Below are 144,179 nucleotides of genomic sequence, written 5' to 3'. Positions count from 1 at the left end.
TGAGAGCTGTAGCATACTTCAGTTTCATGGAGTTGCTAGATGGATGTAGGGTTGAAACTGAGATGAGTCAGAGGGAGGGGAAGACAAGTGGGTTGGGCAAATGCGGGGGACAAGTATCTATCAATTAAAAATTGCACTGTGTGAAAAACCTATTAAGTTTGTAGAGACCTTCAGAGAATGTCTGAAACGTTTTGATGCATGTGAGTTCAGTCTCTAGCTTGGTGGTGCTGTTAATTTTTTTTTTTCCCCCAGAAACAGATACTTTGAGGTCTACCATCACAGGCTTCAACAAGTACACATACAAGATTAGAGGTGCCTTCACATGCTGTTCCTCTAATGTGATATATGCCATCTTCTGCCAGCAATGCCCCTTTGGATTCTACATAGAACAATTGGGACAAAGAGAATTGTGCAAGATAATTAATGGACACGAATTTGACATCAGAATTGAAACAAGGACAAAGCAATATCAGAGCATTTCAACCTTCCAGGACACTCCATGGCATACTTCAGCAGATTGGTTCCTCATCATCTAGGTCTTCTATTTAATTCCGAGCCAAGGATGCAAAGCTGAGAATTTCAAAATGGTGCCTAGTAATTCTGCTTGTTTGTTTTGTACTGGAATGCACTAGGAAATGTGAATCTTGTAAGCTGAGACAGAGATGAGTCTTGTCTTAATTCTCTTGGGCTCTGCACAAGGACATCACTCAGCTTTGGCAACATCCTCTGTGAAGCAAGCAAAGATTTTCCCTAATCTTCTGGTAAGGAAAGGAGGGGAATAATGGTGTCTGTTTTCATATAATACTTGGAAGAGGAAATGGCAAGAGTCGTCTTCAGTCTTCTTCCCAAAACTCCACATGACATCACTTCCTGTAGGTTTAGAAAGGATGGAACCAAAGGAGATACCTGTCAGCTATTCTATGCATTCCTTTCCTTCCTACATTCACTGCTTAACTGGATCACGGGAATCAGTGTGTTGTGTGAACCTCAACACTGAGATAAATGACCCTGCCAAGTAACCCATTAGTTAAAACCTGGTCTTATTTGCAGGTAAAGTAACCCCCTGAGTCAATTAACTTTTCCATACCTTGTCCACTATTTAGCTTAGGTCTCACTGCCCTTTCCAATCACTATGATTCAGTCAAAATCCTAGAAGAATGGAGCCTCTCTAGTTATGCCACCTCTGTGGTCATTTGGGGGCAAGAGAGGCAGAAATAACCCCCTCCAAAACATCTATTTGCTGACCTGACGATGCTGCTGTCCTGCAGGTTTTTAATTCTTTCTTCTGGAGGGGAAAATAATTAAAAAGACCGGACATGGAGAGAAAAGTGAGAGCAGTTCAGTTTTCTTCTAGGCTGCTGGGAGGACTAAACTCATGGCTGCTGTACTTATTCATCCCAGACAATGTATTGTGGGTACACAAAGTTGAGTGACTGGCAAAATAAGAGATGGCTGGCCCAGCAATATCTACAGCCAGAAGCAGTATTGCCAACATGATACATGCTGCTCTCACTGTATTTGCAACCCAACTTCTGATGCAACTACATAAGCTGCAACTTTTCTATGGTTTTGTTGTCATACACACGTTGTCACTTGCCCTCTCTTGCCCTGACACAGAAACTCATGACTGGGTCCACTGTCATGGAAACTGGGGCCACGAGGTATGACATAGTGCACCTTAAAGAGCATCGCCTCCATTAATTTATTAACTATTAAATCCGTTCATGAAATAAGCGATTTTTCTCTTAATTCCATTGAATTTTTCTGAACTAAAGAGAGCTAGTATCCTTTCTTTTCCGAAATAGGCTCCTGACATCAGCTTTCCTTTCCAAGCACAAGTGAGAGATTTAAATATTACTGGGACATTTGCAACTACACCATTGCCTCGTGAAGATGAGCTGAGAGCAGACATCAAAAGAGATGCGTCTTTAAGCCAAAGGAGCATTTCTGCAGACCCTCAAGTTGCTAATCTTATCATACATGCCCCAGAGAGTAACTGGTGCCAAATCTCCAAAACAGGGAGCATTTCCTCTCTTAACATCTCCTTTTATTTGAAAGGAGAAGAAACACTGCCAGGATTACCTTTAATCAACTGGAATCAGTCCTGATTCCCACACTCATCCTGCCATTCCTTTTCAAATCCAGTTCCCTTCCAAAGAAAGCAAGCTTAATAAATGCACCCTTTTCAAAGAAACTGAATGCTTTCTTATGTGCTTGTAGTTACCTGCTTGGAAGATAAGTGGACATCTGTAGCTAAACTATTAATTCCACTCGGGTAACAATTGATGGGAAAGTGCAGGGAAGAGTCCAACTTGCTCCAAGTCATGCCAAATAAAAATGCACAAGTCCTCATTCTACACTGAGCTGAACACCAAGTGGTTTTTCAGTACTATATATTTATATGTGCTCAATGGCTTCATGTGAAGAAAAAGTGGTACAACTGAAATGAAGGAGGCATCTGGTTTTACATCTGTACTGCATTAGTGAGGGGGAGACACAAAGATCTTACATTATATGTAACTCTTGCAACCTATTAATAGGAATAATGGGCTGTGATATATTGCTTAGATTTGGAGAGTTTTGCAGACATGGGTTGCTGGAATACACAGCTCATTGCAGCTGAATTTAATTCCTGTTATAAACGTGAAGAATGAATGAGCAGAGATGAGGCACATCAGAAAAAGAGGTGATTCATAGCTGTCTGTTACATATAGAAAACATTACTGAACAATGCATGCATCTTTTCTTAATACAGAATTTCCAATTTATCAACCTATTAAGTCAAATTAAAAAAAAAGTATGTTAAATGCAACAGGGTGAGCAGATGGTGGTTCTTCCCTCACATCTGATAGTTACTTAAATCATCCTTTAGGATATGTCTTCTCAGATCACATCATAAGCTGGCCAAAAGGTTGACATGTTTTTTAAACTTATTTTTATGAAATCCAATAAAAGCATCCCTGTGGTGTGCCCTCCTAGCCATTAGCTCTAAGGCACCAAGAGTGTGATTTGCAGGAATACTGAACATTATTTTACTCATATCCCAACTGACGGCAGAGCTGGACCAAAGTGGAGGACTTCTGAAACAAACGATGGAGTTCATCAGAACAATTTTTCCAGCATCCTCGTCCAACACAAACCTCAGCCAACAGTGCTCCACCCATCAAATCCCCTAGACCTCAGTTCAGCAGAGGCACATCTGCTAGTATGATCACATTGTCAAGTGTTACATGCATTGTTGGCAGAATTAAGAATTTGTGCAGCTGCATTAGGAAATCTTGCAACAACTGCCCAGGGCTATAGCAACGAATGTCAGAAGTCCGTACTGCAACAGTCCAATTCTGCAATTGGAAATTTGAATTCTACATGTTGTAACAAGAATGTAAATGCCTGTAAGGTTAGTGCTAGCATATATGTATAATGCAGTCTACTGGCAATTTCTCTATTAATCCTGATGGGTACCAGCAGCTACCTTGACAAAAGACTTGGGACACATACATTATTAAGGTTGATAAAACTGGGAAGCATTCAGGTCACCTGATTAGAAGTGGCCACGCACAGAGTTTATAAAGGTCAGTCCTCTGTTTCAAGGGTTGTTCACTCAGGAATATTTCCACTGTGATGCAAGTTGAGGCAGGTATAAGAGGTCCACATCCAATGGCATGGACTCTTCTGTACCTTGCGACCTAATGATCATAAGGGCACAGTAGGGTATAGGGCTATCTTTGGGCTGCCCAGATCTGGGGATCTGGGGATATTCCATTTTTTATGTTGGATGGGATTGCAGTTCCCATTCAAGGGTGGTGTGTAATCTAGGGGTCTTCCTGGACTCACAGCTCCTGCTTGAAGAGCAGGTGGCAGCCATGGCCAGGGAGGCCTTTGCATGACTTCATCTGGTGCATCAGTGGTGCCCTTTCCTAAATTGGAGGACCCTTCAGACATACATGCCCTGGTCACTTCATGGATTGACTCTTGCAATGCACTCTTCAAGGTATTCGTTGTTGCTTATAAAGCCTTACATGGCACAGGACCGGGTTATTCGAGGGACTCCCTTTTTCCCATAGTCTGCCTGGCTAATTCAATCAGGCAGCATTAGTGCATTCCTGGTTCTTTTGTACAATGTAATCTATCAGGAATCCGGAAGCGCACATTCTCTGTAGCAGCCCCTGCTCTGTGGAATGAGATTTTTCCCAAGATCCAAATGGCCCGCACTTCGTTGTTGCTTAGAAAGGCTGTGAAGATCTGGTTCTTCACCCAGGCCTATGATGAGGGAGAGTGCAACCCCTTGCTTCATTCCCATTTGGTCTGTCATTCTTCCATCTTTTAACTTTTTTAACAATTGGTTTTATTGTATTTGTCTTGTTTTAGCTGTTGTGAGCTACCCAGAGTCACTGGGATTCAGGTGGCATACAGAGTTGATAAATAGGGACTTAAGAATTTACTCTGAGTTCTCTCTTTATCTATCACTCTACCTGATCTTTGTCTATGAACTGCTAATCTGTGATCACTTCCTTCTACCTTTCTTACCAAACACACACACATGCATAGAGCACATACTCTCAGATCGCCTCCTGGTAGGATAAAGCTAGTAAAGTGCTAGGCTTTGCCTGTCCCTATACCATAATGTATTTCCTCTAAATGAATCTCCAGTTTACTACAGTAATAAAACCTGCTTTACCAATCCCTACTCAGATTAGATTCTCACTCTCAGGAATACTCCTGCACACACCCAGAATGCTTCCATCTCAACTGCAAATTCCTCTGGTGTCAGGAGACACCAGATGCATCCACCCAGATGTAGCTCCTGTGCACTCATAGGCTATTCCTCTTCCTTGTAGGACAATGCTGTGCATCCTATATAGCCTTTTACTTACCAAACCTAGGCTGATGCCTTCAAAACATGGTGAAAAGCCTCTTGCACTGTCTGTTTTGAAGAACATATTCCACAGGTCTAGTAGAGAGGGCATGTTCTGGATCCCTTCTATCCAATGTTGACTTGTTGGACCCTGGAGCTGTGCCTTCTCAGTGGCAGCACTTGTTCTGTGGAACAACATTCCCCCAGAGATTCAGATGGACCCAACTCTGTTACCTTTTGCAAGGCAATGAAGACCTGGCTGTTCCCCATACTATTGATGGTACTGGGGTCAGTAGTTTCCTTGGGCACTGAGAGTTGTTTGGTGGGTTTTTTGTTTTAATCCCATAAGCCACCCAGAGTCCACTCATGTGAGAAAGGTGACTATAGAAATGATATTAAAAAATAAAGCAAAACTATCCCTCTAATCAGTTTCTACAAATGGAATGAAGAGAATGCTACATTGCCTTTAGTCCTGAGTCCAATCTGAATCAAAGTTCAAAATTATGCACACCCCGGAAGAAGAGCTACACTGATTCCATGGACAAGAGACCAATCAAGTGTGGCTTCCTTGTAAAGTTGAGAAAGTACTGAGTTTTCATTAGGCGTGTGAGAATCACCCAAATTCTGATCTGAATCCAGTCTGTTGAGTCCAGTTAATTCATTGGAATCAAAACAATCTACTTCAAACATCTAATGATTTGATAAAAAGTGTGAGAGTGTACTGTGGTTTAAAACCACCCTATTCAATATGGCACATCAAACTGATTTTTCAATGGAGTTTTCTAATTTTCAATTCAAATACAGAAATTAGTATTTCTGAACTGATCTTTTGGGTGGAGTGTTTTCTTTTCTTTGGTAATATGTAGGTGATCACAGCAGAAAATATATAAATAGAAGCCTTTGCACATGCCCCACGAGTGTACAAATATTTGCAAGTGCATTCAATTTTTTTTTTGTATCCGTGTTTTTCGAAGTGTAATATTTGAAAACTCAGAACAATCTGAGTATCTATATACACCATTTCTCTTCAACATTCAGATCCTTAAAAGCCTGGTTTGTTTTACATAGTGTTTTGCAGTTCACATGGATAGGATACCTATAGACAATAGGATACCTATAGACAAATGGGACTTTGCTACTGTTAGCACATCTTTGCCACCTTTTCCATTTTTAAAAAGTAGGTATAATTCTCCCAACCCTTCTTCCCCCTTCCTTGGAGGAGAAAAACAAAGACTAGCATACTTCATTTGTAATTCATGTTTCATCTATAAGTTCCTCTATATAAGTTCCATCTATAGATTCCTCTGAGATAAAAATCCCAAATCTGTACCTATAAGAATTCCTCATAGAATCCTTTCACATGCACTGGATGGATTTCCTGCTAGGAATGGTAATCAAATCCCAGTTGGTAAGAAATTCTACTTTACATGCGAATGGATGTACATTTATGAGACGTACACAACATCCTAAACTACAAAAGGAAACTAATCCAAATAAAAACTGACCACATTTATCATGTTCTGCAATTGTATCTAATAGATCCTTAAGCGGCCAAAGCATTGGTTGGGGCAAATGATTCAGTCCTCATCCAATTTGAATCTTTGATCTAATTCAGAAAATCAATCCAGTTAGATGCAACAGTTCAAACCAATCTGATTTGGGCACCTGAATTGTACCACTGAAGTGGGTCAATTTCATCTGATTTTTTGAATTGGTTAAGTTGGGGGGGGGGGGAACCACTATTTCTTCCCATTTGAAGCAACATGCAGATAATCCAAATCCATTCAGAAATCTACTGAATTGACTAGACTATTTGATACAATTTCCAATTTGATTCAAAAAGTTGATTTAGTTCAGATTCAAACTTTGCACAACCCTATCCTTCCCATTTGGCCTGTCTGGTTCAGCAAAGGTGCTTTTGGTTACAGAAATGAGCAACAATACTGGCACAAATGCTGCAGAAAATATTTAAAGTTTTCTGAAATTCACAGTAAGGCTTATTAGAAAGGGATAACTATGACTTGGAGGCAACATTCAGCACTGTTCCACTAGTTACTATGATGTTGCTCCTTTTATGTTTCTAATCCACCTAAATGAGATAGACAGACCTTCAGATGCACATATGTTTCATCTGCTGAAGCAGAGAATGGAAAAGGGGCATTTAACAACAAAACAGTAATAGAAAGTAGTGTAGTTAAATTCTGGATTTTCATGTCAGTCATTCTGCCAAAATGCTATGAGCCAGTTGATTGTTCAAACTGAAGCTGGAATAAACAACAAAGCTTTCCTCCCTTTTGAAGACCTCTGCTTCATAAAATATACATTTTTTTTAAGTCAACATTTTATAAGGTAGATGAAGGGCAGAGGCAACACAACATGGAGTGATTCTTTTCAAATGTGTATCTTCTTGTTCCCTTGAGCATATTTCAAGATGTAACATTGCATGCCTGGCATCTATGAGTTACAGTCCTGTTTGTATAAGGAACACAAGAGCTTCTTTCATTTTTTTTCCCATAAGAACTTATCAAAGTTGGCAAATTTTTAATAAGGTGGAATGGAAAGAACCTAAGGCTAAAACAAAGCAAAAGAACATCTGACCTTGGGAGAAAGAGAGAAATTCAGCTTTCCTGGAAGATTTGGAATTCATGAGTCTTCAAAAGTTTGGACTGAGTCCCTAAAGATTCAACCATGCTTATGCTGTTGAAATTATGGTTTTCATCTTTTTTTTTTTCTTGACCCCATCTTTAACAGCTGCATAAAAGACAGGTAAAAAAAATAGTCGACACCATGCTGGGACCAGATACATAAAATGTCTGCATGTGGCAGAAAGTGAAAGTTATACTTGTCCACCACTATGAGATAAATTAAAAACAACATGGTATTTTGTGAAAATGAAAGCAGTGCCTTTAGGGCCAATGGGAGAAGATAGTCCTTGAATTGAGATTATATGAGACATGGCAAATAAACTGTAATGTGCTTTTGGGATGTTGTCTAGGAAATGTATAACCAGATGTGGACTGTGATCCCTGAAAGCTAATGCAATAATAAATTGATGGAAGATCACAGAAGAGTACCTTTCTGGTATGTCTTTTTTTGAGCAGGTTTATCAATGCTGTGCAAAAGTACAGTTGATGCAAAGCAAGCCATGGTTCCAAAGACTTTCATGAAGCCCAAATATTCTCTTTAAAACCAACCAACCAACCAACCAACCATGTTTGCCTTTCAAAGGAAGAGTAACCACATCTTGATGAGATGAGATTTCTATGCAAAGCTTTGTACCTCATTCTGTAGAAAGAATTAGGACAAAGGAGAAGGGGACAGGGTGGCAAGATTGCAGTGAAAGAAATTGCAGAGGTGTGGGAAGAGATTTACAAGCACCAGGTTGGAGGTAAAGAGAAGATTGGTAACTGTATCTGTTTTCTCAGCACAGCTGCACTGGGGGGGCGGGCAACTTATATCCTGCTAGTGTTTTGCAAGCTGTGGTGTCTTAAGAACGTTTTAAGAGAAACTGGCCAAGGAAAAGGAACTATCTTTCCTCTTCTGACATTGGTGAATGAGAATGGCTGTCTTCCAAATAAAAATTAGATTTCAGAAATTATACAGTTTACTTATATAGTAAGCAAGCTCATAATTCTTATTAAAATATTTGGAACTTTTCCCCTCCTTATTTCCAACTAAATTGTTTTATTTTATAAGATTGAAGGTTCTATCACTGTGTTACTTTATATATGGATTAAAGTGTAAAATGTATTTCTTGCCTCATCTTAACCCCAATAAAAACAATTTTATTCAGAGGGGTTCACAAATATTCCTTTAATCATTTTTGGGAGGCACAGTATTGCAATATTTTAAAACCCTTGAGTTAGAATCATTCCAGATCACCCAAATGTTTGTGATGTTTAAATGGTACATGTTTACAGAAATATTTTTGTGCTATCTTTACTTTTTTAGACCATACTACCATAATCATGAGCATGTCCACATTTTTGAGACTCCAGAACTTTCAGAAAAATGTCCTAGTTTCCACCAGGCTCACCAATAGCAGAGAGAGTTTTGAGCCCCAACATATCATGAGCAGGGGAGCCTGCCACTGAAAATTGTATAAAGTTGCTCATAGTGCCAGTATCTACTGAAGCTTGCTGTTGTCTTGTAGCACCAGTCTGGGTCTGAAGGAAGATATGAACAATAAAATCTTGTCATGTTGTTCCACTTCATGTCTGATCTCCAGTTAATTTCTGGATGTCCCTACCCTTGATCCCTTTGAAGTTGGGACTGACTTGTTTTCTAACAAGCCAACTCTGGAGCACTTAAGGCAACTGCTTGTCAAATGTTCCCCTTCTACACAAGTACAGCATTTAATTGTTTCCTTGGAAAAGGAGAGCTGATAGGACATTCCCATGCAAAATGGCTGGATTTTGGACAATATAAACACAGACTTTGTGTACACTGATGCAACTTTTCTCAGGCAGATAGTGGAGCTCTTCTAGCTCCCCACTGTACAGGTTCAACATCCAAAATCTCTGATGAGTGGGTGAAATGAAGCATCTTCCTCTTCCATCTATACCCTGCAGATTGCTAAAGTCTCCCATAAATTCTCAGAGTTAGATTAATTCAGACAAAGTCTACACAGTTCCCTGAAAAATCAGCTCATCCTATAAGGCTTAATATTATTTTAAAAGAGGGGGTCTCAGATGCGAATCTAAGACCCCTTCTTTTAAAGTAATATTAAACCTTTTTCATTCCATGCCACATTCACATCACTCACACAGCATTTTTGCTTTTGTAGGCACCAGATCTCATGGATAGCTGTCACTTGTCTGTCAAAATTATCAAATGCACCCACAAAAGTTTCACAAAGTTAGTATGCTTGTTGATGGTATGTGGGAAAGGTCTGGGGAGACTTGGCCAAGAAATGCTGCCAATGGAGTGGTCAGATAAGAGACAGCATAGCCCACAGTTGGATAGTGGGTGGGGCAAGAGGCTCAGAAGAGACCATCCCTAGTTTCTTGGGCTGTAAAGGAGACGGGGGAGGATTGTGCTTTCAAGTTGCAACAAGAAAGTAGAATTGGCTTATTTGGTCATGTTTCCTACCTGGTTTATGCCACAAGGCCAACAACTTTTCAGCAGAAATTAATTTACCAGTTTTAGAGCTCTCTCAGTCAAGAGCTCAGTTAAAAATGTTATATGAGATCAGCCCATGGAAAAATTCCCAGAGCTGAGAGAGATACAAAGTCACACTGAGTGAGGAAGATAGCAAATGAGTCAGAATATCAATATATTTCTTCAGGCAGAGGGGCAGATGTTTGGTATCAGGGAGCTGCTGCTGGACCCTGGGCTGGAGAAAACACAAGATCAGTCACTTGTGACAAGTTCTGACTCACTCACATTTGGGTCAACATGTCCATCTGAGTCATCACTTGGTTCTCAGCCATGGTGACCTGATCTACTAATTGATTTTGCCAGAGGATCATTAGCTATTGTTGCATTGGACTCTTTTGAGTGATTCTCCTCCCATAGAATTGGGAGTATTTATTTACATGTATTGGCTGGCCAACTCCTTGGGGGAAGGAGAAACTGATCTTGTTAGGCTTAGACCCAGGCTATTCAATCTCTTGAGATTAACCTGCACTTAAGAGTTTTCATGGAAAAGTTAAGGGCAAGGTTAATATAAATAAGCCTCTTTGCAAATACAGAGGAGCCATAGTAGTGATGATCACCTTCCACATTGCCTAAGAATCTAACCATACATCTGTTACAATGGATGACTTGCAGCCTATTTCTCAAGCTTGACTGTTGATGGCACCTGTACTACTCTGACAATATCTTAAATCTCATTCCTTTCATATGAATTTAGTGGTCACATCACAACTGAATAAACTCAAAGAGTATGCCCACTGGAGAATGAGAAGTCTGAGACACTCAAGTCAATTTCACAGCTATGATGAAAGGAAATCCAACACATCTGGAGAGCACCACATTGTCAATTGCTCCTCAAGCCACAAATCTGTCCAACATCTTCAACTATTGTTGGGCAGCTGGTAACAGTTTGGTACCTTGTTTATTACTGGTTGATTTATTGTCAGGTTTTAAAAATGAATTTTATATTTTATGCTATATTAACTGTTGGGCATCTGTACTGATTATAGTCATATGCAAAACAAACAAATAAATAATTGTAGGGAAATATCCTGAAAATCTAATTCCAAAAGAACTGAGGTCTCCTCATGCTAAATGCAGTATTACTTTTTCCATAAGAAATGCTTCAAATTCCACCAAAATTCTCTTGCTACAGGGGAGTTTGCAACAAGTTAGCACTATTTCTTGTTCCACTTAACCAAAAAGCAGCTTAATTCTTCCCTAATGTGACTCATTTTATACAGATACTACCTCTTGCATTTGACAAAGTGTTTGTTTTGATCTAGGAGTTTTTCAAATAACAACAACAAGAAGGAAGGAATAGTATGTGAAATACGTTGGCTCAAGTATTATTTATAGTACAAATAATATAGTTCAAATGGAATGGATTTTTCTTCTTCGTCCACTATTTTAATTGGGAAATGATTAAGCAATTCAGATGTGTGTATAGTGTTGATCTCACCCAACATCCTGAATGTTAAGAATTCTTTTCCACTTTAGAACTTCAAACATATTAAGTTTCTTTCCACCAGAATTCTGCAGCTCACCATCTTTGGAGAACCATTTTAAATTCACAGTGGAGCAGAAGAGGTCAGCATTTTTTTCGAGCTAAAAATCATGGACTTGGCACCAGAAAAGAGAAGGAAGAAGTTTGACAAATAATGGCAGTCCATTTTATTTACAGATTCCACCAGAACTGGCAAGTATATCACTTATGGAGGTCTGAATGATAAAACTCTTACAAACTTTGGGGACTCCTGTGTTGACCATTCCCTAAATGCCTCAAACTTCTTAGCCAGTTCAATGACTCTGTGCTCACTAATATTATCCTCATCAAACTAAGGATGAAATCCTGCTGAGATTACAACCTAAATATATCTATGAAGTAAATTTTAAAAGGAGGAGACCTAGGCCATTAATATTACTCTAAATATTACGAAGCTTAAACCCCACAACCTTTGAATCTTATATAGCAGGCATCTGAATTTTATTGTCAGCTTCGTTCCACTCAAGTCTCTCTCTGAAATGAATTTTACACTAACATAACGTATTACATGACCTGATGATGAACAAAATTCTGTGAACCCCCCTTGAAGACATTATTCTTATGCATTCTGCTTCTTAAATATGGAATAATTAAAACCAAACCAGGGCAAAAAGTCCCATTTTATTTTACAAAGTTCACAGAGGACACAACTGGTCACACATCCCTGAATCCCTCTTGCATAGTTCTGAATTACACAGCCCCATTATTTTAAACACAAATTAAGATGACATTGTCCAGGTTGTAATGTCAATGAATTATGATTACATTTTGCAGACTTGTAGTTAATGATGTCCTCTTCCAAAATGATATTCTCATTATTCTAAAAGATTAACATTTACAGGAAGACTAAAGCTAGATTATGCTATTAGTTTGTCTGAATTAATTTTTAAAGAATGGCTTTCTTTTTGAAAAGGCCAGCCATTTCAAGATGTTCAACTTGAAAGAACAGACCTAACTTATTAAATCTAATAACTTTAGATTTCTACTTTCCTCCCAAGGAATTCAGGACAATATATATGATTCTCTGTCCTCCCATTTTATATTCACACCAATCTTGTGACACAAGATAGGTGAAATAGTGATTAGAACTGGGGTTGAAGCAAACAGTGGGTGAGGCCAGAGCTAAAACATACCTGCTCTATCATTGACAGTTTATGGAATCTGCTAATGTCTATCTCAATATTTCCTGGCTGAAAAAGATCTTTTTCAGAAGGCTGCTTATAGAAGTGCATCTGTTTGGGAAAGTTTCATAATATAAACAAGCTAATAATATTGGGAAGATTGCCTACAAAGATGTGCATGTAAGGGAAGATGCATACAAGATCCATTAAAAATGGTTATGTTTGGAAAGTTGCATATGTAAATAAACATTAAATTTCCTTGAAGCTTTAAAAAACAGACAATGAAACTTGGATAGAATGAATACATATACATATATATATGAGAGAGAGAGAGAAAGAGAGAAGATGCTGATTAGTTCATCAGGCTAGAAGTGGGAAAGATCTGGGTTCAAGTTCAGCCTCAGACATGGATGCTCAGTAGGTAATCCCTACCTCTTAGCCAAGCCTACTTCACAGGGCTTTTGTTATGGTGAAAAAAAAAATTAGAAGAGGAAGTGCAATGGGCAGAGTGGCTTAATTTGGGATAACAGCTGAGAAGATGGGAGAGTGGAAATTAACACTTCACCTGATTGATTAGATTTATATTCCACCTTTATTCTCACCTCACGCAGCATTGCTGCATAGCAGAGCTAGAATCTTTGCCACCCTATTCAAAAACAAAATGGCAGACAATAGGGACTTCCGGTGGAAGTATGGTGAGCTCTGTGGAGAACAGAGATGATGACCACAGCAAAGAACTGGTGAGTAGACCAGTTACTTGGAACCCACATGTGCTCTGATGGCTGCTCCTCATGAGGAGACCAGGAGATAAAGGGATTAATCAACAAACTCACAACTGCAGCACGGCCTTTTAAAGGACACCAAGTTCGCTAACCTCTCTTCTAACCACTTTTGGAAATTGCTTATCTAACCATCTTAAAGCTGTTAGAGATCTTCAGAACAACAAGTTTGAAAAGCCACCTGGTGAGTCTCCATTTCTGAACAAAAGTAAAATTAACTATAAGTTTAAGAACTTAGAGAATTTGAAATAAATGGCAAAAAGCTAAATAAGATTTTGAACCAAGAAAGTAACAAATGAATTAAGGGTCCAGACAAAGTTGAAACTTTTACCACAAGATTTTGGAACTAACTATATAAAATAAACAGCATTTCATGGGAACCAGAATTATTTTGTCTACTGAAGTCATAACAGAGATTAGAGACCTTATGATTTAAATTGGACACTAGAAGAAACTAAAGATTCCAGGTCAAAAAACAAAACAAAACTGTCTTTCATTCTGATTACGATTGGGATTTACAAAGCAACACAAAAAACTAACATTTGAAATATTAAAGGACAACTTTGTGGCTACTAATTCCTGGCCCCATTCTTCAATATCAACAATATCAGTAACAATGTCTGCTTCTATGGATAAACTATGTTTAAAGGATGTTAATGAAGGAATGACAAATGTGAAACAAATCTTGCTTGATGCAGAAATAGTGGAATCAGAAATATTGGGTTAAAAAACGTGTGGATTACAAGACAGAGATTTTAAGTGGAAATACAAGTGACAGGCCACATAAATAAATAAATAAGGACTTGATAAGGACTCTTTACTGGATATACAAAAGAAGCTAACTGAAGTTTTAAAAATTAAAGGGGAAATGCAAATGATAAATCAAGAGAATAACCTGGATAATGTCTTTTTATTTGATTTACAAAAAAGGCTTGTTAATGCCTCGAAGAAGCCTACATGATGGGACAAAGAAGAATTGAAGAGAGATCAAATCCTACGTTGATATTTGAATGAACTAAAGATTAAGATTTTCAGAGGTAAAAGGAAGGAATATAAAGTTGATTTATTTGATCAAGGTTAAAATAAGGCATGTTTTCATGAAATTCTGGCAACCCTTTATAGACTTTTTGCTGATACCAGAATTGAAAAGTTGATGTCTTATGGATTTGATATCTGTGTGTAACTGTAAAGGGGGTGAAGAGCTACCAAACTTGTTTATACTTGTTGTGATGAAGATTGGAAGTCACACACACACACATATATATATATATATATAGACAGTAGGTATCAGCTAAGGAGCATTAGAACTCCACTGGATTCTATAGAGGTAGTTCTGAATTTTAATTCTGCAAGGGTAGAGGGAGAAAAAGGGACCGGGTGGGAGAATGAAAACTGTTTTTAAAACCATGATCTTTGGGTTCTGTTCTTCCAAAGGAAATGACAAATGTGATGTTTATTTTTTCTCAAGCTAGCAGAGACGTGCTCATGTCAGGAACTCATTGTAAGGCACGATTGCATCAGTTGCTGGTAAATTCTAGCTTTTCAAGAAAAGGGATGTTGGAACAAACATGTACTTGAATATTGCTTATAGCAATTGTGGAACTCTCTAATAACAAATAGTTAAAGGCAAATCCCTTACCAAACATATTGTCATGTAAGGAATTAACAGCTGAAGCAGAAGGTCTGAAGGTGAAGCCCTCTGAAGTACTGTAGATATTCCATTGTTATGGCTGGGTACAGACTTTGCAAGGGGCTTTTGAAATTCCAGAAAAATACATATAGAACACACACATCTGTAGACAACAATATATAGAGAGAGAAAGAGGAAAGTGCCACCTCTTTCTCAGTTTCTCCTCCCAGGAATGTTCTGAAGTGGGTAAGACTAGGCACAAAGAAACTGGAATTAGATACTTAAGGCTTAGAACTTAGAGATTGGTATGTGGTACCAAAGCTTGCTAATTGCTGTATTAATCTATTATTTCTTTATTTTATTTTCTTGGAGTACACTAAGGTTCATGTGCCAATTTTCACTTTCTGCTCAGATAAGCATTATTTCATGACTTTTCCTAGGTATGGACATTGACTCTCCCACGCACTGAAGTGATTAGAAACTAAGCCACCAGATCTAGTGGTAAAACCTCTAATGCAGAGTAATTGTCTTCTGTGAGACTAATCCCCAGGAGACCCTGTTCCTCAATAATATGTGGGGACTGATAAGAGGGGCATTGTTAGACTTAAGACAGTAAAACCATAAAAGGTCCTGAAAGAAGCAATCCACCTTGCCCATTGGAATTGGCGATATTTTGGAAACAGATTTAAAGGAACTTGTAAATAATGCAGCTGGTACGTTAAAATCTAAATATTATGTGATATACACTCTACATGGTTCTAAAGATGAGTTGTTATCTCGCTAGGTCAAGTGCTCTTTGCACTTGAGATCCAACTTGAAATTACCTAAGTAGACATTTTTAATACCCTTGATACATTTGTTTATGTATGTACAGCATTACAACTGTGCTTTTCAGTTCCTCTTTGCTATGAACAGTCTCTTGAAATTAAAAATCAGGACAGCGTATATTGCTCCCTGTTGCTTCCTCTCTTTCACAATCCCAAACGACAAATTGTCCACCACGCCCTTGCCAGTGCCAGAAAAAACAAAACAAAAGCCCATTTGTCATTTCCTTTGGAAGAAGAGAGCAAAAAGTTCTCAGCATTACGGCAAATAGTTCAGTCATGCTCTTCTTCTTTTTCCTATGCTGGAAAAAGCTCCATGTGACCATTTTCCTATGATTACAAGTATAAATGTCACAGGAAATTAGACTGTGGTGGAACATAGTCTTCAGATACCTCTTAAAGAATGAAGGATTTTGCTTCAGCTTTTACAGACTTTTTTAACGAATTCATTCAATGTGTATGGCCACCCAACTCACAAACAAAGCTGGGTGGCTTGCAAACAAATTAAAAAGGACTAAAAACAGTACATATCAAAGGCGAACAAAACAAATTGATGACCAAGTACTCCAATCAATATACTACAACAAGGTTCCTCAACCTTGGCAACTTTAAGACAGGTGGACTTCAACTCCCAGAATTCCCCAGCCAGCCTTGCTTCCACCCATCTTAAAGTTGCCAAGGTTGAGGAACCCTGTACTACAACACCTCTTAGAAATGGAGTCATTCAATACTTCTGCCCAATACCTGTAAGAACAGCCAGGATCAGAGCCTTACAAAAGGCCAACAGGGTTGGGACCATCTGAATTTCAGAAGACAAGCTGTTCTTACTGTGACAGAGAAGACATGTTTCCTGGCTCCCATTAGATGGCACTGCATGACAAAAGGGACCTGTTAGTTCTGATGGGGTGAACAGAACTAATGAGTGACAGATGATCCTGCAAATAATCCAGGAACTAAGAAGGAACTAAGGTGTGCAGCTTCCCACCACCCCCTTTGCTGCTCCCAAATTCTACAGAACATGACTTAAAACTTTTGGCCCTTTTGTCTTACATTTTTTAGAATTTGGAGTTGTGGGTTTTGTAGCCTTAATCTTTGCAGATGCCACTTCACCCACCCACCAAAGAATACTGCAACATGGACTCTGGTCCCAACACCTTTTGAAGAGTTGTCCTTGATATGCCAAGCTGCTCCAGCTCTTGAGCTGCCAGAGGCTGTATCTCCATGGCTTACCACAAGTAGCTGATGCATCTGCAATAAACCACAATTAAAAACTGATAGGGGCCCTTTCCTTACTTTCCACTAACCATCACACAAACCTGCCCTGGGAACCACTTTTTTTTCTGCCATGTCCCTATGACGTTGCCTTCTTCTCATTCTCAACCCTTGAGTGAAACAGTCCAAAATTCTTTTTAGCTGGGTTTGGTGCTAGTTAGCCCTACCCCTTATTCCAAAACCATCCAAGGGCAAACTCATAGTGCCTATATAGCCTGTTAGGCTTTGTCTTATGTTGGAAGGGAGAAAAGTGATTGGTAGAGTCTAGGAACAGAGACAGCAGAGACAGAATTGGGATCAACAATAAGGAGCCATAGCTCAGGTTGGTCTTGTTTTCTGTTGACTCTAGGAAAGGTGGAGTCTCCTTCAGTTCAGCAGCTAGAAGGGAAGGACCTGAATTCAAAGAAGGTGGATCCAAAGGTAGCAACAGTCAGCATAATGCTATCACACAAAAATGGTTGAGCAAACACTAGATGACAATAGCCCCCCCCCCCCAAAAAAAGGCATAGGAGCTAAAGAATGGAATATCTGTTGGGTAATAAAGTAGGATAAAGAAAGGATAGGATATGGGGGGGGTTCTTTGTTTTTAGAAGACATAGAATGCAAAGAGCTGAAGTATGAATTGCTTCATTACAACTGAAGTAATGAAAAGGGTTTGTGGGTGTGTATGTGTGGAAATAAGCCTCCTTCAGAAGTCTACTTGCCAGTCAGTCAATAGCTCAGGTTTTTAAGATGCCAGTGTATCTCTCCTATCATAGCATTATAGACCAGGGGTGGACAATGCTCTTGGTACCTATCTGACTCTTTTTTTAAAAAATAACTTAATTAAAAATAAGCCAGCATGCTACAAAATAAAGTACCAACTCTAGCATATTTATTTACAGCAAGCCTTTTGGGCTAACTAGTTAATTTTTTAGTAAGTGGGTAGTTTATAACTAACTATGTTTAGTACAGAAGCCATTTTGTGAGTAGAAAAGGTCTCCCTCACAGCACCTTTTGTGTTGATGTCTACCACATGATCTCAACATTTCAAGCTTTGTCATAGTTTGAAAGGCCTTAGCGATCCTATTTCTGAAAGGATAGATTATGGTTTTCTTTTTTCTTGCAATATTTCTCTATTTCATTCCAGGCAAGACAAAAACCTTTAAAAAGAAGAATGGCCCACTTCACTCCAAACACCAACTCCTATTCTTTATTTATTTCACTGGCCAGACCTAAAAGGAGGAAATATACCATTTTGACAATTTTATTCTTTCTACTCCCTCTTGAAAACCTTTCCAACTGTAATCTGTTTCCTACAATGAATTATATTGCAATCACAAGCACAGCTAGCACAGAAGATAAAACAGAACTTTTATTTTATGAAAGCATGTTTCTTCTCTGCCTGCTTGATTCTTCTCAGACTTCAATAAATAAGAAGAGAATATGAGGGTTAGTGGCTAATATATTTTTAAAGTTCTGATCATGTTCCTGTTTCACAATATGGGCATTTTATGGATTATCAAATAATGTTACTGTTTTTAAAATGTGCTAAGACGTCTGTCCAGGAACTTGAGTTAAGAAAAGTAGATTCAGGAATAGAAAGCATTTACTGCATTCCTTTGTATGTGATTCCTGAAGTGTCATTTCATTAAGAAGTGTGTTATATTCTGTATACAATTACCATATGTACAATTAATACTCAGGGATCCTGGTCTGGTAGAGGATCAGTATGTGACGCTTGGATCCTCACTGAAACCTTTTGGCTGACATACACCTAAACACTAAACAGTAACGAATAACATAATTGTGAGAATTCTTTGGCAGTTCAATTATCCATTCTTCTGCGGGATGAGTCAAGTAGATAGCTTTATCCTTGCAGGATTTTAAACCGACTGAAAACAGTGTGATATCCATCAAGCTCTTGTCCTCCTCTTTTCCTCCCTCCGTTACTACCAGAGAGTTCCTAGGGCATTGTACATGCCACACATTCAAAACAAGTGTCTTTCAGGGAAGAAGCAAATTCGTTTTGAATGGGCAAAAGACTTTCTTTGTAAAGCAACAGAGTCTATATATGCTGCTTGCAAGAATGAACTCCCAACTCGCTCTTAGGAATGTATAAACATACCATATTTAATCCAAACTTACCTTCCCCAGTGATAGGATGTAGGACCTGTTCCAAAGCCCATTGGAATCCGTGGAAACACACCCTTGGAAAAAAGCCATAGGCTTCAGCTGAATCCCATTTATTCTCCAACCCATAGCCCCAAGGGAAGCTTTTGCTCCCTCCACTGACCTGGTTCAAGTTAATAGGATGCATCTGCCCTGTAAGTCTGTAGCCATTTATTGTGCTCTTTAGACAAGTTCTGACACCTGTATGCATCCTATTACCTGTGGGGGTTCTCATGGACAGGCACAAACCAGACACAGTCCGGCAGTTTAGGATAAAGCATGTGCAATTATAGCCAATGTATCACAGATATAAAAGGCTTACCCCCCAGTGTTGTGGGATTTAATTGTACATGCCTGTTGCATTAAAAAAAAAATCCAGAAAGTTCTCCCATTGCTAAAGGAACTTAAATTAGGACTAAAACACATATTCCTGTAGTTACGAGAGGGATACTACGTGAAACCACCTCCTTCTGTCTGATCTCCACCTGGTCTTTCAAGGGGATAAACATTTGGCCTTGATTTAACTGACAGTTACATGCATTTAGATTAACTCCACATCTGTCTTGATATAACTTCTATGTTTATTTGCCAGACCATCAGAGTCAAGGATATAGATACCCATTCTTGTTTACCTGGCAAAGATGTTTTATTTCCATAACTCTTTCTAACCCTCTTTGATTTCTCAATCTGTCCCTCCTAGTGTCCTCTTTTTCTTAAATGCTTAACAATTTGTACTTCCTTTATGATTTACCTGTACTGTCAGGTGCTGAAAAGATAAAATTAAGCAATTCAGTTACACACACATTGTATGGTACTTAATAATCACACAACAATTTTCCACTCCTCAGACTTCTTTGTAGTGAGTGAGGAGAGTAAATACCCACCAAGTAGTAACTGAGTGCAGTGAGTTCTAATGGTTTCCCATGTGTATTGTTATACTGCCCTTAATATATGTAAAGAAAATACATGTGAGAAGTAGACCATCATATTTGTTTGCTATAAGATTAAAGGGTAATCTTTGGGCATCAAACTAACCTTCAGATTTCAAATGCTACACCAATTCCCCCTTTAGGTTCTTTAAAAATAGGAGAAGCCTTATTCTCTGTCATCCCAGAGCACAGGTTAAGGAATCATAGTTTTCCATTATAAGTAGGCATATTCTAGATCCATGTTTCTCAACCTTAGCAACTTTAAGATGTGTGGACTTCAGCTCCCAAAATTCTCCAGCCTGCATGGGGTCAGAACCAATGACCTAAATGGTTCCCCTCCATTCTATGATTCTATAGTTTAAGGAACTATATAGTTCTTCACAGGCCATAGCTGAAATGAGACTGGAGAGCTTGCCACTCCTAAATTTTCCTTCTCCCATTAACTTTTTCTACAATGAAGGATGATTGCCCCAAGGACCTCCTCTGTTTTTTTTGGGGGGGGGGTGTTTGTTTTGTTTTTATGGCTCCTTCTGAACTTTTAGCTTGGCTACAGGTGTGGATCTTCACCCAACTTTCAAGATCCAAAAACCATGTAAAGGCATAATTAAACCATGCTATTGAACAATTAAAAGCTCAGCAGATTTCAGCCTAATTCATGTTTGAAGGAGACAGACTGGAAACCCTATATACTGGATTAGATCTTGGCTCACTTGAAAATATTGGACTTAAAGCCTGTGTTCAAGGCTGTTGGATTTTAAAGAAGGCACATATGAACAAGGTCATATACAAATGAATCATTTCTGGTGTGAGAATAAGTTTGATTTCTTTGAGAGTTTTGCACAGTTCCACACTCCAAAAATTTGCAAGGAACACTGGAAAAACTTGTTCAAAACACTCTTCTAATGATGTGGCTCTTCTAATGATATGTACGGATACCAGATTTAAGGCCAAAGAAGAAAAGACTTATTGAGTGGTTGTATGATTGATTTAAGAAAACTAGTTCCACTTCCTAAGGATGGCTAGATGACAGCAGCCTTCTACAAGCCAGTGTCCTCCAGGATCAATTCTGAGAACTGCAGTTCCCAAATATTTGAAGGAAACCAGATTGAGATGCCTGGCTTAAATAGAGGTATGAGAGCTGTGCTGCAAAACATCCTGCAACCACTAGATGGCAGCAAGGATCTATACAATCTCCAACCGTTTTGTGGCCCTCTAGTGCCTGTCGCTGTTTTTGCAACCCACTTCTCCTACCTCTAGATGGTTTTGTCATCTACTGTAGGGTTCCTCAACCTTGTCAACTTTAAGACGGGTGGACTTCAACTCCCAGAATTCCCCAGGCTGCCTGGGGAATTCTGGGAGCTGAAGTCCACCCCTCTTAAAGTTGACAAGGTTGAGGAACCTTGATCTACTGTACAGCTCAAGGTGGGGCAATGGTGTTATCAGGATAGCTGATAGACAACTGAACAAAAAGTGCTGATGCAGTGGGACAGGCTTATCACATTTCGTAGCAAATCAGCTTTATCACTGTGGGTCTGAACTATTTGCAATAAGTAATATAAAGTATATAAAGTATAAAGACATAACACTGTAAAATGCAGAACTAAGGAGATTGAAGTGCATCCATCATTTAATTACCTCTTGATGAGCTACAAGAATGCTTGGAATTTCTTTAGGACTTCCTATGAATGCCAGATGTTGAGGACAAATATGACTTTTTCTTTTCTTTTTCTATGCCTTCTTGTGAGCCACCAGGCAGTTACCATAATCTACAGTTGGAAATAGAATGCCAGCCTTTCTTCTACTTCAGGCATATTTGAGCCAAATTATAAGCAAACAGAGAACCCTTCCCCTTTTCCCCGAGTCTTTGGAATGCATCAAAAATGCAGGTTAAACAAAAATGATCTGTTTGACTAGGCGCATTCTGGTGTACATAAGAATGACTAACGAGACATCATCACCATCCAGGCCACGTGATTATTTCAAACTACCAACTCAAGACAAGGCTAAATGAACAGCACTGCTCCACTCTGCAGTGTTGTTTTATTGACAATAGTTGGGATATTAGGATTTTTAGCTCAGCCACTGTTTATTGTTACTTTAGGGATGCTGGCTTTTAACACAGTGCAGTTGACTTTGCATGATCTATAACCATTTAGTGTTGCATTACTAACCATCTACCAGTCAAACATAGGCAATTGATGGATCAGCTTAATTTGTTGGCAAACCTGTAAGCTTTTTATAACCCCAGCCGGGCATTGGAACATCAAGGATAGGAAACAAAATGGAAAAGACTGCAACTTTCATTCATCAACTACAAAATTAAATTAGTTATTTTTAATAGATGTATGTGGATGGGCAAAAGGGCCCATCACTTCAATGCAGGAGAAGAGGAAGCACCCCTTAAAAGTGTCTTTGAAGAGCAAAATAGTGGTGTCCTGCTTTTGATCAGCAGTGCCCAGGGACTAATTTGCTCCATATTGAGGTTTTTTGGGCATGCTCTGAAACTCCTATCCATTATGTAGACTGGCTGTTGATGATAGATCAGCCCTGCCTCAGTCAAGGCAGTTTGAACCATCACTAAAAGGTTCTTCGTGACTCTGAGCAGGGCCATGCATCTTCTTGAGATGGGTGGCACCTTTGCAAAGAGGCACCTTTCTTTCTTAGTCCTTTTTACAGAAGTTGCCAATGCCCAATCTTGTTTGTGCAATTGACTATGCTTGGATTTTTTGGAGGGGATGGGGGAGAAGAGAGGTGAAAAGGTCTTACTGAAGTTTCATGAATAAAAGGATAGATTTGGAATTCATGTCTTAAGGCTATCAGAGCTGGACTACAAAAATCTTAATGATGACCAAAGGGCAGCAAAAGTGACTTTTCTAAGTCATCTGGATTTGTGTCCCACAGATAAGATAACCCTATAAGGTGTCAAAATGTGTCCCACTGTAGTTAAAATCCCAGGTGGGTTTTTAAAGGCAAGGAAAAAGACAAAGAACTGGAGGTTACAATTCAAGCTTGTTTGTGAGTATAATGTTGAGTACCTCTCTGGCTAAGGGAAAACCCAAAATATTTTGGAGAATTTGGATAGGCCAGGAAAACCATCTTCTGACATGAAAACATCTAGGTACAGAGATGGGCTATGAAATATAGAGGCATCCTCTTTTTTTTTTTTTTTTTTTTGCAGAGGGGCCACCATGTTAAACACATTGAAGCAAAAGCAAAAACATGGGCATCTTAGGAGACTAACAAATGTTCTGTCTAATTCATCTACATCAATGAGGTATGAATAGATTTGTAAATTTTAAAAGGGCCACAAAACAGAATAGGGCATTTGGGATCAACGGTTTGATAGCAAGTCTGTTTTGCCTTCTTGCACAATCTTGGTCTCTCCTGCTCACCCTTCTTATCAACCCAAACCCATGATAAATTACTCTTTGAAGCTGTATGTAACTCTGGTCTTCTTTTGAGTTATTACCTAATGCTCTTTCTATTCCCAGTGAGGAATCTGGAAGACAGAAGTGTCAATAAGATAAAGATGTAGGCCACAACGGTGCCCTTTATATGCACCAGAAAATGGGTGGAGTTTCAATTGCACAATTCTGACCACCACCTTTACTTTTTGGACCCCACCTGCAGACAGTCCTGGTTTCCATGGAGAAAACCCAACTTGTGCATCTGCATATACAGGCAAAACAACATGGACAAGCAACAGAAAACAGCACTCAAGTTTTCATGTGAGTGCTAGAACTCTAAAATGTGTTGCTTTCAGCCGCTTTGAAGAACATTTCCCCAGTCAATTACATCTGAATTTTTTAAAGAAGTAACTAAAGCACACTGAGGCAAAATCTTCTGAACAATGAATGATTTACTTCAGAAAGGGGCAACAGATATACCAAACCTTAAGATAGAATTGACCTGTAGTGGAAGTCCTACTTTACTAAGCAACTCATTAGACAGTTTATTTATTTGGACAAAGATTGAAGTGCTACCCAATGTTAAAAGATGCAGGGCAGTTAAAGAGCACAAAAGGAATAACACTGATAATAGTAAATAACAAAAACCATAGACCTCCAGAATGATCAAACTATAAAAGCAGGCCATATTCTGCCAAGTTCTGTACCCTGATTTTTTTTCTTTTTAAGTGTTTCAAAACAATCACAGGATGTGGAAATGAAAGGACGCTACTCAAATATTATTTTTATTTCATACATCTTCTGTTCTGTACTTCCTTTTTCATTATAAAGTTATTCTACAAAATGCCCCCCTACTTGGAAGTATTTTTAAAATAAACCAAATGTTGGAAAGAGAGAATATTGCTCAAATATTTTTTTTATTTATACTGCTAGTATAACTTTATACTGTATGCTGTATTTCATTATAAAGATACACATTTTTTTTTCAAAAAAGCAATTCCTACTGGAAACTATTTTTTAAATAAATCAAAATGATAGAATTTCAGCTTCCTGCATGAAAGCATTTAAAATCATAAAAGTGCAAACATATATCCTGGCAACACTGAAGTGCAATAAAATGAAGTTTGTTTTTCAGTGCAAAATTGAGTATATCCATAGCACATGGCTTAACAATTTGTTCCCAATTGATTAAACCAGGTCTTCAACAATTGATCCCACCTTCCCTCCACTTTCTTTTTTTTTTTTGGTCCCTTCATGTCATTCTTGACTCCTGGAGACTGTCTGGACAAATCCCCACAGTTTTCTTTGAAAGATTTTCCGAAGTGGTTTGTCCTTGCCTTCTTTTTCCTAGAGTTGAGACAGTGTGACTCACCCAAGGTCACCCAGCCAGCTTTCATGCCTAAAGCAGGACTAGAACTCATAGTCCTCTGGTTTCTAGCCCAGTGCCTGTAACCACTGCACCAAACTGGCTCTCCTTCCTAATTTCTGATAGCATAAATTGTATTTAGATCGATGATTGCCATTATGGCATCTGGAAGGCATTTTGCTAATTGAAGCAAGGATAAAACATGTGAACCTCTGGTGTTACTTTCAGCTACATGATGAAGTACCAAGTTACACGAAGTCCTCAAAGTTCCCCTTGATGTACAGTGTTAAGATTTGGGAAGGGACTATGCTCACATATAGGAATCTCTTTCAATCATCTTATTGTAGCCCCAAAAGTATCCCAGATGTTTGTTGACTGCTAAAAGTGTTTGATGCTGGGAGTTAGCCATTTAAAATAATAAATGTCAACCCTCCAAGAGACGCAAAAGTTTTTTGGATCTAACCAGGGTTTAAACATGAGCCGGCAACCCGTTTTTTCTGTGTGCCCACATGACATGGATCTTCATCTCCTCCCCAGGACACAAGTAAGGTAGGCAAGTCGTCCTTATGGATACCAGTGTTAAAGTAGTGTTTTCCCTCTTGTTCTGCTACTGTCTGTGGTCTCTTAAAGATCTGCAAAGTCTGCTCCTTTTTGACTGTTTGCAGCTGAATCATTTGCCCACATGTGCAAATCCACCTGATTCTCCACTTTTATTCATTCATTCATTCATTCATTCATTCATTCATTCATTCATTCATAGGATGGTCTACAAGCCAAAATGTGGTGCATTGATTACATCAGCTAGAGGCTCATCAAGTATGACAAGTAGAGAAAGAGGACAGTGAATGTGCCTGATCATTTTTCATTGTCACAGTGGTAATTTTCCTTCCTCTTCCACACTCCCACCCATTGCTGCGGGAGCTGCCTACAAGCTATGTTTGCATTTCCACCTAACTCTGGCACAAACATATCCTGACAACATCTTCATCTCACATTGACTTCATTTCATCCCCAGTCCAGAAGGGAATCAGCCTAAATTTGTAAGCTGTACAAATGTTAAAGGAATGCTTTCTCTATTGTTCCAACACCATCCAATGACAGGCTCAAAGTGTATAAAACCTGTTTGGTTTTGTTATCCATTACCTTGGAAGGAAGAAAGGTGACTGCAGGGACTGGGAACAGAAGTAATACAGGTAAGACAGGGGCAGGATAGAAATTGTCCCTAAATTCAACACTTTCATGACCAGCTACAAAGTCCATAACATCATCTAAAATGTCTCACCCATGACTAGGTGACTCACAGGACTGGTCATAGAGGCAAGAGAGAGAACAGAGAGTGAGACGGCAAACTTCATGCCAGTGGAGTTTCCTGCCCACTCAAGGATGGGTAGTTGGGTTCTCCAACTCAGTAGTGAAAAAGACACCGAAAAGAAGGGGAGAAAATCTGTGCATTCAAATGCCAATGCTTTCAGTTAATGGCATGATAAAGTGGAATAAATAATTGTTCTGGGATGGAAGACCCAAGGAACTGAATATTCCAATGAAGCCAGAAGCAAAGGCTTTATTATTTAAACCAGGAGCTAGGAAAAACAGGTGAGGATGAAGAATTCTAGGAGGGGTAGAATGAAATGATAGTTGCTTCTAGCAAAGCTGATGGAAGGGATCCAATGGTGCAATTACATAATTGTAGACTGAGGTCAATGGCCTTATGGGATCATTATTCTTCATTACATATTACTTCTCTTGAACATGTTGTAGGCCAGCTTGGCTGAGTTTGGGAAGTTTCCTGCTTTTTCTGTTGAATCAGGCCCTAGATTTGTGCTGCTAAAAAGAATCTTTGAAGATTCTGCTTGCACAGAAAGTATTGGGTATATCTCTCAGAAATATGTTAGATTTCAGGTTTACAGAAATGGTGACAACCTCTGCAATGGCATCTCAATGTATCAGAAAGGAAAGAAGTTGCAAGCACTTTCTTTTTTCAGAATCCACGGGGGAAAAACTTGGACTGAGAACTCGTCTTCTCAAAGCAGACAAAGAATGGAGAGGGTTTCTGCTGTCACTTCTTTCAAATCTTTGCATAGGTGATAGAGCTTAGAAACATAAGAGAAGCCAATACACACACACGTGCATGCATGTGCATACACAGACACAAACACACACACTCTGATCATTTCTGGAACAGAGAATGTGGAATCCAAGATGCATTTTGAAGACTATCCTGGGATCTGAATCAATTTGGGTCTCCAAATCAATCCCTAAGTTCTGTCAAACTCTTCTACAAAAAGGTAAAGATGCCTTCAAAGTAAGTTGAATTTCCGATGATGTAAGCCAGTGTTGTCCAAACGTGGCCACTTTAAGATGAGTGGACTTCAACTCCCAGAATTCCCCAGCCAGCATGGCTGGCTGGGGAATTCTGGGAGCTGAAGTCCACTCATCTTAAAGTGGCCAAGTTTGGACAACAATGATGTAAGCAAACACTTTGTTGGCAGCATTACAGAAGTGACTAGCCAATGATTTTATTTTTTTTAACTTCCCAGCCTAATGAATGCTCCTTTCATACAAGGAAAAATGTTTGGCTTTCCAAAGACCTGGGAACCAACAAATATTAATTTCAATTTTTTTTTCTGTACTTGCTGTCCTCAAGGTCAAACTGATGAGGGTATGATCATTTTTTGAAATATATTATGATGCCTTGTAACAGTTGTGTCAAAAGGCAGAAAGCTTTGTTCTCTTCTGCTCAATCACATTATATTATTGTTCATTGTGGGATGAAAGAACCAATCAGTTTTAAAAATATACAAGCTTTAGATAACTTGCTTCATCGTCAATGGAAAATGTGAAGTTCCATGAACTAAATTCTTTAAAATATTTAACCTATAATTGAATTTTATCATAGGTGTCTATAGGAGGGTCAAAATCTGGAAGATGATGTATGTGCTTAATGAAAGGAATGGGACTTCCATGGAACACCATGCCTGCCACCTTGCAGAATTTTGTTCTTTCCACAGACATAATTCTCATTAAATGGGGGGGAAATGTTCTATAAATTGGTTGGTTTTTCAATACTTCTTTTTAATCTCTTTATATAGCTGGGGAACCACAATGCGAAAAAGGAGATAACAAAGGAAGAGTTTTCATCAGTAACTTGGATCTGCTTTGTTAAAGGGGATGGCACAGTTCAAATGCCTATGTTATTTATTTATGTATTTATTTAAAATATTTGTGTAGTTAATTTGTAATGTTAAGAAATGCAATACATCCACTTTTATTGTGAATTCTTGATATCCCATTCACTTCTTCTGATCATTAGAATTCCTACTTGGTTTTCTTTAGTGTCTAAAAACTAGCAATTCAATCCCTTTAAAAGACATATTTTACAATGATTTGTTGCCTTCCTAAAGATGATAGAAAAAAACAAAGAACCTATAATGCAGATTAGAAATTCTAGCATTTCATTTCAAGTTGCGTAACTATTAAAAGGAGAGCCAGTTTGGTGTAGTAGTTAAAGTTGCTGGATTAGAAGCAGAGAGACTACGAGTTCTAGCCCTGTTTTAGGAACAAAAGCCAGTGGGGTGACTTTGGGCCAATCACTCTCTCAGCCCCAGAAAGAAAGCATTGAGAAGCCACTTCTGAACACGTTGGCAAGAAAACTCATTGACTTGAGGGACCATAACAGCAATAACAAAGTATTAGAAACCATTCATTTAAGTACTGCTATGTAAGAATGGTGCAGAATGGTTCGCTGAAGCTTCTATATAATGTCATTAGGATGGATGGAAGCACATTTTAGAAGGCTATCTATTTCTATTCTTCACCATAGGGGAATCTTTCACACATTTGCTACCTTGGCTCTCTACGTATAAATCAACCAGATTGTCAGCTCTAAACAGTTTGCTGCATTCTCTTGCACAAGTCTCATGTCAATGTTTGATTTGTTTCTGGTAGCAAACACATTTCTGGTTGTCCCAGTTGAGATTCAACACTTCTGGGCTAGAGCACTCCCATTTGCTGCAGCTAAACTCAGCAGCTCATTGGCTATTTTACAGGAGCAGGACTGCTCCTTCAACTAATGATTATTTATGAGATTCAGGTCTATACATCACCTTACCAGCACTTAGCAAAGAGAAGGTTGATGGTGGTTGAAACCAGACAGGATTTTTTTTTTAATTACAATTTTTCTGCAGTAGATAGTTTTCCCTTCTGCTTTTTTTTTTTTTTTTTTAAGTCCAGAGTTTTACTGTTCTCCAGTAACCTGTGGCTGAAGGGTTTCACTCCCAGCTCCTGGATACCCCAAACAAACCTATAGGCTATCTGGGAGCTGGAATGAAACTGGATCTCCTTTACGTGCCCACACTTAAAACTTAAAGCCACTTTTAAATAGAAGAATGATCATCAGGAAAGCAAATCAGGTGGAAAACAGCTACATCTCTTACCTCTGAGCAAAACAACATTTTACCCAACATCCTTTTCCCACCAAAAGCTCACAAGGAAGAGCTCTGAGATGGATCAGTGCAGCACCGCTTAAATAAAACAGAATAACATCCAGAGTCAGGAAGTGACTGGGTCCCGTGTTCACTTAAATAATTGATTTCGGAAATGAGGTCATTTCAGATATCAACATATGACTGATACCTTCTTGAAAAAGTACTAGGAAAAGCATGAGGGTATTGCAACAAGTGAGGAATCCTTTTGTGTTCATTTGATATCTGGACTTCACAACCTAAGTCCAATGAAAATTTTATTTAGCCAAAAGGTTAAGTACAGCATATGTTCAACTCAGCCGCAGACCTGAGTTCCACAAAAACCTATGCCATAATAGATGTTTTGGTTTTTAAGATGCCACAAGACGTTAGGCTTTTTTTTTTTAATGAATGCATCTTACAATAAATCATAGTTAGCTCTAAAGAAATTAATGTGATCTTCTTCCTCATCAAATGTTCTTGGAAAAGAGGTAGATTTTTTTCCCCTGTAAATCAGTGGCCCTTCCTGTTCTAAGTGTGCTGTGAGTATTTTCCATTGCTCAGGAAGCTTTCAAAAATGATGATTGATTGATAGATGATAGATAGGGACAGATGATAGATAGATAGATAGATAGATAGATAGATAGATAGATAGATAGATAGATAGATAGATGCTGTAGATGTTTTTGCCTGGAATTATAATGGCAGTTGTATGCTACAAATAAAAAAATAATCACTATGAGGCATCTTACAGGAATGGTTCCAAAGCAGGGATGGTACCATGCTGAAAAAAGCAAGTCTTTTATAGGCCAATTTCTTTTAAATAAACAAAATATGAAATTGATTCATGTGCTCATGAATCCCCAGTGGGCCTCACTGTTTTCATGATTAATTTCTTTTCCTAACCACAGCTTCACAACCCTTGACCTTACAGCAGCAAGCAAGCTGTGTAAAAATACAGACTTGATTTGAGAAGGCATCCTTCAGCTGATGTGCCAAATCCCCTGAGGTTTGTTAGCTCTTTGCACAAATAGGACAAATAAAGCTGTTCTATTGCTAGGGATGGTGAACCTTGCCTCTTTGTCTTGAGTTCCATGAAGATGATGCAAAAGGCACAATGAGTTAAGATCAACGGAGCGATCTTGTTCTGAAAACACAAAAATCAGAATCAGTCTAGTTCTTAGGCACTGCCAGAAAAGCTGTCTAAAGGGTTGGACTAAGACCAGTGGGATGAAGTTTAAGTCTACCCTTCGCCAGAAGAGATTGCCTATTGTGAAAGGTTGTGAGGTGGCTGGGACAGGAATGGAAGAGAAAGCAGTAGACCAGACTGTGCACAGCTTAGCTCATAAATGGAGGGAGAAATCTGGGAAAAAGCATCTCCAAGTATTCCAAGAATTTAAAGTATTCCAACTCAGTTTAAATGAGGCTGGGAAATTCCACATTTCCAAGGATTCTGTATTTACCCCCAGACTAATATTAAAGATAGCTTACTGAACTTCTTGCTTCCTTGGCCTTGCCCAGTTGAGTGGGGCTTAGCCATCACTCCCAATGCAACCTGTTGCTGTAATGAGGAATAATTGGAGGAGGAGTGCTGTGTATACTGCACTGGGCTGCTAGAGGAAAGGGGACTATAAAGCAAATAAATCAATGAAATTTATTAATCAAATTTAGCAATATGGTCTGTGATTTTTTAAAAAAGCTCTGAATAAGGATATTCCACAGAACTTTGAGCCTGTATCTGAATATTTCAATAATAATGGAATAGACATTGTTCCTCCCCGCTCCCCCAGGAGCGGGTAACCCATATGCAACTCACAGCTGTCAAAAATCATACTCTGGAAATCTGGCAGCGAAATGGTCAAATTTCAGCTGAATTATTTCTGGCTATTTGGGGAGGTTGAAGAAATATTTAAGGGTTGGAACACTAGAAGCTTGCCTCTTTGAGACTGCCATCATTCAAGCCATGAAATCCAAAGAATGGGACAAATCAAATTAGCCACACCCCTTCTGGTGATATCACCACATCATCTGAGACCTTCCTGTCCCCTACCATCAGTAGCAGTCAGGCTCCAAATATAGTATTGAGCCCTGCAGTATTCCACTGCAGTCAAAGGCTTAAGGCTTGACCTCTCTTCTCCTGCCAACTCTAATTAGAAGTGACCACAGAGAAAGGAAGGGAACCATCATAACATGGTGCTCCCCACTCCCAGTCCCTACAGGCAGTCTCGAAGCATGCCATGAAAGCCATTGAAAGATCAAGGATAACCAGATGGATGAACCACCACGTCCCTACTTCACCAGAGGTCATCGAAATGCATGATCAATTTTGTTTCAGTTCTTTGTCCTGGTTTGAAATGTGACTGAAAAAATGAAGGTTGGAGATTGGGCCAAAACTGCCTAGGTGTGATGGAAGGCGTGAGTGGGGAGGAATCTGGAATGGAGCTTCAAGGTTATAGGGAGGCCGGAGAGACATTCCAAGCAAAGCATCTCCTCAGCCCCCAGCTGGATTGTGTGAAAGTCAAGAGAAAGAGACTGACTCCTCCGTAGGGGCATAATGGTTATAGTTGCTGTTGTTGGGGGATTAGAGTTAGTCTGGTGAGATTCTGTCTCTTAGGTGCAAGCTAATAAAGAAGCTGAGCTGATTTCTGGACTGTCTCATGTGATTCTTGGGCTAAACCTGACACTAGACTGTTGGGTCTAGCATCATTGCTTCTTAAGGAGGGGGGTACCATGCTGTCTGGGGAATTCTGGGAGTTGAAGTCCACACTTCTTAAAGTTGCTGAGATTGAGAAACGCTGCAATAAAGCATTCTTGAGAATTTTGCACACTAGCTTGTGTCTCAGATGTGACTACCATAGAGTAATGATATTGCCTACCATCTGGTTTAATGAACAGGATATGCCTTAGATCTAGGCCCAGACCAATGGGGAAGCATTATTTCAACATAATATCAGCCATCTACTGTATAGCCATCACTATTTTCAAATTTGCTGCTTCTTTTTTTTTTAAAAATGGTGCATAATATACTAGATAAGAGTATTCAACATGGCTTAAAATGAATATAAATAATGGTCAAAAGACTATAGCCACAGGCTTAAGATTAAAAAACACTTATCGGAGGAAGTTTGCAGTATTATGAATCATGTTGTGTTCTTCTCCCATCAGGATGCATGCTGACAAAAGACAAATTTACACAAAACCACAACCATATTGTAATAGCCAAAGGCCTTTTTTTCATGTCCTTTGTTTCCTGTCCCAAGAATTCGGTCTTTCTGGAATCCAAATTTTATAGCATTATCTGAGGGATTTTCAGTGATTACTGTGAATCCAAAGCTACCGTATAGTATGTTGTATAAGATACTTTTTCCATATCTGGATTTTGGCTAGTGACTGTAGAGGAACTATGGAGGGACTGGCTAAAGACACAAATCACATTTTTACACAATAAACTTCCACACAACAGACACTTCATCCTTAACAACCTATCTGGAGGGCCCCAAACTTGAGGAAGATTTGTGAGAAACAAAGTAGAATGTTGCTTCCAAAAACGGTGATTAAAGAAACACAGTTCTGTGCTTGTAACTCCTCTCAAGGCAGCCCTAGGATTAAGAAAAAGTCAAGTCCATTTAACCAAAGAGTAGCCAGTTTGTGTTTTTGGAATGGGATGTCACCTCATCCTCCCTTCAGGTAGGAGGATGTCATGAATCAGCCTTGCATCATCCCTTAACATAATCCTGTGAGAATGTTCTACCTGCATTCCAAGTTTCACAGGGTTTCTTTAGGCTAAACAAGCAGAATAGAATATGGATGTAATGCCAAGGCCAGGGAAGAGATAATGGCTAAGATTACTAGTGTGACCTTAGCAGTACCAGTTGCACTTCTCCTGAAGCTCCGGGTTATGAGGCTGGGCAGGTTATAACAATTGTTGGCAAACTATCCACACTGCTACCCAATACCAGCCCTTCCTAGACTTTTGGATCTCATAGCAGGGGTGGTGATGGAATGCATCAGGTTTTTAGCATTGGGGGATTTTAACCTTGTGGCCTGGGATGGGGTCCAGTGTGATCAGGTATTTATGCCCTCCATGGCAATTATTGACTGGATCCAGATTATCTCAGGACTTGATGTTTACTTGGAGCAGAGGACATGTCAGAATTTTTGGTCAACTGAAGATCATTGACTTTCACATTCTCTACAAGGGTAGAGGACTGATTAAGATGGTCTGTCCCAGGCAGTTGATGGATTCCAATCATTTCCTAATGGCAGTTGAGGGATCTGGCAGCAGTTCAACATGGTTGGTCTCTGGAATACTGAGGTGGCCAGGCCTGATGTTGAATAAGATTCCTCCTGAGCAGCCTCTCCCCAGTTGCCATTCTTTTGACCTCTGCAAAATGAAACAACTGATGAAACACCCAGAGAAATGACTATGGAAGATGAATAAACCTAGCCAAGTACAGGTATGAGCCTATATAAGCAGCAGAACAGTCTTACTTATATGTAAGTGCCTCCACAGACTTGGACCAGGAGCTCTGTTTAGGATCACCCACACCCTGTTGAGGAATGAAGGATGAGGCACTACTCCTATAAACCAGTATGACATGTTTGTTAGATTCTTCACTGAGAAAATTACTCATATTTGTTGGCGTTGGATGTCCCTATGGGAAGAAGCTACTGAAATGAACAGTGCAATGTCTTGTACTATCACCTCGGGCATGTTTGATCTTCTTTAGTGTGAGGAAGTTGATAGGATTCTCTGTGGTATGAGCTGTGCCATATGTGGCCTGGACAGATAGTCTGCTTGGCTAATTAAAGCAGCTGCATGCTTTTGGATGGGGCACACTTAATAAACTTGCTTGCTAATTGGATTTTACAGATAGGCTACATTTATTACTTTGGTTGTACACTGCTGCCTTGTGATAATTGTTGTAAGGTTATTTTTAATTCATTTTTAATATAATTGGGGGTAAAAATCACCTTGTGATATGAAGGGACTTGCCTTAAAAGGTAGTATATAAACATTTCAACTAAACCGGAATATTCATTCAATAATTTATTTTTAACCACAGTCTAGGAATATAAATCTGCATCTATACAATACCTAAGCAGGTCTAAAGGAATTTAGAGATGACCCGGTATGAAAGAACCCTTAAGGAGGCACTTGGAGAACTGATTACATAGTCCAGAGGTTGAAGCAATTCAGAAAGGAAGAAACACAGAAAAGCCTTGATTTTGTTAGCATACGAGTGGACAGAGAGAAACATGGACAGGCTTTCAAGATTCTGCTAGCATACCCTACTGCAATATAATAGCATTCTTGGACTCCCTGTAGTGTCTGTTTCTTGACTTAGCCTACCTTGAAGGGCTGATGCCAAGTTCAAAATAATTCACACTTGCACGATCGTTGTATTCTTGAGTATTAACCCTGTAAAAAAGATTGCTGTGATGATTCCCACATGACAGATGGCCTGCTAAGGCTGGAAGTCTAGACCTCTCCTATCTACCTGCCATACAGGCCCACCCATGCTGTTTTCTGGACTAATCCACCAGATGAAGCTGTTTGGATATTATTTATCTCAACAATGTGTATGCCTTCCTACAATAAGGAAGAAAGAAAATACAAAACATGAAATATTAGATTAATACAAGCCATTGTTTTTGATTGCTAAGGAAAACCTCAGTTAATATCATAGCATTTCAGCATTCTAAGAAACAATGCATTTATTTGATCAGTTAAATCTGAGGCTGGAATTGTTAAATCCATTAAATGTTCTTCTGGAGGCGCCCTTAATTAGATGGATCTAATGAAAAAAATTATTAGATATGGGTATTGTTAGACTTTTGATCGTCCTCCTTTTCCTTGCCCTGTGATAAAGCAGAGAGAGTTGGGGGAGAACAAGTATCAGAAAATGTAACATTAGATAGATTTGCTGCTTACCAATTTCATTCTGTTCAAGAAATTTTATAAAAACAATGGCTGCTTTGATCTTAAAAAGGATATATCCATGTTGGATTTTGATAAGAAATGCAGCAACAGCATTTTTCAAAAAGTAATATATTTTATCTTTTCCTAGAAACAGACTGTGGGAGAATAGAAGTAGATTTATTTTCTCCAGTTGCTAAAATATTAATGTCTTTTTTATGTTGAAGATATTTTTAAAAAAGCCAGCCAGTCAGTGTTTTACTAGTAGAATCAATAAAAACTTTCAGTCTGGAGAATAAAATTAAGGTGAGGGATTCAGTAAAAAGGCATTAAAGTCTGTATTTATTTATTTGACAAACAACTATAATAACAAAAATCAAATATACTCAGACTAGGAAACCAACCAATGAGCCGTTCAGCTGTTGGACAACAGGAGTGTAAAAGTTATGCTAAAGAAAGTTAGCAAAAGAGCAGAGAAATTGAATGAATTCTTTGTTTTGCCTTCAGTTAAGGCCAGATTACTCAAGCTGCTTTTTTTTTTTTTTCCAGAAGGAAAATCAGAGGAACTGAGACAAATAGAGGTAATGAGAGATGAATTTATAAGCCAAAATGACAAACTCAAAATAAATAAATCCCCAAGACCAGATGGCTATCTACCTAAGAATTCTTTAAGAAGTAAAAGTTGAAATTTGTGATCTTTTAATGAAAATATGCAATGTTTCCTTAACACCAGCATCTGTTCCTGAGAACTAGAAAAAAGTCAGGGTGACCCCCATTTTTTTAAAAAGGATGTGGGGGCCATGAAGTAAATTATCAGCCAGTTAGCTTAACAACTATTCCAGGGAAAGGAGTTGAAGTAATTTGCTTACTGAAAATGAGCAAAATATAGGAGGAGTCTTGTTGAAAAGTGACCACCATGACTTCTACAAACCTAAATGTCTTGTTATTTTTCCTGAATTCTTTGAAGGTGTCACCAAGTAGGTCCACAAGAATAACCCAATAAATATTTATACTTCCACTTTCAAAAAGCCTTTGACAAAGTCCTTCACCAGACCAAAACAACTGCAATGAGATAAGAAGACAAGAGCTCTCATGGATTGGCAACTGATTCAAAACCGGACACAGAGATAATAGAAGATTGATGTTGAGAACTTCTTCAAGGCAGAGCAATGAAATTGGCAACTTTCTGATGATACAACACAACACAACACATTTCAGGGTGATAATCAAAAGGAATGGTGAGGAACTCAAAAAGGATGTCACTAAATGTAAGGGCAAGTGGGGAAGGGCTTAAGAATAGAAGATGCAGTTCAACATTAACAAATATAAAGGGATGCATACTGGCACATAAGTCTAAATTTCTGTAAATAGATCCTTAGTTGGCAATGACTGACCAGCTAGAAAACACGTAAAAAAGGACAGACAACAGTATTGAGGGAAGTAGAAAAGATCACCTATAAGCTCTTTAGCTTAGAATGAAAGAGGCTGAGGGAAGACACGAAAGTTAATGTGATCAGAAAGAATTTGTTGTCCTCATCTCATAAAATTAGAACTTGAGGTCATCCACTGAAATTAAATGCAAGAAAATTCAGGACTGAAAGAAAGAAGGAAATACAGGAAGGCAGTTGAGGCTGTGGTAAGCAGATCAACTACAGAGCACCCTAGAAAGTGCAGATGATCTGGACTGTTTTCAGCCAGGCTTCAGGCTGAGGAAAAGGACTGAGATGGCATTGGTGGCTCTCCTAGATGACCTTGGTTGGGATCTGGATGGGGTAGTGTGCCTCATTTATTCCTCTTAGATATCTTGGCAGCTTTTGATACCATTACCATGGTATCCTGTGTGTCTGTTATGGGGGTTGAGATTTGGAGGGACTGTTCTGCCGTAGTTCGCTGCTTCCTCAGCAAAAGGTTTCAGTCATAGTAGTGGGAGAGATTGGCTTGGTGGCCCCTATCTTGTGGGGTGCCCCAGAGATGAGTCTTTCTCTCCTATTCTGTAGCATCCATATGTCAGCCCTTCAAGGTAATCCAGACAAGAAGTACAAGCCATGAATACTAACACTACCTGTATTGTTATTACAGTAACAGAATCTTGCAAGTCTGAAAGCATTTCTCCCCTTTGTTGTTGGTGGTGTTACCTCCTGGCATTTGTTTTCAGTGCATAAAGATAAAACCAGTGGAAGTCCATGTTTGAATATTCTAAAACCTTCTTATAAAACAAATGCACCACTCTTTTGATTAATCTTCTTCTCTCATAGCAATGCTGAATCTGAATTCTTTGTGGCACAATATTAACCCTGAAATCTGCTGAAATCACATGAGGAGAAGAAGAAGGAGGGGGAAAAAGAGAAGGAGAAAGAGAAAAAGAAGAAAAAGAAGACAAAATGTTGAATGTTTCAGCTCAACTTTCTTTTTACACAAGTTCTTAGGTTTCCTAGGTTCAGTTATGCCAGAAACATGCTACCGATGCTTAACTGCTCACATATGCGAGCTGAAGATCAAGATCTCTCCAGCTTCCATCAGCCTATTTCTGCTTGGCCAAGAGCTTTAATGACCAGTTGAGTGTGAAAGTGTGCATGCCACAAGTTCATGATAAACTCGAGGGGTCAGGCACACGTTTTCTTTTGAAATGCCTGCGGCTGTTGCTTACCCAACATTCTCCTGCTGTTCAGCTTCCTTTTGAGAAGCTGGGCAGCTGTTGCCCTATGGATAGTGCAAGCATTGAGACAGATGGCTTAAGTATTTGGTGAGCATATGCAGAGTGACCCGGGTGGTGTTCCAGGTCATCAACATCCTTGTAATGTAGAGCTGCTTGCAATTCATTCGCGTGTCTTTGTGCCCAAGAGAAAACCCCATTTTATCAAGCACATTAGGAAGTCAACTGATAGGGAAGCATTCCAATGTGCCTCTAATCATTGGTTAGAATGTGGTGGGGAAACATATACAGGCAGCATAAGGACTAAGCAAACAGAGAAGTCAGGTGTCAGGTGACATGCCCTAGATATATCGCCTTGGCCTCTGAACTATTCCCGTGGCACAGAAACTTGGGATATAAAATCCCCTTTGATGGATTTTCTGAGCAGTTCACATGTCATGTCATCAAAAGTCTGTATGTCTTGAATGCCCCCTTTGTCCATGGCTGAGACGACATGGAATCAAATTCAAGTGCTGTGCATTAGGCAGAAAGAATGTCACCATTACACCATCAGAAAGTTTTCCTTTTCTTCTTTTTTCTTTTTAAATTCCTAGTTCTATAGTTCTTCTGTACAATGCATGTTAAATGAGCAAGCTCTTGTATCTTTCTGCTAGGGGTCAGCTGGATTTCAGAAATGACAGTTAACAGGAGTTATTGTATAGCTTAGGGGATTTACCAGAAGCAAAGCTGATTCCCATATATAGTTGAACAGAAAGATGAGTTATGTGTTCTAGCTCCATATTAAAAACGCTATAGGCTTCTTTTACAAAAGTGTAAAAATATAAGCCACAGTCTTGAATCTCCAATCACTGGATAATTGCCACAAGAGACAGAACATGGTGTTGTTAGGTGAGGAAAAGATGAGCATGTTATTTATCCAGTGTTATTTGCCAGTAATTAGCAGCAAAAGAACTTTGGTAGATTCAAGAATTCTGCTTGCTGGGGAATTCTGCGAGTTGAAGTCCACATATCTTAAAGCTGCCAAGGTTGAGCAACACTGACTTAACTGAAGGACTAAATGTATCTTTTGTTCACAAAGGAAACGATACTCTTCTAGTCTAGAGTAGCCATCCCAAACTGATCTCTCCATCATACAATATAACGTCCATGAAATTGGAATATTTTCTCCTCCTCCTCCTCCTCCTCCTCCTCCTCCTCCTCCTCCTCCTCCTCCTCCTCCTCCTCCTCCAGAATCTATTTTTTCAACTGAATGCTTTTCCAAAATATGCAATTTCCAAAGATCTACAGAAACTCCATTATTTCATGTTCAGCAGTACTTGACTTTCACAGCAATGGAGGTCTATTTTTCCTCATTCTATTAATTCTGGATTTTAGGGAATGCCAGGAAGAGAGGTATAATTTGTGTCATCCTTACAAGGTAGACCAGACAGGAAATGTGCCCAGCTGACCTAATTTGACTTTATTGTAAGGTTACATTAACAGAATCTTGAAAGTCTGAAAGTACATATCTCCCCCCATCTCCTTTACAGCCCAAGAAAAGAGGGAAGGTCTCTTTTGAGCCTCTTGCCTCACCCACATTCCTGCTACAGGCTAAGCTGCCTTTTATTTGACCATTCCCTTGGCTGCGTCTCATTGCCCTGTCTCCCAAGGTCATTCCCACATACAATTTGAGACAACTCAGCCTTATGGGATTACATTGATGTCCCCTGGGTTTTTTTCTTTAACATGAGCTCCAGAAATGCAACCAGAGATTGTGTGCTCAGAAACAATCCATTGAAATTGGATTTGACCTGAATGCTCTGACCTGAAAGAGCATCGCTTATCTATATCATAACTTGTGGCTAAACAATATAGTGGGGAATTGAACAGTCAGACACAATGTTGAATGTTCTATTGAGGGTGATATGATACAGCTTCAAGGTTCAGAAATTTATTTATTTATGAGATAAATAGGCCACCCCAATCTTTTACAACTCTGGGAAGCTTACAAAATACAACAGTGAAGGAATTGTGTACAAATGCTACAATTAAGCTTGGAAACAGGGGAACTGTAAGATGGTGCTGGACTCAGAATTCAGTGTTTGGAAAACGTAACCTAACCATCATTCTTTGGAAAACATTTTAGTCTTTGTAGCTAGCAATAATTGGTTTCACGCATTGGGGAAGACAAAAGGAAGGGAAGTACTTCCAGCTTATGCTCATTGTCATAAGATGTAACAGTGATGGTAGACCCACTTATTCCTTGACCCAAAAATGGGGAAAACTTTGATCTGAGATCAGCGTCTTATAAGACATAGGAACTTTCCCTGTATTATTATGTTCTACAATATTGGGGCTGCAATAATTCACTCCTCTGTTAAAACTGTTTTGAAAATATCATTGAATCATAGGATTAGAAGGAACCTAATATCCAGAGCAGGAATCCTTAGACTATTCCAGGAAAATGGCTACCAACTTTTGTTGGAAAACCTGTAGGTTGAACACCTACAACTCCAGAAGGCAAGCTATTCTGCTGCTTAATGCTTTCACAGTCAGGAAATTTCTCCTTATTTTGAATTTAGAACTCTCTCTATAGAGCATCCAACCATTGGTTAGTCTGAGGTTTCTCTTTTTATTTTTAAGGGCGATGAAGAAATCTAAACGGACATGAGTTGCCCTTCCTGGATTAGTGAATGAGTTGTCATTTAGTTATCCATTACATTTTATTCTTCCCAACATTCTGATGCTGTTCTTGGTGTATTGTTTTAAAGAGAATCAAAGCATATTGGAAAAAAAAAAGTAATGTTGAGAGAATTTTTTTTTTAAATATGCTTTGAGAGAAACTACATTTGAAATATACATTAAAAAATCTACCTGAAAATTTGCATCCAGAATTAATATTTGAATGTGAAAGCTCATAGATTTTTTTTTTTAATTGCAGACTATGGACGTCTATATTTTCCTGAAGCTCATGCTTATTTATATGGATATTGACAGCTGGACAACAGAAGTTGACTCTCTGCACCCTTCTTGTCACTAAGAGACTTCAACATTGTAAAAATAAATTTATAGCCCCAGTTATTCCATGGATTGATGTTATTTGTGACTTGAGAACAGGTTGCTGACAGATGTAGATTGTGCATGGATAATTATAATGAAATATGGTCATCCTTTACTGAAACTGTTGCATAAATTTTGTGCACATACATACATGCATGAGACACCCTTATACATATAATGTTTTGCTTTCATTTTTTTTTATTTTTCTGTTCTGTTCCATTAAATAAAGTTTTTTTTAACCCCCCTTTCTTTCTCCCTTCCTTCCTTCCTTCCTTCCTTCCTTCCTTCCTTCCTTCCTTCCTTCCTTCCTTCCTTCCTTTCTTCCTTTCTTCCTTTCTTCCTTTCCAAACTAATCCTATGTCCACATGTTTAAAGACTTTTCTTTTGCCCCTTCATATATAAGACTGTGATCTGGCAAGTCCCATCTTCAAACCAAATTACAAATTGATTAAGTAATCTTAGACAAACAATTATTTTTCTTCAGCTCCCACTTGCAGTATGAAAATAATTCTTCAGCATTTCTCAGATTGATATAATAAGTATGGTGAACTGATCTGCCCCATGGCTTGGTGCCAAGAGAACCTTGTTCAGTGAATAATAGGATCTTCCCTTCCACCATCCTTTGCTTACCAGGGAAGGAGACTAGAGGCCTCTCCCCAGTTTTGTGGCAATTCACAGTATCCCATGTTGTCTGAATAAGGGAAACTGTGGTTTACACAAACTATACTTAGCTAATAAACTCTCAGACTAGGAAGTGCTGGTATTTAATGGCAGATTTACTATTAATTTGTTCTGGATCCATGTTGCCTAGGTACCAGATGGAGCTGAAGAAGGATGTTACTCTACATTTCTTCTGCATAACAAAAGGGTCTTCAACTGTATTACACGCCAGTAGTTGCCTTCTTTAAGAAACCTCTCAGGGGTATTCACAGAGTATAGTAGAAAGGAAGACAGGTGGAGCTTTGATCACATTGTTATGGCTGCCATCTTGACCCTTCCGGACCCACTGAAACCTGTTCTGATTTGCTGCGTGGATTCAGCAGGGATCCTCATTGTGGATTGTTCTTTTGGGTCTGCCCTCTGGAACAAGGTTCCCGCCGAGATCCAATGGACCCCACTCTGCTGTTGTTTAAAAGAGTTGTGAAGACTTGGCTCTTCACCCAGGCCTTTGGTGAGGGGGAGAGAGAGACCCCTCACTTCATCGTGCTGGCCATCTTTTATCTGAATCTTTTATGTTCTATTGATTTGATTGTAATTTCTTTCTTTGATTGTGGTGAGCTGCCCAGAGTCATTGAGAGTTGGGCCACATACAAGTGTAATAAATTATTATGGATGGTCACACAGTCAGCCAGATGTTTACACTGGATGTGGCATTTTTGTCCACCTATTGAGTCCTTCCCAAGGACCTGGGATGTTGTTTAATAATAAGGCAGATGTTGTTGTTTAATAATATTAAAGGTATCATTGCAAGATGTAAGCTGTTCCAAGAAAAGATGATGATGATGATGATGATGATGATGACGATGATGATGATGATGATGAAGAAGATGATTTGTACCAGTATAGCAACTGTTAATTTAGCAAATTGAGTTAACGAAGTGGAGATCTTGCTGGATTTAACCTGCTTTAGTCAATCACTTTTACTGGCACAATATTATTTGTGTGTGTGTGTGTAAAAAATTAACAACAACAACAACTCATTTGCTTGACCAAAGTACAAATGTTTTTAAAGTGCACTTCCTTGGACCATCTTCCAATCTTCCGTTAAAATTCCCAAGCTTCAACAAACAACTTTGAATGATGATTGTGTATATAATCTAAATCCAAATATCTCCTCTCATACATAGACAACATACACATACTGTACACACACACTCCATTATTAGAAACAGATTTGAGAAGAGCAACTGCAGATGCAAATAAGAACAACTGGCCACAGCTTTTTGACTGGCCCTTAAAATATTGCAAGACTTCAGTTAACAAAATTGTTATTTTTCATTTCACTATATCTCCAGCTATGAAAACATTGTCTGTTTTTGTTGCAGCGATAACTGATAGATGAGCTTGTCCTATAGAATAAGACTCAAAATCTCAGAATCCTTAAAAAAATATCCATGATTTAAGAGGCTGAAATTCTTCAGCCACAGTGATATCCTATAGAAGAATTTGCAGATTCTTTATTCACTCCCATGGGTTACATGTAATACTCATTTAATGTAAAAGTTAATAAATTAACTGAGCTAAAGATTGAAAAAGGACAGCTTCTTAAGGCTTTAAGAATGCTGGGGAATAATGCCATTTTCATCTGAAACTCACAGGAAACAAGATTTGCCTACAATGTAAATTACAGTCCTGAATCTAATTCTGTATGTGGAAAAATTCTCTGCATTTGGGGGATGAAACTATACTGTATTCAAAAGATGGGTTCAATGAAGCTACACATGTCTTACAGCATAGGAATGTGCAAAACTGCACATTTATATTTTCCTACACATTTTTCCTTTTGCTTTTAGTGGATAATATCTCCAAGATATATTCTGAAAGCGATCAGCATGATGTAGACCAAAATCATCACTACGCATCAGATAAGTGCTAAAAATGCAGAGCTCTACACCAAAGCCACTGCTTTCACAAAAATGACCAAAACAACATCACATTGTCACCGCACAAGCTCTATCCCTTTTGTACATGTGCCCGATGTCATAATTACAGTGACTGCACATCCTTTATTATAAACGACCATCCTTTATTTCAGAAAGCTGTCTTTAGATTTATTTATTTTTCAAACACTCACCTTTGTCCTTTATTTTGGTCATTTAACTTTTACCATACACATGGTACCACTTCATGCACAGTTCTTCACATTCATGTGAAAAATACGGAAATTGAATTGTCTTTTTAAAATAAATTTACATATACTGTTTGATTTTAGATATTTTTAGGAGAATATGCAGTTTTGCAAAGTTTTTCTTGGTTTTGGTCTTAAATTTTCCTCTGTAAAGCAAAATGATAAACATAACCAATTAACTTTTTTATCCTTATGGACTTCTTTCAGATTTGCCCCTTTTTCAGGTTTGTCCTTTATTTTTTCCAAGAAAACATAGGCACCATAGTCATAATACATGTGCAAAAGGGAGGAAGTTCCATCATGCTGGCAAAATGTTGCATTCATCAATGCCCCCCCTTGATCTCCCCCTGCTGTTGCCACTGTAAGAATAAGTCTGTTACTGCTGCTCTACTTATTTTCCCTGTTGAAGAAGAAAACATTTTAAAGACATTTGTAATACTCCTTATTCACAACTTTCCCTTGCATGCAGAGCATTTGTATACAATTTCCCCTAATGTGTTAACATAAGTTCTCCAAGAAACCATTTTGAGTGCTAGCTTCCTTAATGCATCTGTGGTGCATTTTTTTTTCAATGTAAAATTTCCTGTTGTATTTTTTTCTCTCTCTCTCTCTTTATCGGCTCTTTCCCCTTACTGTACTGTACGTACGTTTCAAAACATCTATACAAAGAAATACTCATCTTGGTAGTTTCCATATGGCTTTGTCAGCCATGCCATAGCAAAATCTGTTTTAGTAGATCTTGCAAATTGGCTGCCCCTGAGTTCCATAAAAGAATTCCTTGGGGTCCCAAAATTCCGTATTTTTACTTATATGGTTTGATCTCTCATTTGAAAACAAAGGAGTATAATTAGAACTTAAATTCTCACCGGATACCACAAGTGCACTATTACAATGTGCAGCAAAAGATTAGACACAGAATGGTCCCATGAAAAGTGATCATGTTTATGCAACTGGCTTTGATAAGCTTATCATAGCTAATAATGCAACTGATTGTGATGAGTTTATCCATCTAAAGTCCCATCCATCAGTTCCAAGAGGCTTCTAGTCAGGAGCAATATATCCAAAAGAGAGTTGGGAGAGGTTCCAGCACAACTGCCAAAAGAGATTCTGGGAACTTGCCCAAAAGGAAACAATTCAACACCTTAGTTTTACTTTTAGAAATGGAAGGGTGAGCTTAGCCATCCCCCAAAGGCAAATGGTGGAGATCAAACCATATAATTAAAAATACAGAATTTGGGGATGCCAAGGAATTCTTTTATGGATCTCAGGGGCAGCCAATTTCCAAGATCTGCTAAATGCCATGACACCATTGTGCAAAAAATGTGAATTACATACTTAGGTCATTTGCACGTCCTGGCATGCATATTATAATTATGAAGCTGAAATGGCTTCTTGCAGGTGTTGATGGATATATATTGCTTTGTGAAACAACTCCAGAAAGGTGCTTCATATGAACCTCCATTAAGTGGCAGATCTCTTTGAAGGTTTCCCAAAGTTCTAAAACTGAACCAGTGCCAAAACTCTAATGGTTTATTCCCTATATTTTAAAAAGGTGGGTTTTCATGCTCATCAACAGCTCTGACAATGCGGTATCGTTGTATTTCTATTTATATGCATGTTTATCACTTCCATCCATTAGTGTTTATAGCTTAGATCAGTGTTTCTCAAGCTTGGCAACTTTAAGATGGGTGGACTTCAACTCCTAGAATTCCCCAGCCAGCTTGCTGGGAGTTGAAGTCCACCCATCTTAAAGTTGCCAAGCTTGAGAAACACGGACTTACATGGTATTACTCATTTCTTTGGTTTTCTGGGATATGTTCATTGCCTAGCTTTGGGCTAGGTCTCTTGATATTTTAAAACTTTTACAAATCAATAAATGGGTGAGCAAGGGAGGGAGGTGGGGATGATGCAAATGATGAAATGTTTGTGCTGGTTAATGACTGCAATCCTTTTTTTTTCACTTTCAAACGATAAAAAGCCCATCAGGAGTCCAGCTCCATCCCTTTCCGATGTTCATCACCATGTCCATGCAAATCTATAACGGCCTATCAAGGCAGGGGTATGCATTGCAATGCTGCTTTACTGGGTGCCTTGTAGAGCTAAACAATAAAATAATTAGCATGCATAGTCTGCCTTTTCCACCTATTGCATGAAAAATATTCCTACAGTAAGGATTAAAAAGTGGAAATCCCCTTCTGCCAGCCCATGATTGGAAACTATCTTCTAAATAAGCACATTCTGGACAAGAGTTTGTGATGAGTTTACTCTTAAATGCAAGTCTACTGCAGGTAAGTCAATAATATATTACAACCTTGGGATTCCATCCTATGCATTATTTAGTTGATACAAAGCGTTGGTGACTTAATGGAGGCTTACTTTAGGGTGACCCTATCTGGGCTACAAAAATCCAGATGGCCTCTTGATAACAAGAAAAATATACAGAAAATTCAAACATTTGGCTGCCCTTTAGTGGTCATCCAGATTTTTTGGAACCCTGTAATGGGAGCCATCGCTTACCTAAATAAGCAAAAGATTGCAGTGTGCATTTTTTTTAGAAGACCTTTGATTGTACACAAAACAGTTAATTAACCACATTTTTTTTAATCACTAGGACTGGCTGTGTGACTAAAAGCTAACAATAATTGGCTCATCATTTATTCTAAATTATAAGCCAAATATTCTTAGCATTTAGTCACACAGTCAATCACAATTATTTTAGAAATGAGGTTAATTAACTATATTCTCATTGTAGAAGAAAAGTGGTTTTCTAATTATAGAGAATTGTTTTGAATGAGGTTGCCAGAGTTTAGAATAGAAAGTACAATGTTGTAGATATGGTCTAAAAATGTAATAGCAAATATGTGTACCTGTGTTTTCTTTTCAATCAGGAATGGAGAAGGGCTGGATATTTGTACCATTTTAAGGATTATTTCTTCGGAACTCAGTCCAAGAGAACCTAAAATGAATGAACGTGTTATCTAGACTTCGAATATGATAAATATGATAATAAAATGCTAATTTATTCTTGCACACACACAGATATATACTATATTCCTGAAATATTCAGTTTTCATTTGATTAATTCTTAAATTAAATACAGATTATTTTCTGTGCAAAACCCATACATGTAGAAGAATTTATGTGGTAGAAAATGATATATGCTGTAATAATATTTGTATGACTGATAAGAAAAATCTGTTTTCCTTTTTCTGATTAGAGTTACCCAGAAAATAGGTTCGCTTAATGTACTATATAAACAAGAAACATCTCAGTTACACATACCCATAGATGTGGGCTGGACAGAGAGAAGACACATCTTTAAACCATTATGGAGTTTTATTTTGTGAATGTGCAGTGAACTATCAAAAGTAGTCTGGAAGACCACACAAGGTCTGATGTTCAAAAGTTTGGAGAAAGTGGGATCAGCTGAGATTTTTCACTGTTTTAAGCTTTGAAGGCACTCATTGGTCATTAATACCTTCTGTTTACTGAGAAAGGATATAGCATTTTTAAAGATTAGATTGTAACTGGGTAAGTCACTCTGGGGTCACATTGTGGAGGACATAAGATAGTTGTGACAAGCTTTTTTCTACAAGATGCTGCGGTTTTGTTTTAAACCAGCATTTGGGAGCATCAAACACCACAGTTGGTGTCTGGTGTTAAAAATGGATCTGCATGTTATACTTTTCACATTTGGCTTGCTTAGGACATTCATCTTAGGCACCAGGAATGAATATAAGATCTTTGAAAGTACAAAGTGCACACTGTGGTGAGTTACATTCCAGCAGTTTTCTGCAAGTATGTGGTTCTTGGCTCTGTTGCATATAGATACGTAGTTAGAGTGTTATATATCACCACCCTCCAAACCGTCTTCAAAATGAGGCCCAAATTATGCTTCAACATACATGTAGACAGGTTCTCAATACAAATATCTACAGGCTGTCTACATTGCCTTGTTGCACTCCAGGAAATTTGCAAATGGTAACATCTGAAACATTGAAAAACAAACCCTTACAAGATAATCTATTCTAAACATGAAAAGAAGTCTTTTTAAAACCCAGCCATTTTTTTAAATAAAAAGAACAGAGTCAAATCATTTATTTTTATCTTAGGCATTCACTTTATTTCATAGATCTGATCACTTCATGCTGTTAAAGCAGGATAAAGTAGCTTTATTTCTTAATTTTTATCAGATGGGGACCTGTCCATAATTGGGCCTTGCTGTTTTCCCTGAACGAATATATTATTTCACAGATATATGTGAAGAACACCAAGGAACGTTACTTACCTTTACCCTAACCACAACCACACTACCCAAGTTGTTCTTTAATTAAGACCAAAATTCCAATTCTGTTTAATATCCATTAAAGTACATGAGACTTAAAGTACTATTGTGGTCAAGGTGTTAATGCCATCGAGATAGAGATATATTCACTATAATAAGCTTGAAATAAACATAAAAACCCATTCTGGATTCTGACTCTTCACTTAACATTATTTTTTATGGCATCTCATTTTGAACTTCTCACTGTCTTAAGGAAAGGAAAATGTATAAAGCAATTAGAGAACAGCACCCAAAGAAGCTGAAGATTTTTGGGAAAATCAGTCAGGAAAGGACTTGTTATAGAAATCAGCAAGATTTGTTTGCTGTCTATAAAAGAATGGGATTGATCAATATCTTGACCTACAAAGATCTACTCTACATAGATATCTGCATTTTTGGCCTGGTCTTCACTGAATGAAAATTTTGAGAGTTTGAGAGATAATATGCTGTAGTGGTTAACATATAGGACTAGGACTAGGACAGACAAGTTGAAGTCTACCCACAGCTATGGAAATTCTCTGGATGATTTTGGGTTTCTTACCCTTGTTTTGCCTATCCTACCTCATAGATTTTTTTGTTGTGGGGATAAAAAGGAAGGGAGATCTCCATGGAAGATGCTCTGACCTCTTGAGGGCTTGAGGACAGGCTGAAGGAACTTGGGATGTTCAGTCAGGAGAAAAGACTGATGGGAAATATGATATCCATGTTCAGGTAAATAAAGGTTGCCATAGGGAAGACAGTCAGGAACTATTTTCCACTGTCACAGAAACTAGGATCAGAAATAATGGGTATAAGATGCAGCTACTTAGATTTCATTTAAATACAAGGAAAAAACTTCCTGGTGGTAAGATCTGTAGGGCAGTGGAACCTAACATTGGTTTGACATATTTCCATCTCTGGGGGGTTTTAGGAAGAGGCTGGATAGCCACCTCTCAAGAATGATTTAATTGTTTCTCCTGCACATTGCCAGGGAGGTGATTCTTATAGGCCCTTCCAGAGCCATAATTCTATGCTTCTATGATTCCTTGAGAAAGGAATATATAAATCTGATATTAAGCTATATAAACTGAGAAATAGCATAAGGAAAAGTACTGAGAATCAAGGCTGAAGTTAATAGTTCTCTTAAATTCTATTGTTTTGCTATGAAGAAACCAAAAAAAAAAAAAAATTGTGGATTTCTCTTCTATTATCAGTGTGTTTGAACTTGGAAGAACTGATATGAATTAGTAATTCCACATCAGATCAAGATGCCAAGTTATATAGAACCTTAGCATTATAGGGTATGATCTATCTCAATTCTCCCAGCCTGGTGGTTTCCAGAATTTTAGGATATCACTTTATGGAAAGTTGGCCTAAATAGAACTCATCAAACTATGTATGACACTGTTACATATTTAGAAGCTCATATTGATTTTCCTTGCTTGCTGCTAAATGCTAAAGATCACTGCAGTTGACAATAAGCACTAAAGATCTTTTCTGTGGGTTTCTCATGTATGCATTGTTGAAGGTGGTTGTCAGATAAAATAATATAGCATAGATAATATATGGAATCCTGATCATATTAAATCTGAGCCAGAATACCTGCTAATTCTGCAGATTTTCATCCAAAGAGGTATCAGATGTTTAGTAATGAGCCTTGACATCAAGCTACAAGAAATCGCGCCAAGAAGACACCAGCTGTGCTAAAAGGGCAACAAGCTGTTACAACTTTACTTCTCAACTTCTACTACATAAAATTTACGATCTAAATTTCATTTAAAAATTATTAAATCATCATCCTTTTCAATGCCAACAAAGGGTTTTTTTTTTTTAAAAAAAAAAAAAGCAGAAAGTGACCATCTTTTAAGTCAGAAGTCACTCTCATAGAAGTCAATCAAGATTCTTACCCAGTAAGCATATCCAGAACTGCATCCTAGATATTCACTTTCTAATCTAATTTTTAAAGTAATTATTGGGGTGTGGAATGTATATATATTTGTTATGAGTCTTGTAGGTTATCATGGTTAAGGTTTCCACCTCGTTTTTTTTTTTAATCAGTGATAATGAGACAAAACCAAAAACATCTTCTTTTGAAAAGCCAGATTAAAAATGCAATAGAATCAAACAAATTACATCACCAGAGGAGTATTCTGGGTGAACTCAGCATTATGAAGTCATCTTATGAACCCAACCTTCTTCCCCCTCTAAATAACTCTCAGAGATGTGGATTTAATCCATTTCCATTTTTTTTCTTCTTCATGTTAGTCTGCATTCAGGCATACCTGCATTTTAGGCTTTTAGGCTACACTATTGTTGTGCATTGCAATGAACACAATTGTACTACTGTATTTACAGAAAGGGATTTTTTTGGGGGAAAAAATCACAGTTTTTTTTCCAAGGAAAATGGCATTTGCCCAGGCTGAACCAATAGAGTATAGCAGAACAGACATGTAGTTTATAGGCTCCATTAGCATTTGTCTTAAAAGACATCTGGAATTAAACATTGTATAACAAACATATCTATACTTAGGGAAGCTGCATACAAAAATGTGTGTGCTAGGGAAAGGTGCAAAAAATTCAAATATTAGGAAAAAATGAGCACATAAAAGGCATATTTAAGGAAAAGCTACATGGAAAGATGTATTAAAAAAAATATGTCAATTAGCCAGTGATTACAAAAAGAAATACACACTTTCTTGTTTGTTTTTGATTCACAGAATGATGTGGAGCTTGAATGGAATGGATTAATAATTAAGTATATGTAATACTGACATGGAGTCAGAGATTGACTGAGCTCCAATCCAGTTTCAGGAACAAATTTTAAGTTCCAGTAACGTGCCAAAATCATCAAAATATAGAGATTGGTTTGGCAATGACTCACCCTGATAGTCAAGATGTTTCAGAGTACAACTTCAGTCAATTGCATTCAGAATACATAGGAACTCTTTGTTAGTGCCTCTTTGTCTTTTGGTGAGTTAGCTTACAGAGCCTGGGATAGTTAGTTAGTTAGTTAGTTCCATTCAACAGGATTGAGAAGACAAATCTTGGAGACAGGCCTAGAAGGCATGATTAAAAGGCACCTCCTGCATTTTAGAGGAGAGATAATTCCAGGGGACGCAGTGGCGCAGCAGCTTAATGACGCTGAAAGTTGCCGGCCAGAAATGGTCGACACTTCAGTGGTTCGAGCCCAGCCTTCACGTAGCAGAGTAAGCTCCTGCTTCCTCCCCAGCTCCTGTCAACCCAGCAGCTTGAAAACTCACATGAGTAGATAAATGGGTACTCTCACTCCAGTGGGAGGAAAAATGCTGGCAGCGCCTTGCAAAAGGAGTTGGGAGTAGTTGCCGGTAGCACGGAAGCTGCACTCGCCTGAAAAAGGCGCGATGCAATGGAAACCCTGCCTCCTGCGCTCGCCAGCTGGGCTCTGCTGTAGGAAGGAGGCTCTGGCAAACCACTTCCGAAACACCTTGCCTTGAAAACTGCAAAGGACTCGTCCAAAAGCAGTCACTGCAGAGTTGGTAACGACTGGGTGCAGATAAAAAAAAAAAAAAATTCAGGAAACAGCACTGTCCCAAAGAAGACTGGCCTCAAAAGGACATAGTGTTGTTCTCAGTGCATGGTGGCCCTCTGATGTTTTTCATGATCAACCAGATCTGTAAGGGTGAAGGGGGTTGGCACATGAGGTAACCAGTTCTCCCATAGTTGAAGGTCTCATCTATCAATGCAAAATCTTGAAATTGACTTGGCATTTAATTTGCAACCAGTGCAGTTACTTCAGCAGAAGTCTAACATGCGGGGTGGCCAGGTGCCCTATTAGAGCAACCTGGCTACCATGTACTACACCAGCTTCAACTTCCAATCAAAGCACCAGAGTAGCTTCACATTGTGCACTTTGCAGTTATGTAATTCACATAAAGCTTGTTGGCTTGAATGGTGTAGTGAGAAATCAGCATGGAATAACTTAAACAATTCATGTGTTTCTTTACCTGGTTTTAGCTTTAAAGATGAGGACAATGCTTTAAGCCAGAGTTCCTCAACCTCAGCAACTTTAAGATGGGTGGACTTCAACTCCCAGAATTCCCTAGCCAGCCATGCTGGCTGGAGAATTCGGGGAGCTGAAGTCCACCCATCTTAAAGTTGCTGAGGTTGAGGAACCCTGCTTTAAGCAAACTCCCCTGAAATCAGCTGTTTCCCCAGGAAGGTTTGCTAAAATAAAGTTATTCCTCAATACATGTGTTTATAATTATATAATACTTCACTAAAATAACACTCCAAGCTAATTTTAAGACATAAATTGAAAAACGATTTATAAGTGCATCTTAAAGTATGACATGACACACCTCAACTCTCTATTTTTGCTCTATTATTTTGCTCTATTATTGCTATTTTCTCAGGATGTAACCTTCTCTTCTTGGGCCTATTGCAAAAAAAGTTTATTTAATATTGTATTGAACATCAAATTGGTTTTACCATAAATATATTTGTGTCACAAACAAAGGATGTAAAGTCTTTCTCCAGTCAAGTTTTTCCAATCACCAAGAAATCAGGGTCAGCAGTCCCTTTTCATGCTGCACTTTTATTTGTACATTTTCCCTTCTGAGATCCAGATCCTCACATTTTCCTTTATTTCAGATCCAACTTCTCTGTGTGGTATATTTTTAGGGCCATGCTGTGCTTGGTGGGAAATCCAAATACAGCATAGAATGGAGTTTGAATTGAGATGGGCATCTTTAACTTGCCTAGCACTCAATTCAAAGCCATGGAGCTCTATCTCAAATATTTGCTCTTTATTGAGTGATAAATGGGAAGAAGGAAGTTTCAATCCATTTCTTATTGCTGTCAAGAAAATGGCATGGAGGAGTTCAGACTGAGGGGATCTTTATCTTGTAAATGATAAATCTTATGCACATTTCATCCAGTGATTAAGTTAATATGTAGGGCAAGACAGTAAGATAAAATCTTATTATTGGATTTTGTTAAGCATTCATGGTTTGATTTTCAGTTCACTGCATTGACTTCATGCAGCAGGACTTTAGCAGAGTACTCAGTAATATCTCTATCACACTGGTATCCGTGAATTAATGTACACCTATCTCTCAAATCCAGACAAATGTGAATACCTCACATTTAAGGAGAGGTAATTTGTCTATATATATCTGTTTTTTTCAGGGAGGGGAACCCATTGCTTTCTTGAACTCATTAATATAAGAATGAGCTGAGATGTGAGAGGAGACATTCTCATAAAAAGATAGAAAGAACTATACAATCAGCTCTTTTTCAAACATAGCAATAACTGTTTGTTTGATGACATTTTCCAGCTACTTCAGAAGACTTAAGCCTTTAAAATAAACAATCTAATTGCATATGATATTGCAATCAAATCTGCTTTCCAAGGTCTGTAAATGGGAGCCATAACAATGATGTGTGTGATATGGATTACTTATTTGGTGGTTTACAATAAATATTTGACTCCCTAATGTAACAAAACTCTTCATTTGTTATCACCAGCTAACGAAAAGAATGAATACTATTTGGCTGAGGAGAAGGTAACTCATTCTGTTAACTCAGTAGGGAAAAACACTAAGGGAGCTGTCCCAGATGACTATATTCTAAAAGCTGTAAATTCTTGAAATAATGTCTTTGTCAGAGGAGTCCAAGTATTGTTAGGAAGGGTGTAAACCTTTTGGCTGACAGTCTTCCAAAAAGTAAACTTTCCACCAGCTGTACAAAAAGATATTCACCACCAGATGATTTCATTCAATGTTCTAAGCTGGTCTCTTTCCCAATAAAATCAATTTACATTTCTTTCTCTCTACAGGCACTTCTTATGATAGTTTTATATATACACCCAGAAGGGAAAAATAATGGCACAATAGATACATCTGGCTGGACTCCATTAGTCGGAATAAGTGTCCATATAAGCCACACTGCATGAACCCTGTCCAAAAAGCAAGGTAGGGAGCATGCAAGCGAAAATATTGTGATCAAGCAAAATGCCTGAGATGAGCTAATTTCTATGGTTTTATATGTCTTGATATTGAAGAGTTTCCCAAGTGGCAAAAAAACTTATATAAATCATCCATATGCTGGAAACAGCAGGTTGTCTTTTCTTGGAAGTGTTGTGGAATCCTCTTTAACATAATCATTCATGCAAATCAGTTTCTAAAATGGTTTTGTGTTATCCAGTTATGACCCTTATGGTGTCAAGATTCTGGCTACTTAGGTATTTTAGAATAGATGAGGAAGAACAATCAGCTTCCCCCACCCAATGTATTTTCAAATAATACATATTTCCTAAAAGCTGTGCATAAGTTAGTGTTTCCACCACAACAGTGTAACTCATGACAAGAGTTACACATGTATAGAATTTATTCAGATATGCCAAAAGAATATAGATTATGAGCACATATGCTGGCTGAACGTAGTAGAGCAGGTGCTTAACTTGGACAATGCTACATCTGTTTCATGCATTTTTTAAACGCTTGAAGGACCATCAGAACATACACACATCCCCATAGAATGAGGACACATGGCTGCAGAAGCTTAGCTGTGTTACTGTTCATAGCTCCAGAGAACTGCTTACAGAAAAATCATCCTCTTCCAACAATTAGAATTCATGAAATATTTTTTTCAAAGCTCTTGAGCATCTTCCCAAACACCCAGTGGGATAGACTAGGTTTCTTATGACAAGTTACATCAAAAACAGCAGTGAAAGCACCTCAATCTTTAGCCAGGCTCTGGAGATTCTGTACACATGGAGCTATGAATTCTATGGTGGTTGCATGCTGAACAGCTGTTCCCTTTGATTGGAGATGTTAGGCTTGGGTGTTGGTGCCCAAGAGAAACAGGAGCATGTCATGCATGTTTGGTTTCCATTGATAATCTGTTATCAACAGATCCATTTCTCTTTAATCAATTTTAACAGAATCTTTAGAACATTTTTGCATTTGGTCTAGGCTTACATACATAAAACTGCTGATCCTATTAGAGCTACTCCAGGGATTGTGGAGTCACTTGGAAATTATCTTTCTCTGTATCTGGAGAGAGGGAGCATACAATCCTCATCTTGAACGTGATTGATTTTTAATAGGGCTACCAGAACTAGGCTGCAAAAATGCAGGGTACCATCACTTATCAGCAAAAATCTAGCCAACACTGGTCTCTACTGTCATCCACATTCTCTTCACCATGTTCTTGAAAAGCATCCAGAAGCTCCAGCTGATTCAGGATGCAGTGCCAAGGGTAATTATGAGTGTACTTCAATGTGTCCATGTTACACTTCTGCTCCCCAAGCTGTATTGGTTTCCACTAGGCTTCTGGGTACAATTTAAGGTGCTAATTGTTAATCATAAAGTCCCACCAGATTTTTGGTGGGATTGCCTCACTAGTTTCTACCGTCTAGATACCCTACCCCACTAGGTCCCACAGAAAGGGTCATGCTCTGGATCCCATCTATCAGGCAAAGCCATCTGATGAAACGTAAGAAGTGAGCCTTTTCTGTTGCACCATCTGCCTTCTGGGACACCATCATCAGCTGACCCTGACTCTGCTGGAATTCTGAAAGTACTTAAAAACATGGTTGTTTTCCTGGGTGTGGGGGTTGGGAGGTTAATGGGGCCCATGAGAAGGGTGAAATGGGCTGTAATTGTTGTTGTCTTCGACCACTGCTATGTACATGTGTTTACTGTTGATTACTTTATTTTAATGTTAGCTGCCCAGAGGAGCTGTTGCAAGATGGGTGGTTGTATAGATTGATTGATTGATTGATTGATTGGATCAATAAATGAATATGGTACCCCTGATTCTCACCACTGAGGAATTTGAACTCAACCAAAGAAACTTTCATGAAAGCAGCATTCCCATATCATTCTCCAGAGGCATGAAAGCCACCTGGGGTGCCATCTAAAAGCCCATGTGGAAAGCTTTTAATTCTAGGAATAGAGCTGAGCTCTTGAATCAGAGAATGGAAAGTAAACCAAAAAAAAAATCCATATGAACACATCTGGCAGTGTGAATATTACAGTAACTCAAGTGGTTGACACTTCTCTTTTATTTAAAGCTATTTATTACTTCCTGTTGTAGCATGCTCTTTGTTTTTTTGTGGGTTTTGTGGTCTTGTTTTGTTTTTCATTTGCCATGCCTTATACCTGCTATTTTCTACTGTACGCTATTGTTCTGATAACCGTACTGGATTTCCTTGCGTCCTGATTTTGTTATGAACTGCAGTACAGTAATTCATCATGACTGGAAAAATGAAATGTATTTCATCTATGTGTTTTTCCACCATTTTGAATTGCAGGGAAACTAAAGCCTGTGCTTTGTGTCATGGAATTTAATCACATGGCTTAAGCTGTGACCATGCATTTCAAGCATGATCTATCTGCCATTTGAGATTTGATCTTTCTGTCAAATTGTGAGCCATTTATCTTTCTGAACATTTTAGAGATTCACAATCCCTGGAAATAAAAATATTCTACATATCCAAAATAAGCATCCTAGAACAATGGCAACACACCCCTGAACTCCTGATAAGCTAATGGTCTACAGGGACAAACACACTGAAAGAACTTCTAGAGATAAGTGACAGTACTTAGAATTTTATAGTTAGCTTGTCATTTATGTGCCATCAAGTCAGGGAATGACTATATGGACAAAATTCTCACCCCCTCATCTTGCTCACAGCCCACAACTCACAGCTCTTCTAATGCCAGTCCTGTAATATGTTTGATTCTGAACCACCCTGTTTTTTTTTCCAAATTCACATCTTATGGTAGCTTCTTGATCATGATACAAACTTATCAGAATAATAATCAGTATTTTAGCACACAGAATAGCTTTAATATGTGTTACATTCTAGCAAAATCTACAGATCTTATTGTAGTCTACCTCTATTAGGTAGGTAAGTCTTCTCTTATTTGTTCTAATACCCATCTTACGTGAGATATCTGCTCTTGGGGCCCTCTGCCTTTTCATGAACCTCCCTCCTCTTTTGACATTCCTCTCTCCTTATATGGCAGTGTCCATGTCTCATTTTGCTTTCACTGATGGCTGGTTGCAAGGGCAGTTAAATGACCATACTGTTCATCTTAGCAGCTCAGCCATTGGCTGGAAAAAGCCTACAAAAACCTAGGCATTTCATAGTGCATTAACTCATTCTTTTGTGAATCTATTTCAAATCTAGTTTGAACTATTAGTAGGAACACTTTGTAAAGGGCCAGTGTCCCCCACTTGAATCTGTGCCATACAACGTCCTGCTGCAGGTTCCACAAAGTCACTCAGAGGGTTCCCCCACAAGCATGATAAAGAGGCAATTCCAACAGAACTGTCAGATGTGTATTCTCATGCCTTCTCAGGCAATGTAAGAAGGCCCTTGTGGGCCCTTGTGGTGAACCATTAACAAATGCAGCAATTGAACATTTGAAGCAGAGAATTTAGAGGGGACCTTTGGGTACATCACAGTTCATCCCTCCAAATGGTTCATATCCCCTTACTTTTCACACTATAGGGAGGCTCCAGCAGGAAGTAAATACAGAACCCGTAAATCAAGCCTGATTACTATTGTATTTGCTAGAGCTGTAAGCTATAAATCAGCCTTTCTTCCAAGCTGCAAGGAGCCAGACAGTAGCAGTGTCCAAGTCAGACCAGGTACTATATATTACGATTCCATCAAGCTATCCACATCTGATGTCAAGTGTTTAAGGAGTCTATTCCAGGTGTTCAGAGAGTTTCATAGACTGACGTGAGATACATGGTTTCAACATTAGTTGTCACAGAAATTATTCCAGCAAGGAATTTCTCTTCTGAGGCAGCCTTAAATATTCAACCCGTCTGCACTCCCTAGCCTGGTACAGCTATAGCTAAGCAGCCTTGATTTACTAGGGCCTAATTCTGCAAAGCTTCAGTCCTTATTAGGAGCCTTACCCTCTCAGTGCCACTCCATCTCACTAACTTCTGGGTTTCCACCTGTTGCTTCAGGTATCCCTGATGGCAGGCTGGGGTCTTGCCTCCAATTCTAGGTCAAGGTGCTGTTTCAGCATAGAGAACAATAGGCCTACCACTGGCCTTTCACTGCTGGCACTGGGGCTTCCTTCATGGGAAGGAGGATCCAAATGAATCACCTGCGTCATAATACAAGTACACTTGCATCAGATGTTGTAGTACAAGTTCTGGGTTGCATCCTTTGTATGATGGTGTCCTAATGCCTGCATCATTTTGATGTCGTCATGCTTTGTTATGGAAAACACTGTCCTACTTCTATGGTTTATGGCTTGCCACATTCTTCAGCTTGGTCCTCTTCTGAGGAAGATAACAAATTCAGCTGGCCCCTGACATTAGTAGTAGCAACTCACTGTATTTGTAGGATATGATGAATCCAGTTAAATTAGACCACCATCTGGTAAGGTAATGTTACTGAAACTGAAGTATAGGTTCCTGGGGAAAGTGAAAGGTAAATGAGCAGTATATTATTCCTGTGCTTAAAGAATGTTTAAAGACTAATATGTGTAGGCAGGAAATACAACTGCAGTGGGACAAGTACATATGGACCCACCCCTTGACAAAAACCATTTTATTTGACCTTCAGAGAAAGTGTTGATGGATTTGTCAGGCAAATATCTTTGCAGGCATGACTTTATCTAAACCCACATCCCATTCTTTACTGAAAGAGGTATGTGGGAATCATGAGAAATCTGATGTGTATCAATGTTTGCATTGGAAAAGCAATTTTCTGGACTTTTAAAAAAAATGTGCAAGATCACCACTACCTTCCCAAAGTATTTATTTGCCATTCACAATATTCTGACATACAGTATATACAGTTTATCTTAATACTCATGATTTTTTTATATAAATCTCCTAAGACAACTTTTGTGCTAATTTCTCCAAATATCTTCCTTTTCCCCCATGTAAAAGTTTTTGTACTGTAGCTACACTAATCCATGTTTAAGGGGTAAAATGTTTATAAGAACCTTTCTATACAATCCAAGCTCTAACACAAACTTGTAAGATATTGTTAAATTCTAAGCTGCAGTTGTATTTAACAATGTTTTATTATTGTTACTATTATTGTTATTGTTCAGGTCACAAATCTAAAAAACAAAACAAAACTCCCCCCCCAAAAAAACCCCACCAGAATGCGTATTTGAATATAAAGCATACTGAGAAAATGTACTTTTTGAAAAATTCAGAAATAATAATTAATTGCCACTTTGGGTAGAGATTTTTTTAAACAAACAAACATAAAAGCAGGACAACCCCAACACGAGTCTCAAGGGGCATTTGTTCTCCTGCTCTTCCTCCTCCTCCTCCTAAGCTCAGATCCTGATTTTACCTATACAATTATTAGAAGCACATAGGCTATTCCATATACATCTTTTACAAAAGAAGGACAATCTGTGTGGATTGTTGACTAGAGAAAAAACAGTTGTCATTCAACTCCTTGGCTACAGTATCCTGAAGATCTTGCAAATTAATTGCTGTAGAACCCATGATGGATGAGTTTTATATTCTTAATAAAAAGCCCTAACCCTAGCTTTTTAGAGAGGAATTATTTTGCTTCAGTAAATAAATATTGGAGAAATGTATAATGACAACTGTAATAGTATTCAGGGAAAAGTAGTTTGAAAAGCCAACCTGTAACCATCTGAGTGTAACTGAGCAGAGCAGTCAAGAGGGAAATTCTGAACTAGATTAGAGCACTGGCGTGAGATTAAAGATAACACACACAAATGCTATGAATAGTCTTAAAACACCATATAAATGCAAAGTGTTCAATAACAATTCTCAAATAGGTGCTCTCGGGAAGATGAATGGTTCAGTGGTTTGGTGGAATTAAATAAGCATTCTTTCAGGAAGCATCATTTGGGTTAAGTTTCAAAGAGACAGATTTACTAGACGAGGAAAAAAAAAAAATCTCCTGTTCAATTCAGTCCCTGGCGACAGCATGTCCATGTAGTTTTCTTAGCAGTAATACTTCCTTATTTACTTACTGTATTTCTAGACCACCAATCACTCAATATTTTTAATAAAGAAAACAGCCATAAAACCGTATAAATCATATATCAGCAATAACATTCAAGAGGATGTAAATGGACATCGAATGAAGAGATGTCAGTCTCCAAATGTCCTTTTGTAGTTCTGTTTTCAAAGTTTTCCTGAAACTCAGGAGTAAAGATGTCATCTGGATCTCTGGCAGAAGGTGGCTTTAAAGGGTGGGCACCATCACAGAAAAAAGAGTCCTTCCTCACTCTCCCTGACACTCCTAAATTGAGTACACTGGACATCTAGGATCCACATGAAGTAGGTGGTTCTGTATGAGCCTAGATATGTTGGGCTTTGTAGGTCAATATTAGCACTAATAACTATACACAGAAGCCTATTGGCAACCAAAGTAATATCCATAATTTAGGAGGTATATCTGGAGTAGTGGGTCTTACCTGCTAACAGATGGGCTGCTATATTTTGTATAAATTACAGCTTCTGAGTAGCCTTTAGAACAGGATTTCTCAACCTTGGCCACTTTAAGATGTGTGGACTTCAACTCCCAGCATTCCCCAGCCAGCATACACTGGGTGGGGAATGCTGGGAGTTGAAGTCCACATGTCTTAAAGTGGCCAAGGTTGAGACATCCTGCTTTAGAGGCTGCCTCAAGTACTTTGTCACTGCCTTCTTCTTAAACATTTGTTTGTATTTCTCAATCCAGTGTACAAACATGGAATTTCCTTGTTGTGTCTCATCCAAGTACTGCCAATGTAGGAAGTATCACCTAGGCAAAAGGGGCTGAAATATTTATAAGTCCAGAACAATGAGATAACATTTGGAAGTGGATCAGATGCTTCCCTAATTCACTGAACTATACCAAGGGGGAGGAGGTACAACACAATAAGACTTGCAAGACTTTTATTATAGCCTATCTCAATAAAAGAGGTTTTAGCCTTGCTGTGGAGTTGATTTTCTGGTCTGCTGTACCTAATGGGGCTAACAGCCAGTATTTTCAAGATCATATAAGGCAGGCTAAGGGATACCACCTACTATACATTTCTGCTGAAAATTTATGAATAAATAGCCCATATACCATGGCATCTTCATCTCATAGGAGAGTCTTTTCCCTTGACTTGCAGTTTTTTTAGCCAGATTCCTTGCAATCAATTTTTGCTGCAAGACAATTAATTGTTGAGCACCTCCTTAAGGAAAATTTGTTTTCCTTAAGCTGATTCATATTCCATCTTAATGCTATTTACTTTTTCCCCTGACTGTTTAACACATGTAGTATTTTAGTTTTGCCTGTTGTGCTTCATCCTCTGAAAATCAATTTCTTTTTTTAAAAAAAGTAAGTTAATAATTCTTTAATACCCTGTCCGCCCACCCACCCCCTTGTTCTGTATATTTTGGTCTTTCACTATTTAACAAAGACCATATAAACAGCATAGCATCAAATGCAAAATTCTTGCATGAAAGCTAACCACAGTATCATACTATCAGCTTCTGAAAGCCAACATCTTCTAACAATAAAAGCAATTAGAAAAAACATTTTAAACCTAAAATATTCAAGACCCCTCGCTTCTAAAGCATTATAGACCTTCTTTTAAGATACTGTATAAACTAAGGCTGTCACATCTCTATCGGCTAACAGATGTTTAATTTTACACATAGTATATAAAACCTCATTTTTTTGTTATCAACTATTACCATTCAGAATTACTATCTATAGCCAACAAACAAACTTTCTAATCCCTGCCTTTAAAACCAATGTGTTTGCACTCTTGTGATTTTTTAAGACTTCAGACTACAGTAAAATGCGACAGATTATCTTGGAACATACCAGTTTTGTTCTTGTTTTATTTTCACTGTATTTCCTGGCGGTGTTGCATTTAAATGCTAACCTAATCACACTTTTTCTTTTCATTTTTTTTTAAGGTTAGCCAAAGTTGGCTATATGCTGTCAGCTACCCTGATTAGGTTAGGTGCCATCCTTTGGCCCCAGAACAGAATAACTATCAATGAATGCAATGAGCCAACACTTTTGCTTGGAAGGTTGTGCTGCTAGCAAAGGCTGTGAGGAGTTGGCTTTCCCAGAGCTGTCTGAATGCCCAAACAGACATGAAACTCTTAGAGGGGAAGAAAGTCCAGATCTGGTTTCATATAAGTCCAGAGGATCATATTGGTTACTTAGAAAAAGAGAAATATTGCCATTTACTGCATTATTGTCCAAAAGAGGAATTAGATTGTCAATCATCAGTTGTTTAGAAACTGTACTAGGATATGGATGACCTGAGTTTAACTGAGCATTCTTCTTCTTTTTCCCCATACATATCTAGTCAATTTAGGAGGGCATGAAAGATAAAAAATCAGTGATTTCAGGCAGACACAAAGTGGGTTAGGAATTAAAAAGAAAATAGAATGGTCTGCTGCAGTGCCCTCTTGCAAACAAAAATGCTTTCTTGTATGGTGCATAATGTTGCACTTGCAGAGACACCCATGCCTTAGAAGCGGAACAATCTAAGTTTCTGAGATCCTTACTCCAAATCTCCCGTTCTGTTCCTGACATGCTTCTCTGGCTAGAACTCAGCTGTATCTCAGCTGAAGCTCGATGACAGTTCTGCTGGCTGAAGTATTGGCTTGAAAGAAGTTGGAGAGGCAAATCACTAGCCCAACTAGTTCTTACAGATAGATACTGGTCTTCTTGGAAGAAACAAATGAGGCATGGCCAGTCTGTGTCCATGCTAGAGTTTAAGCAGAAAATGTTAGATCTTGATTTAGAAAGAGAGAGAACCAACACTTCTCATCTCTGCTACAATGAGCTCATGCGCTCCCCTTTTACAATTCTCCAATATTGTATCATTTATTAGTCCCATTTCACAGGCGGGCCTTCACACTGGCCCATTTGGGTGCTCTCCTCTCAATGGTAGCATTGGGTAGATACAATGGTATCTCTTACCAGGAACGTTCATGTATCTGCTCAAACTCTGAAATTGAGACAGTCGTACAGATGCTTCTGAAATGTCCTATCTATCGCTTTTGGAGGGCAGAGTTAATCTCCTCTCTAATTACAACTATTCAGACCACTCTCACATGGCAATTGTCCATTACCTACTGAATGACCAGATTTAGGAAATCACTAGAATTGTAGCCAAATGTTGTACCATGTCTATGTCAGTTAGAAGTTTCTGGACTGGATTGTTTCCCTAGGTGTATCTAGTACAGGCATGAATAGGTGCTTTGCTTTTCTTTTTTTAATTAGATGCAGTGTAATGTATTTTTAATTTCTGCATGTTTTGTCTACTAGTGTATTTTTAATAAACTAAATATAAAAACAGTGGGACTTACATTATTCTGTTACTGCATTTTGTGATGGGGGTGTTTGGAGAAAATCGGAAGATTGAGTCATCTTCCTAAAGAAAATCCTACACAAAAGGATTATAGTTATCTAGAGGAGTCTAAGAGAAGAACATTTCTGGAAGCTCATTGTACAATGGGTAGAGATGGGGGAGAATTAAACAGAAGCCAACATTTTTATATGGGCGAGCAAAGGAAGGAGAGAGAGAAAAAAAGTTAATTGGGGAGAAAAGGAAGAAGTCATACAGCAGAGGCATCCACAAGGGGGTCCAAAAGATAAATTGCCTAGAGCAGAAATCCAAATTTCAGAAGGTTATTTAATAATAATAATAATAATAATAATAATAATAATAATAATAATAATTTGCAGTGTAGTATGTTCTCTCTTGCTCTTGCTCCCAGACAGATGTCTAGACAGACAATAAACTGACCAACAGATATATAGATATATCCTTTACAGTGATTAAAGAGAAACACTGATTTGTAAAAAGTATTTTCATTTTAGCTTTTGCTTTCCTCACTTTCCTCAATATGAATATTTCAGTTTTCTCCATTATTCTACTCTGCGGCTAATAATCCAGGGCAAAGATGAATAGAGTTGCCGAGAGACAGCCTTCTGAGAGTTTTGCGGGCAGAGAAACTGAGTGGACCGTTTCTTTCAGAGAGCGAAAATTCTCTAGAATGATGGCTAAGAGTAGGGTTCCCCTAAACCATATTTTCTCCTTCCATTTAATGGATTGAGGATGCCAAGGAGAGATAATTGTTCAAAGACATCAGTGTATACTCCTTGGTTTCTTTGAAACTAAATTTGAAACTAAATTCTATATGTGCTCAGGCACAAAACATTTCACCGAAGAAATTTTCTCCAAATGTCTGTCTGTCTGTCTGTCTGTCTGTCTGTCTGTCTCTCTCTCTCTCTCTCTCTGTCTTTTTAAAATATTGAACAACTTCTCTTTCCTCCTTTTTAACAAGAACTGGAAGAAAAACATGCAGATTTTCTCTGCCTGACAATGGTGCCCCTCCCTCCCTCCCTCTCTCCCTCCCTCTCTCCCTCCCTCTTTCTCTTTGTGTGTGTGTGTGTGTGTGTGTGTGTGTGTGTGTACACATGTGTGCATTTTAGTTCTGTTTCTCCCCTATTTCAGCTGCACCTATCCAATTTATTCCACAATGGGTTTCAAGCAGAGCACAACTAAAGAACTGTCAACATCTCAGAACAGTTCCTGGGGAGACACCCCCTTATTTTTCGTTAGTTCATCCCAGATGATTTGAAAAGTCCCAACTGAAGAATTCCAATGCAGACTGTCAATTTTCAGGATGTAAATGAATTTGTCACCCCGGGTAACGGGAACTATTCCATTTTAAATTCGGTGATCTTGTAAGTCATGCAATATCAGCCTTTTCCCCTCTGTTATTGACAGATCCAGTCAACAAAAGACCAATTTGGATTTGGCACTCCCAGCAGGGTTTTTAACTAGAACCCTTGAAAGAGCCTTTTTAAGCCTACCCCTTTAGTCATTCACCCTTACAGGTGACACAGCACCGTACAGAACTGGCCCACTTCAGCAAAGCTGAACTGCACAATTAGCTCCCTGATTACTTTCCTGACCTTCCCATTATTTATGAGCTTGCAGGTCAGGCAAGTGAAAGACCAAAAGTTACACACGTTTAGGAAGCAGCAAGGGAGGTGAAAGGGTAAAGATCAGGTCAGGGGGTCAAATGAAGATAACAGAATAGTCCTCATGACAAATCATCTGCAAGTCCTTATAAACAGGGCCTCTTTCCCTGCATAGCAAACCTGGGCAAAACAAAAGTGACTTCGACCAAGGAAATGTATTGATTTCTTTTTTAATGTAATCAAACATTCTTATTGTTGCTTAACCTGAACAAGGGCATGGAAAGTTCAGTTCCCATGCTGCGAATGTTCAATCACATATCAAAATACATGCCTGATGTCCTCTTCTTCCTGGAAAATAAATAAAGATGTGATCTGAGCATTCAAATACTTAAGATGACAGAATTACTTGGCCTCTATGCTAGGATTGCCCAAATAGGAAGAAACTCAAGTCAGAGTTTGGTCCCAGTGATGCCAACCCTGATGGACAGATCTCTCCAGGGTCTCTCCAACAGGTGGTTTGCAACCCAATCTGGAAATATCAGGCACTGAACTTGTCCATGTCTGTCTGCAAAGCAGGTGTTGAGCCTTTGCCATTGGAGTTACAGTTTTTGATTTCTCATTTTATCATGAAGCAAAAATTTAGAATTGACAAACCCTACAAAATTCAGCCACAGGGTGGAGATAAAATGGTGACATATCAACCCAACTGGAATAGTGGCCAGCTTTTCCGTGCCAGCACTGTTGGCTGCTGGCCAACAAGACAGCAAGCTGGAGGCCTACCACAATCAAATGATATGCAAACTTAGGCAGAAATTTAGAATTATTTTTTTACCTATATCCTTTTTACCTGTATCTAAAGATGGCAACTGTAGTGTAACTGTAGTCCAAGGCTTGGCAGAAGATTAAGACCTGGAATCCAATAAACAAGTGGCATATCCAAGGGAAAAGACATGAAACACAGTGAAGTGGAATCCAGAGTTCGAAGCATGGCATAGCAAGGTAAACACAACAGAATTGAGCCTTGAAAAGTTGTTATCAGTGTTTTCTCTCAGGGAGTGAGGCCAATAAATAAACCAAGCTGAGCCACCACCCTGATGCATAGTTGAAGTATGTTACTCATTAAAGTCTACTCTCCTGCCGGCCTGCTTCTTGGTCATTCTGTCTGACCTGCGGAGCTCAGCCTTCTGCTGTTGTATCTTTAAAGCATGCCTCTCCTTGAGACAGGGTGAGTGAACCTCAGAGTCTGTCAGGGGGTGCAGGCAGGAAATCCTGGGGCTTGCTGGATCTGCCTCAGCCAAAGTGGAATTATTGGCTTCAATGTTGCTAGAATCACCCCTTCTAGGACTATCATCCCTAGAAGCCCCTGGCTCTATTTCCTCCTCCTCCTCCTCCTCCTCCTCCTCCTCCTCCTCCTCCTCCTCCTCCTCCTCCCTCCATGGGTCCAGCAGGGCCATATCCCCTGAGAGATTCCTAGGAAAGCTGTAATTCATTCATTCATTCATTCATTCATTCATTCATTCGTTCGTTCGTTCGTTCGTTCGTCCGTCCGTCCGTCCATCCATCCATCCATCCATCCATCCATCCATCCATCCATTCATTCATTCATTCATTCATTCATTCATTCATTCATTCATTCATTCATTCATTCATATGATTATATGGCTCCTCATCTCACAGCAGCATCTCTGAGTGGCATACACACTTAAAGCCTCTGCTTCTGACTAACACAATGGGGCTATTTACTGAGACACAACCATTCTAATTAAGAAGAAATGTCTGAAACAAGAGAGCCAGTTTGGTGCCCTGGGTTAGACACAGGGAGAGTATGAGTTTTAGTCCCACCTTAGGCACAAAGCCAGCTGGGTAAGCTTGGGCCAGTCACTCTCTCTCAGCACCAGAAAGAAGGTAAGGGCAAACCACTTCTGAAAATCGTGCCAAGAAAACTACAGGGACTTGTCCAGACAGGAGTCAAGACTGACTCAAAGGCACCAAAAAAAAAAAAAAAGTCTTAAATGCATATGACAAAGTGATTCTTTGCTTAAGGAAAGGATGATCCTGGTTGCCACCTTAGATAGGGAAAATGAAAATATGTGTATGTATCTAAGAGTATTTATTTATTTGATTTATATGGCTGCTCATATTGCCTTGTCCTTTTTGCCTAGTGCACCCCATGTGTTTGGATGGGAGAAGTATAGATTAGTGATTCAATTTATTGATTCCGTTTGAATAGCCAATCCAATTCAACAAGTCAAATCAATTTAGAAAATCCAACTGATTCGATGTCTTGAATCAGTTGGGTTTGCAGGCACTGAAGCCCTTCTGAATAGTCAAATCAACTCCAGGGAAGTCAACTGCTCTGGTCATACCAAACTGACTCAAACACACTCATTCACTGACTGATTTTAGCAGCTGCTTCAGTCTGAAGACCCAAATGAATCGCCTTCAAATCAAATTTCAGAACTGGAGTTTTGTATGCTTCTTTGGGCATGTCTGCACTCTCATACTGCTACTCCCAAATCCCTAAACTCACATCCAAATAGAAAGTGGCGTCTTCACTATTATTTGAGGAATGAAACTTGCAGGTTTTTCCCATTATTTCCATGGACGTAAGCACACACATGGATTTAAACATCTTTAAACCACTACACTTTCCCAGCACTTTGGAAAGTAGTTAAGGGAAATCTCTTTTGTCTGTCATTGTCTATTAATAGTGGGGTTTTAAAAGCTGCTTCAGTCTCCTTTGAATCTTGTTGCAGCATTTCCATATAGATATGCTGTCCATATGTTTCCTTTCCCCCCCACCCCTTCTTCAATTTTTTTCCTATTTTGCCTTGGTGACATTGCTAAAAATATATGCTAATACTCCCAATAAAATAAATAATAAAGAGTTCTAAATGTCGGTGCCAATCTGTGTCCTGTCTATCCCCCACATGTAACAGTATTTTTTTTCTGTCTGTGTGTGTACCTTCAAGTCAGTGTTGCCCTAAATTATGGTTAAATGGATATTTGATTTAGGGCCCGACCTGGTGGAAAAAAAATAACAGGTTCAGATATTTTAGGGCCTAAAGTGGAAAATTTTTCATCTTCCTGAGCCTCAAAGTAACTGTGAAAGAAAGAAAGAAAGAGAAAGAAAGAAAGATTACAAAGTTCTGTCCAAAATAGTCCAATCGGTGACTGTTTTATTGGATTTTCAGAACTGCCTCTCGCTGTGATGGTTTCTGCCCAACCCACTCACTCTAACAGAGTGGGCAGGCTCCAAGTCCTTTCCCTGAAACAATGTCATCTGATGCGACTCACTCAACAAGTCCTTTCAGCCCTGTGATGCCCTGTGGAACAATCTTCCCCCTGCCCAAGATTTGAGTTGCCCCAACCCTGTTAGCCTTCAGGAAGACCTTGAAGTCCTTGCTGTTCCCCTTGGGTGTTGGGACCAGGATATTAGAGAAGCTCATCCTGCAAGCTGGAGTATATGTTGATGTATTCCAACTATATGATGTTTTCTGTTGATATTTTGTTGTATTGCAATTTTGTTTTTATTGTTGTATTCCTCCAAGAGTCACATTTTTGCAAGTTGGGCAGCCATATAAAGTTTTTAAATAAATCAAGCAAACAAATCAATAAATCTACCAAACCAACCTCTGCCACCAACATCAGTAAGGAAGTGGAAAAGGGTCAAAACATGCAGAATGATGCTGCCAGTAAGAACTTTCACAATATTTGTACAGAAAGGTTACATATGGGTTGTGCTCACCTCCACTGGCTTACATATTGTTTCCATGTCAATAATATGGAAGCAGTTGGCCATAGTCATGCATATTCAACTTCACACTAGCTTGCAGTCCTGATGTTTCTAGCTCAGCTGAGGCTGGCAAAGTACACCTAGCTAGCATTAAAAACCACACCAAAAGCCTAGTGCTTTCTAGAAGTTTGGGAACTGCACAACCAGAGATTCCCAATTAGCAAATTGCCAAAATTCCACACTCCATTTTACCTCCCAAGAGAGCAGACCCAGTAACTATCAAGCATTCTCTTGATCTATGCTGCCAACAGAGGGTGATGAGTATAAATAATAAGATTCTGCTGCTAATTGAAGAGGAGGAGGAGGAGATGGAGAGGAAGAAGGATCTCTATAAACTTGTCTTACCAATTAATATCAGAGAAATAAATCTTCTAAGACAAGTTCATAGACAAGTCTTATGGATTTACTTCACTGATGTTACCCAGTGAAATCTTACTAGCTTCCGTTCGTTTTTGTGTCACAAAATTCCATGGCAAGATTGAGGTTATCTATTGATTTCTGACTGAAATACTGATTGCCCAGATCCTATTGTTAAAATTAATATGCACGTGTATGTAGCCATGCATAGGAGTCTATGAAACTGCCTTAACCATACCAAGCATTGGATGTTGAAATATATTGTTTTTGACAAAGTCTGAAGCATTTGCTCAATTATTTTGTAACATTCTGGGCTGCAAATGAATATTTCACAGATATTTGGCTATACACTTTTCACAGTGGAAAAATGGAACCAGGCTTATTCCAAATTCCATTACATTATATGCAATGAGAGTTGCACATTAGTTGCAGTTAATTCTGCTGTAGCTTTTAAAATAATAGGCTCCCAGAGAGCTTTTTTTTGGGGGGGGGGGAATCATGACTGCCACATGACACTACGGAGACAGCTTTTTTCTCCCGATCTCCTTGAGAATAATGGTATGTCATCATGTCTCATAATTCCCAGAACAATTTGTAGCCCATTAACAAATGTGCAGTTGGAGTGATGCTCTTTAGAAACTCCAAGCAGCTATTAGTGATATTTTAAGAAAAAAGCCCGTTCTTGAATGACTTTGTAATGGAATGAAATAGGGTTGTTGGTTCTGAATTTGCAGAACCTGGTCACATTTGCACATTCCTACAGACAGTGTGGAACAAGTAGACTGATATTGGAGATCACATTTGCCAGGCTCCTCAACCATCCTTTCCTTGTTCTGTTAATTTCATTAAGACTTTTGCCTGAGTGTCGCTGGATTGGATTCTGTATATCTACCTTTCTTCCCTGAACATAGAAAATCAGCAAAGAATTTTACAGCTATAGATTAGACTGGAAAGTCAACAAAACATTAAGAAAGAAGGCCATTCTGTTAAACCTCTCACTCCTAACCCTCCAAAAAAGCCTAGATGGGTCCATGAAGACATAGGAGACTTTAAACTTCAAATTCAAGTTTAGGCTTGAAGTTTTATTACTTTTTTATTCTTCATCCTAGTCCATTATCTGGAGTGAACACTGGCAGTCTGACAACCCTGTGGAAAACAAACATATACTGAATTCTTTGAGAATGAAAGCTAGGTGTGGGCATTGTCTTAATCTGAATCCTAAATACTGGGCCACTTTGAGCAGTGTTTTGGCTCCATGAAATGAACAGAACTGAACTGTGACAACTGCTAGGCTTCATCCATGATTGAGAATGGTATCAAAAACATTTCTGAGAATATCCATCCTTCATCCAGCATATCATAAATAACAGATAGTCACATGGCATATTTATTATTCCATCCGCCTTCATGAGAACAATGTACATATGGAGCAACAAGGAATATTCTATATACACTCATTGTAAACCAGGAAGGAATGGAAAAGTAGAAATTAAATGCCAAGGCACAGACAGTGAAAACACTATCTGTGAATAGATGCCATTCTCAACACTGACCTATAACTTACCCGCTACCAGGCAACAATCCCATTTTTTTTCTCTGATCGTAGCATGACACTCTTCAGATGTTTGTTGAGATTCAGTCTGAGAAGACTTTCCAAATAACAGAGAGGAAAATGGAAAGGAAATAATGAAATGCACCAGAATCATGAAACGGTTGTGTTAAAGCAAATAATTCAGTAGACATGTAGGAGGAGGGAAAGGTTATTTTATTTCACAGTCAGTAAATGAAATGGCCATAATTTTAAAAACCTGCCTAAAGGTGTAAATTACAAAATGACAAAGCAGCCCCTTGAGGTAGTCGGTCATTCCCATTTCAAGCTGATGCATCGTTTTGCTCAGCTCTGTTTTTTTTCCCCCCAGGATGACATTCTGTCTGCATTTATTGGAATTAATTCTTCCCAACACAAAGGATCATTCACACTGGGTGCCAAAACAGGCTTCCTGAACGTCAGATTTCTAGTTCACAAAGGAACTTTCCTTAATTTGTTAGCAAAGTCTAAATCACAATTCATTGGGAAGAATAATTGAAGGCCCAGCAAGGATTCATCAAACGTTCCTAAATTTCATGGTTTTAAAACTATGATATTTTAAATTATCATATCAGAATGTATCTATTAAGACACAAACGTTCTTGGTCTGTCTATGTTGGCACCACAAATAGGTTTGGGTATCAATGCAAATCTAACAGTATCGATTGGTTCTCCAGATTTCAGCCTTGGAATCAAATCTCCCCAAAATTATAATCCACTAAAGCAAAGAGGCTCCATAATTCACAGTTTATCATGTCATTATTTTAATATGCTCATGTACATGAGTTACAATGAGCACCACTTACAGATTATTAATATCTCAAATGGAATAACTGTGGAGACATTTATGATGAGATTGGGCAAATCACTGAAAAGAGGTACTCCAGAAAGTGCAGGAGCTTGTGCAAAGCATCACTTTTTGGGCCAGATCTTTTCTAGGCACACAGACACCAATACACAAATGCTGAAGCAACTACAGGAGCCTGGAAAAACATATCTGTTTCAATTATTTGCAAAGAGGTGTTTTATGCATATGGGCTGAAGAATTTACATAGCCTGATTTATATAGCCAGAAACATCTGCAAGAAGTCATAAAAAAGTCAAGATGGAAGCCATGCCCATGCCATAGAAGCTATACACCTGCTCATAGCCCAGATTTTGTTTTGTGAAAGGATTGGAACATTGGCTGGGTTAAATCTCATAATCTGTGGTTTACAGAATGGACTAAGAGAGTCATGGAACAGACTAAGAGAGTCATGCTGGCTCAGATGTTACCGAGATTACCAAATTCTACATCAGATGTTGGGGAACCAGGACAATCTGACAATAAGTTTGTTCCAGTAGCCCACTTATCATCAGATTGTCCAGGTTTCCCAGCATGTGATATGGACCTTGTTAATCCGGGCGATGAACCGGCATAACTCTCTTTCTTTGTCTCATTCTCACATCCGATGTAGGCAAGTGAGGCATTAAAGGGTCTTTGCCCAAGGACCCCCACAGGTAAGGTAGGTACCAGCCAGGATTCGAACCCCAGTCTCCCACATCAAAGGGCAGTGCTCTAACCACTACACTATCCAGCTGCTATCCATGTAACCACAAACCATAATGGGCAAGACAAAAGAACCTGGAATTGATGGAATGCTACTACACCAGTACACCTAACGAGAGGGAATATATGAGGGAATGGGGGAACTATGGATGACAGTATGAGGGAACTATGGATGGAGAGAAGACATCCACACTAACTGAGAAAAAACTAGTTACCCAACACTTCAACATAGTGAAGAGGAAGCTGCTCTCACAACTTGAGATAGACCAACTACACATTACATCCCGGACTCAAGAAGACCCAGAGGAACAACTGGATGTGCAACTAACACCTGAAGCTGGAATATCATTGCCACCCCCTCCATTACAGAGCACAGCAGCTGATATGAAGAAGCATAAGATCATGGATAAATTTAGCTACAGTCAACCCTTGAGACCGATTATCAAGGCTCAGTGGAGAAGTACCATCAGATAGTATGCTAGAAGATATTAATAGAGACCTCATGACAATCCCTACTACTACCATAACTCAAACCAATGAACTGAATATATACAGCTACTGTAATCCTGGAGATGCTTGGATACACAATCAAGAAGAACAGCAGTATGTACCCCCCACCCCGGAAAATGAGGTTGGAGGCTAAAATCAAAGCAACTCGGAGCTGGTGGAACTATGGAAGGGTGTGAAAATTAAGGATAAGATTGGCTACTGAAAAAATACAAGGGCCTGACTCCATCTGTAGCTCTATAGATTCCTAAACAAAGGCTCACACCACTGGCTACCAGGCTAAGGAGATACATTAGAGAAGCAGAGGCCAAGAAGATAAATGCCCTGTTCTCCAAAGAACTATCCAAGGTGTTCTCCCTACTGCAGTGCAACAACACAGTAACAGCAAAGCCACCAACAGCAGAAACTGAACAGTACTGAAAGAACATATGGGAGAAAAAGAAGACACATAACACCAGTGCAAAGTGGCTGCAGGACCTGAAAGCAGACCACAGCAATCTCCCAGAACAGGAACCAGTCACCATCACAATAGCAGACATCCAGCAGCGGGTCAAGAACATGAAGAGCTGGACAGCACCTGGCTGTCCAGACATGATCCACACCTACTGGCTAAAGAAACTAACAGCAGTGCATGAACGCCTAGCAGTACAGATGAACCAGCTGTTAGCAGCAGGCTCCCACCCAGACTGGCTAACACAATGAAGGACAGTGCTGATCATGAAAGACCCTCACAAGGGAACAGCACCATCCAACTACTGGCCAATAACCTGCCTCCCCACGACATGGAAAGTTCTATCAGGCATCCTAGCTGCCAAGCTACAAGACCATGTGGGCCAGTACATGAGCACAGCTCAGAAGGGCATTGGGAACAACACCAGAGGCTCAAAACACTAGTTGCTCATAGATAGAGCAGTCGCCCAAGACTCAAGGTCTAGACAGACCATTCTGAGCATAGCCTGGATTGATTACAAGAAAGCCTACAACTCAATACCACACACATAGATCTGTGAATGCCTGGTGCTATACAAAGTCAATGGGACCTTCCTCAAGAAGTCAGTGGGACTGTGGAAGACAACACTGGAAGTCAACTCAAGACAGCTCGCACAAGTGGCCATCAAAGGCGGCATATACCAAGGTGATGCACTGTCCCAGCTGCTGTTCTGCATAGACTTGAACCCCCTCAGTCAGATAATCACAAGGACTGGATATGGATACTAGTTCAGGAGTGGAACTACCATCAGCCTTTACATGGATAACATAAAGTTGTATGCTAAGAGTGAATGAGACATCAACTCACTGATCCACCTAACACAGATCTACAGTGAGGACATTGGGATGTCATTCAGGCTGGAGAAATGTGGCTGGATGGTAGCAAAGAGAGGGAAGGTAGCTAAGACTGATGAGGTGGAACTACTAGTAGGCCACATAGCAGACATAGAGACATACAAGTACCTTGGTATCCCACAGTCACATGGGAACCATGATGGGGAGACAAGGAAGACAGCAATATCCAAGTACCACCAAAGGATAAGACAGGTCCTGAAGAGCCAGCTCAATGGGAAAAACGAGATCCATGCTTCATCTAGAGGAATGAATAAAAGAATACCTTCATCTAAAAGAAAAAGGACACCCATTTGAGGACAATAATGTTCACATTCGGGACAGAGAAGATAGCTGGTTTGAGAGAGGAGTGAAGGAATCCATTTATGCCAAAGTGGAAAATCCTTCCCTCAATAGAGGTGGAGGCCTCAGACACACTTGTCCCCCATTTTCCAGACTGTCTTTTCAACAGTCCCCAAGAAAATTAAGAACAGTTCAAAAGTTCACCAGGAAGGCAACAATTAACATCCCCCTGGGGATGAGTATGGGATTAGGAGTAGACATCTACATCTCAAAGACTCTACTAATCACATCTCCTATTGTGCCTCAATGAGCTTATCATGCTAGAAAGAAACACAGCCAACCTGGAAGACTTTTATGGGGTCCCCCTAACCAACTTTTTCAGACTGAAGAAGCTGCTTGGACATGTAGCAAAATGTCTCTACCAAAAAAGAAAAGAAGTCCAGTTGCCACAACTCAACCTCCAGACAATTCCACCTGGATGACTGAGAATCTTCATAAACATAAAGATCCATGCTCTCAAGATGTATGCCCTGCCAGTCATCAGATACTCTGCTAGTATCACTTTGAGCTTGTCAAAGGAGGACATGGAGGCTGCCGATGTGAAGACCCGGAAGCTCCTCACAATGTACAGAGGTTTCCACCCCAAGTGCAACACCCAGAGATTGTACACCAGCTGCAAAGAGGGCGGGCGGGGTCTGATGAGTGTCAAAGCCACTGTCCTGGATGAAACCCGGAGCATCCAGGAGTACATCAGTAAGATGGCACCCAAAGATGAGCTGCTGAGAGAATGCCCGAGGCAGCAGCAGACATGGGAGGAAGTTCAAAGGGAGGAATGGCACTACAAGACCCTGCATGGGATGTACCATTAGAGACAGTCTAACACATAGTGGCAGCATGTAAGATGCAGGCAGGAACAGCATACACTGAATGGCACCACCAAGTAGCTGGCACTGTGTACAGAAACATCTGCACAGCGTATGGGCTAGACCCCCCCCAAGTCCAGATGGGAGGTTCCACAGAAGGTTGTGGAGAATAACAGGGCTAAGATCCTGTGGGACTTCCATATCCAGACAGGCAGGCAGGTACTGGCCAGTCAACCAGACATTGTGGTAGTAGATGTAGCAGTGCCAAGTGACAGTAACATCAGGAAGGAGTATCAGAAGCTGGAGCAATACCAGGGCCTAAAGGAGGAACTAGAGAGGCTGTGGAAAGTCAAGGACAAAGTGGCCCCAATGGTGGTAGGAGCACTCAGGGCTGAGACTTCTAAGAGTGGCTCCAACAGATCCAGGAACAACATCAGAGCTCTCTGTCCAGAAGAGTGCAGTGCTATGAATAGCTCAGATACTGTGCAGAACCCTCAAACTCCCAGGCCTCTGATAGAGGACCCGTGACTGAGGAAGACATAGACCATCCATAGGGGTGAGAGGGGATTTTTGAGAGAGGGAGAGGGAGAGGGAGAGAAAGAAAGAAGACTCAGTTTGGTGTGGTTTTAAGGCATCAGGCTAGAAACCCGGAAACTGTGAGTTCTAGTCCCACCTTAGCCAGCTGGGTAACCTTGGGCTAGTCCCTCTCTCTCAAACCCAGGAGGAAGCAGGCACAAGCAAACCACGCCTGAAATCTTGCCGAGAAAACTGCAGGGACTTGTCCAGGCAGTCGCCAGGAGTCAACACTGACTTGAAGGCACACACTCACACACACACAAACACACAGACTGAAACGGTGAGTAGGAAACTAGGAAACTAGGAAACATAAGCCCAGTGATACAGGAGCTGAATGAATGACACAAAGACAGTTATATTATACAGCATGGATGAACTCAAAAGTAGTGGAAGATCTGAAGAAAAACAAAATAGGAGGAAAACCAGCCAGATTCTTTTGTTTTTCTTCTTATTTTGTTGCAGACCTCCAGTTCTTGCTTGCTAAAACAATACGAACCATTCTGAGTTGTGGGTCTACATTTAAAGATGCAAATTAATAAACAAATAAATAAATAACCCTGGCAAAAAAAATATCTGCATGCAATTTAGAAGAGGAAACAAAGAATTATAGGCACATTCCTGGCAAGGTTAAGCACTTGGAATCCCTACCAATCTGAAACATACATTTAATTTTCCAACTGAAATCAATGGAACATAAACATTCCTAACTTTGGCTGGATCATCTCCTCCACATAAACCTATAATAAGAGTCACACCGGGACTTGGGTCCAGACTGCCAAGCCATTGACGACATTTGAACAATAACTCACTTTGAAATTGGAGGCATTTAATTGACTATCGAAGATGAACTGCGGTAATGGGGCAAGGGGAGGAAGGAAGGTCGCTTCTCATCAGACACTGTTAGGAAAATGGATCCATGAGATGAATGCTTGCCCGCTTCTGCCAAGTAACTACAGAAGGTGTAAGGAAAAATGCCAATGATTGCATCAGCGGCTGCAAAGAAAATGACAACCGAAAGATTAATAGCTCTACTCCATCGCCTCCTAATTGCCCCAAGAGGGAAGAGAAGGAAGGCATGCACTAAATCATTTCCTTGGAAAGTAAGTTACTTATTTTGTGGGTGAGGATTATGACTGACCTCCATTAGATGTAATGAATACTGGAATTTTGCAGCACACCACTCTGTGCCACGGTGAGCTTAAGACACGCTAATATGAAGGAAGAGAACAAGAATTGGCTGCCTTTAATGAACAGCCTTTAATCGTCCCTGAACTTTCTGCTAATGTTAAGCAGGTGGAAGACTAGGGGCACTCACTCTCTTTCTACTGAATGGTGATGCATTTCCCACAATCTATTGTTTCTAACAACCATCAGACCATAACTCACCTGTAGTGAAACAATTCGGGGAGGGACTTCACAACACACTCCAGGGAGTCTTTGTGACTTGGTTTTCATCTTTAGAAGCAGACCAAATGATCCAGTAGATGCAGTTGGCTCCGACTTATTTGTTCCAACTTGTTCCTGATTTGGGTGTGAATATAAAAAATATAGTGAATATAAAAAACCGGAATGCTACCCTCCCATTAACAAAGACAAAACCTATAGAATATTTCTATCTGTACGACGTTTTTGCTTGTTGGTTTTTATCAGGATGGGGCAAAATTGGCAAGAAAGTTAAGGCTAGTTTAGTAGACCCCCCACCTCCCTAGGGGTTTTCAAATTGCATGGATTTTTCACTCACTACTAGTTATGCAGACCAGAGATACCTACATGCACAAAAAGGGTACGACTCTGATCAAGATGCCACCCGCACCCGCTTGCGGATTTTGATATCCTCACATGGATGCTTCTGATTCTGACCACTTTCTCAGCATCCTGAAACCCTTCCAGAAATCTCTTACCAACACAAATTGATAACCCTGTTCCCATTTTTCCTATCATCTATGTCTCAGGTGTTAGTATCAAAATGCTAGCAGAAAAAGACCAGCAATACAATACAATACAATACCTATAAAAAGAAATTTCAAATTTGCAAGAAAATCCTAAAGCAATTAGCAGCATAGCATGAGGGAATGAACCAGGAGGTTTTCAACAATTATAGCTATTGATAAGAATTTTGCAACCTTCTTAGGGGTTTCTGAAGAGTGGTCACCCAAGAGAAGGGTAACAGTTTCCTGGTCACAATGGCTTTCATATGTGAGGCTTATATAAAGTTAGTCCTCACTTAACGTCCTCAATTAGGATTGGAAACTCAGTCGCTAAGTGATGCAGGCATTGAGGCATCGTGTGACCATGCTTGACTTATGACGTTGCTTTTCGCCACAGTAGTTAAACGATTCACCATGGGTCACTGAGCGAGACATCACATGACTGCAACATGCGACTTACTGCTGACGTTGCTTGTTGGAAGCTGGCAGTGAAGCTTGCAAATGGTGATCGCGTGACCATGGGATGCTGCAACTATTGTAAAAGCATGCTGGTTGCAAAGCATCTGAATGGTGATCATGTGATTGCGGGGATGCTGTGATAGCTGCAAGTTTGAGGACCAATTATAAACCTACTTTTTCAGCACTTATAACTTTGAATGGTCACTGAACGAGGCAGTCAGTAAGTGAGGACTACCTGTGTCTACCAGTGGTTGCTCTAATAGGTAGCACCCCAATTCAAGCCAAAGAAAATAGTCTTTGGAGCATATAAGATGTTAAAGGAATATCTAGGGACAGACCCAGGAGTGGTACCTTAATTCTAGATTGCTCGAGTTTCCTTACGTTTGTTTGAAGTTTGTCATTTTATGGTTTAGCATAAATGTACACACCTTGTCTTCATTACCAGTTGCCTGGAAACCTCTAGGCCTCGAAGAATACCAGCAAGGGAGATACAACAAAGACCCTCTAGATAATGATCTTGAAAAATCATGTGATGGCTTTTTTATCTGTTTATGTGATGGTGCTCTTCCAGAAAAGTGGTGGAGATCTATTTCAGGACAGTACTTTGGATAAAATGCTCCCTCTAGTGGTAAATACTAGAAAAGAGTGAATATCATACGTGTTGGGTGACAATAGAATCCCTCAAGACTGATTTGCAGTTTTGCCAAAGAAAGAAAGCTGTTAATTTTTTTTAAATAAACTATTTGCCCCTGGGCATTACACTCCCCTTTCGTTACAATTGGAGAAGAGGCCGACAATTTTGAAAATGCTATTTTCCTTGCGTTTGTTTTCCTTCTTCTACCATTCTCCAAAACTGCTTACCCATATGAGAAATTTTGCAGAGATGTATTACAGGCTGTTTTACTGTATGTTTAAGGTCTCTTCCAACATTTTCTGAAACATCCTTAGTTTTTTAATTAAACATTTTTAAAGATGATACGACTTATGAAGGATGGAGACATTCAGAATGAATAAAAAATACAACATAGTTAGTAAGATCCAAGTGAATAAACATGGGATCTAAAATGTTATGGAGATTACAATTTTTCAATATTATGAAGATTACAGTTTTTCAGTATATCATTAGTTATTCATTAAGTTTATGAAACATGCGATGTCACTTTTCAAAGGAAAAGCAAAAGGGCTATTAAGCTTCAAACTAAAAATATAAATCACCAACTCAAGTCATGGGCTATAATGAATTATGTCAACACTAGAAAATGAATTTCTCAAAAAATTGCAATGTTGATTTTAAATGTAGTAAAACCCAGATCTGGAGTATGGAACCCATCCATGTTCATGTAGTCCAGGAATGGTTTCCAGTTAATTAACTAATTACAATGCCATCTTTTATCTGCCTACTTGACTTACTTCCAGGTAAATGCATAGAGGATTGTAATGTTCAGGTACTTGGTTTCACTCACATCCTTCGATGGCAAAACATCAAGAAAAATATGTATCTACTTATTAATTAATTCAATAAAGAGCAGCCACAGTGAGTGAGGAAGCACCCTGTTAACATACTCCTCCTAGTGCCAAGGCCTTTGGTGCCAAGGAACACCTCCCTTCAGTAGGAGGTGGGAAGCCATTGTGTTTAACTATGCATCCAACCAGTCATTATTGCAGAAAGTGTATGATTGTTGTTGACTGAAAGTAAGAGAGTAAGTTAGATCCACATCATTTGGTTGCTCTGTTGCTAGAATGCTGGCAGCCATTTCTGGACAGCAGAAATGGATGACACCGTTCTGTACTACTCCCCCACTCACTTGCCAAACATAAAACATGTTGTAGTTCTTTTCAGCAAATGGTGCTCAAAGTGGTTTGGATAGTTCATAGATCTACTGAGATAGGAGCATTTGCTTCCTAAATTCAGGGTATCAGTTGTACCCTGAAATACAGAGAATCTTCCAGATTTTGTGGGCTTCTTTATACATGATGGTCTAAGGTGTCCCCTTAAGTGTATACATTTTGGATGTGGCACACATTGTTTTTGAATACGTCCATTATATATTTATCAAGGAGGCATTCATAGTTGCTACTTCTAGTTGAATGTACATAGGAATGGTTTTTAGATGTTTAATGTGGTGTGAGATATTCCACCGCATGAGGCCTGCATATGTTCATTAGAATATTTAGACAGAAAGTCCATATATTTTACAAAAGGTTTGTCACTGTCATTGTCATGACCCTGACCTATGAAGCTTCCTCAGATGACGTAAAGTACATATTACTAAGACAGCTGTGGAGATAGTTACCCAGAGTGGTGCCCCTTGTTCTGATTCTGTCCCTGAAGATCTCAACTCTGAATCAAAGACTTATCCATCCAATTAATGAGAATATCACCACCTTTGTGTAGAGACTCCTGGGGCCGGGAGACAGAAGAGTACATAGTTGCATAGGAATGTATATGCCAGAGGATGGGGCCACTTGGAAGTAAGTTGATGTCTTGGGTGGTCTAGCTCTGGGAATCAGGACAGAGCAGCTACACTCAGGTAGACACTGGGAGCTTGGTATTTCTCTCAATGATAGCCCAACTTCATTTCTGGTTGTGAACCATGAAACCCTATTTAGAAAATCAACCTAGAATGAATGATGCTGTCTTTGACTCTTAGGTATTAGTAGAATCCTTATTTTGGGAATCTTGGACTGAATAAGACTAGTCTTATTTCTCTTATTTCTCCTTTCTCTGATGAAATTTATCCTTCTCCAGTTTTTCCACCTTCCCAACCTGCATGCAGTCTACTCTCCCTTGAGGGACCAGGACAGCATTGTGTATACCACACATCGTGCATCAGAAAAGGGCTGCTAGAAAAACCCACTTGCTCTAAATTATGTAAAAGGGCCTTGGAGAACCAAGAGAACCATTTGACTAAGACTGTCACTCTCTGATCCCTCTGATGAGTTTTATTTTGATAGGAGGCTGTCTGAACAGCTGGACAAAGACCCAACCATCACCTCTGCCAATATTAAAAAGAACTGAAAAACATTGCCACAGTGTTAGATAATTGAGCAGGCATTGTGAGACAGTGTTAAATGCAAATAGGATTATCTTCTATAATGTTCAAACTCTACACATTCCAATGCACTGATTAAAAGTCTGACTCAAAAGTGCATGCAAATTATCTTTCTGGGTCAACTGTCAAGAAACAAGTTGATGGCTGGTAGGGAGCACATCCTGAAAAATAATAGAAATGACATTTAATTTAAATTGCATGAAGGGAAAGTATCACTCACATTTGGAGTTCCCATTTGTAAACTAAAGATACATCTGATGTTAAAAACAAAATCGTTACTGATTTAGTAAATTAGATTGAACAAATGCTACATTTTTTTAACCATTATGGTCAATAAGATTAGAAGAAATGCTAAAAATAAGAGAGAGGATAAATGACTATTGAGTATTTTAGACCATACCATCTACATGAATCTTGAAAAGGCTGACCTCCCAACAGGTTCATTTATGAACTAATGACACTTTGACATTTCAGATGACCCTATTTATTAAGTGGAATTATTTTTATATGGACAGTTAAAGGCATTCATTTATGTAGAAACCAATGTAGGGGTATTGCAAAATATGCAGCATTTATTGAAAGTTTTGATATTTCCTATACTGAGACCAGAAATTTCCTTCTCCAGGTGCAAGGATGGCCCCTTCCCTATTAAGTTTTCAAACTAGGGCAAAGACCTGGCTCTTCCATAAGGCTTTAGAAAATGGACTGGAATGATGACTCTATTCTCAAGCCAGTATAATTGTTGGACTAGGAGTGGGGAATCCCAGGTTCTAGTACCCCATTAGCTACAGAAGCTCACTTTGGGACAGTCCTTCTCTCTCAAACCAACATATCTGAAAAGGAGGAGGAACCACCTTCAGCTCTTGCACAAAAGGTGGGATATAAAACTAATAAATACCAATAACGAGTTGTGTTAGTTATTATATTTTTATTTATTAGATCAATTTATATAACTGCTCCACTGACATGTGGCTCAGGGTAGTGTACAGAGAGTTAAAAAAACCATTGCATATCATAACACATATAGTACCAGAGGGAGCTCCAAATAACAAAAGCAAACCAGAAACAAACACACAGTCCAAAGGGACGTAAAATCTCCCAACCCAATGCCTGGAGGAAAACAGATCTTCAGAGGGGTCTGTAGGCAGGCCAGTTCAGGGCCATCCAAATCTCAAGGGGGAATGCTGTTCCATAGGGCAGGCACGGCAACAGAGAGGACACATCTCCTGGTTTCCACCAGATGAGCTTCCGTAAGTAAAAGGACCTGGAGCGTGCCCACTCTGTCAGATCTTATCAGGCAGAAGGAATCAAAGGCAGACGGTCCCACAAATAACCAGCCCTTGCAGTTATTATTGGTTGTCTTGAATTGTTTTAATCTTAATTACTGTCTACAGGAACTGTGGGTCATCAAGAGTCTTGTCTGATGCAGAGGCATAGAAGCCTAAATAAGAAAAGAAATGGTCATTTATAAGTCCCACAGCATCCCTATAATTCATCGCCTTGCATAGTAAAGATGAGAGAGCTGATGTTATCAGAAGAGAGACCCATTGATCAACAGCTATCCTCTTGCGTCCCATCCTTCATCCGTAGATCTACACAAACTTAAAGATGTCCTCACATACCAACAAGGAACGGTTTACAAAGTTGTGGCATTCCCACAGTAAATTGTGGCTGCTGTTTCAAATAAGTGGAAATGGCTGCTTCTAAGATTAGCTTTTTAAAAATGTAGTCCTGTTCTGCATTTCTTAAAAAAAAAAACAGAGTGTTGTTTCTCTAAAAAAAAAACCAACGGAGAAATAATTTGCTCAAATATCCATCCAAGTTCAAGAAATACATACATTTATTTTTAACATACAAATGCACAGACAGAGGGACAGGCATTCATGTTGCACAAATGGTTCAAATAGTCTTAATATAGAAAGAAAAAGAACAAGAAAACTAGTGTGTCAAAGGAATAGCAGAAGAAACCACTGTAACTAGTATTTAGAGTCCTCAGTTTTATTGGATTATCAAATCAGAACACATTTTTCACAATATGGATAAATTTGGGGGGGCTTATAATCTCATTCAGTGACTAATACTGCTTTGATCATGGTTGCTGATATTCATGCTCTCTTAAGGGCTTAATAGCATTTGTAGTCTTTTTAAATGATATCATGTATTCAGTTATTCACAATGTACTAAGGATAGACTGGAAAACTAAAAGTTCCATGGCATTTGTAAATCCCTTGCTGTTTTAAAAATGCCTTCATCCTTTCCTGTTTGTGTTTCTTGTTTGCTTATATAGGCTTGTATATTGTATAATCACTAGTGTATTTTGTTATTGAGATGGTTGTTTGCTCTATCTCACTAACAGAAATTTAAACTTAAAAAAAAAAAGAAATGAGTAAGAGGAAGTTTGATTTTTGACGTAAATGGAGGAAATCTGAGAAGAAAACTTGCAATATAAAGATTTGTCTACTCTCAAAAGAAGGAAAACAAGTGAAAAACATTGTTTTCTGGCTGATCAATCATAATCTGAAAAATACTGTAAAAAATCTACCATGTACCTTTTCATCCTTTATTTGTAAATTTCAGTAAGTAGCTTCTAGAAATGTCCAATTAAATTGGTATGAAATGTACTTAAAGGATGTGTCAGCCCCACCAGGTAGACTAGGAAATCATCTCCACAGGAAAACTAAAACTACTTTTATTGAGACTGTCTGTAAGAACATAATCTTGCAAGTCTGATTGGGCTATATCTTCTCCTCCTTCTTGTAGTTCAGTGAATTAAGTAATCTCATTTCTCTGGACACACAAAAAAATGTTTCAGCCTCTTTTGCCTAGATAAAGGTTCTTGCATATTTCTGTCAAGGTCATCTTCCTTTCTCCCTACAGGATGGGATAACATTTTCTCTTGGATATGCCAGTCAAACAGATCTTCCTAGACAAGTGAAGCAATGTGATGATGCAGTAAAAAAAAGATTGGAATAATAGGACTGGGCCTTAAAAGAGAATGGAAGTAAGGATACTCAACATTTTTGAGGGAGATCAAGAACATGTTTTGTTAATTCCCTGACCTTCAGGGAAGGAGGTATCTCTTCATTAATGGACTATTTTTTATTGATCTATATCAATATTTTATTGATCTATATCCCACTTTTATTTTGTACAACTCAAGGCGGCATACATAATGTTCCACCTCCTATTTTCCCCACAAGAACTCTGTGAAATGGGTTGGGCTGAGAGAGAATAACTGGTCCAAAGTTACCCAGCTGGCTGGTCTGCCTAAGGGAGGACTAGAATTCATGGTCTTCTGGTTTCTAATCCAGCACTTTCACCGTTGCACCGGGCTGCCTGTATTTTCACTGAATTTCAGTAATCTGCTATAGATAACCAAGATAATGCCTAACAAAGATCTAGTATCTGAATGCTTCAGAATCATCAATCCACAGCAGTGAATTATGACAAAATAAATTCTCCAAAGGTAGAATTTCCCTAAGGATCCATAATACTTTTGGAACAGCAATCAGTGAAATTTAAGTGAGACTTATGCAGTCAGTGTCTAACCTTTTTGCTTGTTTGTTGTTTGTTTGTTTAGGCACAAACCTAGTCTTGGAAGCATTTAGAGATCATGGGAATCAGTCAAAAGTAAGTGTGTAACACCTGTTCATAAGCATCCAAAGATTGGAGAAGCATGGTAAGTGACAAATGTGCATCATGATGTCACAATGCAAAACTCAAAACTTACATTATTGTGTCCAGCATCAGGATGCAAGTACATAAGAGCAGGGTTTGTGTTGTGACATCATCATGTTGTGTCATGATTTTGCTATCATGATGCCTAGCTGCAGATCTCTGTCCCTTGCCTTTATGAAGAAGGACATAAATTCAATCCCTTATATCTTCAGATGGGGTTGGAAAAGTTCTTACCTGAAGCCTTTACTGCTGGTGAGTATACCAATGTTGGGCAAGATGGATCAATGATTTGACTAAGTATAAGGCAACTCCTTGTGTGTTCAAGTTCCTGAAAGAAGAAGCATTGGGTTAACTGGAGCCATGCCTGAAAAAACAACACTGCTTTTTGTGACTTAACAGCACCAGTATTCAGATCCTGTTTCTTGATCCAAGTCCACTAATCTATAATCTCAGGGTTATTGAGCATTTCAAGTGGAAAAGATTCATGCATGCTACTTGTAGATAGGTCACATTATGGACACAGATAAATATATGTCTTGTTCCAGTTGTTAAATAATTATGTCTTCCACATAATGAAAAATGATAGCCATATAATGGATCTATGTCCAACTTGTATCAATGCTGATTTGAGGAAAAAGCAAAGCTTTCCATAGATTTTCTAGGCAGCTGACAGATTTTGTGACAAATTGAAGTGCTCGTCAAAGTTCAATAATCTTGGGATACTTAGCAATTGCAGTGATTTGCATTGTTGAAGGATTGTTCTGTATAACATCCTTCAGCATATGTTTTTCAATCGTGCAACTACAAATTAAATTATGACCACAGCAGTAAAATCAGGGGGAGGTACTGTAGTCTGTCAGTTTGGACGCCCTTGGTCTACCAAATTATGAATAATGTCATTTGGGATGCGTCTGTGGGAGAAGAAAAGCTGGCCAGCAGTTCCTCTTGTTATGTTCAGAAAAATCAAGTGGACTGAAAAATGGCTGCCTGGAATCTTTACCAGTAATCTTTACCAGTAAAGTCCTAAAACTAAAGTCTCCCTCAAATTTATCTTGACAAGATGTAGCCATGTTGTTTTCCTCGCAACAGTATAAAAGTGGTTGCCATCTTCTTCTGAGCTGGTTTTTTGACACCCCATCTAGTATAATCCCTGAGATTGCTTCCTGGTCTCCCATCAAAATACTAACTAGATTAGACCCTGCTTAGTTTTTTCAAGATCAATGAAGCTCGCTGTGTTGTGATGTTATAGAGCAGGGGTCAGGAACCTTTTTGTCTGAGAGAGCCATGAACGCCACATATTTAAAATGTAATTCCGTGAGAGCCATACAATATGTTTAAAACTAAATACAAGTAAATGTGTGCATTTTATGTAAGACCAACACTTTTAAAGTACAATAAGTCTCTGAATTCTTTTTAATAACGTTGTTATGCTGTTGCTAACCAGTGATGAATAAAGTACTTCTTACCATTAATGCGACTTCTGGTGCTGCATGGTTTTGCTGGTGGCTTTGTAGTCTGGTTGATACGTGGTGAGGTTAAGCTTCATGCAGGCGTTGAGACTTCCATCCGTTAAACGTGATCGTAGGTTGGTCTTAATGTTCTTGAGATGTGAGAAAGACTGCTCACATGCTTACGTAGAGCCAAACATTGTCAGTACAGCAATACTCACACGATGCAGTGTGTGGTATGTGACGGGAAGCACGTTCCAAGTTTTGACAATCAGCTGGTCCGCGGGTTGAAGTTTTTTCATTTTTCATTTCGGTACGAAAGCCATGCAAACACATTGCTGATCATAAAAATGATCGATACATTTAAATGCTACAGTGAATCATAGTTGTAATAGCCAAGCTTCGCTCCTACTGAAAAATATAATACGTTTTGCTAAGACACAAACACTGAAGTAGACATACTGGTCAATTGGCGGTTGAGATAATTTTTTCTGAACATAGGTTTAAAATATACAGAAACACAGATGAAGAATCTCCCCAACAGACTTTACTGAAAACTAGACAAGCCTATGGATAATAAGGATCCCCACTCAGACCGCCCAGGGAGATTTATAAGGGATGAAATCAGAAATCAGCGTTCAGCCCCCCTCCCTGCCATCTCCCACGTTCCTTCTTCCCGGCAGGCCATCAAAAGCACTTCCGGGTCAGTTGAGCAGCGCTTTCCGCCTGCGTGGTGCGTATTCTTGGAACACGTGCGTCTGTCCTTCGCTCGCGCTCTTTTGCTGCGTGTTCGCCTTTTCCCGGGGAGCTGCTGGGTGCTCCGGTCTCGTCTCGCCGCCGCCCGTTATTTTTTTTATTAAAGATTTGGCAGCGAGCCAGATGCAGCCATCAAAAGAGCCACATCTGGCTTGCGAGCCATAGGTTCCCAACCCCTGTTATAGAGTCATTTTTTTTCCATTCTTTTTTTCTTTCTTGAGACAACTTGGATATGATAGTGATCATTATTCATCATCCACTTTTCATTTTTATGTTTAACAAAAATATTATTAATCATATGTAAACCAGTGTGCACAAGGCTTCTAGTATTGCTCTGGGGCTGCTACAAAGCTCTCCCTGAAATAAATCCTGAATTTAGAAAGACAGTTGCCTGTCCAGGAGCATAAGAATGTGAGAAAAGTCATGGTGGAACATTGCCCCAGGTTCTATCTAGTCTACCTTTCCATCTGGATAGTTAGATCACTCTGGGTACTCTAAGGCATGGTGTTGGGCAGTTTGACTTAAGACCTTCTTGTGTCATTAGGAAATAATTTGACTTCTACTAAACCAAACCTTATTATCAAGGTTCATCAACCTCAGTATGGCCTACCCTAATTGGCAGTTCCTTTTCAGGGTTTCAGAAAGGGTTGTTTTCTTTTTGTAGTCCTTAGGAATACCAAAAATTGTTTTCAGGACTTCTGCTGTACCACTGAGCTGTGTTGATTAATGTTCTTCAACATCATCCAAAATCAACCTGAGTCCTTTCTATCAACTTCAGGCAGCGTCATTGAAAATAATACAGTGTGGTGGATTGCAGAAGAGAGCAGGGTTCTTAGGAAGGAGGGGGTGCATTCCAAGAAAGGCAGAGAGACAAGAGGCAACACAGTCCAGAGCAGGAGTGTGGGAAGTGTAAGAGGTTTCAAATAGCCACTCCCTAGAATCTCCAGGGGTACATCCACTAGTTGCAGTAGTACAGATTTTGTCTGGTAAGATTTTGTCTATATGGTGTAAGCAATAAAGGAACTGAACTGGGTTGGACTGTTTCCCTGTTGTTCTTGGGCTAAGCCTGACATAAAATAATATGCAGCTCCATACTTTTGCTGAGAACCTGGTTGCAGAATCCTGGTCTATACTATTGAAAGTGACTCTCCTGTGTTTTAAAGAAAAGCTTTTTCCAGCTGTACCTTGAGATATCATGGATTGTTGGCATGTCCAATTACCTGTCCTTGCCATCTTCATTTTTTAGCAATATTACCATCTGCATATAAAGATGATTGCAAACTATGGTGATTTATTAATTGTGGTCTGGTAAGTAACAGTCACAGTTGGACAGACTGATAAAAGAAGACAAATATGCAAAAAAGTCTTCATTTTAGTCAACCTTCAGTTATGACTCAGGCCCATATTGGTATGACTTTAACATAAAAATGTATACTTTCAACCCTCTTCTGAATAATATAACTAGTCTTTTGTTCATGCGAGTGAGACTTGATTGCATGTTATGTACTAATGATACCTATCACACATCACATGTTTTGCCTATTTTTCACTAGCTTAGTCCCATGCCCTGGAAACAACTTGTTTATGAAGGTACAATGTAATATAGTCCTACATCAGAGACATTAACTGAGAAATTTGGCCTCCTCTTTCTTTCATCCTGGCAACAGGACCAAAGCAATCGATACACCTGAAGCTTTTACCATGGAGTAATATTTTGTGGAACATCTAAAACAATGTTGCTTTCTTTCTGCAATAACGAAGGAACCTCACGTAAATTGATATCAACAATGGACAGTTTTACAGTACCCATGAACTAATTAGAGGCTGTTGTTATAGCAATACGATTAAGTGAGAGAATTTATCACAAATGTCCTTTCTGTCTTGAGTGGATGGGCCCACACGTTCTGCTAATCTGTAACATGGTATATTTATTACACATTAGTTGTGACTATAACTACAATGTGTACAATTCAACATTAGGTTTGAACTGCGCAAATAGGACTTGCTCAAGAAACCATAGTAAAACCCAACCATAGTTCAGTACCCAGTGTCACAATGTCCTAAAACAGCAGTGAAGTGTATGATTTCTATTTAATTAGAAAGTTTTAATATGCAAGAATATTCTACTGTTTTAGCTTTCTCGGCAGGTTTAACTTCTTGCTTTTTCACACTTTGCAGTCCTGGCCAATATATGCTTTCAAGAAAAAACTATGCATATGAATCCAAGATTTATTTTCAGGACATTCCATAGTTCTTGTAGGCCTCCTTGTGAACCAAACTCTTACTCTTATTGCCTTCCACTGCTCCTTCAAGCCTCTCTCTGAAATCCAGAGGTACCTGGAAGAGACTCATGGAAGGCAAATGATGAAAGCTGTTGTGCAACTGTGATGCAAAGTCACATCTTCCTCCCCCCCCCACACAAAAAAAATCTGTTATCAGTTTTCAGTAAAGCCTCAACTGCTACAATTCCTAATTTAAGATCCCCTATTATTCGACTGTATGTTATATCCATTTTGATGGTAATAAATCAACATGCTTGGTATTTTTAACCAATCAATTGAGGGACTTTCCCACCTTCCTTTCTTTCTTTTATTTGTCATGCATAAATTCTTTATTTTATGACTCACTTGGCATACATATCACTGAGCTTATTCATTAGTTTCTACTCATATACCCAGGATTAACCTGAACTTTAGAACCATCAAGGTATTTATTAACTTTAAGAAGCCATATATTTTATTAACCTCTCCTCCTTATGTCATTCCTTTTCTAGTGCAGATTCTCAGCTAATCCTCAAATTTAAGATTTTTGAAAACTATCAGATTGCAGCTGAAGTGGAAAAGGCCATGCAATTATTGGGAGTTATTCATTAATGGGAATTCAAATGGCAACAATTAACTGTCTGTAACTCGAAGACATAAGGGGTGTGTCATGAGTCATAAAAGTTAGTCCACAAGTTCCAACAAAGCTTCTCTTCTCTACCTTGTGAGAGTTTATGGATGTATGGATCAGTTTATTATTACAAGGAGACGTTTTATGTCAACCGCACTACCTTTAGAAAAGAAAAATAGAAACAATTAAAATTTACAAAATGACTGCATATTATGCATTTGAATTATATCAGCAGAAGTTGTAAAAAGCACTTCAAGGCAAAATCATATCAAATCAGGGCTCTTCATTCCCTTTAAAATGGCAATAAACCAAGGAATAAAAGCAATGTTAATGAGTTGATTGTAGGGGGACTCCTTATTTTTAGTCTCTGGAAATGGTTGTACATTAACTTATTTTCTGATGACAGAAAGACCCATAAAAAGCTTTTTGAAATGCTTTAAGTCTCAAAATATCTCAAAGCATATGAATTAGAATTAAAATTCATTATTTCTATAGCATTTCTAATTACTGCATCTTACCCACAGTGCAGTAGGTATAATGAACTACAGTGGAGATATACAGGGTTGTTGTGATGCTTAATTCACAAACTTCTTGTGAAATGGTTCTCTAAGAAATGGGCAACAGGGCTGATTGAATGTGGACACATTCACCAATGCATATTTATAAGCTGATGATTGTTTCATGAACCACAGAATATTTTGTTGGAAGAGTTGCAAATCATGTAGTCCATTCCCCTGAGTAGTACAGTATGTTCAGTGCCCCATGTTGCTTGATCATCCCTGCCAGATGGCCAGTGATGAAGTGCCTACAAGACAAGGAGTTCCATCATCTCCTGAGACAATCTGTTCCCTTCAACAACTCTTACTGTAATGACTTGCATTTGGCAAGCGACCATCATCATAATGCTAGGAACAGAACACTGACACTGTGCTTCAACCAAGTCTGTTAATGTGATCAGCCATTGGTCAGAAAACATTACAGAATTTGTTTCATTCTGCACTATCATGAGGGCCTAGATCAGAAAAGAGGACAAAAGAAAGTTGCTACATCAAGAGTATATCCTAACCAAGATCTCCAGCTTGCAAACCCAGCCATGCCCAGAGACCACAAACAAATTGGTAGTCCAAAGTTGCTGCCTGCTAATGATTCCCATTCTGATGAGAACATCACTACAATATCATCAGCATGTCTTCTTGCACCAAGACAAGAACATAACGTTTTGAAAGCCACCAATTGACTTGGTCCTAAGGCTTCCGGTTACATAAAAGCCATTTCTTGGAATATTGCTGAATGGCCCAATAAATTGGTGGATACCTGTTTTGAACAGTACCTGTCAGAATTTAATATCATTTAATTACAGGAGACATGGTGCCTGGATATTTCTTCTCCTTTATTGCCAACGTTTTGCTCATATAACATCCCTGCCACTAACTTGGGTTTGTACGGAAGAGCAAGTGGTGGGCTATCAATTTTGATCTCAGCTGATATGAAAGGAACTATACAACAAAGGGATTGGTCAGACAGTGATTATATCCAGCCAGTCCAGATAGATAGCAAATATTTTGGGTTAATTCTTTCTATTAGCATCTATCTTCCAACAGGACGGAACCCAGATCTATGGCTCAGGGTCTGGTCCTCCTTGCAAACTGTTTTGGAGAGAGCTGAACAAACATTACCAAAGGCAAATATTCTATTTGCTGGTGATTTGAATGCCAGAATCAGCAAAAGATATCAGCAGTTATGTTAGGAAGACACAGTTTAGTCCAGAGGATGAATGATATTTGCCCTGGTCCTATATGGACAAATTAGTAAGCAAATAAAGAGTTTCCTTATTGAATCTGGCCTTTAAGTATAGGCTGTGTAGTCTCTATGGCTCCAGTTTTGACAGTTCTAATGGGCATTATACTTTTCTAAGCTCATTTGGAGTCAGTGTCATTGATTACATCTTGATTTCTCCTGCCTTCCTTTCCCGGGTTAGCTCCTTTATGTTCACAATAGAACGGAGAATGATCAGCTATCCTTGATTTTGACCCTTTTGGCTTATAAGCCCCCCCCCCCCCCCGCGCCACCTCTGTGAGGCACCACAATCTTGATGGCATCACCCAGGTTAAATACCATGTCAGATGGAGCCCTAGTCTCAGCGAGAAAATCACTGCTTTTTCAAATACCACACAGATGCTGAATCAAAGGCATCTTGCACTGCAATCCAGCTCCAATGTATATCATATTTTTTGTTCAATTAATAGTGTGCTAAGCTCCCAGCTTACCACTAACTGTCATCCTAGAAGGAATAATACAAGACATGTTATGACCAAGACTGTAGAAATATAAGACAAACTCTCAGAGGAGAGAGGAAAGGACAGATTCCTTGATTCAGTTATTGATCCAATTTTGATCTCAATATAAGGAATGATTAAAGATGAAGAATTGATCCTACTATAGGGATCAATGGAGGGAACTTGGATTAATTAAAAAAAATAATGAGATGAAATTTTGGGAATTAGTGGCTAATGGCATTTCCACACACAGCACATTGCCCCATGCATATATCTCAGCACAAAGGTGGACCCAATATTTTCCCTCCATTTATAGCTGCCCATATACTGAGCCAACAACAGTCTCTACTGAATTAAACATACTAGCAGAGTGGCCAGTCCTGAGTGACTACAAAAACTGAGTGAAAACAGCTGATTTCAAACTTGGCCCTTGGAAAAACTCCTGGAGAGGATATGATTCCTCCTTTAAGATGAATGATTCCTGGTGGGTCCCCATCCTCACTAGGCTCTTCTCAGAAATAGGTAAAACATGTGTTGCACTTCCCCCCTGGAAACAAAGTATAATATACCCAATCTTTAAAACGGGCAACCGATAAGAACCTAACAATTATTGCCGAATTAATCTGCCAGATGTTTCTTCTAAGCTCTAGGCCAGACATCTTCTGAATAAATTAGAAGATTGGGAGGAAGAAACAAAACTTTTTCATCCAGAACAGGTAGGGTTTTGAAAAGGACATAGCACAGTAGATCACTGTGCTACTTTGAAGGCCCTTATTCAGAAATATTTCAATGGGCATACAAAAAATTGCATGCCACATTTATTGACCTTACCTCTGCCTTTTATTCCATTGATAGGTCTTGACTATGGGAGAAACTAGCTAGGACAGATATTGATAAATGCCTTATTAAACTGACTATTGAACTACACACTGACATTGCAGCTAGAGTAAGAATGAATCCACAAGGGCCCTTGTAAGACCCTGTGTTATGGGAGAGAGGAGTTAAACAGGGCTGTTTATTTGCTCCCTTCTTGTTTAACATCTGTATTAATGATATTGTAGTGGCCATGAAGCCACAAAGTTTTTTCTCCCCCTCACTCAATGGACAGAAAATTTCAATGTTAATGTGACATGGCTCTTATTTCCTGTACTGATTAGCCTTAGAAGACTACCGGGCAGACTAGCTACTTACTGTGAAAGGGGAAAACTGAAGATAAATTAAAATAAAACAAAAGTAGCAGGTTTTGGCAAAAGTAATATTAAACACAGATGGACATTTAATGCCCAACAAATAGAGCAATGTCCTTCTTTTAAATACCTGGGCATCACCTTTCAGAAGTCCCTTTTATAGAAAGCACACTTATCTATTGTCTTAGCAACTGCCCAGCATACAGTAGGTGCTATTCTGACTTTTTAAAAAAAAATTCTAAAGGAGGGCAATTTGTAGCCCCACACTTAAAATATTCCAAGGCAAGGTGATAGCCCAGATGCTGTATGGGGCAGAAATTTGGGGGTAGGATGTGAAGATCATTGCCCAATTGGAAGTAGTTCATTAATAAATGAATACGACCTTGGGCCTCCCCCAGGGCACCTCCCCCCACCTATTTAAGGATGGAGGTGCAGCAACCTTCCATCACTGTTAGAATACATCTTGCATTGTTGGGGCACCATAAGGCCTTCATGACTCCCATCTTGCCAAACTCTGTTTTCTCCATTACACAGCTGGGAATCAATGGACTAAACTATTGTCACCCATTCTACAAATGTATTCCCCCCCCCCCCATCTTTGGGAGAACTTAGACCTTGGAATAGAGGAAATATTAGAGATCGGCTTTTTGAAAGAAGGCTAATAAAGATGCCATTGTAGTACAATTATCCAAATTTTCCTCTTGGTAACATCATTATAAAAAACAAAGAAGCCTCTCCCAGTACCTGGCTAACATAACCAGTGCTTCACTGAGAAGGGCTTCAACATCCCTTCGCCTGCAGACCATGCCCTCTGCACATCTTGAAGGGAGATTTTGTAAGCTCCCTGTCGAACAATGCCTCTATCCCTGTGGTGTTGGTCAAGTGGAGGACATTATTCATTATGTCTTCCACTGCCCATTTACAACAAGATCAGGGTCAAATTATTAATGGCAGATGAACTCAAGGGCTCTGACCTTAAAAACTTGAACTCTCTTCTTGCAGACATGTTCCCAATGGTCAGCAACCAAGTTGCCACTTTGGCTCTGCTGTCATTTGAACTTGGAAAGAAATATTTAAGTTCTTAATTATAGCTCTGGCTTTATTTTGTTGTAACCTTTTTACATCTAACGGGTCTTCTATTACCCTATTTCTTCTATTCTACATCTTCTTCTACTAATAGAATTATTCTGTTCTATTTTATAATTTCACTATTTTATTGTATTTTATGGTATTCCTATATTATGACCTGTGGTTACAACAATCAACTTACTTACTTACATTGGTCAGAAAACCAACCCAAACTACCTGCAGTGCCATGAAACGGGTTCTACATTTCTTTCTCCACAACCTTAACAGTGGAACAAGCAAAAATGACACGGTTCTTTTTTGCTGTGAACATCTTTTACAGGAAGATGTAGCTTTTTGCAAAGCATGTCAATGGAGCAATTATAATGAAGAACTGGTCCTTAGACCAAGGAGATGTGCCCGGGTTCTCCTTTCCCCCAGAATCTTTTGCTTTCTTCAGTGCACGATAATGGAATGGTTACAATAAAGTACGGGTCTCCTGGCTAACGTGCGTGGGCCACGTGTGCCTTGTTTAGTTGTAAAGTCTGATATTCCACCATTGGGCAGAGAAGTAGGAAAATGGAAACTGACTGAATCACGCCCTCTTCCAAAGAGCAGGCTATTCAATTATAGTGTTGTCTTTAAACATGAGTCATGTACAAACCTAACCCTTGGATGGAGTTATGGCACACACATGGGACACCCATATACCAGAACCTTTTCCATCACTTGCAAGTGGACAGGGCAACCGAGTGATAACTTCCTTCCAGACAGTTGGTCTCCGGTAGCATTTCTTGGCCATGTAGTTAAATGCATTAATTACATAATGCATCTGAGAAAACCTTTAAATGGGTCCTGGTTAATCCTTTTTAGACTAATCAAACCCTTGAGTGCAATGATAGAGGGGAAAAAAAAAATCCAAGGTCGAATTTCAGGTCTCAGCTCTGCCAAGGAAACATTTAAAGTAGTTTTGCAGTATATTTAAGGAAAGCGAAACTTTCCCAGTTGGTTACTTAATATACTATATCTGGATACAGTTTATATATTAAGGGAAGTGGTGAGAGATTGCTATATTTAAACTCACACAGAGTTACATAAGGAATAGAAGAGCCTTTAATTTTAATTATTGGGACGTCTTTTGTGAATAGATTAAGTAGAAGAAATAAATTCACACATAAGGCGAGAGAAAATGATGAATATCTTCTTACTAAGATACATCTTTGTGATTTACTATGTGAACTACTCTTTTCCATGATTAACATTTTATGAACAATTGGTATTGTTTGAATATATTGCTTGGATGTTTTATTATTGTAAGAAACTTTTTGTTTTCAAAGAAATAGGCTGACGCTTTCTTTTTATTACCAGTGGTTATAGCTATCTCTATCTATCTATCTATCTATCTATCTATCTATCTATCTATCTATCTATCTATCTCTATCTCTCTGTCTCTCTATCACCTAGCTATCATCTATCTATCTACACACACACACACACACACACACACACACAGAAGTTATATTTAAGTTATACTTAACTTCTGAAAATAGTAACACAGCCAACAATCAGTCAATCAACTCAAAAAGGATTCTGCCATTTTTCTTAAGACCAACACACCTGCTTTGTTTAGAGATCATTAGTGCTACATTGCAAGAATGTCAAAGAATCATAATTTCAAAACAAGCATTTTCCTGTCAGATTCTGAAGCTAGATTATTTAGTCCTCAGTTCCACAAGCATGGTTATCCCTCACTGGCATGCGCATAACGTACAATATTTGAAAGTATTTCACTATCAATCGGATCTTCCCCTTTATTTATTTGATTTCCTTCTACCTTGTTCCTTCTACCTTGTTTCAGTGGGTGACAAAGTGATTAGAGCAAGCATTAAAAAACCAAATACGAATGTTTGAGAAGCACAGAAGCAAACGGTAAAAGAGAAAAAGTAATACAGAGGTGAATGATTTGTGGTTCCTGGGATACATATAACATCCATCCTCCTTTTTTGCAGCATTCTATAAGACTGCATAGCCAACATTTGATGTCATGATTCTCTGGTTCTACACTTTAAGAGGATCTTGGTATTCGTACAGTGCTCCCTATATAATAGATAAAATAAAGTTGCAAGTTTGAAGGCTATGGGGAGTAGCCAATGAGAAGCATTCTGGTTTGCCATAAATTACAGATCAGTGTGAAGCCAAGAAACAAAGAGAACTAGCCACCACCCACCTTCTCCTGGCATGTTCCACATATTTGTCACAGTTTCAGTATACATTATGTTGAAATCTTGCAAATACTTTTTAATTTTGTTTACCTAATCTCATGCATGTTTTTGACCCATCACCCTTCAGATCAATGGGGAAAGTTTGACTTCAGCAGAGATTTAATCAAGTTCCTTAAATGGATTTCAAATAAGGAGGTTGGACCAGAGTTCAAACCACAACACATTCTGAATATTGGAGGCCAGCACTTCTTAATCAATCTGATTCCCTCTTTTCACCTTTTAAAAGGCTCAGTGGCAAGTTACGTATCTGTTAATAAAGAAGAGTGCTTTTATATGGTTGAAGAGTTCAGCTTCTAACATCATTTTTGGCCCATATTTCTCATTAAAATGAAATATGTTTTGAACATCCATCCTGATATTTTTATGAATGGAGCCCTTTGTTAAGTTTCAGGTTTATGGATTTAGCTTAAGACTTCTGGGAAGCTGATTGAGTGAGCTACCATTTATTAAAAAATAGAAGTGTGACCCGCAACTTTCCTGGAATGTCACAGTTTGTAAATTTCTTTCTTCACTCTAGAACGAGTTCTTAATTAGAAACGATATTTACACATACAAGCATCTGAGCGCTAGCGTTTGCAGTATTTTTTCCTTTTAAATAATTAACAGACTGAGCCTTTTTACAAACCAGATATGCTTTCTTTTTGCCTTTCTAGTTCAGTGAGAACTTCTATTTGTTTCGTCCACTCAAAACATTCAGCAATAGAAAATATTTACTTTATGTAATGGAAAATACCAAATTATTCACCTTCTTCTAATAAAGAGATATGAAAGGAGGTGAACAGAAAATGTCATGTGTTTCTTTTTAACATGCCTTCCTATCTGAAGTCATACCCAACCCCCAAAGGAATAGGAAAGAAAAAATGCAAACCACACAGTTCAGATATGATAAGGCGATCTTCTGTTCCATCCCCCTAGAGGGTGGGAGTTTCTAATCAAACAGTGTCATAAAAGGCACTAAGGCCAAACTATAATTAAAGGAAATCAGCAGGCAGGGTGATATTTTGAACAGCCAAGCAGACTTAACTGTAATTTAATACTGCAAGACTGCATTGACAAAACACGCTCAGATTGATTAGTGAATTAAGCATGTTTTAATGTATTGGTACACCAGAAAAGGCAGAGCACGCTGCACAGATTCATCTAAATACACCGAACTGTAAACTAAACAAATGTACTGCTACATTATGCTAAGCCACTGAAAAGACAAAAACAGAAGCAAGCAAAATAACACTAACCAAGCATAGATATTGTGCCATATAGCCACTCATTCTTAACATGATCTGGTTAAGGCACCAAAGCCCAAAAGATACAACAGCTTAAACCAAGAGGTATTCATTGCATTTTTAATTAATTTCTTTTTCTCCATCCAAATGCTATGTTGGAAACAAATTATACAAAAGGGGTGGGGACTCTTCCTGTTTTTCTGTTTGTTTGCCTGTCTGTACAGAGAGCAAGATAACTCTCTGAAAACTGAACAATATTTTTTGGAGGGGGAGAAGCTGGCAAAAGAAACATGAGGTTCAAAAGTGAACCAGATGCAGCTGGGATCTGCAAGGGGAGGGACAAAAGCATTCCCCAATGGATCCTTGTGGGAGAAGTAATAGGTTAGTGGCTCAGAATGATGTTGGACTCTCCATTCTAAACCAACCTCTATCTGTTCGTCACATGACCCAGAGCAAAATCTATGCAGCCTGCACTGCCTTTTCTAGTGCACCAATATATAAAAACATGTCCAAGTGGAAACTGTGGGGAGAGCAGAAACACACACATATAGAGGCAACATGTTCCTTTGTTATACAGAAGAAAACACAGATCCCTCCTATGGCCGCTGTTGCAAAGGAATTGAAAAGAATTTCAGAAGCTTTCCCTAGCTTTTTTTTTCCGTTAATGTCACCAGGAATAAAATGTTAAAATAGGAACTATATGAAGGGGTACCCCCAGAATACCATCTCAGTGTAACTGCTTTCTGTAATATTCAGAAACCTTTCTTAATTGAACTATTTATTTAAAAAATCAATTTCTCGTCAAACACATTCCATTTTTTAAAAATTGATGACTCAGCTACACGTATTTGCTTTTATTTAATGGTGGATAGCTGATCCATGTTTATCTGCTTAGAAGAATTCACTCCCCACAGGTTATTAAATTGAGTTGTGTGATAGCCATCTTTGCATCTAGCAAGGAAATCGCAATGCAGCACCTTGGACAGCTCCAATAAAGTGACTTGCGGGTTGAGTCTTCAATTCCACCATGGCCATTGTGTCCTCAAATAAATAGCTGGCCAGGCATCGTGGCAGGGTTTTGTTTTGTTTTTTGAGGGCTCATGACATGCTCTAAAAATAACAAAAGGTTTGGGGATCCTTATCCTAGAAGTTCAGGTTCTAAAATACCTGGATAAAGAGAATCTAATCCAATGGGCTCCATTTTGGGTGAGCTATGATGTTGGGCTCTAATCTGATTCTAGTATGTTTGGCTCTAGACTGTCATATTTGGGAGGACCATCTGAGTTGGAATCAAAAGTGGGGTATTCTTTTTAACCCTAACCCTAATTTCTTTATCTTTACCTCTGGGATCTGGGAGGGCCCCATCATTTTAGCCTTCTAGAAAGTCATAAAAGGCTGGCTTTCCCCCCAGGCAGAGGGATTGGGTAATGTTGGAGCCCAGGGATGATATAGATTGATGGATGGGAGATGAGGCACCTAGTTTTTTTTGGTTTTCTCATTTTTTCTCATTTTTAGTTTTACTATTGTTGCGAACCACCCAGAGTTGTGTTTTACAAGATGGATGGCCATATAAATCTCTTCAATAAAAATAAATAACTATAAAATGTATCTTTTTGGAACTCTTCTGCTTTCCCCTGCAACAAAACAAATGATGGTATTATGGGGCCACAGATACAATACTTGTGCTTCTTGTTTCAGGACTCCAAGACTCATCTTCTTGCTCAACTGAGTGCTAATAATTTAGGGTATACAAGGAAGCAAGTATTTGAAAGACATTTTCTTAGCAATGTGAATGTTCATAATCTATATTCATTATACTTAATAAGGCTTGAGGAAAGTCCAACTAGAATTTTTTTGTCCAGCAATAGAAAGTCTTCCAGTAGGCTGAGCTAATTTTTGCCCCTGGGCTATATAGCTAATTTTTCCTTGGAACATGCTGCACTTTCAAAATTAGTAATGCACAAATTAAATGGATAAGACTTCAAAAGTAGTTCTGAAAATGAAAGAAAGAAGATGTTCAAAATATCAGATTGGGTCTAATAAGATAACTCCACTGCCCAGCTTTGAGAAAATATTTTAAATGCCTCTATTTGCCATTGAATCCATTTAGTTCTCTGCCCATATTTATTTAATCAGGCCCAGTTGAAAGACAGCTTTGTTTTTCATTCTCCAACTGACAAAGACTTGCTTCACACAGTTTGTTATTTCAGATTTAAACGATATTATAAATGTCTCACAGTTAAGCTCTTTTAGACTAAATTCTATACCACCCGTGCATGTGGGTAGCCCAAAGGTTTAGTCACACCCCTTATCACAAAGCCAACACACCACAGTTTGCAAAGCTAGCATTTGATGCTTAGGGTACAGACTACCTCTAGTAACATATTAATACTCTGTGTTATGCATTTCCAAAGAATCTATAATACGACTGTATATGGATAGAGATTTTAGCCAGAGATTGTTAATATTGTCTCTCCTTATGGGACTGACTGCAGGATAATTCTAGGTTCTGCATGAAAGGTAGCAGGAAGCTAGTACTTTGCTTTCCAGACACTCAAGGCAAATTAAATATGTTTATGTTTTTTCAAGAAAGCGTTTAGAAAATAAAAGGAAATTGCCTTCTTCAGCCATTTCTTTTTACTAGGCCTCATTCTGAAGTTGTTCAAAGAATCCCAGGTCAGTATCAGGGACAAAACCAGAATCTGTTTTACCATCTGATGACTAATAAGTTCTGGGATTCCGAGGCAGTGGACATATTAATAGAGAAGAGGTCAAGGGGGGTTTATTAACTGAAAAGAAATAAAAGTCATATACAGAGCAAAGATCACTTTTTGCCTGTCAGGAATGCTGGAGGAGTAACATGGCTGGAAAATAAATAGTTGTGCCCATCCATACCTTACAGAGGTGGTGTACCCTTAATTTGTTAAGGGTATCCTGCACACTAGGCCTATTTAACAAATTTGCAAACATTCATCATATAATTTTAATAATTCACCTACCATTCCCCCAACATTAGCCAACAGAAGGGTCTTTCAACTTTAATGCAGAGCAATATTCCTGGTGGAGGGAAAAATGGGATGTATCCCAAGCAGTTCTGGAACCAGGAGATCCAGGAAAGAAAATAATGTTATGTTGTTAGCATCAAAGAATCTGGGAAACAAAAATATAATTAAATCATCCAGTAATCTGCATTTCATTGCCACACTGGGAACACATAAATATTCTTTAATGAGTCATATTACCTTTCCCCTTCCCAATATGCTACTTTTATTCTTTAGGAATTATAGTAGCTGCTTAGATCTGACTGTGCTAATAGACCTCAAGATAGAAAGCTGTTTGTATTTGAGATCTGGAAGCCAAACTGGGAAAGATGTCTTGGCAGTTCTTTGATGAGGATCACAGTGTGGGCTTGGTTACAGCACATGTCCTGAGCAACAGTGGCTAGTTGATAGCTACCACATTCTTGATCATAGGCAACAATTAGCAACCCACAAAAAATCAAGAAATTCCTGGTGTGCGTCTGCTTTCTGTAATGTGTGTGACATTGGTGAAAGCACCTGCTGTGTCTTCCTGGGAGATCTGTGCGCCCAGCACAGTTTCAATAGCTTTGTTTGCTTTTCCATTGGAAGCCATCACTTGGAATTACAACAAAGTGTCCACAGCATGTTTCTTTCTTTCTTTCTTTCTTTCTTTCTTTCTTTCTTTTACTGTATGCACTGCATGACACAATAAAAATGGCTGGGAATGTGATGTGGGGGTGTGGACTTGGAGCAGCTTGTGAAAACAATTTATAATAGCTAGGCCAAGGGTTGCATTAGCAACCATGAAATGCCAACTTTGATGGGGATGGGAGGGGATTGAAATGCTTGCAAAAATGTTTATTCTCAAATTGCTTCAGTTACAAGATCTTAGCAATTAAGAGCGCTGAAGTTCACTTCAGAGCTCTTGATTACATCTGGCTTTTTAACGCAGCACTGTGTGGCTTGAACAGAAGAACATAAAAGCCGTTCTGCTGGCTTATGCCAAGGCCCATCGTAGTTCAGCATTTTGTGGCCAACCAGATACCTCAGGGGTCCTTCTCAGCAGGAGATAGAGACATACTGCACTCTCATCATTGTTCCATTACAACTAGTATTTGGAGACATGTTGCCCCCAGTCCAGAGGTAATATTAAGACTTTAAAAATAATAACCCTTGATAGATTGTCTTCCATGAATTCAAACTCATTTTAAAGCTTTCCCAGACTAGTGGCCATCATCATGACTGTGGTAATGAATTCCATGGCTTGATTATCGTATGTGAAGAAATGCTTCCTTTTCTTTATTTTATCTTTCCTTCCAATTAGTTTCATTGAATGACTCCTGTGCTTTGCCTTCTGAGGGAGAAACTTCTCTCTGTGCACCTTTTCTATGCCATGCATGAGTTTTGCACCTCAACCTTAGTTTCCTTCTTTCCTAGCTAAAGTGTCCCAAACATTTTAGCTTTCATTGTTGGGGAATATTCAAGTACCCTGATCATTGTGGTTACGCACTTCTGTTTGTGGAATTCCAGACATTAGCAATCTTCTCAGCTTCCTTCATGAGTGTTGGGTAGGCTCCATAATGTCCACCAAGGCCAGACATAAAAGGAGATGAGTTACTTCATTAGTCTGAATTTTCTGCTCATATGTCCTTATTACTATGCTGTACAAGGGGCAAATAATGACCTATCACTTAATTGAGACACTGCATTTCTCTGTCCCAGGCAATGAAATTGAATGGAAACCCACAAAACTGAGCAGAAACTGCTGTAGTATCATATGATATGTTTTCTGTTAGTAAAGTAAAATAAAGTAAATAAAGTAAAAACTCTGGGATTTAATGATGTAATATTGGATTGTCAAGTATTGCTTTGCTGATTGTTGAGGATTGCTTTGTTTTGTATACACCCTTAGATGAAAGTACGCTAAATAAAAAATAGTCTAAAAAGATATTGGTCACTCACAGCAACAACCCTTCCTCATGCACAACCCCCCCCCCCCCCCCCCAGTATTTTAGCAGTTTCCAAAATAAATACGTAATTGTTAAGGTTGTGCAATAGTCATGGTCCCTTGAACCCTAAATTTCTTCAAAATCTTTCCAGATATTCGATGGTCCACCCATCTTCAACAGGAGAGAGAACAAGAGGACCTGCCTGTCAACATCCAAGCAGGAGGCTTAGATGTTCTGCATTGAACAAGTATCCAAGCTTAGTTAGACTGACTGCATTATTTAAAATTCTCCATGTGTGATTGTTGCATGTCCTTGATTTTCCTATAGTTTTCTTTTCCCAAGAAATTCCTTTTTATGTCTAGAGATTTGGTTTCATTGATTTTGTAGAGAAAATTCTCACTAAAACCCTCCCTACACTAAAACTGTATGGCTACTCCTTGTATTTTATAATTGGCTCAATGTTTGTTAAGTTCTATATCTCCAAACTTTGGGCTGGAAGAACCAAAGCATATTCTTTTCTATCCTTCCTTAATACAAGAATCTAAAACAAATGAGGATGAGGTGGGTGGGGAGGCTCAGTGTGCCTAATGGCAAGCCTATTTGTACTGGAGAACCCATGGAAGAAAAGACCTGCCCATGGAGTTTAAACTGATCACTCCTGCTAATTTATAACAGCATTAAATCCGGCTTTCCATCTTCATAGGGCATGAGGGTTGGTTGTTTTCCCTTTGGCAAGATCCCTTGCTTCATTCAGTTCCTGACTCCTGAGATATCGCCTTCCCTGCAGAAGTTAAGTCACTGGGTTTTGGTCATGCCATTTTTCTGCTGCTTTAATACATTGAGCACATTGGCTCTTTGCATCCTGCCCATTGCAACAATGCCAGGCAAAAACATTCCATAGATGGGGGGAGAAGGCATTGGTGGTAAACCATTTTCCATACCTTTCTACGGGTCAGCTGAAGAGGGAAAATGGTGGCGGCACAGAAGGGGCCTCACAGTTATCACCACTCAGCGGGCAAAATGAGAGCTATCTATGCCCATAGAAGTGTCCACCTAGAATGATACACATAAAACTACATACATAGAAGAACTGGCTGGCATATTGTAGGTTTAGTCAGCTTTGTAAAGTCAGACTGGCCCTTTTCTATTTTTAAATTTGGTATCCTTCAGGATTTGGACTGAGAAAAAGCAGAATCTCCAACACTACTATTTTCAAGACCAGCAGAAAGCTGGTCTTAATGTTATTCCTGACTTTGGATGTAAATCAGTTCAAATGGCAGATTAATATTGTGTTGCCTTTGCTTTCTCAGGCTCTTATGCAGCTTTCCTTGGTGTTTTGTTCATTTGCTCAGGTCTTAGCGAAAAGCTTTAGAGGGCAAAATTACTTAGATAGGAGAGGAGAACCATTGGGGACTTGGTTGCTAAAAGCAGATGTTGATTACCTCTTTTGCTGTCCTGTGCAATCTTGCTTTCATTTCCAGAAGGGAGGAAAATATCTTCTGAAAAAAAAAATTATTACATTATTACATTAAGGGATATAACTTTTCAAGATATTGCAGCAAACCCCAGAGACTATTCCCAGAGAATGTGCGGCCATATTCTTTTCCAGAAGAAAGAGAAAAGGCTAGCCACCCCACAACCATATCCTCAAGGCTACATTAGCTTATCTCCATTGTTATGAAAGGCCATCATTCATTGGCCTGGAAGTACAGTTGGGTGTTTGGAAACATGGTTTATCAATCAGCAAACTTGGCACTCTTCACCGTGGCTGACCCTGGCTTCTTGGGGCATGTAGGAAGTAGGCCCACTTATTTTATGACACAGAGATGCAGTAATATCATTTCTATATAATGCAATTCCTGTTTTTAATTTCCTTGGAGGCTTTCAGAGAGGCGGTTCCTCGCATCGCCAGTCAAAATACCTTGAATAGCTACATCCGTGTTTTTCTACTTAATGGAGTTTATAGAAAGAAAATTAAGTTGGAAGAATTCTGAAAAACACCCAAGAGGAAGACAAAAATGTCTGGATTACAACTTTGCAATAAAAGCCAGAAATTCTGCAATGGCTGTAAATGCTTTTGTTAAAGTATTGTAAAAGTTGACGTGTTTTGGAGATAAATATTATAATATAGATGCAGATGGTATCTAATGTATCTGACCCTTTTTAAAATATTATTTTGTTTTCTTGGCACAGCTAAACAGGAAAAAGCCAACATTTCCCTCAACAGAATGTGTGTCATGTTACAAAATAAGAGAACAGTATGAAGAATTCTGATTTCTCGATAGCAAAACTCCAAATCCTAGAAGTGAAGCTTTGTGGAATCTCAGAATCAGTGGCAATCTCTGGATGGTGGCTGCAGTAAAGAAGAATGAGAAGTTATCTTGACTGTCAGAGTGACAAGTTAGGAGGAACAGTAGGATGAAAAGCCACATTTCCTGTTCCGTTCTTCTTGAAAGAAAAAAGGGTTACTTTATCTAAATAGATTCTCACAAAACCTCCTTCCATCATGTAATAGGAACAATGGGGTTTTGCAGTGGTAAAACTGCTGTCCCGACATGGTCCTCTCTCATTAACAATACACTCAGTTATACTGAGAAGGGTTGTTACAGACACGTCTTTGATCTCATTTCAGTAGTAGAATTGTGCAAGAATACATTGATCTACAGGTTAGACTCCTTCTTTAACTAAATGTTTCACTGACACATTTGATTTGCACACTGTGGGGGTAGGTTAAGCAAAGGTTGCTTTTTACACAAAGGGGGTTGCCTGAAGCTCTAGAGAAATTGCTTGCTTGAACTCTTTCGCAAAAGTTAATAGATGTTGCCTGAACGTTGTAAGAACACTGGGGTATCAAGATAAAGGGCGAGTCTTATGTTAAGTCAGAATTCTACACATAATTCCTTCTAGTACAAGGTTTGAGTATCCCATCAATCAAGATGTGCTTTGATTCTATGTGGAAGAAGAAAGTGGCAGATTGATCCCATTATACTTTCATAAGTTATGGAGGAAATGTTTAGAAGAAGCAGAAAAGTGGAGGCATGCTGTTAGATGGGACATGAATGCAGAAGGGCTATGCTTCAGAAAGAGTGACAGATGTGTGCGCCTCTTTTTCAGGTGGAAATGAAGTTACTGGTTGACAACACATTCTCCAGTGATTTACTAAAAACAAAACTAAAGAACAAAAACAAAAACAAAGAAAGAGGATATGCTTTAATTTTTTCCCTCCATTTTTTAAATTTAAATTATCAAGTCCACCAGTCTTTCTTTTCCTAATCATGTTATTTTATAGTTTCCTAGCCCGGCTTTTGGCAAATCACCAGAAGTCAGATCTGTGTTGCTGTTCCAAAATTTTAAGAATTACGGAATCTCTGCATCTCCTAAAAAGGTAAGAGAAAATTTTGCTTTGGGTTTTCCTTTCAGGTACCCAGCTAGGAAACATCTTGTCTTCTCAAAGTTCCTCATGCTGCTTCTCATTGCACAGCACAGAGTAATAAAGTTTAGAAACAGACTCGCTGGCTGTGCAAAATAATAGGCTGAACCAATTAACAATTACATCCTCAAGCACAATATTGTATTTCAATAAGTAGCTAGCCAGAAGCCTCTGAGAAACTCACAAGCACAGAAATTCTCCATTATATATTGTGGGATCATGTACTTAGGCTTTGCTTTACTTTCCCTCTTTAATTCTTGCTTGCATCTCTGTGCTGATATCACAGTTAATAAATTTTATCCTCTGTGATTTTGGTTTAACTCAGCATTTTTCTGTGCACCATGAACTTCTCAGAATTAGAACTAGGTATTAATAATTACAATCCACTCAAGTTGCCAAGTGCAGTCTATCATTTCTCAATACAACAGTTTTAATATTTCAGAATTGCCTGGGTTTAGTCCTAAGAAATTCCCGCATCTGTTTTCCATCTATGGAGCATCCATTATTCAACATACAGTAGTCTGATTTTTATGATGGTTTGTGGAAACTCTTAGCTAAGCTATTCTAACCTATTTCATTTTCTGCATTCCTGAAGTTTTTTATATTATTATTATTGTTATTATTATTATTAGTCTGAATTGAGATTTTTTCCCCTCTTCCATTGCTATCAATTTACATCAGCAGATCTTGCAGCTAATAAAATTCATTGAATTTTTATCAAGATCTTTCCTGAAAATCCTTGGCAGTCCACTGTTAAAAGAAGTTTAAGATTACCCAGATATTATATCTTTCTAATGTATATCTTTCAAATATATATGAGTAGCTATGAGCTGATGTATATGCTACAGTTGGACATATGCTTTTTACTGAGACACAAAATACAGTAAGCACTGGACATGAACTTAATCTGGCTTAAATTGCTGTGCATATATGGCTAGTACAGGTAGTCTTCAAGTTACAACCATTTGTTTAGCAACCATTCAAAGTATGACAGTGCTGAAAAAAGTGACTTATGACTGGTCCTCACACATATGACCATCACAGCATCCCTGCAGTCACGCGATCCAAATTTGGGTGCTTGGCAACTGGCATGTATTTATGATAACCATTGTAGCATCCCAGGGTCACATGATTGCCATTTGTGACCTTCCCAGCTGGCTTCAGACAGGCAAAATCAGTGGGGAACTGCATGATTCACTTAATGACCATGTGATTCGCTTAATGACTGTGGTGATTCACTTAATGACTGCTGCAAAAATGTTGTAAAATCAGGTGTTGTCCCATGATGCCTGACTTAATGACTGTACCACTTAACGATGAATTTTCCAGTTTCTATTGTGGTCGTAAGTCAAGGACTACCTGATATATCTAGTTTAAGGTGACCCTCGTTTCAAGGGACTAGCTGTTCAGTGCCATTACCAGCATAACTTGGAGGGAGGGCATGTTGATGGGTTCCTTGTGTTGTGAATTCTGCTTGGGAACATAGTGCCTGAAATAAGCTTTTGTGTACTCAGAAATTACATGCAGTTTTCTGGTTCATACCTTAAACTGGTGGTGCAGGTTCCCTTGAGAAGAAGATTAAATTGCTTTGTTGGCCTCTGCTGAGATGGAAAGAAGACTCATAGGTAGAAAAGTGTTTGCAACCAGATGATGGTGTTGAAGAAGAAACTACTTCAGCCTGGAAACATAGATGGCATTGTGGTGTAGAAAGCCCTGAAGAATAGCATGACTACAAACCATCTTATCATCATTTGCACTAATTCCTTGAAGATCAAGCTTACCTGAATGACAGGTTTATGTAATTTCATAGATGTCTAAAGAGGCAATTCTGCAATGTCTGCTGTTTTTCAAGAAATTATCAAAAGGAGGAGGAGAAACTAGACAGAGGGTGAAAACAGATGGAAATGAGGCACAAGAAAGAGATAACTGAACAGGGGAAGGGAAGAAAGGGCCAAATTCACCCTCCTGAGCAGCAGCTAATCTCCAGGATAATCTTCAAAGCATCCAGAGTATTATCAGCTGCTTGTATCTCCTGCAAATTCCTTTGTTTTCAACCACTCTTTCTACTCTTATCAGCAAATGTAAACTATCTCCCAATTCACAGGTACTTTGAAAATTTGATGCCTATGGAAAATCAATGTCCATTGATTATCATCCAGTCCTGTCAACAAATCATATAGCACTGAGTCCAAGACAGTCAATGGGCAGGGTGAAGCATCAGATTTCCAATTTTTGCTTTAGATTCATCCCTAGGTCAACTCCTGCGGCTACAGATTTGGACTGGATTCCAATCCAAATCTTTTGGTTGGTCCACATCCCTAGTAAGTGTGAGTTCCATCTTAGTTATTACCTAGGGAACCAAACAGTGTGGTTCATTTCCCCACATACATTTATGCTGCCATTGGCTGAAGCAATAAATTATGAACATTCCCAGGCTACAAACATTAATATGAACCTGAATATGGAAATCCTAAAGACAGAGCAAATGATACTGGGTGATAATACTACACCACAGAATTCTTGTTTTAGGTCTGCTGGTTAAAAATGGAAAGCTCTGAAGGTTTAAAATGAGGAGTAAGACAGAGTATGAACTACCTAAACCTTGAAGGTTTTCACACTGTAAATAAGTAAGGTTATCTCTTTCAATATTATTCTAACCTCGTGTATTTGTCTCTTCTGTTCCCTGGAATTTTCACATACATTTCCCCCACCTTCTGAGCGTATCACTCTTAAAAAAAAAAAAACACCCTCCTGAAGCAAGTGTTATTCTGGTTAGACTCTGGCTTTCAAGCTAGTTTACTGCTGGGTGAATAAACTGTAGATTCTCTATATTTAGTTACATGGAACAAAATAAGTGGAATTTCTAGCCAGAATAAACCAATATTTGATTCTCAATGTGCCACGAATTTTAATTTATCTTTCATTTGTGATTTAAGCAACAGGAAACTAGGAAAATTTCCAATGGGCTTTAATTGCAGCATGTATTTCTCATTTAAATGTTCCCATTTGATGATACCTAATACTGAATTTGAATAGCAAATCATGTTTACAGATGGGTTTTCCTTTTCTTATTATTGGCTCTAAAGACAAAAAGTTAGCCATTCCTGTTTTCACATCTCTTGAAAGACTCATAGAGGGCAAGTTTTGTTTTCCATGTTTGGGCTTGGAATGAACTCCAAAGCTTGCCTCAAAGGAGACATGAGTTTTACAAATCCTGACGTTCTTCTTCATCTTGGCCAAAATATAAAAGGAAAAACATTCCTGGCTTTCTTTCCTCCCTTCTCTCTATCAAGCCTCCTGATATCAACTTGCCAGCTTCTCAAAAGCCTTATGTTAAGCAGGCTGTGGAAAAGTACAATGTGTAGAGTGAAATCCCTTCCTTCCTTCCTTCCTTCCTTCCTTCCTTCCTTCCTTCCTTCCTTCCTTCCTTCCTTCCTTCCTTCCTTCCTTCCTTCCTTCCTTCCTTCCTTCTCTTCCACACAGGCCTCAGTGTGATGCAGTGGAATGAAGTGACATGATCATCTCACAGCTGGAAAATTATTGGAGAAGTCTAGGCACCTTCCTGAACTTAATGTACTGTGACCAGAGAGAAAGCAGCAATCTGGTATTTTTACCTGAGAGCTGACGTCACTTGCTCAGTGTTATCCAAGAGATCTGTCTACCTACATATGGTATCTGGAGAGATCAGTTACAATAATTAAAGTACGCAGGTTTCGGCGACTGTAAGCTGTGATAAGAGGATCTTGCCTTTAAAAGCAACCTGGAAATAAGCTAAATAAACTAGATCAAATAATAAATGGTGAAACCCAGTTTCTCTGTTGAACAAAGTAAGGTAGGTAGAAAAATCCAGAGCAATCCTCATAATTGCCAAAACACAGCAAGTCTAAACAGGAGCATTATACTCCAGCAGGGATAATACTGTGGGAAAAAAATATATTTCTTGGGCCATTTCACTAGTTTTGGGTCTGGTGCATATTTGAAGTGCCACACAGCCAAACCTCAGGACAAGGTCAGGTTTTCTACAGAAGTGACATAGCTGAAGCCTGTAAGATGCAAAATGTGTTTCTTCCGAAGCAAAGGTGACGACAGGTTGCCTTCATGCTGTGAATGTAACTGGTTATCTGCTGTTAATATATAGGGTCACAACTGACTGTAGTGGACTTTGTGTAGAATTTGGGAATTTGTGGGAATTTGCTTAAAGAATTAGACATTCTTTTCAACCTCTGTAACAAAATTCAGGCTTTGCATGAGATACTCATTTCGTTCCTGGACTTTAAAATGATGGTTTGAGAGATTTGATGCGTAAAGAAAATACCACATCAATTTCTTTGTATCTTGTAAAACAATAGGACTTGAATATTGGCTACACTTTTTTTATTTTTCCCTTTTGTATATTTAATTAAAGAGAGCAGAAAAAGAAAAAAAGGAAACAGTAGAAGCCAAAAAACCAAAACAAAAATATTATATATATATATATGCTTCTCTCTCTCTCTCTCTCTCTCTCACACACACACACACATACACACACAAGCACACACATACATACACATTATTTATAATGTTAATTCTATAAATACAGGCTTTAGAAAATCCTAAGGAATACACATATAATTCCCACCCAAAATTTCACAGCCTGTAAAGGTTTTTTTCTTTAAAAAAAACACACATACCCTTACTTTTCCTTAGTAAAACTTTATATGCCTGCCTACTGTCATTTAAAAGCAGAATCTGACTGCTCCTCTAACTTCAGTTTTACAACAACATCCAAGACTGACTGAACTTTTTCAAATCACACACAGATTAACCATACTAACTTTGCTCCATACTTCACTTCCAATAAAAACTTGGGGTTTCCCCCCCAAATTTGCAAATGATCTCAATCTTAGCAATATAAGAGATCGATATTTTCTGCTTCAAATAAAATCTGACATTCTTCCAATGGGAACAATATTCATGCATGTGCGGGTTCATAGAAAAGGATCCAAAACATGCTGAGAAATCTATTAGCACGAGACATAACCCTATTTTCAATAGAGAACTAAAGCCTGAAATATGTAAATCAGCAGTTCGCACGTAAGTCTATAACACTTAAGCATAAAAATTGTGGTGAAATAGATATTTTAAATTTTCCTTTGGGGGCATTTCATTTGTGCATCTTTTATTTTCCACCCTTCCTCCAAGGAGTATATAGCAATACAGTTGCTTCCACCAAGAACCTTATTCTTTCAATCCCATGAGGACTTTAAACCAAGATTAACCATACTTTGGAGGGCAGTTTGCATTTAGTATTTTTCAGATATCACATGAGCACCATCATAAAAGAGCTGCACCATGCTCATTTGCAGAATGGTTGCTGTAGAAAGTACAGTCAATCAGAAAAGATGTTAATATTAGAAGGAAAAGAACTTGCTCGGTGTCCATGGTGGGTCAAAACTTCAGAAAACCTTTGAACCAGTTTTCTGCCCGAGCACCCAGTTCACAAACAATACTGGTAATGCTCAAGAAAACTATAAGAACTGGTCCCATAAACCATATACCAGAATATATACAGTACGTAGTTCATACAAACTATAGGAACTGGTCCCATAAACCATATACCAGAATCATCTACACCAACAATGCACAAATACACACAAACAGGTTAAATATCCCAGTCATTCTTTGTAACCAGGGTCATCTGTAAGGGTGTGTAAAAAGATGGCAGTTACAACAGCACAAATTAAACTCCTGACCCTTTGTACATGTCTGTGACATCAATGCATATACAAAGCATCACGGCTTCAATCACATGAGTACCATCTTGACTTTTTTTATTCCTGCTTGCCAATGGCTGTTTACAAACTCCAGTTTCCTAAGATATCAGTTATTTTTTCTGAATAACTTTTTTTTAAAATTTGTCCTAGAGATTGGACATGCTATTACATGTTCATAGAATACTTTTAGGCACATAAAGATGGAATTAGATGTTCCTATTCCTAATTTTGACTGTTGCTTTTAACAATTTTATGCTTTCTAAACAACAGGAGTGGTAAGGAGTTCCTGTGAGTGCCAAGAGAACCATATTAAGATGCCTGAGCTAAGGAAATCCAACTGAGAGACAGTAATTGGCCCTAAACCATATAGTCAGTTTGATAGTTGGTTGATAATTCACACCTAGGATTCCTACATCTTAGTCTGACATAAACTACCCCACCATGCTGGCTATCTTGCAAGAAAAGGGAATTCGCTGTAAGAAATGATGTTCTGAGGAAGAATCTGTCTTGTAGCAGAGGTTCAGATATCGTAATAGCTCTACATAATAGTGTTAATTTAATTGGTTCAGGAAGCCAGAAATTTCTTTAAATCACAAAGATGTTTCAATTCTTGAATTCTGATAGACATTTAGCAGGATTTGGGCATGGAAAATATCTGTTCTCCAAAGCCTTTAAGAATGTACCCTTTGCCTCTGTTATAAAGTAAGGTGAGAGGACAATGAAAGATAAAAATGTGGGAGTACTCTGCTTCCAATAGAACAATTATTTTCATTTATCATGTTCATGCTAGTAAAATAATCTATCTTTTGACAGGACTTTTCTGCATCATGCAATTTATATTTGGGGCTAGAATCTGCTTGCCAGATTTGGAATATCAGATAATATACAAGGAGAAGCAGACATGTTTCAGAGTTTTGCTATCCCGTATTTATCATTTTGCAAATACTTGTAGGAAATTAATCCATTGACCAAAGGGATGAAATATCATCTTTTAGGATTTCATAACAAGGAAGGAAGGAAGGAAGGAAGGAAGGAAGGAAGGAAGGAAGGAAGGAAGGAAGGAAGGAAGGAAGGAAGGAAGGAAGGAAGGAAGGAAGGAAGGAAGGAAGCCAGACTCAGTAATGTCTGTGTAGTTTAACTTGAGGCCCAAAACTCTAATCACATCAAAATGTATGTAAAGACTACAGGTAGTCCCCCAGGTTAAGAACACCCAGTTTAAGAATGACCCATAGTTAAGAATGGAGCCTATTGTAGCAAAATTTGAGTTAAATACACAATGATTTGAGTTAAATACACAATGGTTTGAGTTAATTACACAATACTACTTATACAGTATTATACAATAATACTGTTCTGGCTTACATGCAAATAGACTTAAGGACAGACCTTGGGAACAGAACTCGTTCTTAAATTGGGGACTACCTGTATTAGGTAGTTTGAGAAGCACACAGAAAATAAAGCTGTACTAACATTAAGAAATAACTTCCATATCTGAACCCAGATACCTCATATCTTTTCCAACCAACTTCAGCCTCATACTTCCCTTTTTCAGGGGGATAAGTTCACACATTCTTCTAAGTCAGAATGAGTTTGTCTGAATTTGACTTAGCAGTGTGTGAACCAGTCTACAGTACTATGACTTTTTCATCAAACTATGGCTATAAGAAACCATGGCTTAGCCCAGCATGAAAAAAATAACTAATGTGTTCATGACTGCCTTTCCCCCAGGATTTTATAAATATTACCTTAGAAGAGAGGTGACAATTTGTGTTCCTAATTTGACAGACATTGAAGCAACAGACCAAGGGGAAATGGGAAATGTGGTTTGCAAACAAATAAATGCCTTGGACTAGTTTTTCCCCCCAACATGATGCTTCCTACCATGGCCAGTGATCATGCTGGGTGAGAATCTTGGAGAACTGTAGTTCAAACACATCTGGAGGACATCAACTTGGAGACCACTGTCTTAAAGAAATTAAAACATTACAGTGTGGAGTTGAAAAGTTAAAACATAGTATTTTAAAGTTTTGGTATTTGGCACAAATAACAGAATAAACATGACAGCAGGATCTTGCTGAAGTGAATCAATATCTGGATGAGAAGTCTCCCATACATGCCATCTTGAATTTCAGGATGGAAGAAACATACTAAATAGTGGTGTCCTCTATCCAGTGAGAGTTTTTCACTGCCTGGACTGTGTCCCAAGCAAAAGGTACTGCAAGAAAAAAAGAAAAATAAGACAGCAAGGAGCAGGGTATTCCAAATCTTCATCAGGCCCACCTACCATCAAGGAGAATCCACACTTGTTCATTATCTGTGTTTATCCCCATGGAATCATACATGGACTCCAAGGTCTGTCCTTTTGATTCCTCTTCTTGGTTAAGTGCTGAGTGTATTTTTAAAAAACGGAGGGGGAAATTCCTTCCCTCATGCCTGTGACATGTGTTGGTTCCTTTGCTATCTTTAATCACATATGTTTCAAGGCTCCAGGCAACCTTCCCAAACAGAAGTTTTAAAACACTGTCATCCCAAAGTCTGCTGGAGTCAAATTCTTTTGCCAGTAGGACTCTTGCCATTGACATTGGTGAAGTGCAGGCTTTCCATGTGTTTCATTAATTGTAAGCTCTGCGACCTTTACATTTACCATTCTTTTTCACCAGATAAATTAAGCCAACAAATTCAATACCATTTGTCACAGTGCAGCCTGAACATCAAATAAATAAAGAAATGACCATATGAGCAGATCTCAACAGACATGGCAATGCATCACGGCAAGACCTGAGAACTTCAGAGTGAACAATCCTTTAGATTTCCTAACTTTCTTCTTTTGAGAGGAGCAGGTATTTTAAAAACCATATTTGATTTGCCTAATCTCAAGTTAAGCCTTATTTATTTCTTCTTTGGGAGATCCTATTCACAGCTCTCACCTGTTGTAAAGCTGAAGAATGGCTTTGAAAGCAATAATTCCCTGTAGGAACGTGTAAGGAAAGTGACAGATAGGTCTCTGTCAATTAGTTCAGCTGACTGAAACCACTGCAAATAAACAAGATGGCATCTTTCCAAAAAATATACAACCAAGCTGTGTTATGACATCCCTGGAAATGAAAAGGCACTTGATCAGATAAGCCCGGATTTACTCCATTAATCAGGCTTGTTCTTTTGCAGGCCCAAATGTAAACAAGTCATGGGAGTGTGCGTTAGTGATCCACATTTATTATCTTAATCCTTTCAACCCAGGCACTGTGTCGCATCTTTAATAATGGATGGTCTGCTTGATCGCTTTTCTTTTTATCCTAACTGCACTGAAGTGTGTAAACTTCACTCAGCAATATTAAAAAGTTGTGCCCTGCTGATTTATCTTATTGTTTGTCTTAACATCTTGACCTTTGCCCGTAGTCAGCGTGTCATTATAAACCAAGGCTCTGGTTTCACTGGTGAATAAATTATTCTGGCACTTCAAATATATGCTCTAATGGTCTCTGTTTACCATGGATAGCCCCTGTTTTCTGGTTCCTGCCCCTAGTAAATTACGCCATGTAGCGCTGCTCCTTTCACCATGAGAAAACCTTTCTTTTCAAGTGTTGTTAGTGAGAATAGCTAGAATTACTATTAGCCTTTTCTCTGAACTTTATCTGGGCCATTCGTGCATTTGACAAATTCTCCAAATAATTATTTGCAGATCATTCAGAATCTTATCCCCCATCAAAAAATGTGTAGAGCTTATGCTGCTCCCCTTATGGTTTTGAGTAGGCTTTGCAAAAGCCTACAGTTCTTGAAATGGAATACTTCAACGAACTCCAGAACTTTCCATTGCTCCTGGTGTTGATCCAACCATTCAGGGGATGGTGTGGTAGTTCTGGATCAGAAAGTAAGTTCTGCAAAACCACTGGACCACTCCTGGAACATAGGATAGGCAATGAATGTTCGGAGTTCTCCGAAATAAACCTTTCCCAAAATATTCAATTTTGTAAATCCTAATTTGGGGTATTGACATGATTCACTGAAAATCTCTCTCCCATATTTCTTGTAATATGAATGGCTTCATAGAAGTATATGGGATACAATAAATATGCCAAACTGCAGGAAACCAGTTCCCAGCTATTTCCCATATCTACTCTGGCAACACGTTTTCTTTTTAATTGATTATGTGCCATCAAATTGTTTTCGACTTCCAGTGACCACATAGATAGATTTTCTCCATGATGATGGTGGGACTACGAGAGCTCCAAAGGATGCTGGTGAACTACCCGTGCTTACTGGTTTTGCACCACTGGTTAAGCATATAGTGTGGACACCTGCCATTCTGTCATTTGCCAATATTGTCCCCCTGCAATGCAGAGAGAGTAACAGGTTAATCTGTCAACAAAAGAATAACTGGACAGAGCAATCTTCAGAAACTAAGTGGAGAACATTTCAACCTACCACATTTACACAATATTTTTGATCAAGGAAAACTGATTTCAAGTTATTAGTTGGATTTACAGACTGACTCAAATTGGATTAACATCAGTGAATCCAGATCTTGTGTCTTGAATGCCACTGTTTAAGGCTTAGCACAAGAGTACAAAAGAGAGAATCATATAAGGTCCCCCCAACACACACTGATTACCATTAGGTTTCCCATCTCATTCATCCTTCTTGTTGTTGCCTCAGCCGCATGTTTTCTTCTGTAGCTTCTCTCTCTTGCTTTCCTTCTCCTTCTCCTGTGGTCCCATCCTCCATTATCCCACCTGAACCTTTTCAGACCATCTTTCTCTGTAACAGTATGTGGGAATGACCTTGGGAGACAGGAGGAAGAGCTGCAGCCTAGACAACAGTCTGATAAATGAAATCTGAGTTCAAAGAAAGTGTAAGGGGTGGAGAAAGCATCTCAGAAGGGACCCTCCCTAGTTTTCAGGAGAGTAAAGTAAGGTGGCGCAGCGGCTTAATGACGCTGAAAGTTGCCGGCCAGAAATGGTCGACGCTTCAGTGGTTCGAGTCCAGGCTTCGCGTTAAACAGGGTGAGCTCCTGTTTCCTCCCCAGTTCCTGTCAACCCAACAGTTCGAAAACTTACGTGAGTAGATAAATGGGGACTCTCACTCCGGTGGGAGGAAAAATGCTGGCGGCGCCTTGCAAAAAAGGAGTTGGGAGCAGTTGCCGGTAAGCGCGAAAAACCACGCGCGCCCGAAAAGGGCGCGAAGCAACGGAAACCCCGCCTCCTGCGCTTGCCAGCTGGGCTCTGCCCTAGGAAGGAGGCTCTGGCAAACCACTTCCGAAAAACAGTTGCCTTGAAAACTGCAAGGACTCGTCCAAGCAGTCACTGCAGGGTCAGCAATGACTGAGCGCAGACAAAAAAAAAAAAAAAAGTAAGAGATAGAACCGATACTTTCAGACTTGCAAGATTCTGTTACTGTAAGCTTACAATAAAGGTAGTGTAAGGACTCATGGTTGGTACTCCTTGTCTGGACTACCTCAAAGGGCTGACATCCTCAGCATGTTTAGCTGTGCTGCTTCTGTCTCTGCTCACTCATTCCAGCCCTATCAGATCCTTCCCATCCTGGTGTCTCTTGACCCCAGCACTCCGGGCACTGCCTCTCTCTCTTGCCTTTCTTCTCCTTTGCATATGGGCATATGAATTGGCTGATCCTTCCCAGCCCAGCTTCTCTCTTCCAAACTTCCCAAACGAAACTGAGAAGGAACAGTGCCATTCTTTTGGTGTTGCTACATTTCTCTCTGATCTCTCCCAGTTCTCTTTTGTTTATTTGCTTCCTGCAAATTGAACCTTGTTTTTGGGATATTCTGTTTTCCTGGAAGTCATTGTTCCAAAACAATGGAAAAAATGCAGGGTTTTTTTTCTTCATTTTTTTTTCTTGAGTTTCACCTCTGACCTCTTCTGACAAATAAATAAAGCTGCAAAGTTCCCCCCCTTTTTTTCAAATGTTGTTTTTTTAATATTAATTGCATAATGATCAGGTGTTTGACAGCTGCCTGAACCAAAAGTGATTCTTTTCTAAGCATGATTCTCACAGAATTCTCTTTAGCAAGATTTATTAAGCTCTAAAGGCAAGAATTCCAGCAAGTGAGCTAATTTCAATTTAGAACCAATATATCTCCATGTACATTAAAACAGAGACTTTCTGAGTCTTTTTCTCACAGTCTTATAGTGCACCGAAGGGGAGACAATTCTCATTACTCCTGCTAATTATTTAGATAGTGGTTGCCTGAGCACCATTCTGCAAACCAGCTCTTACCATAACAATGACATGAAATTAAAAGAATGAAACAAAAAAAGATGATTAAATTACAAAAGGGGTTATCACTCTAAAGTGAGGTCCTTGCCCTGCTATGCAGATCTGGGTGGACTTTCAGCTGATGGAAGTTTGCGATAGTATGTGGATAGTGTCATTTGGCTTGTTCAGTAAATTGTGGTTGAACTAAATCTGGGATTAGCCTACCAATAAGGTCTTTGTAACTATGGCCTGATTTACTGTAATAAGTTATTATTCATAAAAGAGCAAAGCCACAACTTTTGCCTTATACAATATATCTTTAAAACCAAAGGCATGTTAACAGACCCTGCCATGCAAAAGAATCTAAGAATGGCTGGTATAGTCCTTGGGACAGATTTGCTAACCTGTTTTGATACCTACAAAAAAGCTCCTAGGTATTTGGAGGTTTTCACTTGCTCTCTATCCATTCGCCATCTGACAACTTCTAGACTTGGGGCAAAGGTCATAGTTTTCATTTTGTGATAATTATTTTGTGTTCTTTCTTCAGAGCAGTAACATTCATGGCTGAACATTCCCCTGGAACCCACTGGGGTAGAAGAAAGGACTACTGAATCATCAGTTTATAGAAATATTAATGTGTGCTAATTAGCCTTTGGGGAAGGTTGGAAGTCAAGACACATTTTAATCATAATGTTTAAGTATAGTTTGAATAACAAGTGGAGAACAAGCCTACATACCTATTTAAATCTTTTTGACTGAAGCTGGTATAGATCTAGTCAGCTACCCCAAGTGATTTCTTTTTTCTCTTTTGCTGAAGGTGTATTTTTGTTCAGCCTCTAATTAAGCAGAAGTAGACTTCTATCAGCTACTAAAAGCCAACATTTCTTTTGGAATCTGTCTTTGAGGGTTGTTCCAAAGGTACACTTTAAATCAATAAAGGCCATATACAGCTTCTACATGTAGTAATATGTTTTTCCAAGCAAAGGTCCAATCAATTCTAACTGATATGCATAGCATGTAATTGACCAACTGTATTTTAAAAACTGCTTGGACAGTGATTGGCTGAATCTTATTGTTCCCTTCTTATGAATGGGACACTGATAATTAAGCCTCACATTTAAGGAACTCTAAAGGAACACTCTTTTTTATATGAATAAGGGTAGGATGAAGCTTCAATTGAGTGGCCACAGCACAATATGTCTATATTTACCAACCGATGTTCAACTCAAACAGCAGATAATCTTTTCCCAGGGCTTTTCCCATTAAGCCTAATCTGTGAACTTCTAAAAAGGCAACTTGATTCTTCTTCAAGCAGCAAATCTAGTATTATTTCAGGAATTGGCACAGGATTGGGTCTGGCTGCATTGACAGTCCATTCCTACAGCTTTACCCTTTAGACTACTTGCTCTCAAGGCCAAGAAGTTTGCTGAGCCATTGGACTGTCATCATCAGCTGATTCCATATTTCTCCTTGGGCTTGTTACTTTCCTTTCTTTCTGATTAATCTTTGTATCACAATTTTTAATGACATATATCAGCTGTAATACTTTTTGCCCTGTAACTTTGTATAAGTGCTTTTTTTTTGACTAATGCAAATTTCCTATCAAGGATAGGGCCCTTCCCACCTTTCCAATCAGGAGAGGGTTTTGTACATATTGTAACAATTTGGTATATAGATCAAGCTTCTTCTTGGCTGGGTTTAAAGCTATTAAAGAGGATCAGAGCTTAAAAATCTCTTGCACAGAACCGTACATATCATCATAAAATTGGAATAAGATATTTTGTCCATTGAATCAGTATTGTGAATTGTTGATTCAGTCTCTCCATCCACTTAGCTCTGAACAAATCAAATCAAATCTTTATTACAGTCAAAGACCAGCATAATTAGCTCTGATATTTTTATGTTCTGTCTAGATGACCATACAGACCCCATTCTCAAAGTACGTGGCTGATTTATTGATCACAAAATTACAGAAAGGTGAGTACCATGCAACCTGTATCTTGTCCTTTCAAAACACTGCTGATTTCATTTTATTCTTCAAAACAATTACAGGCACTCATATTGTCACAACCTGGAACAGGCATGTGATGGAGGCCTTGGACTGCACTGCACTAATGTGGCCTCTCTATTGGCATTGATCCTGGAGTGTCCCTTGGTTTTCTCAGGAGCTCAGGGAGATGAAGTTCAAGAAGAGTGTCCAATTAACCAACACACATAAGAAGTCATATCAGGGATTCCATTGGGGTTATAAGGGCAGCAAACGTTATTTTTCTGCCCTTATCATACCCATGGAAAACTGCCCAGCAGCCCTATTTAGGAAGATCTGTTCACTGCTGGGGAAGGAAAGGAACATCTTCAGCATCTTCAACTCTTCACAGTGGGATCTAGGCAGTACACCATCTCTTGGTGGTGCCTCTCTCTGGAACAGCAACTCTCCGGAAATTTGTATGGCTCTTACCCTATAGCTGTTCCAGAGCTCATTAAAAATACAGCTCTTGTCTCAGGCCTGGGGATAGGGTGAATGCTGAGCCTTTATTAGTTTTGTTCATTTGGAACATGTTTGGTTGTTTTATGCTTTTGTATAAGCTAGCCATAGTCTTTTGGGATTCGCCCAATCTCTGAATTGAATGAATGAATGAATGAATGAATGAATGAATGAATGAATGAATGAATAAGGTTTGCTTACCAAATCTTGTACTATTCCTTGTCACCACCCTCTACCAAACTGATTAAAATACACAAATCAATTCTATTAGCCAATCTGGCTAACATTAAGCATGCATAATTGTAGTTTATATCTTTAAACTGTTGACTCAAATCCCAGTCTGTCATAATGTGGGAAATTATTATGGACCTTGTTGTATAATGACTTATTAATAGGTCCCATTCAGACACTAAATCTTCTGCAAGAATAATCAGCATTTTAGAGTGGGATCCCATTTACAACATATTCTTCTAATTTAGCCCACAACCTATTAAACTTTGGGTAAAGTAGTAGTTAATTATGAGACTAGTTCTCTTAAACCTGACAAGCAATCTAAAAACTGTCTAGAATAGCATTATCAAATCCAGTTTGCAAAAATCTGAGTAATTGCTAGATGACACCAAGGAGATATAGAAAATTCATTCTTTTCTCCCACTAGATAGTAGTCTCCCATTTTTTTGCAGTCCAGATCTGCTTTGATTTTAAAATCAAACATCAAGTTAGATTTCAGAGGCGCTCATTTTAATAGACATAAAAAATTCCAAACCTTCCATGAACCTAGCCTTTCTTGTTTTAATTTAAAATGGCATTTAGCTAATAAGAAACATAACCCTTATATCTATGTTCTCTATTGCCCAGGTCTTTTCCAATCATATAATGCTAGATTTAGGGGTCTAGGAAGGCATCTCTCTTCTCATGTGATTGGTGTGCTATGTGCCAGGTTAACAGGGAAGCATTTTGTTGAGTAGTAAACAATCAGGTAGCAAAAAAGAAGTCACATCAGAGTCCTTTCACTTCCAATGATCTGCTAAATCATTCAGCTTATTAGATGTAGATGCATTGTCCTCATGGATAAAGCTCAGCCCAGAGATTAATGACAAGGAGTTAAAATGAAATTTCAATTTCTCTCTCTTATTGCTGCAGAAGAAATGTGAGGACAGTTCTTCAGCAAGTCTTCTCGAGCTGCTAGGTTCAGTCCTGGGCATTCTACTGTTCTGCATTTTTATCACTGATTGGGATGAAAAGGCAGAAGGAATGCTTATCAGATCTGCAGACAACATAAAATTTGGTGGGAGAGCTAATAACTTAGACAATAGAAATAAAATTCAAAAGCCATATTGTCAGATTAGAGAAATAAATTAATATCTTAGAAACCAGAAATTAAAAATTCAGAACCATTTTGATAGAGAAATGGGCTGAAAATAACAGAATGAAATTAATAGAGCAAAAAGCAAAGTTCTTCACTTAAGGAATAGAAATCAGACAGCACAATTATACAGCTTCATATAGTACTTGTGGAAAAGATCTTGGAATGATACTTAAATCCACACTGAATATGAATCAGCAGTAACCTGTTTGCAAAAAGCAAATGCAATATTAGCCTGCATCACCATACAGTATATATAATTTCCAAATCATGGGAACTCCTATTTCCATTTTATTTTGCATTGACCAGACCCATTTTAATTTTGTGTCTAGCATCTCACATTAAGAAAGATTCAGAAAAACTGGAAGTGAGTCAGAGTAAAATGAAGACGCCCAGAGGAGGAATTCAAGGAACTGGGAACCTTTCACCTTAAGAAGAAAAGACTGAAGAACGTTATGATAGCATTCCTCAAATTCCCAAAAGGATGGCATACAGAAGACATCCTTTCCTTTGTCTTCTGATTCCAGAGTTCAGGATACAGAATTGGATTGAAGTTTCAGGAAAGCAAATACTAACTGAATGTTACAGAAAAAAGAAGAAGAAAAAAAACCTTCTAAGAACTCAGAGTTGTTTTACAGTGGAACCTATTACCTAGAGAGATTAAGCCATTTGGGGCAGCTCGGGAGATGCTTTAACTTGGACTTGTGCAGTGAATAGAAAGTTGGACTTCATGACCAAAATGGCCCGTTCTAACTCTGGAATTCTATGATTCATTCTCCCCAAGCCATGTAAATGCTGCGGAGGGCAATAGAGATGAGGCTGATGACTATGTGGAAATGATCCATGTAGAAGAACCAAAGATGGTCCTTCTCCCTGTCTCTCTGTCTCTCACACACACACTTTCTCCCTGACCATCCTCAGAACTTATACAGTCCAGAGGGACAGCAATTCTTCAACAACTTCCTTGTTGCTCAATTCCCTTCATTAATTACTAAACTGGGATAGATTCCAGAAATGTTTAAGCAGGAATATGAGATCTTAATGCACCCCTCAGCTCCCCATTATATGGGTGTTTTTCTTTCCAAGAATAAGAAGGAAAGTAATGCCATTAAACTTCTGGTAAGTTTAACACTCCTATGTAAAACAAAGGGGGGTTGAACTAAGGTGAAATTACTTGCCCAAAGTCACCCACTGAGTTCTGTGACGGTGGTGGTAGGGCAGAGAGTTGCTTCTGAACTTGGATCTCCTCCATTTTGCTCCAACATCTTGCTTGCTCCATTTGTAAGACTAGTGTATTTTTTTAAAGATAGCTTTTAACAAATCCCCTAAGTGTAATTTCAAGGCTTGCTGCAGAAAAATTACATTGGATATAAAGCTTTTGCTCGTTTCATTTGTGAAATGTAGGAGGGTCAGTAGCTATGTATAATGTCATGATAAATATTGATTTAACTTTTTGAGAGGTTTGGTGGTTCTTTTTTTAAAAAAAGAAAAGAATAACTGCTTCAAATGTACCAATGCTAATTTGGCCTTGGAATCTCTTTGAAGAAATAAAAATGCATACAGAGAGAGAGAAAAAAAGGGGGGGGCAAGGGAATTTAATTGCACCTATATGATACAACCACAGATATAATTGTTATGTTATATGCATTAATCTGGCAAACTGCTGGATAATTCTATGAAAATATTGATGAATGAATTAAGATTATTACTTGGAATTTCCACATGCCATTTTAAAAATATGATTATTAGCTCTGGATGAAAATTAGAAAGTGATTTATTTTAATTAATTCCCCCTCTCTGTTTGCTATTGAAAAGCTATTTCCCCTGAACAAAATGTTGCCTGTTATACTAAAGAGACCCAGAGAATTTTGGAAGTAGGAGAATAAAATACAATAGAGCTGAAGTCTTCTGGTTCAGCCATCGGACATCTCTGGTTAACTGCTGAAAAGGTATTGCTTTCCTGTCGCTAAAGTCATGAAAACAGAAATCTGGATTTAGCATTCTCAAGTAAACAAACAAACAGATAAATCACATTTATAAACTCTTTCAAGTGTGCCTTGTAGTTTTTATAGCAACCCTATAAAAACAGAACAGTTAGTCCTCACTCAGATTACATCAGAAACAAAGGGGGTTCTGCAAGAAAAGTGGAAAGGAAGAAATTCCTCACCAAACTTTTTCCAATGCTGAATTGAAAAGACTTCAGCTAGTCAAGGAACAGGTACTGCAATGACTTCCTCTTTCTTCTCCATTCCTCTTTCCTTTTGTGTCTATTGGACTGATTGATTGATTGATTGATTATATGGCATCAAGTCAGTGTCAACTCTTAATGACCACTAAGATAGGTTTTCTCCATAATGATCTGCCCCTAACTTGGTCTTTCAGGTGCACCCATCATCACTGTAATTGAGTCCATCTACTTTGCTACTGGTCATCCATTCTTTCCTTCCACCTTTCCCAGCGTTAGACCCTTCTCCAGAGGTCTAATGTGTCCAAAGCAGAATAATTGGAACCTGGTCATGTGTGCCTCAAGTGAGAACTCTGGTTTGATTTGTTTGATGATCCATTTGTTTGTTTTCTTGGCTGTCCACATTATTCTCAGGAGTCTTCTCCAACACCAAAGTTCAAAAGCATCAATAATCTTCCTATCCTGCTTCTTCAAAGTCCACCTTTCACTTCCATAGAGTGTCACAGGGAATTCCATGGCTTGCACTGTTCTGATCTTGTCTATTACGTTAAGGAAATTGGTATTCAACATTGTATGAGCTCACTAGCCTAGCTAAGCAGAGTTAGGCTGAGATAGTGCTAGGATGATCACTAGGAAATGCAGAGCTGCAAGCTGGAATGGGAGATCTAAAACCATACCATCTCAGGAAAAGGCAATGCCTATCCAGTATGGTGGCTAAGAAAACTACATAGACGTGTCCATGATGTTACCAAGAGTTGAGCTTGATGGCATGTGTGTGTATGCCTGAGCATGGGTGCTTAGAGAGGGACAGAGAAAGAGAAAGCTAAGACTGCAAGACCTGCCTAGACATCTAATTAGTTCAGAAAAAGAGCAAGATTCAAACAAAGCATTTCTTAGTTCAAAGTTCATTCCTTCATCTGCTACATGAAACCAGCTCTCATCACACCATGACATTCTAAAATCTGACATTTTAGATGTTCGACTGACTCACTTGCTCCCATTACAAAGACGCTCAGCTGAGAACGGGAAAAGCCTTGCATGAAGATCCATCCACTCATCTTTTGGGCAGTTTTTGTGATGATTCTTGGTTCTCAACACTGTATCAAACTTCAGCATCTTTTAGAATCAGGCTCTTTTGATCATTGCTGTTTCATTACCAGTAGTGATTCTAAAGTTCCATATTTGTCTGTTCAAAATATCTGTGTGGCTTGTATTACAAAGGAAGTATCATTGTTCTCTAAAGATTATTCCTCGGTTTTCAAAATCAAATGAAAATGTTTTACTGAACACTGCTCAGTAATTCAGTCAGGCAGAGCGGTCTGTTGATACTGTCCTTCCTTAGTTTCCTTAATCTTGCTGGAACTCTTGATAAATTGTGGCAACATAATGTAAATTGCAAATATGGTCCATGTTTATGCTATATATAAGCTGTATACAAAATCAAATAGTGCCCATTAGATTTTGTCCTGCTCAGAGTGTTTCATGGAAGTAAAATATAGCTGTCATTATTGTAGAGCGAGAAACCCTATACATTCTTTTATCTATGCTACATATGATTTTGTTTTCCTGGATGATTCGTGGAACTCTACTGGCACCATGTGGAGAAATCAGAATATTCTCTCAAAAAGTTACATTGCTTATTTGAACTGATTCTTGTCGGTTTTTCAGTTTTTGGGTCTTTGCATATTTAGCTTAATGTTTCCTTCATGATAGTTGCAATCATGTCAAACTAACAAACACATATTTTCATAGAAGTAGAATCATATTCAGAAGGAAAACATAATAACCAAATTGGGATAAGCTCCAACGGGAGGACTAACCTATTTCAAATATATTTTGAACTTAAAAAAAAAGCTTCAAAATTCAGTCTGTAGTTCAACTTGGATGTCTCCAGATGTGTGCTTTTCACCTCCATAAAATCAGGAAAGACGATACCGTAGTAGTTAGAGGCCATGCTTTGCATTCAGAAGTTTCAATTCTCTAGCATCTAGCATCTCCAGGAAAAGTTAGGATCAGATAGCAGGGATTTTGAAGATTGCTGGACAAGACCATTAGGAATTCAGAGATCAAATAGGTGTGAGTCAAGGCCAGATGAAAACCAATAGGGTTTGTTGTGGGAGGCAAGTTCCTGTATAGACATTCACAGAAGCAGAGCCAAAAAAGTCAAAGTGCATGATATTAAATCAAAGAAGAAAAAGTCATAGTTCATGATGGGCTTTGATAGCCATTGCAACACATGAACACTTTGCAGTCTTCTTGGATGTTTCAGGAAAATAGTCTTGCAGTAGCTGATCTGTAATCGCTGATTGCGATAGATGATGGGAGAGCCTGTTAAGAAGTCACTCAGGAAACTCAAGACGTCAGACATAATGCAGAGGGCAACTGAGCAACACATGGGCCACAGGCTCAGTTTGGTGTGAGTGATGGAATGAATTTCTCAATGGCTAAACAAGGCTTCAAAAGAAGAATATTGTAGGCATTTCAAAACACGTTTTATTCAGATTGCTGCTCTGTTTGAATCTTAAAAGGATCGTATTGGTGTGAAAGTTTTCCCACGGTGGTCTGTTATGTTTTCATCTCTGTTGGCTTACGATGGATTTTGTTGGTGCTGCTTTTGAAATTGGTTTAATACCTGTAGATGTGATTTGTATTGGCATTTACTTGTTTATTGCAATTATATCTACCTTTCCTCCGGATATAAATGCAATAAACAAGTAAATTCAGTAAACCTGGGGTGGGGGGTCCTGCTATGCTCCCTCAGTGGTGGGTATTTCCAGAAGGGATGAGTAAAATGCACTGGGAATTTATGTTAAGGGTATATAATCCCAGCAGAGTCACCCAACGTGTGAATGTCATCCTAGTTGCCCAGCTAAAACAAGCAGTCACCTATATCAAGTAGTAGTGACATAGGAAGGTGCTGGAGGTAGATGATCAACATCTACCTCTAGTGACGATGGCAAAACCATTGCTTCATACTGTGTAGGAGAAGGCAATGGCAAACTACTCCTGTATTTTACCAAGAGAGCCCACAATGGTTGACAAAATAAGATTACAGGCAATATATTGCTGGATGATGGGCCCCTGAGGTTGGATGGTACCCAACATGCTACTGAGGAAGAGCAAAGGATGTTTTGGAGTATTAATGGGGTTTATGATGCAGCTAGAGCAATACTTCTGGACCTTGGGTTGCTCATATTGCCATGCAGGAAAAGAACATTTGAAGCTGCAAAGACAGAATTACAATGGGAACATGGAATGTAAGGAGCAGGAACATGGGAGAGCTCAACACGTGAAATATGAAATAAGTCAACTACACACTGAAAAAAAGGCATCAGCAAATGGAAATGGTCTGGAATTGGAGACTTTCAGTCAGAAGATCATATTCCACAGATTACTACTACTCAGCACACAGAAAAAGCAAAGAAAGAGTAGTGTTCATTTCATAATCAGGAAGAATACAGTAAAGACTGTACTTGGGCACAATGCAGTGAATGACTGAATAATGTCAATTATATTTCACAGACAAGCCTTTAACAGGATAGCTATTCAAGTTGCCAAAAGCACACAGAAATCAAATTGACTATATTATTGGTAGAAGGAAGTGGAATAGCTCATGTATAACAGCAAAGACAGGGCCAAGAACAGATCACTGCAAGTTCCGAGTTAAGCTAAAGAAGAAGAACAGAGCCAACAAGTTTCCACACTATGCTCTTGAGCATATACACATCATTTTCAAGGAGAACATCAGGAATCACTCTGAAGTCCGGCACCTAAATGATAGAAAACCAGAGGAACTGTGGAACGAAATCAAAGGAATGGTTAAAGGTGATTGTAAAAATAGACTGCAAAAGTCCAAGAAATAGAAGAAATAGACGAAAACACACTGGATATCAGAACAGATGGTGGAAATTGCCAAGAAAAGAAGAGAAGCCATAGCCAAGAAAAACAAAGAACTCAAGCAGAATAAAGAATTAGAGGTTCCTATATTGCCTAGACTATGAGAGAGTGTCTTAACTTCTATAGGAAGAGTGTCAATTGACCTTAAACTACAACTTATGCAACAAAAAATAATATTCAGCATTTACTGGACTCCATTACATTTGTATAGAAAAGGATTGTCTAAGACAGCATTTAATTGGAGATGCAATAAGGATAATGGTTCTTTAAAACACATGTTTTTACAATGTCCTATACTTACTCAGTTCTTATAGTTTACTACTTCAGGAGAAAGTAGTGAACTATATAAATGTGACTGTGCGACTAAAGCTAAAATTTTCAGAGGATAATATTGTCTTGAATTAAATACCTAGTACATGGAACTTGACAACTGGACAGTGTAAATGGATTCTCCATGACTATGGAAGACTGACTGGAAAGATAAATATATGGCCCCCTTCACTCAATGGATCGAAGACCTGATTGCACTTGCCACTTACGAGCGGATTGCCTATAGACGTAGACTTTGTATGGACAAGTATAATGAAATATGGGACTCATTTATACAAAATACAGTAGGTTAAAAAACAACCACCACCACCATGATAGTCATATAAATGTATTAGAAATATATACGTACTTGAATAATATTTGTATTAGATAAGTATATACAGAATTGTAGCTGTTTACTTTTATAATGACGTATCATCCTATTTTTTTCATCGTACTTCTTTCAATGGCTGGTGTGGGTCTTCCGGGCTGTGTGGCCGTGTTCTGGAAGTTTTGTTTCCTAACGTTTCGCCAGCACCTGTGACCAGCATCTTCAGAGTGCAGGAGCACAGACAGGAGCAGTTCTCTCTGTGCCCAGGGTGATGTGGCCCTTTTGTGGGTATTTATAGAGATTTGGGGGGGGAGGGGGGATTGGGTGTGTGTGTGGGGGGGTTACTGAGTGGCTGCTTGTTTTGGTGTCAGAATACCTGTGTATCTTCCTGGGGATTAGGCAGGGTTTTTTCTTCTATTGAATTGTTAACGAGGGGCTGCTGGGGGTGATTAGCAAGTTCATTGTGTGAACTGTTCACATGTCCTGGTGGTTGAGCTGAGTTCGTTGACCTTTTGCAGGCTGTATTTTTCAGGATTGGTAGCCAGGTTTTGTTGATTTTTAGACTCTCCTCTTTTTTATTGAAACTGTGCTGGTGTTTGTGAATCTCAATGGCTTCCCGGTATAGCCTGGTATAGTGGCTGTTGGTGTTGTCCAGTATCTCTGTGTTTTCAAATAGGATTTTGTGTCCAGTGTGCTTGAGAGCATGTTCAGCTACTGCAGATTTTTCTGGCTGCTGTAGTCTGCAGTGTCTTTCGTGTTCTTTTATCCTGGTATGGATGCTGCATTTTGTGGTCCCGATGTATACTTGCCCGCAACTGCATGGTATGCGGTATACTCCTGCGGCGGTGAGGGGATCCCTTTTGTCTTTTGCTGATTTTAGCACTTCTTGTACTTTTCTGGTGGGTCTGAAGATTGTTCGGAAATTGTGTTTCTGTCTGTGCTCCTGCCTCTGAAGATGCCGGTCACAGGTGCTGGCGAAACATTAGGAAACAAAACCTCCAGAACACGGCCACACAGCCCGGAAGACCCACACCAGCCATCGTATGCCGGCCGTGAAAGCCTTCGACAGTACTTCTTTCACTTTTTTGGAAAGCACTTTTTATGTTTTTTTCCCCTCTTTGACAATGTATGTGTCTCCATCGTTATTATCACTCTGTTTTGCTCTTTTTCTTTTTTGTGATTAATTAAAAAAGCAATAAAATATGAACAAAAAAGAAAGGGAAAAAAAAAGACCTCAGGAAGGAAATTTCAGAGAACTGTTAGAAGAGTCAAGAAAACAATATTATAACAACATCTGTAAAGACACTGAAGTTGGAAACAATATGGAAAAACAAGGAAAGTTTTCTGAAAGATCTCATATTAAATGGATATGTTAAAGGATGCTAATGAACAGATAGTAACTGATTTTAAGAAGATCAGACAGAGATGGAAGGAATATACTGAAATTCTGTATAGCAAGGATGTCGAAATCCAAGATATCTTGGAAAATATTCCCTATTTACAAGAACCTCTAGGACTAGAAGTAAGATCAGCAGTGTGATTATTTCCAAATTGAAAGGCTATGGGAACTGATGGAATATCTACAGAAACACACAAGCAGCAAAAGAGGAACCAGTAAGACTATGTACTTCAAGGGGGCAGGCTGATCACATTGTTGCAGCCACCATCTTGACTTTTTCACACACACAAACACACACATGCAGATGCCTCTGCATATGGGTGGCCATGAGTGTGTGTGTGTGTGAAAATCTGCAAGATGGTGGATGCAATTTCATGAGTGAAGTATCACTCCGTTTGTATCTGGATGAACATAGACTAATAGGCATTGGTCAGCTATTGGCCAGAAAGGGAAAATCCTGACTGCCTTATCATCCTCTGTGAGCTCTACAGACTCACAGACAGGAGTCTCTGTGGGGAAGATTAAAAAATATCAAGTTCGTGGCCACAACCATGTGACTGTGGCAATTGGAACCACCATCCTGATGCACGCACACCTAATGTCCCCTGCTCATAGTGTACTAATATCTGAATACAGGTAGTCCTTGTTGAACGACCACTCATTCAGTGACCATTTACAGTTACAACAGTGCTGAACAAGAGAGACTTACAACGAGTCCTCATAGTTGCGGCCGTTGCACTGTCCCCGTGGTCACATGATTGTGATTCAGGTGCTTGGCAACCAGCTAGTAATTACAACATTGCAGTGTCCCGTGGTCACATGATCACCATTTGCGACCTTCACTGCTGGCTTCCAAAAAGCAAAGTCAGTGGGGAAGCTGACAGGTGGTTGCAAATGGCAATCACATGACAATGGAATGCTGCAACTGTGCGGGATTCACCAAACAACTGCAACTGGGACTGCTGCAGCTGCCGTCATAAGTCACATGATGTCATGCTTTATGACTGGTCACTTAGTGATGGAGTTGCCAGTCCCAATTACCATCATTAAGCAAGGACTGCCTATAGATTTGCAAATTCTCAAAACATACAAAATCAAGCTTAGATGCTTTCTAAACTGGATTCAGAAGGTTGAGAGACAGAAAAGCAAGCTATCTTCAAATAGGCTTTGCTTCAAGAGATAGAAACTTCTTAAACCCTCTGTTTTAGGACTTTCGTAGTTTGGACCTTTAGAATAACCTCACTCAGGAATTCAGGACTCAGTTCTGTTGAGAATGAGGACATTGTCATATGCTGAATATCAAGGAACACAAGGGATTTGCAAGCACGTTCAATTCCTTGTAAACAGGGACCAAATCACAAAATGACTCGTGCTTATCCTCAGCCAAATATGCTTATAAAAGTTGGGAACATCAGGAAGAGCTTCAATATGTACTCTCAGACCGATCACAATTTTAACCCTCCACTATATATATTTGCACTTCTGGAAGGAATTGTGGTTTCCCCTCATTCCAAACAACTATGTAAAAGAGCCTATTCTCCTTTTCCTCCAGTAAAAATGCTGTTTTAAGTTATTGGTTTAATCCTCCCAGAGGCTTAAAACACATATTTTACAGCTGAATTCCTAAAGAGACAAACAATAGTACAGTTAAAAAGTGCTATTTTATTGTCTAAGATTGGTGACCATAAAAATCTGTTTGGGGGCCACATGGGGATCTCTAACTGTTATGAATCAATTAAACTTTTGGGGCAGAATTGAAGCAGTAAGAGTATTGGCAGTTGGACAGAACCAGATTTGGGGAAATGCACACATATATGGTCCTTCCCTTCATTCATCTTCAGAATAGCACTGAGAGGTAGTTTAGGTTAAGAAAAATTGACTGATTCAAGGTTAACCACAGTCTTGGTCTGACATTCTGACCATTCTGCTCCCTGGCTTATATAAATTTATGTTCCCAGGAAAGTGTATTGAGGACAAATTGAGCAATTGAATTCAGTGGCTCTTTGGATGAAATGAAAAGAGCAAGAATAGGTGAAAGAACAGCTTACTGGACCTCTGTTTGTATGTTTTTAATTTATTTCTGTTGTGATCATGGTCCCTTTGCATTGCTAGCAGGTAGCAAAATCTTGCTGATCTCAGCTGACTAGTAGATGTAGTGCTCACTTAATGTCCACTCATTCAGCAACCATTTGAACTTATGATGGCGCTGAAAAAGGGGAACTTATGATGGGTCCTCATAATTGCAGCTGTCACAGCATCCTCATAGTCATGTGATGGCAATTGGCAGCGCTTGGCAACTGACTCAGAATTATGACATCACAGCATTCCATGGTCATGTGATCACCATTTGTGACCTCTAGTGGTTAAGGCTGTAGGCTAGAAACGAGGAGATGGTGAGTTCTAGCCCTGCCTTAGGTATGAAAGCCAGCTCGGTGTCTTTGGGCCAGTCACTCTCTCATCCCATAACATCAGGGTTGGGTGACAAGCCAGTCAGTCAGTTCCTGTTGCAACCAATGGATCAACACTTGGTTGCTCTGAAAAAAAGCAGATCCTGCCCCTGTGGGAAAAATGCTAGGAAGAAAAAAAATTGAAATAATTTGATTGACTGGGAGGCAGAGGCATATCTCACAATTTTATCTTTGTCTGGAAAACTCCAGGATGATGACAAACTCATAAATAATGTTGAAATTGGACCTCAAAGAAAATAGAATGTATGCCATAGCTGATTTAGGTTGAATCACAGTTGGACCCAGCTTTCTAACTGAGAGGAATACAACTGGCAGCATTAGACAAGGCATTGTCCAATTCTATGATGTTAATCCTTCATAAAATGAACATCTACAAACAAAATCGATACAGTGACTTGTATTGCTTTCAGCACAGACATGAAGGACAGAGGCTTTTTCAAAGCAGATGACAGTGCTAAGAAATCATGGAATGATCCAGTTTCCAAATTCCCATCCTATCACCCTATAACTTCATACTTCAGTTTTTGAGAACTGTGGCAGCAATAAAACTTTTAAGGAGCATGTGGGACGAGGAGGTATCTGCTATTGCAGATTTAACTTTTGCATCACTACATGTTACTTTGTCATTTATGTAATGAAATGTAGTCATTATGCAAACAACATAAGCCGATGCAAATGATGTACATTGACTGAAATAACATAAATTTAAATGATCACCTGGACTTATCAAATACAGCTGGCAAAACCAAGGAAAGCAAAAATGATGGAAATTCAGTAAGGTAACTTGAGTAATAATCTAGGGTAAATTCAGAATTTTGAAAACTATAATAGGAATTTCCCAATCTCACACATAATGAGTTAATTAAGGGGGAGTCTCTTTGAGGCACTTTTTTCCAGATCTTTCACCACCTGGATCGAGTTGTCTTTTCTGAGATAACACTGAACTGACTCATCCTCAGCTTTCCCACAATCTCACATAGGACTGTTTTTCAGATAACAGACTTAGATGGTTACTTCGACAAAAAGCCTAGCTGGAAAATTTGTCCATTACATCCAGAGACTAGTAAATGGGGGTCTCTTACATTGAGGTTTTACTGTATATGTCAGAAATGTTCAGGGATTACTAATCTTTTCCAAAAGATTGAAAGTAAGATGTATATACCATACATAAATTGCAAATAAGGGGAAGGAGACTGTGCTGGCCTTATTTAAAAAATGTCCCTCACAAAAAGCATGATTAAGCAATACCACTTAATCAAAATTTTCCAGTTGCAGAATGGTTGTGCAAACCTCACATACATGCACAAGAACGAGCAGCTACTTCTTAGCCCTTTGAATAAACCAGGTCAGGAAACAGATACCACCAGGATCACAAGAACATTACTTTATTGTTACAGGGTATAATAATAGAATCTTGAAAGTTTGCCAGGGTTTCTCTCTGCCCTCTTATAGCAAACAGAATCAAGACAGGATTATTTTGAGGGTTCTTTTTTCTCACACTTTCCCTTTTCCCAGCTGCCATTTCTCCTCCTTTAATGGTACTTGCATTTCTTCATCACACATTAGCTCTGCATTCCACTACACAACTCTAAGTGCATTCATACTTGTATTTACAGTATCGGGCTGAATTCCTTGATATACTGAGTCAATTTTTATGCTTTAATCCTTTCTTACATTCCTGTCTTCTGTAAGTCCTATCTGTGGATGTAGTTGGATGACGCTTGGAACTGTTAAAAATGGTGAGAGCAGTCGTCAACTCCTTGAACGTATGTGGACAGGAAATGATAACAAAGGTAATGCAAAGGTGTTCATAGTCAAGACAAAGCAAGTATACCAATGTACTAGCAGTGTGGATTTATCTATAATCTGAAGCTTTATGAAACCTCCTCTACAGTATCCATGGTGGTTGTATTCACTTCCAGTAGCAGCTTCTTATTCTACCATAGGACAACCATCTTTTCTAGTGCACAAAATTCGTGTTCTGCCAAAAGTAACATCTGCAGATTGTTCATCCATTCATACTCCAAATTAAGGGGGGGGGGAATGTTTCAATATTTTTTTTTTTTTACAAAGGAGAAGAAAATGTTGGGATCTGAAATGCTTGGGTTTATTTATATCTGAGGTAGCCAAGTGACATGCATGAATGACCAAGCTTCCACTATACCTTAATTTCTTAGACATTCTGAAGCTTCCCCAGCTTCTCACATTTCTCTTAAAGCCCAGGAAAAGACAAAATAATGTAACTGCTAAGGATGTGAAGCAAAGAAAGAAAGAAACTTTCATATGGGATGGTTGGAGAGTAATAGGAAGACCTTTAATAGGGCAGAGGAAAAAGGCCAGGCCTTCTTACAACCCATTTTGCAATAATACTTTGCAATTTGCAACAATAAAGTAATAGCTCAGTAAAGAAATACCCTCTGCAAATAAGGCTGGCCAGGGAAGAAAGCTTTTGAGAAAGGCTCTCAAGGAACATTGTATAATCAAAAAATCTAAAGGAAGATTAGATCAATGATAGATAGATAGATAGATAGATAGATAGATAGATAGATAGATAGACAGACAGACAGACAGACAGACAGACAGACAGACAGACAGACAGACAGACAGACAGCTAAGTAAAACTGGGACATCTTGAGTTCTAGTCCTGCCTTAGACATGAAGCCAGCTAGATGACCTTGAGCCAGTCTGTCTCTCTCGTCCTAGGAAGAGGGTAAGGATAATTCTGAAAATTGGTGCCAAGACAGCTGCAGGGACTTGTCCAGGCAGTCATCAGGGGTCAAGTCTGACTCAAAGGTGTACACAAAATACAAAGCAGGAGATGTGCAAAAGTTTCATCATCTAGCAGATATGACTCAGATATGGATGTCTCTCAACTGCCAATGGAAACATATATCGGAAGAGAAGAAGGAAAACCCAGCTTCCCTCTGGCACCAGAAATTTATGTTCTAACCACATGAAGAAAATGAGTAATGAGAAAATGGGTATCATGTGTTCAGCTAGCATTCATAAGGTAGCACAATTTAAACTCAGTTTAGACTTAGATAATTTAATGATGTGATAGACCCAAGGCAGCAATCTCTTACCCTTTGCACTGATATTGTTTTCAATGTTGAAAACTGATAGATAATTGCAATCAGTGTAGCAGAGTGGAAATAATCTCCCATGTTTTGGAACCCTCTAAAGGGGATCAGAAACAGATTCATTACAAGCATAGAATAGCTATTTAAGAACGAGGAAACAGAGAAGTTCAATCATTGGCATCAACTGGAAGAATACAAATGCAAGCTTTGTTACTGGTGCATGGTGTTCCTAAACTCTTTCACACATTAAAAATCAGAAAGGCACATTCCAGCCTCAAATTCACAAGTTGATGGAGAAGATCTGAAAATAGGCTACAATAACATTCCACTGATAACAGAATACTTTACCTTATCAGAATGGTGGTAGGTGCTTTACAACATTCCTTCATGGTGAACATTGTACTATGGTAGACATCATCACAGAATAACTTTCAGCTAATTTGAAGCCAACTCTGACCTTATCTTATGGCATGATGTTGACTTGTTTGGAAACCTGACTCCATTTTCTTTAGGCCAAGTTCAGCTAATCTGAAGCATGGCTAGGTTTTTGTTTTGTTTTTTAAACTTCCACGACAGTTTTGAAAGGTGTCTTTGAAGCAACCTCACCTGTTTTAGGGTCACATAAAGTTCATCGGGAATAGAGCAACTATGCTTGTTAGAATTGGAAAACTGTAACATCAAATATGAACCAAGACTGAAGGAGAAATAAAACACAACAACCAACATTTGCAAATTTGGAACTGCACATGGAGAACATTGTGGGTTTTAGAAAATAAAACTATTTAGTGAAGAACATCATAAATGAATAGTATTTCCAGCTGAATACCTGTGAGACTAGGCTGAGCAAGGGAAGACCCTTGGACAATGTCAATTCCTAAATATCTCTCTCACTGCTTCCATAAAATGCTATCCAAAGAACTACATTTCCAGACTCCATTATGGAAATAAGAGAGATAAAGACCAAATACAAATGATACAAAACTAGTGCTAGAGAAGGAGAAGGAGAGCAATAACTATTATTTCTGGCTGATAATGGATATATGCTGAATTTACAATCTGTCCTCTGCCATTTCCTCATTTGCTAAACTGGTAAGCAGAACACTCATTTCTGGCTTTCCTCATTTAAATTACTGCTCTATGGGGATAAATTATGGACCCAAAGTTGAGAATAAGAGAAGCCACTTTCTCATCTGAGAGGGAACATCATCTCAGAGCTAAAGAACGACACAAATTCCTAAATCTCAAGAGAAAGAAGCAGAAAAAGTGACTCAGAAATAAAATGACATGGAGTTGCTTATGGCTTTGAAAGTTCTTTCTCGTGATTTGCAGCCATTTAGAAAGGCTGAATTCATGCAGTTGTCCAAAGAAAATGTATTTATTTGTAGATGTAGATATTTAAAATTCTTTATCTCAGACTGTTATTTGCACAAATAGCAAAAGATCCAAATGAATTTCTGGAGAGAGATAAATGTTGTAAAAATGAATATTACATTACTTATGTACTTAGAGGGATTGCCATGTTAATAAATTTAAGGAATTTCAAGCATATTGATAAATTATTAAGAAAGAATGTCTTTATGAAAATTATAGTTATCACATATGGGTGGGGAAAGTAACTCTTGATTTCTAGATCAGACATATATTTTGACTTTTATTTCTCTATGGAATCCAAGGGATCAAGTTCATAGACTTTTATAGACACAATTAGAACATTATTGTGTGACTGCTCTGATATAATGAGAGAGGATTGGTTTATTTTTAGTCATAAACCTGAAGCATTTTCAGCATCAGAGATTATAGCATGTTCAGCATCATAGACTTCCAGATATATTTTGAAGATAGTGGGACAGAAGTATTATTTTAATCATTATTTGTTTGATCAACTTGCCTTTGGGGAAAATCTCAGTTTGAAAATGGTGGTTAAATCTATTTTTTAATCATCATCATCATCATCACCATCATCATCATCACCATCATCATCATCATCATCATCCAACAGGGGAATTAATACTTGAGATCAGCTAATTGCCAATCAAGTTTATAATCCAACTGAGTTATTGCGAGAAGAATTTGAGTTTTCTGAAATGGTGGAATGGCTGTATATCCAATTAAGATATCCAATAGAAGAAAATATGTGTAGCTCATGGTTGAACTGTGGAGTCCTTGGTGCTCTCTGAGCTTGGTTGTTTTCTTGCAGACGTTTCGTTACCCAGCTAGGTAACAACTTCAGTGCTAGAAGGGAGTGGGGTTTGCTCCCTGTTTATATACAGTAGCTTGCCCCGCCCCCCTTCATGGATCACTGCCTTGTCGTGGCGAAGGGGCTTGCGTAACTCAGTGAAGCCATGAGCTATACCGTGCAGGGCCACCCAAGACGGACAGCTCATGACAGAGAGTTCTGACAAAATGTGGTCCACTGGAGAAGGAAATGGCAACCCACTCCAGTATCCTTGCCAAGAAAACCCCATGGACAATGTTAAAAGGCTAAAAGATATGATGCCGGAAGATGAGCCCCTCAGGTCGGAAGGTGTCCAATATGCTACTGGGGAAGAGCGGAGGGCATTTCCAAGTAGCTCCAGAAAGAGTGAAGCGGCTGGGCCAAAGCCGAAAGGACGTTCAGCTGTGGATGTATCTGGAAGCGAAAAGAAGGTCCGATGCTGTAAAGAACAATATTGTATAGGTACCTGGAATGTAAGATCTATGAACCAAGGCAAGCTGGATGTGGTCAAACATGAGATGACAAGATTGAACGTCGACATCTTGGGAATCAGCGAACTGAAATGGACGGGAATGGGTGAATTTAATTCGGGTGACCATTATATCTACTACTGTGGGCAAGAAACCCTTAGAAGAAATGGAGTTGCACTCATAGTCAATAAGAGAGTGGGAAAGGCAGTAATGGGGTACAACCTCAAAAACGACAGAATGATCTCAGTGCGTATCCAAGGCAAACCATTCAATATCACAGTCATCCAAGTCTATGCCCCAACCACTGATGCTGAAGAAGCTGAAGTTGACCGCTTCTATGAAGACCTACAACACCTTCTAGAACTAGCACCAAAAAAAGATGTCCTTTTCATCATAGGGGATTGGAATGCTAAAGTAGGAAGTCAAGGAGTAATCGGAATAACAGGCAAATTTGGCCTTGGAGTACAAAATGAAGCAGGGCAAAGGCTAATAGAGTTCTGTCAAGAGAACAAGCTAGTCATAGCAAACACTCTTTTCCAACAACACAAGAGACGACTCTACACATGGACATCACCAGATGGTCAATACCGAAACCAGATTGATTATATACTTTGCAGCCAAAGATGGAGAAGCTCTATACAGACAGCAAAAACAAGACCAGGAGCTGACTGTGGCTCAGATCATGAGCTTCTTACTGCAAAATTTAGGCTTAAATTGAAGAATGTAGGGAAAACCACTAGACCACTCAGGTATGACTTAGATCATATTCCTTGTGAGTACACAGTGAAGGTGATGAATAGATTTAGAGGATTAGATTTGGTAGACAGAGTGCCTGAAGAACTATGGACGGAGGTCCGTAACATTGTACAGGAGGCAGCAACTAAAACCATCCCAAAGAAAAAGAAATGCAAGAAAGCAAAATGGCTGTCTGATGAGGCTTTACAAATAGCTGTGGAAAGAAGGAATGCGAAAAGCAAGGGTGAAAGGGAAAGATATAAGCAACTGAATGCAGATTTCCAGAGAATAGCCAGGAGAGATAAGAAGGCCTTCTTAAATGAACAATGCAAAGAAATTGAGGAAAACAATAGAATGGGGAAGACTAGAGATCTCTTCAAGAAAATTGGAGATATGAAAGGAACGTTTAGTGCAAAGATGGGCATGATAAAGGACAGAAAAGGCAGGGACCTAACAGAAGCAGAAGAGATTAAGAAGAGGTGGCAAGAATACACAGAAGAACTATACAAGAAAGATCTTAATGTCCCTGATGTCCACGCTGGTGTGATCACTGACCTTGAGCCAGACATCCTAGAGAGTGAAGTCAAGTGGGCCTTAGGAAGCATTGCTAACAACAAAGCTAGTGGAGATGACAGGATTCCAGCTGAGTTATTTAAAATACTAAAAGATGATGGTGTTAAAGTGCTGCACTCAATATGCCAGCAAGTTTGGAAAACGCAACAGTGGCCACGGGATTGGAAAAGGTCAGTTTACGTTCCAATTCCAAAGAAGGGCAACGCCAAAGAATGCTCAAACTATCGCACAATTGCACTCATTTCACATGCTAGCAAGGTTATGCTCAAAATCCTACAAGCTAGGCTTCAGCAATATATGAACCGAGAACTACCGGATGTACAAGCTGGGTTTCGAAGAGGCAGAGGAACTAGAGATCAAATCGCCAACATTCGCTGGATCATGGAGAAAGCACGAGAGTTCCAGAAAAATATCTACTTCTGCTTCATTGACTATGCAAAAGCCTTTGATTGTGTGGATCACAACAAACTGTGGCAAATTCTTAAAGAGATGGGAATACCAGACCACCTTACCTGTCTCCTGAGAAATCTGTATGCGGGCCAAGAAGCAACAGTTAGAACCGGTCATGGAACAACCGATTGGTTCAAAATAGGGAAAGGTGTACGACAAGGCTGTATACTGTCACCCTGCTTATTTAACCTATATGCAGAGTACATCATGAGAAATGCCAGGCTGGAAGAATCACAAGCCGGAATTAAGATTGCAGGGAGAATCATCAACAACCTCAGATATGCGGACGATACCACCCTAATGGCAGAAAGTGAAGAAGAACTAAAGAGCCTCTTGATGAGGGTGAAAGAGGAGAGTGCAAAAGCTGGCTTGAAACTCAACATTAAAAAAACTAAGATCATGGCATCTGGACCCATCAATTCCTGGCAAATAGAAGGGGTAGAAATGGAAGCAGTAACAGACTTCATTTATTTGGGCTCCAAGATCACCGCAGACGGAGACTGCAGCCATGAAATTAAAAGACGCTTGCTCCTTGGGAGGAAAGCTATGGCAAGCCTAGATAGCATATTAAAAAGCAGAGACGTCACCTTGCCGACAAAGATCCGCATAGTCAAAGCTATGGTTTTTCCAGTAGTAATGTATGGCTGTGAGAGCTGGACCATAAAAAAGGCCGAGCGCCGAAGAATTGATGCCTGTGAACTGTGGTGCTGGAGAAGACTCTTAAGAGTTCCCTGGACTGCTAGGAGGTCAAACCAGTCAATCTTAAAGGAAATCAACCCTGATTGCTCATTGGAAGGATCGATAATGAAGCTCAAGCTCAGATATTTTGGCCACCTAATGCGAAGAGAGATCTCTTTGGAGAAGACCCTGATGCTGGGAAAGATTGAAGGCAAAAGGAGAAGAGGACGGCAGAGGATGAGATGGTTAGATAGCATCACTGAAGCAATGAGCATGAAACTGACCAAACTCAGGGAGGCAGTGAAGGACAGGAAGGCCTGGCGCAATATGGTTCATGGGGTCACGAAGAGTCGGACACGACTTAACGACTAAACAACAACAAAAGCTTGCCCCGCCAGTGTTGGTAGGGGTATAGTTTTCTCCTGGGTAGTTCCTTGACTCCTTGATCAAGTAGTTTCTTGAACTACCCAGGAGAAACCCACACCCCCACCAACACTGGCAGGGCAAGCTACTGTATATAAACAGAGAGAAAAACCCACTCCCTTCTAGCACTGAAGATGTTACCTAGCTGGGTAACGAAATGTCTGCAAGAAAACAACCAAGCTCAGAGAGCACCAAGGACTCCATAATTAAAATATCTTTTGATTACACATATTGATCCAGATGCATTAGCAATAACTAAAATGCTTAAATTAGTATCCACGTTGAAATGTGTTTGCGCTTATTCTACATCTAAAATAATTTTATAGACAATAAAGAATATTGTTAAAGTGAGTATCAGTTATTACCAAGAGGATGTTTAGAAAGGGTTGATTATCACCTTTGTTATGCTAGAAATATGAAGTGATAAAGGGGAATCTTACACATATGCTATCGGCTTCCCCTTGAATCATTCTATTTCAGTTTAATAACCCTAAGTTTGTTCTAATGGGTTTAAGAAAAATAATCTTGTTATATGGTTTGGTGGAAAATAATATGGTAAATGTGATTTTGGACTGCAAAATCTGAAAGTTATCAGCATCTGAAGAATATTGGATTGATTCAGTATGGGCATAGCCAAAAATAACATAAAATAAAAATGGAAAGACAGTGCCAACCTGGATTTATGGTTTGGGACTACTGAGGTCCCTACACTCTCTTGTTAAGTGGCTATTTACAGTATTGACACAAGGGAAAGAATGGTCAATATTATTCTGTATGGATAAGGTTTAATGATTTGTTTAAAAATCAAGATGTTCCATTTGCTTTCTTCTATTTTCATTTTTTTTAAAAAATGTGTGTCTCCTCCCCCCCATTTTTTTTTCTGTATTTATACTAAAGCAATAAATTGTAAGTTGGAGGATATCAAAGAGGATTAACTGCTCCTGTGCCATTTCCTGATCAAAACTGTCTCATGTTATTTTTGGGGAAAAAAATATGCAGGTATTCATATCATACATGCCAATTTTCTGCTAGACAATTAAGGAAGTAATTCTGATTCAGAAACCAACACAGAGTGGAGTACATAGGCCCTTCCAATAGACACATTTATTTCTATTCAGTTTTTTTTTAATGGGAAATCTTAATCACAGATTTTCTATTTGCATCTTAAACAGACATTTTTTTAAAAAAATCATTGAAACTCCTAACAAGTTAGATGAAAGTTAACTTTTAGTAATAGAAGAAAAAAAACTATTTTCCCCAGCAGATGGCAATACAGCATATAATAATGGAAGTTATAAAGTGCAAGTACACTGAAGTGCATACAATATGATACAAGGAGAATATGTGATAAAATCAAAGTTCAGTTTGCTTTTCAGCCCTTGTAAGATCAAAAGTGAAATGCAGATGTTTTATTTTTATTTTAGTTTCTTGGCCAGTTAAACATTCTTAGTAACAGAAAAAAGAGGTGAGATTCCCAGCTAGCAAGAAACTAAAGAAGAACATGACTGGACATGTCTGAGAGCTGAATACCAACTAACCTTAAAGAAATTCTATTACAAACAAGTTGTTTTTTTTTTTTTTGCAGGCAATAGCAACGTGGCAGCTTCCCAGAAAACATTGCATCTCAACAATCTTAGTGAAAAAGAGGTTGTATCTTATTAATTACCAGCAATGATAGATAGATAGATAGATAGATAGATAGATAGATAGATAGATAGATAGATAGATAGATAGATAGATAGATCTGAACCACCCAAATACTAAGGCTTTTCAAAAATTTGATTTGGAGATGTAATTCAAGTAGAATCTCTGAAATCAGTTTGACTTTCTGAATCCAATAGAATCAGGGAAACAGAGGCCCCTGGATTTAGATTCTTCTCTGCATCTCGAGAAGTGCTGAAAGAGCTCAGAAATCCAAATGAAACTGATGTGATTCAACAATTCAGTTTGAACAACCAAAAGGAATTGGATCGTTTTTGAAACTCCAATTGACAATCTGAATCAGAATTTGCCTGATTTCCACAGGCATGGCAGAAACATTTTGGGCTGGCATCAGACCATCTAAAGAGATTAAGCTAGTTATTCTGGAGAAGATTTGGGACTCACCACCCATTCTCTATGTCCAAGGTGCCTAAGAGATTTGTCAAGTTGGATCCTAGGAAAGGACCAAAATACATTTCTTTCTATGGTCATACTGCCTTGGTGGAGGGCAGTCATGTGATCCCAGGAAAGACATTGCAACTTTAAGGAGTTGTCAAGAGTTGCTCCAAATTCATTCTCTATGATAGGAGTGTTTGGGAACCCCATTTGGCTCAGTTTCAGAAACAGAAGAGGAATAGACTGTGAGCGGGGAGGATTCTGGAATGGAGCGTCAAGGTTACAGGGAGGCGGGAGAGACATTCCAGGAGAAGCATCTCCTCAGTCCCCAGCTGGACTGTGTGAATGTTAAGAGAAAGACACTGG

The 144,179-nt window shown here is 38.9% G+C and overlaps 1 long non-coding RNA gene across 2 annotated transcripts; it reads left to right on the top strand.

Moving 5' to 3' along the window:
* The first annotated feature begins 45,969 nt into the window (after positions 1-45,969).
* On the top strand, positions 45,970-123,947 carry LOC148216595 (uncharacterized). 2 transcript variants are annotated; one of them, XR_015795111.1, is made up of 7 exons: positions 45,970-46,224; positions 54,055-54,190; positions 84,361-84,484; positions 85,064-85,113; positions 103,411-106,644; positions 120,566-120,629; positions 122,836-123,947. It is a non-coding gene; the product is annotated as an uncharacterized LOC148216595 (long non-coding RNA). The 2 variants fall into 2 exon arrangements; XR_015795112.1 differs by lacking the exons at positions 120,566-120,629; positions 122,836-123,947 and adding an exon at positions 108,250-110,417.
* Positions 123,948-144,179: the final 20,232 nt, after the last annotated feature.

The sequence above is a fragment of the Python bivittatus genome, unplaced genomic scaffold (assembly GCF_059951505.1).
Source record: "Python bivittatus isolate LINGU-HERP-01145 unplaced genomic scaffold, Pbiv_v1 ctg000120_np1212, whole genome shotgun sequence".
In the NCBI taxonomy this organism is placed as follows: domain Eukaryota; kingdom Metazoa; phylum Chordata; class Lepidosauria; order Squamata; family Pythonidae; genus Python; species Python bivittatus.
The sequence above is the reverse complement of the archived record's forward strand: the minus strand, read 5'-3'. Positions and strand labels throughout refer to the sequence as shown.